The 110,535-nt window shown below is 36.1% G+C and overlaps 12 protein-coding genes across 12 annotated transcripts; 3 read left to right on the top strand and 9 right to left on the bottom strand.

Moving 5' to 3' along the window:
* Window positions 1-24,131: 24,131 nt before the first annotated feature.
* LOC143918064 (uncharacterized) lies at window positions 24,132-28,512 on the bottom strand. Its single transcript, XM_077439735.1, has 4 exons — window positions 28,362-28,512; window positions 28,062-28,206; window positions 27,838-27,978; window positions 24,132-27,766 (listed from the first exon to the last, which is right to left on the bottom strand). Exons 2-4 carry the CDS (start codon window positions 28,182-28,184, stop codon window positions 26,621-26,623), a joined length of 1,410 nt encoding a protein of 469 aa, XP_077295861.1. The 5' UTR covers window positions 28,185-28,206; window positions 28,362-28,512; the 3' UTR covers window positions 24,132-26,620.
* A 2,463-nt stretch (window positions 28,513-30,975) lies between these two features.
* Window positions 30,976-34,181, bottom strand: LOC143917863 (uncharacterized). Its single transcript, XM_077439473.1, has 3 exons — window positions 33,642-34,181; window positions 33,424-33,567; window positions 30,976-33,268 (listed from the first exon to the last, which is right to left on the bottom strand). The coding sequence occupies exons 1-3, from the start codon at window positions 33,762-33,764 to the stop codon at window positions 32,090-32,092; spliced, it is 1,446 nt and encodes a 481-aa protein (XP_077295599.1). The 5' UTR covers window positions 33,765-34,181; the 3' UTR covers window positions 30,976-32,089.
* A 6,241-nt stretch (window positions 34,182-40,422) lies between these two features.
* LOC143917861 (SRR1-like protein) lies at window positions 40,423-46,059 on the top strand. The gene is made up of 2 exons (XM_077439471.1): window positions 40,423-40,750; window positions 44,836-46,059. The coding sequence occupies exons 1-2, from the start codon at window positions 40,557-40,559 to the stop codon at window positions 45,536-45,538; spliced, it is 897 nt and encodes a 298-aa protein (XP_077295597.1). The 5' UTR covers window positions 40,423-40,556; the 3' UTR covers window positions 45,539-46,059.
* Window positions 45,540-45,863, top strand: LOC143917862 (protein FMC1 homolog). The gene has a single exon (XM_077439472.1). The coding sequence runs from the start codon at window positions 45,540-45,542 to the stop codon at window positions 45,861-45,863; it is 324 nt and encodes a 107-aa protein (XP_077295598.1).
* LOC143917860 (short/branched chain specific acyl-CoA dehydrogenase, mitochondrial) lies at window positions 45,964-54,758 on the bottom strand. Its single transcript, XM_077439470.1, has 8 exons — window positions 54,580-54,758; window positions 52,368-52,506; window positions 50,745-50,845; window positions 50,268-50,474; window positions 50,018-50,188; window positions 49,626-49,934; window positions 46,320-46,455; window positions 45,964-46,236 (listed from the first exon to the last, which is right to left on the bottom strand). Exons 1-8 carry the CDS (start codon window positions 54,610-54,612, stop codon window positions 46,058-46,060), a joined length of 1,275 nt encoding a protein of 424 aa, XP_077295596.1. The 5' UTR covers window positions 54,613-54,758; the 3' UTR covers window positions 45,964-46,057.
* A 7,454-nt stretch (window positions 54,759-62,212) lies between these two features.
* On the top strand, window positions 62,213-67,431 carry LOC143917859 (activator of 90 kDa heat shock protein ATPase homolog 1). The gene is made up of 3 exons (XM_077439469.1): window positions 62,213-63,038; window positions 64,599-65,147; window positions 66,788-67,431. Exons 1-3 carry the CDS (start codon window positions 62,679-62,681, stop codon window positions 66,917-66,919), a joined length of 1,041 nt encoding a protein of 346 aa, XP_077295595.1. The 5' UTR covers window positions 62,213-62,678; the 3' UTR covers window positions 66,920-67,431.
* Window positions 67,432-71,882: 4,451 nt separating this feature from the next.
* On the bottom strand, window positions 71,883-73,218 carry LOC143918210 (general odorant-binding protein 68-like). The gene is made up of 5 exons (XM_077439980.1): window positions 73,165-73,218; window positions 73,033-73,089; window positions 72,457-72,627; window positions 72,164-72,385; window positions 71,883-72,089 (listed from the first exon to the last, which is right to left on the bottom strand). The coding sequence occupies exons 1-5, from the start codon at window positions 73,201-73,203 to the stop codon at window positions 71,994-71,996; spliced, it is 585 nt and encodes a 194-aa protein (XP_077296106.1). The 5' UTR covers window positions 73,204-73,218; the 3' UTR covers window positions 71,883-71,993.
* A 3,135-nt stretch (window positions 73,219-76,353) lies between these two features.
* LOC143917665 (general odorant-binding protein 68-like) lies at window positions 76,354-77,920 on the bottom strand. Its single transcript, XM_077439246.1, has 5 exons — window positions 77,870-77,920; window positions 77,682-77,732; window positions 77,502-77,609; window positions 76,536-76,754; window positions 76,354-76,440 (listed from the first exon to the last, which is right to left on the bottom strand). Exons 1-5 carry the CDS (start codon window positions 77,906-77,908, stop codon window positions 76,354-76,356), a joined length of 504 nt encoding a protein of 167 aa, XP_077295372.1. The 5' UTR covers window positions 77,909-77,920.
* A 1,749-nt stretch (window positions 77,921-79,669) lies between these two features.
* On the bottom strand, window positions 79,670-80,492 carry LOC143918251 (general odorant-binding protein 66-like). Its single transcript, XM_077440035.1, has 5 exons — window positions 80,442-80,492; window positions 80,315-80,365; window positions 80,150-80,251; window positions 79,851-80,072; window positions 79,670-79,774 (listed from the first exon to the last, which is right to left on the bottom strand). The coding sequence occupies exons 1-5, from the start codon at window positions 80,478-80,480 to the stop codon at window positions 79,688-79,690; spliced, it is 501 nt and encodes a 166-aa protein (XP_077296161.1). The 5' UTR covers window positions 80,481-80,492; the 3' UTR covers window positions 79,670-79,687.
* A 1,943-nt stretch (window positions 80,493-82,435) lies between these two features.
* LOC143917663 (general odorant-binding protein 66-like) lies at window positions 82,436-88,120 on the bottom strand. The gene is made up of 5 exons (XM_077439245.1): window positions 88,073-88,120; window positions 87,948-87,998; window positions 87,751-87,852; window positions 87,453-87,674; window positions 82,436-82,522 (listed from the first exon to the last, which is right to left on the bottom strand). Exons 1-5 carry the CDS (start codon window positions 88,109-88,111, stop codon window positions 82,436-82,438), a joined length of 501 nt encoding a protein of 166 aa, XP_077295371.1. The 5' UTR covers window positions 88,112-88,120.
* Window positions 88,121-97,222: 9,102 nt separating this feature from the next.
* LOC143918218 (uncharacterized) lies at window positions 97,223-98,130 on the bottom strand. The gene is made up of 5 exons (XM_077439987.1): window positions 98,025-98,130; window positions 97,896-97,952; window positions 97,726-97,827; window positions 97,414-97,635; window positions 97,223-97,326 (listed from the first exon to the last, which is right to left on the bottom strand). The coding sequence occupies exons 1-5, from the start codon at window positions 98,058-98,060 to the stop codon at window positions 97,252-97,254; spliced, it is 492 nt and encodes a 163-aa protein (XP_077296113.1). The 5' UTR covers window positions 98,061-98,130; the 3' UTR covers window positions 97,223-97,251.
* Window positions 98,131-107,844: 9,714 nt separating this feature from the next.
* LOC143917662 (uncharacterized) lies at window positions 107,845-109,893 on the bottom strand. The gene is made up of 5 exons (XM_077439244.1): window positions 109,834-109,893; window positions 109,715-109,762; window positions 108,333-108,434; window positions 108,015-108,236; window positions 107,845-107,934 (listed from the first exon to the last, which is right to left on the bottom strand). The coding sequence occupies exons 1-5, from the start codon at window positions 109,891-109,893 to the stop codon at window positions 107,845-107,847; spliced, it is 522 nt and encodes a 173-aa protein (XP_077295370.1).
* Window positions 109,894-110,535: the final 642 nt, after the last annotated feature.

The following is a 110,535-nucleotide window of genomic DNA, read 5'->3' as shown; positions in this document are numbered from 1 at the left end:
GTTCAGTAACATAAGAAGCAATATTACGGATAAGAACGTGAGCAGGTAGATCATTGTCAAAGTGATCAACAGGGATAAGTGCATTCACAAGATTATTAACCGCTTCACTACTAGATAAAGCAAGGTGACCATCAAGAGGACTACGAACTCCACACATAATAAAAGCGGGGTCCCTAGTGATAGCCTTGTACGCTGGTCCCCAAGGTCCCGACCCTGCTTGCGAGCTAACAAAATTCTCCCACGACTTTTTTTTGGACACCAAAATTTGACGCTTAAAAAGTGCAGAAGCTCTTCTAACCTCGATACCAAGGGGCATTAACAAATCTGGACCAACACCACGACGCTTAGCCGAGCGTAATTTACGTATAGCCCTTTTGACTAAGGATTTAAGGGATGCCAGGTATTCATTCCACCAAGGAGTAGAGCGCCTACCTACAGCACCAACTCTACCAAAGACATCTTGTGCTATATTAATAGTGGCAAGGTTAATTGCAGAAGCACACAAATCGGGAGCACAAAAATCAGGGCAACTGTTTGCAGCAGAATATCTGTCAAAGAAATTACAGAGACGAGTTTTGAAATTTATCCAAGATAGATTGGTGCCGTTACGAAAAGGTAAGGGCAAACCAGACACAAAATTAATAGGACTATCAAAGTTTACATCGAAAGTAATTAAGTTATGGTCACTCAGAGTTTCTCCCGAATGAACCCTCCAATCTTTCATATCACCTGCATCTAAACCCAAAGACAAAGTGACATCAATATAAGAAGAGCCAGCAGGACTTTCAAACGTCGGGATATCATCTCTGTTGTTGTGGATATATAGATCGTTTTGACAGATAAAGTCTTCAAGAGCGCTACCCCAAACGCATCTCCTCCTATCATTTGTGGGGCAAGGATCCCAAAGTGGGGAGTAAGAATTAAGATCACCACCAATGATGATCTTTTTAGAAGTAGGGCGCAGATGACACAAAATATTATCTAATGTCTGAATATGGATATCAACAGGGATGGATGGTTGGAAATAAGAAGAAATAGAATAAAAAGAAGAACCATTGAGAGACAGCTCTACACAAACACAATGTGATCCAGACAGGTGGTCTAAGGAGAAAACAGAGATATTAGGAGAAAACAAAGCAACAGCTGCCCAAGGGTACTCCGTAGATTTGTGTCCAGTGACAACACGAACGTGTCGCCCCAGACCACGAATATTACCCTCAGTAGAATAAGGCTCCTGGATGAGCAAAATATCAATATGATAATCCAAACACACCTGCGAGATAAGAGCTGTAGCCGCACGAGATCTTCGCAAGTTTATTTGCCCGAAACGAAAATTGTAATTATGCGCCATAATCAGTACGAGCATTCTCCATATCCATAAAGCGTCGGAACAGAGGACAATCCGATCCACCAGTCCTATGTTTGGATTCACGTTTGAGTCGCGTACAAGAGACACAAGTTGGTTTATCAGCTAGTTTAGGACAATCTTTTCTCTCATGTCCAGTATTGGCGCAATGAGAACAGGTACAGGTTTTCTCAGTGCATCTCGCAGAAAAATGGCCATAAGCGTGACACTTGTAGCATCTAAAGTCTCTTATATGGTCCCTAACACGGCAAGAAGACCAACCCAAAAATATGCGTTTGGCGGCGATCAGCAAATGTCGCAACGCAGGAACAACTTCCAGTATCGCTCTACCAGTGCCTCTGGTACCAGGCTTTACCCTTCTAACGACTCTGACATCAGAGCCACTGAAGTCAACAGCGTTAACCCTCAACAACTCCGAGACCAAGTCGCCGTCAGACATATCACCTGGAACCTCCAATATCTCGATACGCGGCTTCCTGGCGGAAGGTACCGAGGCCTTTAACCCCAAATTGCTATTTGAGGTGATCGAAGAAGCCATTTTAGAGGCTTCTAGAGCCGTACGTGGATAAACCGCGATGCCAGCGCCTTTGATCGGACGCACTGACCAAACGCCTATGCCCTCATTGGTCAAATTGACCGCAGAGGTTAACAAACTCTTGGTAGCTTCGGAACTCGAAGACGAAGTTGTCTCCTTAGGGTATACCAATACAGCAGGTCTAGGTTATCTCGCAGGCAAACTCCGATCACTAACTCCTGGCCTAGATATTGTAGGAGGACCAGCAGCGACCTTGGCGAACGAGCGCGCACCCTCAACACTCGCATTATTTACGCGAGAGCGCAATTCGGCACACTCGCTTTCCAAAGCATCGCATCTGGACGCACGCAACGCAAGGCGAGAAATCGCATCCCTGACGATAATCGAGGAAGCAATCACCTTCTCCCTGAATTCATTGTTCAGCTTAGCGGTCCATAATCCAACAGAAATTTCATTCAATGCCGTGTGAGTGGCAACCAGGAGTCCATCAAGATCAACGGAGACCGATTTCTCCATTGACCAAAAATTTATTTAAACAAAAACAAACAAACAACAGCCCGTCAAAAGATCAACATCAATAGCAATAAGTAATGTAAAAAAAAAATGAATAAACAATATATACATATATGTATATAAACGAAAAGAAACAATACCGCAGTTAAACGACGGTCTCGCACCGACGATAATAAATTACAACAATACTCACAGATAAGCGACCATCACTAGTAGATCGAAAAATAGATAAAAAAATAAAAGAAATATCAACACAGCTTGCGAAATTGACACCAGCACCAGCAAAGGCACAGGATCAATCAAAACCAGCCGCCAGCCACCAGCACCAACCACAACCAGCACCAACACTATAGACACCCACGCACGGCAAACACCGAAACGCGAATGAAAAGATTATTATTATTATTATTATTAAAAGATTATTATAGAACTGTTCTCAAGTGTCAAATTCAAGTTATTTATTTATTGAAGCGTGAACGCGGTAAATTTAAAAATGCACTCCAAAATCCATGCCGGATCTGAGGAAAACGTATCGATTGCCAGATTTTCGATCATCGACTGTACATATTGACGTCGACGATGACTAATTAAGATAATGTTTATCGATTACTAGTTGTTTTACCCGGCTTCGCTCAGTGTTTGTAATATAAATATCTCTATAGATGGTTCGCCTCATACATTACACGTCGATCACAGGCTGTCTTATTAAATGGATTTATATCGAGATGGATGAATATTCCTTCTGGTGTTCCGCAAGGCTCCCTCTTGGTACCTCTATTATTCAATATCTTCATCTTCGATATTGAAAAATGTTTTCAGAATTCAAGTGTACTATTATTAGCTGATGATATGAAGATTTTCAAGAGAATAGACAACCGAAATGATGCTTTGGCCTTACAAGATGATTTGTTCAGGCTAGAGGCTTATTGCAGCATAAATAAGTTGGAAATTGATGTAGCAAAATGCTCCTGCATATCCTTCACAAGAAAACTATGTCCAATTGACTTTCCTCATTCAATCAACGGACATAGACTCACAAGAGTATTGGAAATTAGGGATTTGGGATTCTTATTAAACTCTGATCTATCCTTTAGTAAACATATTGACAATGTTGTAGCTCGAGCGTCGAAGGCTCTCGGGTTCGTCATCCGGTCCTCCAAATGCTTTATTTCTATTAAATCACACAAAATACTATATTGTGCATACGTAAGAAGTATTGTTGAGTTTGCATCCCAAGTTTGGAACCCAGAGTACTCTGGTGCAAGAGACAGATTGGAGCGCATCCAGAAGAGATTCTTGAGGTACATCGGCAGCCGTTTTGGATTATCCTATACATCCTATGAAGATGCTTGTAGGTGTCAGTATCTGCTTCCACTTGTCAAAAGAAGGGAGATAGCTGACATCTCAACAATTTTGAACATCCTTAACGGCTCGATCGACTGTCCTCAATTATTGAGCAGACTATCGTTGCGTGTGCCAAATAGAATGACCAGATGTAATGAGCTCCTTTACATACCTAATATTTTTTCTAATTATGGAAGAAGCTCATCTCAGCTTCATCTGGCGTGCAAGCTCCACCGTCAACACACTAATTTCTACAATTTCTATGTTTGACTTATTTAATATTAATGCTATACAAGCTAGAGTGATTATTGCAAATTTATTTTTCGATGATTAATTTTATTGAAAATTTACGATTGTGATTATGAATTTTTATTTTGATGTATTTATTTTGTCTTTTTGTTTATTGTTATATATTATATTATTTTTATTATTTCATAATTTTTATCATATTATTATCGTTTTGTTATTCTTATTATTTTGATATTTTTATTATACTGTTATTTTGTATTTTTTCTTTTTGTTTTCTCTAATTATCTTACTCTATTATCATTTTTGTTTCTTATTTTAAATGTTTAAGCTTTTCTTTTTTTACCTATATGCGAAAATTATTAATGGTTTACTTAAAATAATTATATTTTTTTTTACTATCAATCTATGTAACATAATAAACTGTAAATTTTCCAAATAAATAATAAATAAATAAACAGCTTAAACATGGCGAATCTAATAGTAAATATTCATTTGTTTTCACGAAAATCACTCGAGTGGGCCGCGAGTGGGCACGGTCTATAAATATGGGGCGTCGAGCGGACACGGCATCAGTTCGTCTCCGAGCACCGAAGCGGCAGCACGACGCCACGGCCACCAGTCACGGCAGTCACAGCAGTCACAGCGGTCACAACCACCACAGCACAGCACAGCACAGCACAACACAACACAACACAACACAACACAACACAGACCTCATACCTCATCTGCCACAGCGATTTCACGCCAGCCTAGCAGCCGTCACGACCGCGATCAAAATGAACAGCGACGACTGCCGCACCACCACCTCACCCGCCGAAACTAAGCGGAGTGGCCGAGCTATTGCGGCGTCACACTCCGCTCTCAGGAGAGTCACGCGAAGTGTTACCACCTCGCGAGCAAACACTCCGAGGACGACGACGCCTTTGACTTTGACCGTCGACCGCAGGAGCGAAAGCCGTCGGTCGTCGGAAGCCCAAATTGACTCGTCGAATAGAGAAGCCGAAGCCGAAGCCGACGAGGTGATGGAAGCGGCCATCGCTCGCCAGGCGCGCTTCGTCGTCGACTATTGTAAAGACAGGGCGGATTCGAGGCCGTTCGACGAATGCGAAAGCGGAAGCGGAAGCGAAAGCAAATTTCGAATCAAAGCCATGGTGACGGTGGCGTTGAGGAAAAAAGCCAGAGATCCGAGCCCCGACGACACCATGGCGAGCGCGGTGGCGAAGAGGGTCAAGTTCGGTGTGGAGATTGCCGACGACGAATTGACGCGCATCGTGGATGCAAACTACGCTCCGCAGATGGCGAGAAAGGTAGTGCGAGTCAGCGGCAGAGATTCGTCCGAGTGCAAAGCAAACAACAACGCGTCTCGCCGCAGCCGGACGAAAGCGAAAATCATACATGAGGTTTTGCGACGAGAAGTCCAAGACATCGAATACGAGAACGGGCGCATGAAACAGTTGTTGCGGGTCCTCGGACTACGTGTACCCAGTTACGCTCGGGCGCAAAATCTGCAAGACACCAATTGCCACCCCGCTGAGGAAGAATAATTATTTTAAAAAACGGCCCTTTTCAGGGCCACCACATTTTTTTTTGTTTCTCGGTTTACATGCATATGTATTTTTTTTTGTTTCAGATAAATCAACAACGTCTATTATCGTCGTTCTACATACATACATACATACATATGTATAGGTAAGTATGTACATATTAGGTAAACTCCAATTTTTATTAGGCGCTATTTGCATGATGAAGGGCGACGGGTAAAAATAAAATAGGATTTTAAAAATAAATTAGGATGTTCTAAAATGGGGCCGCTATTATGTACATAATTTGTACATTTTGTGTACACATAGTACATATATACATATATTATCGATATGGTAAGCAACGTCAAGGCTTGAAAAAGCGATTCGCAACGTTCATTGTGCCTACATATTGTAAAGTTATTAAGAGAGACGCCCGTAGACCGATGACGTCATGGTGACGTCAACCAATGTAGGAGTCGGGCGTTGCGGCCAATGGCAGCGCCGGACTCCTCGACCAATGAATACTAGTGTATGCGCCGAGCGCTGACTGTCTATAACAGCGTTTCCCAACCTTTTTTGACTCGCGTACCACTTGGTAGTACCTACATAACGCTAAATTGTACCACCATATAAACATGATTGTATTTCATGAAATTTGTTTTTGCAAGTGTAATTATTATATATAGTATTTGCATGGTAAGGAATGAGAAGACAGGATACACGCAATAAGTAGATCTGTTTTGGTAAGAAATTTTGTGGTAAAAAGTTATTTGCGGAGTCACAATTATATCTTGTCTAATTCTAATTTTCTAATCATATGTACTTTCAATTTTATCTGCAACGTTAAAGATTATTATAGAACTGTTCTCAAGTTTCAAATTCAAGTTATTTATTTATTGAAGCGTGAACGCGGTAAATTTAAAAATGCACTCCAAAATCCATGCCGGATCTGAGGAAAACGTATCGATTGCCAGATTTTCGATCATCGACTGTACATATTGACGTCGACGATGACTTATTAAGATAATGTTTATCGATTACTAGTTGTTTTACCCGGCTTCGCTCAGTGTTTGTAATATAAATATCTCTATAGATGGTTCGCCTCATACATTACACGTCGATCACAGGCTGTCTTATTAAATAGATTTATATCGAGATGGATGAATATTCCTTCTGGTGTTCCGCAAGGCTCCCTCTTGGTACCTCTATTATTCAATATCTTCATCTTCGATATTGAAAAATGTTTTCAGAATTCAAGTGTACTATTATTAGCTGATGATATGAAGATTTTCAAGAGAATAGACAACCGAAATGATGCTTTGGCCTTACAAGATGATTTGTTCAGGCTAGAGGCTTATTGCAGCATAAATAAGTTGGAAATTGATGTAGCAAAATGCTCCTGCATATCCTTCACCAGAAAACTATGTCCAATTGACTTTCCTCATTCAATCAACGGACATAGACTCACAAGAGTATTGGAAATTAGGGATTTGGGATTCTTATTAAACTGTGATCTATCCTTTAGTAAACATATTGACAATTTATTTATTTATTTATTTAATAGTTTTGGACCATTGTGGCATTACAGGAAGAACCTAATGCGCCACAATGGCCTACATTTGAAAAATATATAAAAACATGATATAAAAAACAAGTAAACTGTAAATAAAGGAAAAAAGCAAAAGCAGAAAACATGGTAAAATAAAATAATAAAAAAAAAAGTAACAAAAGGAAAATAATACATCATTCAGAGAGAAAAAAAAATAACAAAAGTGTAAAAATTAAAAATAAAATCCATAAATCCCATTCTTTGTTTACACTGAACAAAATTAAAATAGTATATTAAAATATACAAAGGAGAAAGAAAAAGTAAAATAAAATAAAACAAAATATGAATAAAAAATAAAATCACAGCGAGGCCCAAATGGAAGAGAGTAGATTAAGATTCCACTCATTCATCACATTCAAATTAAGAAAGTAATGATGAGCGCAGGTTACCTGATAAATATGTTAAGATAATATCCGACAATCTACGCTCCCCAAGGTGGAAAATATCACATTCAGGGACAGCAGCAACGATTTCATTGAGAAGTCGAATAGCTCTTGGAATAGGAGCCATTTGAAAAAGAACTGTGCGAGCAGCAGGTAAAACCATCAAATGATGATGTCTACCACGCACATAATTATTAGGGACATAAAGTCCCAACTGTTCCAGCAACAACGGGCATGACGTATTACCACGCAATAGCTGGAGAACGAAACGAATTAACGAGAAGTTTCTCCGAAGTTCAAGGGAGTTATACCCAAGCATGCCCAAAAGGAAAGGAGTAGGATAGAGATATGGGTAGTACCCATACTCTTTCTTATAAAGAAAACGAAGAAATGCTTTTTGCACTTTTTCTATAATAAGAGAGTAGTTTGCTTCATGCGGATTCCACACAATTGCATTATACTCTAGCTTACTTCTAACAAGCGAGTTGAAAAGCAAGCGAGAAGACAAGGGGTTGGAGAATAATCTAGCATATCTCAAGACAAATCCAAGTCGACGAAAGGAAACGTCAGCGATTGTCTTGATGTGGTTGTGAAAGGTGAATTGAGGATCAAAAGTGATACCCAAGTCGACCATTGATTCCACGCGCTTCAACAATACGGATCCAATGGAATATCCGTGACAATAGAGTGAATTCGCACGTCCATTACTCATAATGGCACATTTACTAGTATTAAGTTCAAGCCCTAAACTGGAACTGAACTCTAAAACAGCGTTAATATCAGCTTGAAGGAGAGAGGCTTGCCTCTCATTCTTAACAGCAAAGAATAGTTTAACGTCGTCTGCAAACAAGAGACATGAAGCATTGCGTAGTACTTTAGGGAGGTTATTAATGACTATTGTAAATAGTAAAGGGCCAAAGGTGGACCCCTGAGTTACACCAGATCGCGTAAAAAATGAAGGAGATTCATAAATACCATATCTAACAAATTGCTTCCTATCACTAAGATAAGAAGCAAAGAGTTTAAGAAGACGTGGACAAAAGCCCACTTCAGCTAATCTGATCATAAGAGCGTCATTGTTAACAAGATCAAATGCTTTTCGAAAGTCAAAGTAGGCTACATCAACTTGTTGTCCACAGTCAACTTTAGACATGGTATAATATGAAAAGCAGGCAAGATTAGTGGTAGTGGAACGACATGGTGAAAAACCATGCTGCTCATCACACAACAATCTTTTGAACTGCAAAAGAATCAAACGGTAAAGGATATTATCGAAAATTTTGGGAATAGCCGAGATGATAGCAATAGGTCTGTAATTTTCAACCTCATTTTTAAATCCACTTTTATGAATGGGAATGACCGAGATGATGATTCCATTTTTCAGGATAACTACCAGAACCCAGAATAAGGTTAAAAATAAACTGAAGAGGCTCTAAGAGCGAATTACAGCATGCCTTTAATACGTCAGGGGGCACACCGTCAGGCCCAACAGACCCCTTCAGCTTCAAAATTGCTATCCTAACATCTCCAAGCGAGACCCGCGGAATGTCTATACCAACACCTTCAGTACCAATTTGAGAAGCCAAATTAGCATCAAGGGATGGTGATCTCTGATCAAATACAGAGCTAAAAAAACTAGCAAAAGCATTAGCGATCTCAGGACCGACACAACTTTTATTATTAAATGAGAACGAATGCTCAAGGCCATGTGAAATATGCTTACTCTTAATAAATCTGAAAAAGTGGTGAGGATTACTTGCGATAGCACTCTCCATCTCTTTGAGATAGAGGGTATAACGCTCACTCACACCACGTTTCACGATCTTCCTAAGAATCCGGAATTTCTCATAGTCACGAAATGATTGGCTACGTTTCCATCTTCTATGAGACAACCATTTTGCACGAACATCAGTTATAAGTTTGGACCCAAACCACGGTGGAAAAACCCGACGATGTAGTTCTAAATTAAGATAACTGATGAACCGAGGAACATAACTGTCAAAAATATTATATAGTGTGTTAAAATTCAACAGCATCACCAGTATTCATGAGGTACATTTGGCGCCAGTCCATAGAACGAACCTCATTATAAACCAATTCAGAATCAACGCGAGCAAAATTCCATCGTGATGAAGGAACCCCAACAGATGAACAAGCTGAAACAGGTCTCACAGAAGACAAAAACAGAAACTCAATTTGAAATGCATCATGATATAGGTCCTCAGGGATGATCGCAGTTCCTTTTGGGCATAGGATCATCGTTGCTGACACATTGGATTCATTCACCAACATAATATCAAGCTTACTTATGGGTGAACCAACCTGTACTAGGTCGCAATAAGAAATTACAAAATTAAATTTATTGCGGACATGAATATTGGCTCTAGGCATATTGAAATCACCCATTATTAATAATATGTCACGTTCATTTATGAAATCACGTACATTCATCATATTCGCAAACAATAACTCATATACATGGTTTTTCGCAGCGGGCGGAATGTAAACAACACAAATAAAAACTCTCGCAAATACAAAATCAACTCTCACCCATAAGTCCTCGCCAGAAGGAGTTTCGAAGTTCTTCAACCTGACAGACCGCAACCAGACACGAGAAGCAAATAAAACACCCCGACCACGTCGTTGCTCTCTGTCCCGACGATGCACTGTCCACGAAGAATCAAAGAACTCCGAATTAAAAAATGATGGCGTTAACCATGTTTCAGTTAACGCCACCATATCATAGACAATATAATAAATCGCCATATTAAACGCGGCCACCTTGGTCCTGAGACCGCGTACGTTTTGGTAGTACAAAATTGTAGACAATGTTGTAGCTCGAGCGTCGAAGGCTCTCGGGTTCGTCATCCGGTCCTCCAAATGCTTTATTTCTATTAAATCACACAAAATACTATATTGTGCATACGTAAGAAGTATTGTTGAGTTTGCATCCCAAGTTTGGAACCCAGAGTACTCTGGTGCAAGAGACAGATTGGAGCGCATCCAGAAGAGATTCTTGAGGTACATCGGCAGCCGTTTTGGATTATCCTATAAATCCTATGAAGATGCTTGTAGGTGTCAGCATCTGCTTCCACTTGTCAAAAGAAGGGAGATAGCTGACATCTCAACAATTTTGAACATCCTTAACGGCTCGATCGACTGTCCTCAATTATTGAGCAGACTATCGTTGCGTGTGCCAAATAGAATGACCAGATGTAATGAGCTCCTTTACATACCTAATATTTTTTCTAATTATGGAAGAAGCTCATCTCAGCTTCATCTGGCGTGCAAGCTCCACCGTCAACACACTAATTTCTACAATTTCTATGTTTGACTTACATATTTAATATTAATGCTATACAAGCTAGAGTGATTATTGCAAATTTATTTTTCGATGATTAATTTTATTGAAAATTTACGATTGTGATTATGAATTTTTATTTTGATGTATTTATTTTGTCTTTTTGTTTATTGTTATACATATATTATATTATTTCATAATTTTTATCATATTATTATCGTTTTGTTATTCTTATTATTTTGATATTTTTATTATACTGTTATTTCTATTTTTTCTTTTTGTTTTCTCTAATTATCTTACTCTATTATCATTTTTGTTTCTTTTCTTTTTTTACCTATATGCGAAAATTATTAATGGTTTACTTAAAATAATTATATTTTTTTTTACTATCAATCTATGTAACATAATAAACTGTAAATTTTCCAAATAAATAATAAATAAATAAATAAACAGCTTAAACATGGCGAATCTAATAGTAAATATTCATTTGTTTTCACGAAAATCACTCGATTGGGCCGCGAGTGGGCACGGTCTATAAATATGGGGCGTCGAGCGGACACGGCATCAGTTCGTCTCCGAGCACCGCAGCGGCAGCACGACGCCACGGCCACCAGTCACGGCAGTCACAGCAGTCACAGCGGTCACAGCAGTCACAGCGGTCACAACCACCACAGCACAGCACAGCACAGCACAACACAACACAACACAACACAACACAACACAACACAACACAGACCTCATACCTCATCTGCCACAGCGATTTCACGCCAGCCTAGCAGCCGTCACGACCGCGATCAAAATGAACAGCGACGACTGCCGCACCACCACCTCACCCGCCGAAACTAAGCGGAGTGGCCGAGCTATTGCGGCGTCACACTCCGCTCTCAGGAGAGTCACGCGAAGTGTTACCACCTCGCGAGCAAACACTCCGAGGACGACGACGCCGACGCCTTTGCCGACGGCGACTTTGACTTTGACCGTCGCCCGCAGGAGCGAAAGCCGTCGGTCGTCGGAAGCCCAAATTGACTCGTCGAATAGAGAAGCCGAAGCCGACGAGGTGATGGAAGCGGCCATCGCTCGCCAGGCGCGCTTCGTCGTCGACTATTGTAAAGACAGGGCGGATTCGAGGCCGTTCGACGAATGCGAAAGCGGAAGCGAAAGCAAATTTCGAATCAAAGCCATGGTGACGGTGGCGTTGAGGAAAAAAGCCAGAGATCCGAGCCCCGACGACACCATGGCGAGCGCGGTGGCGAAGAGGGTCAAGTTCGGTGTGGAGATTGCCGACGACGAATTGACGCGCATCGTGGATGCAAACTACGCTCCGCAGATGGCGAGAAAGGTAGTGCGAGTCAGCGGCAGAGATTCGTCCGAGTGCAAAGCAAACAACAACGCGTCTCGCCGCAGCCGGACGAAAGCGAAAATCATACATGAGGTTTTGCGACGAGAAGTCCAAGACATCGAATACGAGAACGGGCGCATGAAACAGTTGTTGCGGGTCCTCGGACTACGTGTACCCAGTTACGCTCGGGCGCAAAACCTGCAAGACACCAATTGCCACCCCGCTGATGAAGAATAATTATTTTAAAAAACGGCCCTTTTCAGGGCCACCACATTTTTTTTTTGTTTCTCGGTTTACATGCATATGTATTTTTTTTTGTTTCAGATAAATCAACAACGTCTATCATCGTCGTTCTACATACATACATACATACATACATACATATGTATAGGTAAGTATGTACATATTAGGTAAACTCCAATTTTTATTAGGCGCTATTTGCATGATGAAGGGCGACGGGTAAAAATAAAATAGGATTTTAAAAATAAATTAGGATGTTCTAAAATGGGGCCGCTATTATGTACATAATTTGTACATTTTGTGTACACATAGTACATATATACATATATTATCGATATGGTAAGCAACGTCAAGGCTTGAAAAAGCGATTCGCAACGTTCATTGTGCCTACATATTGTAAAGTTATTAAGAGAGACGCCCGTAGACCGATGACGTCATGGTGACGTCAACCAATGTAGGAGTCGGGCGTTGCGGCCAATGGCAGCGCCGGACTCCTCGACCAATGAATACTAGTGTATGCGCCGAGCGCTGACTGTCTATAACAGCGTTTCCCAACCTTTTTTGACTCGCGTACCACTTGGTAGTACCTACATAACGCTAAATTGTACCACCATATAAACATGATTGTATTTCATGAAATTTGTTTTTGCAAGTGTAATTATTATATATAGTATTTGCATGGTAAGGAATGAGAAGACAGGATACACGCAATAAGTAGATCTGTTTTGGTAAGAAATTTTGTGGTAAAAAGTTATTTGCGGAGTCACAATTATATCTTGTCTAATTCTAATTTTCTAATCATATGTACTTTCAATTTTATCTGCAACGTTAAAGATTATTATTTCTAAGCCCGCTTTAAAGGTCACGGAATTTGACCCTTAAAGCCCTCAACATGAGGCCACCACCCCCCCGACGAATACAGTCCAAGAGACCCTTTCGTCGGAGAACGAGACGGTTGTTCATGAATATCGCACAAGAACAACCGCACATCACTGTTCTAATAAAAAAACCACACTGTACATAACCAAGTACAAAATTAACAACAACGCATGAACACATAAAGCGCGCATGCGGTAGGAAACAAAACCTGAGATGTGCCGTGCGAATGCACGCACACCTCAAGTAAACATACATGTGCGCATGATTATGCGTGCATAAGCACGCACGCACAAACACACACACATACACACACACATATATACACACACACACACACACATATATACACACACACACACACACATATATACACACACACACACATCAACCACAAATACATACACTCACCTAAACAGCAAACGCACACTCACACACACATACATTCACAGAATATAATATAAAAAATAAAAATAAATAAATCAACACATAAATGCTTTTGCAATTAAGTGGAGTAGTAGCATCCAGGGGAACACAGCTTCCCAAAGCATTCCGCGAACTTTTCGAAAGCTCTAAACGATGCTTTACTCATTATTAGATCCCCATGATGTAGGGGGCCAATGAGAGAACCCCTGACGCTGTCCAGCAGAACCCTCCTCTCAGCCTCCATCCCAGGACAGGACCACAGAATATGATCTGCATCCTGCTCCGGAAAAGAACACGGACAAAAGGACTCAGATACCAAGCCCATAGATGCGAGCTTGCCGTTAAAGTGGCCATGGCCAGCTAAAAATTGACTGCTCCAAAAACTAGGCGACAGCCAATCACGCTCAAGGCGTGAAGTGACCCTCGGAAAAAACAAATAGGTTTGTCTACCTTTAGAGGAACAATCCCATCTATGTTGCCAAGCCGAAATAGCACAATTTAAAATAACAGACTTCAAACTTCGCCAGAATCGAGGATCATCGCACTGTGACTGATTAGGAGCACGGAAAAGGACGCCTGAGACTGAAGCATCTAACCCACCACGAAGTTTTTCTCGAGCAGCTCTTATTTGGACGACCAAATCAATTGGCAATGTACCCGCAAGAATCTGTAGTGAGTCTGTAGACGCAGTGCGATAAGCCTGGGTAAGAGCGATCAGAGGAAAACGCTGACCACTATTTAATGTACGACGGACCGTCTTTAATTCGACACGATGACCCCAAATGCTAGATGCATACGTCAAATAGTTCACAAACACAGCATCGTATACCAAGCGTTTTTCATGGAAACCCAAACCCCAAGAGCGACCACAAAGGCGACCAATACGACCAAAGAAAACCTTAGCTTTATCTAATGCTCTCCCAATATGACCATTGAATGTAAGCCTGACATCGAGAACAACACCCAAATACATGTACTCGTTGACAAATTTGATCTTACAGTCTCCAAGTTTGATATTAGGGGCTCTAACAAGAGAACCCTTTAATAGTAAGCACTTGGACTTAGAGGGTGAGAAAGAAAGTTTGTTAATTATGGCCCAATCGTCTAGAAGGTGAAGTGCCGCAGTAGCTCTACATTCCATCTCAACACGGGACTTTGCGTGCGTTAACAACACGATGTCATCAGCATACGCAACCAACCTGCAACCGGCAAATTGATTGTAAAGAGGTCATTGACGAGAATGTTCCAAAGGATAGGTCCCAAAACGGAGCCCTGTGGACATCCAATACAGAGATCCCTGAAACCAACCTGTCCTCCGAGTTCGAAAACCAATTTCCTATCCGACAAGTAAATTCGGATGCAGTCCCAGCAGACGCAACTTGATCAATAGCATGGGCCACCAGGCATTATCAAACGCTCCAGCAACGTCCAACAAAACAGCAACTACATACTTAGATGGAGAGTCCGAAGACTCCCTCAAGACACAGCGAATTGCATCAACAGTAGACTTGCCCGATCTAAATCCAAATTGACCACCGGATAAAACAGAGTTATCGTCAAGGAAACTATTGAGCCGACTTGAAATTAACCTCTCCAGGACCTTCCCAAGAATAGGCAACAAACTGATTGGGCGATAAGCCTTAGGGTCACTAGCCAGTCTATCAGTGTTATGCTTTTTAATGACAAACAATTTTCCAACCTTCCAGCAACTAGGGAAGGTTCCAAATTTAAAACAATTCCTATAAACATTGAGAAGTTCAAAATTACCAATTGACCAAACAACTCTGGCAAAATCTCCGCCTATCATATCAACTCCAGGAGCCTTACCCCTAACCAGGTTATTAAAAATCGCACTAACTTCCTCCGAAGTCGGAAGGTCTTCATAGCAACTAAGTTCAGTAACATAAGAAGCAATATTACGGATAAGAACGTGAGCAGGTAGATCATTGTCAAAGTGATCAACAGGGATAAGTGCATTCACAAGATTATTAACCGCTTCACTACTAGATAAAGCAAGGTGACCATCAAGAGGACTACGAACTCCACACATAATAAAAGCGGGGTCCCTAGTGATAGCCTTGTACGCTGGTCCCCAAGGTCCCGACCCTGCTTGCGAGCTAACAAAATTCTCCCACGACTTTTTTTTGGACACCAAAATTTGACGCTTAAAAAGTGCAGAAGCTCTTCTAACCTCGATACCAAGGGGCATTAACAAATCTGGACCAACACCACGACGCTTAGCCGAGCGTAATTTACGTATAGCCCTTTTGACTAAGGATTTAAGGGATGCCAGGTATTCATTCCACCAAGGAGTAGAGCGCCTACCTACAGCACCAACTCTACCAAAGACATCTTGTGCTATATTAATAGTGGCAAGGTTAATTGCAGAAGCACACAAATCGGGAGCACAAAAATCAGGGCAACTGTTTGCAGCAGAATATCTGTCAAAGAAATTACAGAGACGAGTTTTGAAATTTATCCAAGATAGATTGGTGCCGTTACGAAAAGGTAAGGGCAAACCAGACACAAAATTAATAGGACTATCAAAGTTTACATCGAAAGTAATTAAGTTATGGTCACTCAGAGTTTCTCCCGAATGAACCCTCCAATCTTTCATATCACCTGCATCTAAACCCAAAGACAAAGTGACATCAATATAAGAAGAGCCAGCAGGACTTTCAAACGTCGGGATATCATCTCTGTTGTTGTGGATATATAGATCGTTTTGACAGATAAAGTCTTCAAGAGCGCTACCCCAAACGCATCTCCTCCTATCATTTGTGGGGCAAGGATCCCAAAGTGGGGAGTAAGAATTAAGATCACCACCAATGATGATCTTTTTAGAAGTAGGGCGCAGATGACACAAAATATTATCTAATGTCTGAATATGGATATCAACAGGGATGGATGGTTGGAAATAAGAAGAAATAGAATAAAAAGAAGAACCATTGAGAGACAGCTCTACACAAACACAATGTGATCCAGACAGGTGGTCTAAGGAGAAAACAGAGATATTAGGAGAAAACAAAGCAACAGCTGCCCAAGGGTACTCCGTAGATTTGTGTCCAGTGACAACACGAACGTGTCGCCCCAGACCACGAATATTACCCTCAGTAGAATAAGGCTCCTGGATGAGCAAAATATCAATATGATAATCCAAACACACCTGCGAGATAAGAGCTGTAGCCGCACGAGATCTTCGCAAGTTTATTTGCCCGAAACGAAAATTGTAATTATGCGCCATAATCAGTACGAGCATTCTCCATATCCATAAAGCGTCGGAACAGAGGACAATCCGATCCACCAGTCCTATGTTTGGATTCACGTTTGAGTCGCGTACAAGAGACACAAGTTGGTTTATCAGCTAGTTTAGGACAATCTTTTCTCTCATGTCCAGTATTGGCGCAATGAGAACAGGTACAGGTTTTCTCAGTGCATCTCGCAGAAAAATGGCCATAAGCGTGACACTTGTAGCATCTAAAGTCTCTTATATGGTCCCTAACACGGCAAGAAGACCAACCCAAAAATATGCGTTTGGCGGCGATCAGCAAATGTCGCAACGCAGGAACAACTTCCAGTATCGCTCTACCAGTGCCTCTGGTACCAGGCTTTACCCTTCTAACGACTCTGACATCAGAGCCACTGAAGTCAACAGCGTTAACCCTCAACAACTCCGAGACCAAGTCGCCGTCAGACATATCACCTGGAACCTCCAATATCTCGATACGCGGCTTCCTGGCGGAAGGTACCGAGGCCTTTAACCCCAAATTGCTATTTGAGGTGATCGAAGAAGCCATTTTAGAGGCTTCTAGAGCCGTACGTGGATAAACCGCGATGCCAGCGCCTTTGATCGGACGCACTGACCAAACGCCTATGCCCTCATTGGTCAAATTGACCGCAGAGGTTAACAAACTCTTGGTAGCTTCGGAACTCGAAGACGAAGTTGTCTCCTTAGGGTATACCAATACAGCAGGTCTAGGTTATCTCGCAGGCAAACTCCGATCACTAACTCCTGGCCTAGATATTGTAGGAGGACCAGCAGCGACCTTGGCGAACGAGCGCGCACCCTCAACACTCGCATTATTTACGCGAGAGCGCAATTCGGCACACTCGCTTTCCAAAGCATCGCATCTGGACGCACGCAACGCAAGGCGAGAAATCGCATCCCTGACGATAATCGAGGAAGCAATCACCTTCTCCCTGAATTCATTGTTCAGCTTAGCGGTCCATAATCCAACAGAAATTTCATTCAATGCCGTGTGAGTGGCAACCAGGAGTCCATCAAGATCAACGGAGACCGATTTCTCCATTGACCAAAAATTTATTTAAACAAAAACAAACAAACAACAGCCCGTCAAAAGATCAACATCAATAGCAATAAGTAATGTAAAAAAAAAATGAATAAACAATATATACATATATGTATATAAACGAAAAGAAACAATACCGCAGTTAAACGACGGTCTCGCACCGACGATAATAAATTACAACAATACTCACAGATAAGCGACCATCACTAGTAGATCGAAAAATAGATAAAAAAATAAAAGAAATATCAACACAGCTTGCGAAATTGACACCAGCACCAGCAAAGGCACAGGATCAATCAAAACCAGCCGCCAGCCACCAGCACCAACCACAACCAGCACCAACACTATAGACACCCACGCACGGCAAACACCGAAACGCGAATGAAAAGATTATTATTATTATTATTATTAAAAGATTATTATAGAACTGTTCTCAAGTGTCAAATTCAAGTTATTTATTTATTGAAGCGTGAACGCGGTAAATTTAAAAATGCACTCCAAAATCCATGCCGGATCTGAGGAAAACGTATCGATTGCCAGATTTTCGATCATCGACTGTACATATTGACGTCGACGATGACTAATTAAGATAATGTTTATCGATTACTAGTTGTTTTACCCGGCTTCGCTCAGTGTTTGTAATATAAATATCTCTATAGATGGTTCGCCTCATACATTACACGTCGATCACAGGCTGTCTTATTAAATGGATTTATATCGAGATGGATGAATATTCCTTCTGGTGTTCCGCAAGGCTCCCTCTTGGTACCTCTATTATTCAATATCTTCATCTTCGATATTGAAAAATGTTTTCAGAATTCAAGTGTACTATTATTAGCTGATGATATGAAGATTTTCAAGAGAATAGACAACCGAAATGATGCTTTGGCCTTACAAGATGATTTGTTCAGGCTAGAGGCTTATTGCAGCATAAATAAGTTGGAAATTGATGTAGCAAAATGCTCCTGCATATCCTTCACAAGAAAACTATGTCCAATTGACTTTCCTCATTCAATCAACGGACATAGACTCACAAGAGTATTGGAAATTAGGGATTTGGGATTCTTATTAAACTCTGATCTATCCTTTAGTAAACATATTGACAATGTTGTAGCTCGAGCGTCGAAGGCTCTCGGGTTCGTCATCCGGTCCTCCAAATGCTTTATTTCTATTAAATCACACAAAATACTATATTGTGCATACGTAAGAAGTATTGTTGAGTTTGCATCCCAAGTTTGGAACCCAGAGTACTCTGGTGCAAGAGACAGATTGGAGCGCATCCAGAAGAGATTCTTGAGGTACATCGGCAGCCGTTTTGGATTATCCTATACATCCTATGAAGATGCTTGTAGGTGTCAGTATCTGCTTCCACTTGTCAAAAGAAGGGAGATAGCTGACATCTCAACAATTTTGAACATCCTTAACGGCTCGATCGACTGTCCTCAATTATTGAGCAGACTATCGTTGCGTGTGCCAAATAGAATGACCAGATGTAATGAGCTCCTTTACATACCTAATATTTTTTCTAATTATGGAAGAAGCTCATCTCAGCTTCATCTGGCGTGCAAGCTCCACCGTCAACACACTAATTTCTACAATTTCTATGTTTGACTTATTTAATATTAATGCTATACAAGCTAGAGTGATTATTGCAAATTTATTTTTCGATGATTAATTTTATTGAAAATTTACGATTGTGATTATGAATTTTTATTTTGATGTATTTATTTTGTCTTTTTGTTTATTGTTATATATTATATTATTTTTATTATTTCATAATTTTTATCATATTATTATCGTTTTGTTATTCTTATTATTTTGATATTTTTATTATACTGTTATTTTGTATTTTTTCTTTTTGTTTTCTCTAATTATCTTACTCTATTATCATTTTTGTTTCTTATTTTAAATGTTTAAGCTTTTCTTTTTTTACCTATATGCGAAAATTATTAATGGTTTACTTAAAATAATTATATTTTTTTTTACTATCAATCTATGTAACATAATAAACTGTAAATTTTCCAAATAAATAATAAATAAATAAACAGCTTAAACATGGCGAATCTAATAGTAAATATTCATTTGTTTTCACGAAAATCACTCGAGTGGGCCGCGAGTGGGCACGGTCTATAAATATGGGGCGTCGAGCGGACACGGCATCAGTTCGTCTCCGAGCACCGAAGCGGCAGCACGACGCCACGGCCACCAGTCACGGCAGTCACAGCAGTCACAGCGGTCACAACCACCACAGCACAGCACAGCACAGCACAACACAACACAACACAACACAACACAACACAGACCTCATACCTCATCTGCCACAGCGATTTCACGCCAGCCTAGCAGCCGTCACGACCGCGATCAAAATGAACAGCGACGACTGCCGCACCACCACCTCACCCGCCGAAACTAAGCGGAGTGGCCGAGCTATTGCGGCGTCACACTCCGCTCTCAGGAGAGTCACGCGAAGTGTTACCACCTCGCGAGCAAACACTCCGAGGACGACGACGCCTTTGACTTTGACCGTCGACCGCAGGAGCGAAAGCCGTCGGTCGTCGGAAGCCCAAATTGACTCGTCGAATAGAGAAGCCGAAGCCGAAGCCGACGAGGTGATGGAAGCGGCCATCGCTCGCCAGGCGCGCTTCGTCGTCGACTATTGTAAAGACAGGGCGGATTCGAGGCCGTTCGACGAATGCGAAAGCGGAAGCGGAAGCGAAAGCAAATTTCGAATCAAAGCCATGGTGACGGTGGCGTTGAGGAAAAAAGCCAGAGATCCGAGCCCCGACGACACCATGGCGAGCGCGGTGGCGAAGAGGGTCAAGTTCGGTGTGGAGATTGCCGACGACGAATTGACGCGCATCGTGGATGCAAACTACGCTCCGCAGATGGCGAGAAAGGTAGTGCGAGTCAGCGGCAGAGATTCGTCCGAGTGCAAAGCAAACAACAACGCGTCTCGCCGCAGCCGGACGAAAGCGAAAATCATACATGAGGTTTTGCGACGAGAAGTCCAAGACATCGAATACGAGAACGGGCGCATGAAACAGTTGTTGCGGGTCCTCGGACTACGTGTACCCAGTTACGCTCGGGCGCAAAATCTGCAAGACACCAATTGCCACCCCGCTGAGGAAGAATAATTATTTTAAAAAACGGCCCTTTTCAGGGCCACCACATTTTTTTTTGTTTCTCGGTTTACATGCATATGTATTTTTTTTTGTTTCAGATAAATCAACAACGTCTATTATCGTCGTTCTACATACATACATACATACATATGTATAGGTAAGTATGTACATATTAGGTAAACTCCAATTTTTATTAGGCGCTATTTGCATGATGAAGGGCGACGGGTAAAAATAAAATAGGATTTTAAAAATAAATTAGGATGTTCTAAAATGGGGCCGCTATTATGTACATAATTTGTACATTTTGTGTACACATAGTACATATATACATATATTATCGATATGGTAAGCAACGTCAAGGCTTGAAAAAGCGATTCGCAACGTTCATTGTGCCTACATATTGTAAAGTTATTAAGAGAGACGCCCGTAGACCGATGACGTCATGGTGACGTCAACCAATGTAGGAGTCGGGCGTTGCGGCCAATGGCAGCGCCGGACTCCTCGACCAATGAATACTAGTGTATGCGCCGAGCGCTGACTGTCTATAACAGCGTTTCCCAACCTTTTTTGACTCGCGTACCACTTGGTAGTACCTACATAACGCTAAATTGTACCACCATATAAACATGATTGTATTTCATGAAATTTGTTTTTGCAAGTGTAATTATTATATATAGTATTTGCATGGTAAGGAATGAGAAGACAGGATACACGCAATAAGTAGATCTGTTTTGGTAAGAAATTTTGTGGTAAAAAGTTATTTGCGGAGTCACAATTATATCTTGTCTAATTCTAATTTTCTAATCATATGTACTTTCAATTTTATCTGCAACGTTAAAGATTATTATAGAACTGTTCTCAAGTTTCAAATTCAAGTTATTTATTTATTGAAGCGTGAACGCGGTAAATTTAAAAATGCACTCCAAAATCCATGCCGGATCTGAGGAAAACGTATCGATTGCCAGATTTTCGATCATCGACTGTACATATTGACGTCGACGATGACTTATTAAGATAATGTTTATCGATTACTAGTTGTTTTACCCGGCTTCGCTCAGTGTTTGTAATATAAATATCTCTATAGATGGTTCGCCTCATACATTACACGTCGATCACAGGCTGTCTTATTAAATAGATTTATATCGAGATGGATGAATATTCCTTCTGGTGTTCCGCAAGGCTCCCTCTTGGTACCTCTATTATTCAATATCTTCATCTTCGATATTGAAAAATGTTTTCAGAATTCAAGTGTACTATTATTAGCTGATGATATGAAGATTTTCAAGAGAATAGACAACCGAAATGATGCTTTGGCCTTACAAGATGATTTGTTCAGGCTAGAGGCTTATTGCAGCATAAATAAGTTGGAAATTGATGTAGCAAAATGCTCCTGCATATCCTTCACCAGAAAACTATGTCCAATTGACTTTCCTCATTCAATCAACGGACATAGACTCACAAGAGTATTGGAAATTAGGGATTTGGGATTCTTATTAAACTGTGATCTATCCTTTAGTAAACATATTGACAATTTATTTATTTATTTATTTAATAGTTTTGGACCATTGTGGCATTACAGGAAGAACCTAATGCGCCACAATGGCCTACATTTGAAAAATATATAAAAACATGATATAAAAAACAAGTAAACTGTAAATAAAGGAAAAAAGCAAAAGCAGAAAACATGGTAAAATAAAATAATAAAAAAAAAAGTAACAAAAGGAAAATAATACATCATTCAGAGAGAAAAAAAAATAACAAAAGTGTAAAAATTAAAAATAAAATCCATAAATCCCATTCTTTGTTTACACTGAACAAAATTAAAATAGTATATTAAAATATACAAAGGAGAAAGAAAAAGTAAAATAAAATAAAACAAAATATGAATAAAAAATAAAATCACAGCGAGGCCCAAATGGAAGAGAGTAGATTAAGATTCCACTCATTCATCACATTCAAATTAAGAAAGTAATGATGAGCGCAGGTTACCTGATAAATATGTTAAGATAATATCCGACAATCTACGCTCCCCAAGGTGGAAAATATCACATTCAGGGACAGCAGCAACGATTTCATTGAGAAGTCGAATAGCTCTTGGAATAGGAGCCATTTGAAAAAGAACTGTGCGAGCAGCAGGTAAAACCATCAAATGATGATGTCTACCACGCACATAATTATTAGGGACATAAAGTCCCAACTGTTCCAGCAACAACGGGCATGACGTATTACCACGCAATAGCTGGAGAACGAAACGAATTAACGAGAAGTTTCTCCGAAGTTCAAGGGAGTTATACCCAAGCATGCCCAAAAGGAAAGGAGTAGGATAGAGATATGGGTAGTACCCATACTCTTTCTTATAAAGAAAACGAAGAAATGCTTTTTGCACTTTTTCTATAATAAGAGAGTAGTTTGCTTCATGCGGATTCCACACAATTGCATTATACACTAGCTTACTTCTAACAAGCGAGTTGAAAAGCAAGCGAGAAGACAAGGTGTTGGAGAATAATCTAGCATATCTCAAGAGAAATCCAAGTCGACGAAAGGAAACGTCAGCGATTGTCTTGATGTGGTTGTGAAAGGTGAATTGAGGATCAAAAGTGATACCCAAGTCGACCATTGATTCCACGCGCTTCAACAATACGGATCCAATGGAATATCCGTGACAATAGAGCGAATTCGCACGTCCATTACTCATAATGGCACATTTACTAGTATTAAGTTCAAGCCCTAAACTGGAACTGAACTCTAAAACAGCGTTAATATCAGAGGTTTTGCGACGAGAAGTCCAAGACATCGAATACGAGAACGGGCGCATGAAACAGTTGTTGCGGGTCCTCGGACTACGTGTACCCAGTTACGCTCGGGCGCAAAATCTGCAAGACACCAATTGCCACCCCGCTGAGGAAGAATAATTATTTTAAAAAACGGCCCTTTTCAGGGCCACCACATTTTTTTTTGTTTCTCGGTTTACATGCATATGTATTTTTTTTTGTTTCAGAAAATTCAACAACGTCTATCATCGTCGTTCTACATACATACATATGTATAGGTAAGTATGTACATATTAGGTAAACTCCAATTTTTATTAGGCGCTATTTGCATGATGAAGAGCGACGGGTAAAAATAAAATAGGATTTTAAAAATAAATTAGGATGTTCTAAAATGGGGCCGCTATTATGTACATAATTTGTACATTTTGTGTACACATAGTACATATATACATATATTATCGATATGGTAAGCAACGTCAAGGCTTGAAAAAGCGATTCACAACGTTCATTGTGCCTACATATTGTAAAGTTATTAAGAGAGACGCCCGTAGACCGATGACGTCATGGTGACGTCAACCAATGGAGGAGTCGGGCGTTGCGGCCAATGGCAGCCCCGGATTCCTCGACCAATGAATACTAGTGTATGCGCTGAGCGCTGACTGTCTATAACAGCGTTTCCCAACCTTTTTTGACTGAAAAAATGCGCGAATCGAAAAATAATAAATATTTATCATTAAATAAACATATGTCCTTTCATTTAGAATAATACTTAGCCCGCTTTAAAGGTTAAGGAATTCACCCTCAATATGAGGTCACCCCCCCCCCCCCCTCCCCAACGACCACGGTTGGGATGTGGCGGTTGAGGTGAAGATCAAACACGTGCGTTTTCAGTCATGTTCTTTATTAAGACGATACGTGCGGAGGTTTAGCGACCAACTAGAATTATTTAGAATTCCAATAGAAAGCATGTATAAAAATTGTAGTTAATCCAAACAAACCCTACACCACTACCCTAAACAACTACCGTCGAGGATTTCCATTTTTGTAAATGTGTATTTAGACTCTAATATATGTTGCAACAATATAAAATAAACAAGTCTATTAACACGTTCAACTCGTCGTGTACCACCAGTGGCCACGCAGATAGTGCTATAGCAGACTATAATTTTACGGTTCCACTTCATTGAGCACCCCAACACTAACATTCCTATAAAATTCTAAAGATTTAGGGACAACTCATTATATAAAGTGATTTAATGTCGTCACGCGTAATTGGGTGCCGTATCGGCGTGACTAGAGGTAGGACCGGAAGCGTGCCGTTTATTGTTCAATTGTTGTAAATGCTTTGTAAAAAAGGTTCGGCAAACCTTTAACAATGCATTTACAACATTTGAACAATAAACGGCCCCCTCAAGGTCCGGGCTTTACGCGTGACAGTGCCGCCACATGGGCAAATGTATGAAATCATGCGCCGGGCTGAATGTATTAATGAATGTATTTTTCCAAAACTAATTCCATCTTCTTCATTGTTGTTAAAATTAAAATACTCTGCGGTAAGGGATCTCCATCGGGTTGTGGGAATCTCGTCACATTCATCAAAACATTTACTGCGACGCAGAATACATTCCCAAAACCAGTCGAAGCACACCTGCAGCCATTATACTAAACTCAAGCGGAACGGTGCCAAAACCTTCGAGAAAGTTCCACCCCTCCCACTCGAGCGGAACAAAACCAGTCGAAGCACACCTGCAGCCATTAAACTAAACTCAAGCGGAACGCCCCTACCAGTCGAGCGGAAACAAACCAGTCGAAGCACACCTGCAGCCATTAAACTACACCGAGCGGAACGGTGCCAATCGTTCCAGAAAATTCTACCCCATCGACAAAAGCACATTCCTCGCTTACGCATCAACAACCACCACCACGGGTCAGGCGATACCAGAAACACTATAAAAGGAGGTACAAACCAAACAACGCCAGTCGATCCACAGCAGCAAGCGTCGACACACAGCAGCAGACCAGTCGACATCCAGCTCCTGACTTGCCACCACTACACTACGCGGACTTGGAAGATCAACCAGCCGAACGAGCCAGCAACACACTGCCGTATCCAGAGACCTTCTGAACATAGCCGAACGCCGAGCCAGCGATACTCTACCATATCCAGAGACCGCTGAACGACATACTTTTGCCCAAATATAATACCTTTGTACAATAATTAGGCAAACAATAAAACTTTATTAAAACAAGCACAACAGTGTTTCGTTAGGCTGGGATACGGTCAACACATACCTACCCCGCCTACAGGGTAATTATCTTATGGTTATAAATTCAGAAATTCCAGTATAAACGAGTAATTATAAACGTTGATAAATGAATGACACGGATTACACGACCCATGTTCAATGCATTTTTTTCAATTTTTAAAATCTTAGCAGGTAGTATTCTTGTTAACTAACATGCTGAATATAAACGTCTATCGGCGTTTTACAGACCCACGAGTTTGTCAGCAAAACGCCGATCAGCGTTGGTCAGCATTCAAAGGGGTAAACACGAATTTTGTAATATCAAGTTGAAAATAAAATAAATCGTGATCAAAATCATTTCAAATAACAACGTAATCAAAATCTATCATTTATTTTGAAAAAGGCATCTATCTATTCACTTGACAACACCACATCAATCTTAGGTTAGGTACATACACATACGTACATTATTTTACTTCTTCAAAATTACCATGATTCCTTTTATGATGCCTGCGTAAAGATGACGATTGAGCACACTTAAAGTCACAAATATCGCATTGATAGGGCTTCTCACCGGTGTGGGTCATCCTGTGACTCTTGAGCTGGAACCTGGTGTGGCAACAATAAGCGCACATGTCGCACGAGAACGTCTTCGTGGGCAGATGCGTCCTTTGGTGAATTTTTAAGTAGTTGGCATTGACACATCTATAAGGACACTTATCGCAGGCGAAAGGACGCTCTCCGCTGTGAGCTCTCATCTTGTGGTTCTCCAACGACGACAGCTGAATAGCCCGATACGAGCAAACGTCGCAAGAGAAGTCCTTAACTCCAGTGTGTATTTTCTCATGGACTAACAGATTGCTCTTAGTTTTCGATTTAAAATTGCATTCGCTGCAGGAGAATCGTCTCTCCGTTGAGTGTTTGTTTATCTTGTGTGTTCTCAGAGCCGAATTCGAACGGCACGTGTAATGGCATTGATCGCACAAGAAGGGTTTCTCGCCCGTGTGCATTCGCTGATGCTCTTTCATGTATGATGATTGGGCGCATCTGAACGGACACAGTTCGCAAGAATAGGGTTTGTCGTTGGTGTGCGTTCTCACGTGCCGTCTTAGATTTGAGGAGTTGGTGCATTTGTAGTCACAGTATGTGCAATCGTACGGTTTTTCACTAGTGTGAGTTAGCTTGTGGCTGCGTAGAGACGATGATTGTATGCACCTGAAACTGCACAAATCACATGCTAGAGGTTTCTCACCGGTGTGAATGTTCATGTGAATCTTCAACTGTGAGGGGATTTTCGTTCTAAACTTGCAATGCAAACACCGTATGTGCAAGTTTTTCTTTAATTTTCCTTTGACGGTTTTAATCTTTGGCTTTCTTTTTGATGAAAGCGTTTTTCTCCTTTTTAATTGTCCCGTCGAATTTCCGTCTTCGTTCTTAATTGAGATTAATTTTATTTTATCGTTGTCGTCGAATTCTAATGGTGTTTCTTCATATTCGAAATCTTCTGTTATTCTATCACTTTCCTCGTCGTCACAAGAAGCGAAATCTGTAAGCTTTTCCGATTTGATGATAGAACTAGAATATGGCGATAAATTCCCACTTTCTTGTAACTTCTAAAAACATAGATATACGTTAACATTACACCAATTAAATTAATAAATTTAAAATATATGCGACGTCTAACATCCTTATCACTGGTTAATGGTGAGTGCTGTCTTAAAGTAGTTTCGGATTTTTCACATTTTATCTTAAACGAGTATGCTTTTTTAATTTCATCAAGACATAAGGCGCATACATTATTCGGAAGGCTATCATTAGGTTTTATCTGCAAAGTAATATTTCTTGTTAAAAACGGTACTATACATATGTAAATATACAGTGAGAGAAAAAAATATATATGATTTCAACCTGAACTTGACAGAAAGACATGATAATTTCATATATATGTAAAGCTTCTTCTTGGCAATAATCCATCAGAGAAGAAGCATACGGTTTCAAACTCAAGCAAGTGCGACATAAAGACTCCGGCATATTTACTCATCAAATATGTAACCTGAATCAATTAAATATGAAGATGTTTAGATTTTGATTTTTAGTATCAAAATATTGATGCAAGTAAATGTCAAAAAAAATCTATTACGCAGATTTTGAATTAAAACAAATATTATTCTATAGAAAGACTGGTTTCATTAGTACATAAATACTCACTAATATGTGAAGAGGTTTCTGTGTTTCAAAATAATATCACTGTGCCACAAAAATGCAAACATTTCAGAACAATTTCAAGCTAAAGCTGACGGGACGCAAAACAACAACTGTCAATTACCACGTTACCAACTGCTACACCAACACCAACTATAAAAAAAAATCTACAATGTCAAATTAATCCCCTTCTTCATTTTATTATCAGCTATTTAGTAGACTTTATTTTCTATACAAAGCTCATTAATGGTTTGAATTCATTTTTGGTATATCATCAAAAGCAATATACATTTATCAAAAACTTTGTTCTTCGAGCAAAGCAACATACCCACATGTATAAGTATAGAAAGAAGACTGAATCTAAAAAATTAAATGTATGTACATTCTATCAATTACGCTTAAATCATTATATGTACGTAGATACCATCTTTGAACGTTAACTAGCACCTCATCTGAACTAAACCGCTTCGTCAACTAGTGTTAACTCGAAGAAGAACGTTTTGATAAATGTATATTGCTTTTGATGATATATTTTTTTACACTTTTGGTAAATGCTATAACTATTGACCCGTGTACATTTATTATTTACTAGCTGAACCCCGGCATGCGTTGCAATGCCATTATGGAGGATGAACGAATGAGACGACTGGCATGTTAATGCACGTGTTTATTATATGACAGCTGAAAACAGAGTGAGTAGCGGCTCTCCGAACCCAGCCGGGTTGGTCCCCACTCGCAGGAAGGCAACCAAACTCGACCATGTCGTATAAGCGAGCCGCCACACCATAATAACGCATGCCATTCCCGCTCTCGTTCCCGTTCCCGTTCCCGGTCTCGTCCTCATTCTCGTTCCCGTTCCCATTTGTCGGAAAAACGCAGGCAGCGAACACATTTGAAATTATTGCGTTGCAATGACACTCATTCCCGTTTTTCCCTTTTTTTTCACAATAATCTTCCCGGACATGTATACAAAAAATCCTGAAAATTCCAACGTAATCGGTCTAGTGGTTTAGCAGCCTATTCGATACACACAGACAGACATTCATTTTTATATATACATATACTAGCTGAACTCTGTATGCGTTGCAATGCCACAATATCGCATGCAATTTCCGTTCCCGTTCTCGTCCCCTTTCCTTTTCCCGTTCCCATTTTTCGGAACAACGCAGGTAGCGAACACCTTGGTCGCGACGCGAAAACATTTAAAAATAATAGCGAATGACACTCATTCCCGTTTCTCCCGATTCCGATCCCGTTTTTTCCCGGTTTTTTTTCACAGTAATCTTCCCGGACATGCATACAACAAATCCTGAAAGTTCCATCGTAATCGCTTCAGTGGCTTAGGAGCCTATTCGAGACACACACACACAAACATTCATTCCTCTCTAAGCACAACATTCATTCTCTAAGCACAACAACATTCAACTCTCTAAGCACAACATTCATTCCTCTCTTCACTATTCACTATGTTCACTATTCTCTCTTCTCATTTACTCAATTCTGAACATCGTGGTTTCATGGAACCAGGCTGGTGACTCCTCCAGGTCCTGGGCAAAGCTGATTATAGCATACAAAGAGGATTCCGCTGACTGTCTTATTCATAGCCGTTAAAATAAATTTGGGGCCCTAGTGTAGTATAGTATCTATGGAGCCACTTCATTTTTTTTCACTACACATCAGTAAGATAATTTTATTTATGTTTATAATAAGTGCAGATTGAGTGCGGATTTATTAATTATTTATTAATCTTTTTGGCATAAAAATTCGCTATAGTTTTAATTTTATAAAATATGTCCAGGGCCCTTTTGAGGATAGGAGTTTGGTTATTGGCATAGGCTGGTACTCCCCTCTTATCCGGCCTGCTCTAATCAAATCCATCCATTTGTTATATGCATAGAAGTAGAATGCATAGAATGGTCATTGTTAACAAAAGTATTGTCTAAAAGCGAGTCATCGAATAGATAGATGGAAAGTCAGAAGAGAGACGAGAGAGAGAGAGATGAAGTTTAGCAAACAATGAACAACTCTGCCGCGCAGAGTTTTTGTAGCAACATTTTTGGAGGCTGAGAGCAATTCTATGCCTTCTACTTCTATGGTTATATGTAGTTACTATCAGCTTCTGGTGATATATGTAGTTACTATCAGCTTCTCTAGACTCTCATCACCAAAGGTAGGCGTTGGCTTGATGATTTTCAAATAACAATAGACCTCTACATGGTTTTTCTAAGAAATTGACAATAGTGGACCATTTTTTGTGAGGAAAGCATTGAGCCAATGCTTACCTGCGCTCATCATTCGTCCAGACCACATATCTGAAACACGAAAATAGTGGAAAGTCTTTCTGATATTGTAAATTCCTCTAGGATGGAGATGCAAGTCCGCTTCACAATCCATGGAACATGGAGCATTCGCCTCCAGCACTACATTTCGAAGGCATGTTTGTATGCCAGAGTGTTTCTCTCATTCCTTTTTAACGTCTAATTCTCTGCTCTCTAGGATTTTACCATACAAGTCTTGGTTTTTTTTCAGCGCGTACTGGTTCTTCCATATATTTGTCAGACCAGCCTTTGTCAACGCCATTGGATCAGAGGGTTGGTGTATTTGTACAAAACAATGTTTACATACATTAAATATTTATTAAATGTCGTACCACATACATACAAGCAGGTAATATAATATGTATATTGAATATAAGATTTATTTATACAATTATAAGTAAGTATATTAACATGAATCAAAATTGATTGTGACTAAACATGAAAACTATGTACATAAATAAATAAATTTATAAAATTTTCAAATATAATAGTTACATATCTACACATGTATATAAATAAAAAATTTAAATAATACAATGGTGTGCAGTTTCTTTCTTCGACGTTGCTTACATACATGTTCCTGATGTATTGTACTTTTATCAGAAGGATTTTATCAACAGATTATATTGATGTAATCAAAATTACAGTGAATATATCATATTTTGGTACATATTTAATTGATTATGAAATTTATTTTGTATTGTAAATGGCATGGGAACTCACTGTATTTTGAACACATCAACGCCTGATGAATTAATCTGTCACAAACATCCACTAAAATCATTTTTACTTAACACTTCTTACTTTTTAGCTGATCACATGTTACATCACTTCAGTTGAGTGTTTTAGTGGTGGAACTTACATTCCCAACACAATCACAGGCCAACGTATATGTTAATGTTTGAAGTCCAATTTACCAGATGTTCTTCAGCTAGAGAAGCAACACTCATCATAATGGCTTCAGCACACCTCATATTCAATACAAAAAACGATTATCTATGTACATAATATATATATGTACATATATTGAGTATATTTATCTGAAATTCGATCTATCCTAGCTCATTTTAAACTCAACGGGTTCGTCATGATACCGGAAAATTGTTAGATTGTGGACTACATGATGTTTATTATTTGTCCTTAACAACTAGCAGATATAACCAGCATAAATAATACGCTAGAAAGGTTTTAGACCTAAATATTACACATTATTATGTTTAAACAACATTGGAAATATCTGCTAGTGGTATAATGAGACGGCGTGTGCAAATATAATATTCTAAAATAAATAAACATCCCAAATATATAAACAATGATACTTCACGGCTAGCGGGAATGACTCTATTGTCTATTGGGTCACAAATAATGTTTCATCAATGAATCAAATATAGCTAGGCCCTCTTTGACAGATACGTTTTAAATCGTCGGTGGAGTTTCACCGTAAGCGTTTGGAATATGAGTTTTTTTGTGTCGACTGAACGAGGACGACTTTGAACACTTGTACTCGCAGAATTCGCAATGGTACGGTTTCTCACCGGTGTGGGTCATCACGTGATTCTTCAACCGATACCGAGTGTGGCAAGAGTAAGGACACAAGTCACACGAGAACATCTTAATCGCCAGGTGCGTTCTTTTGTGCAGCTTCAAGTAGGCGGCGCTGATGCACCTGTACGGACACTTGTCACAAGCGAATGGCCGCTCTTGACTGTGCACCATCAGTTTGTGGTTCTTCAGAGAAGCGTACTGAATCGACTGGTAGGAGCAAAGGTCGCAAGAGAAGCTCTTAACACCAGTGTGTATCTTCTGATGCGCTATCAGATTGCTTTTGGTTTTGGCTTTGAAGGCGCATTCGTTGCACGCGAACCGCTTTTCATTGGAGTGTCTGTTGTTTTTGTGTATCCTCAAAGCCGACACGGAACTGCATGTGTAGTGGCATTTGTCGCAGAGGAACGGCTTCTCTCCGGTGTGTAGCCGTTGGTGCTCTTGCAAATAAGCCTGTCGTGCACACTGGTACGAGCACATGCTGCATGAGTAGGGTCTGTCGTTGGTGTGCCTTCTCATGTGCCTCTTCAGATTTGACGAATTTGTGCATTTGTAGTCGCAGTTGGTGCACCGGTATGGTTTATCACTGGAGTGCGTCAGAATGTGGTTTCGCAGCGACGATCTTTGAATACATCTGAAGCTGCAAATCGTGCACGCCAACGGTTTGTTTCCCGTGTGCACGTTCATGTGTATTTTCAACTTAGACGGTACATTGGTTTTGAAATCGCAGTGCGCGCATTCTATAGGGTCCTTTTTGAATTTACCTATGACTCTCCTTATCTTAACTTTTCTTTTGGTAATGATCAGATTGGACTCATTGACATCGACGTCTTCGAATGGATTTTTTTCTTCATTTTTTATCGCTGAGAGTTTTGTATCACTGTTTATATCGTCGTCGCTTTGAGACGACAAATATTCTGAAGGTGTTTCTTTGAATTCTAATTCGACATGATCTAACTTTTGCTCTCGCTTGATTATGGGCGATGCTGAACAGTTTGATAAAGCGCCACAATTTGAGTACAAAGACTGGTTTTCAATGAGGTGTTGGAGTTTCTATAAAGAAAATAACATTGTAATTATTAAAATTTAATTTAAAATATATATTATATTATATGATACAGTATATGCAATTCTGTTATCCAGCAGGTTTGTGGAAATCCTTTGTTAAAAATTAAATGACATTTACTGTATAAAAAGTATCAACTTACACTCTTATCGTCATTAAAAGACGATGGGATTTGCTTTAAAATATTTTCAGCTTTTTCACATTTAGCCTTGAACGAATAAGCCTTTTTAATATCGTTGAGACATGCCAAGCATACATTACTCGGCAATCCATCATTAGGTTTTATCTTAAAATATTAATACAAGATCAAATTTTTAGTAAGAAATCATCACTGATACAAGTAAAATAAATCTCCATTACCTCAACTTGACAAAATGACATTATAATCTCGTAAAGGTGAAGAGATTCCTCTTGAACATAATCGAATAGGCAAGAACCATGTGGGTTCAAGCACAGACAAGTGCGACACAGTACATCAGACATTTCAGATTATTTGAAATATATTAATAGATTTAAATATCAGTTGAGATAACCAATAAGTACTTAAAATTCCATTCATACAACAAATACATTTTTACTTGAACTACAATTACTAAATGTGGTTAGGTTTTGTGTCAAATTAAGTTCATTTTTCGGATCCGAGTACAACCAAATAAACAACGCCATCGTCGATGTATTTTGCCTCTTGATTGTTGTAGCTGTCAGTTGAAAGTCATGATAAATAACAAGAAAATTAATTTATTGATTCATTTATATTATATATTTTAGAGAGTTATATATTTTAGTCAATAGACAAATTTAATATTTATATGTGTTATAATAAAACCGGAGAAACAAAATTGATAAGCAATCTGCATAGACGGATGACAGCCACTGCTACCAACTTGAAATTGCGATAACAAAACACTCATTTCAGTACTACTTGTCTGATATAGACATGATTGATGATTACTCAAAACAAGAAGTTACAAGCAGCCCATTCGTTAACAATTCATTCATTATATTAAATATCTATTTTAATTTTAATCTCAACCATCAGTACAGGGCGGCCTTCGAACGATGCTTTATGCACAAAAAATGGTGCACTATTGTCAACCATTTTTTTGTTCTTTTGCTTTATACAGTAATGGAAAGGCCTCTTGTTATTTAACGAGCATCCGACTAACGCATATCTCTGATAAAAAGTGCGATGGCCAGTGGTGTCACTTATATCATCAGCATACCGAAGATTTGACAATTTTTTTATTAATGGACCCCCTTTCACCCAGGGACGTCATGGGTGCAGTTTCCCCCCCCCCCCCCCCCCCTAAATTTTAGAATAGTGTGAATTCAGAAAATAGTATGAATTTAATGATCGTTGAAATATGTACTATGGATCTATGAATGCTACGTTTATTTCTTATGTTACTTTTGGGTAGCTAAGGGCGGTTTCAGACTAGCGTTTTTTTTCTGCGCGTATACGGTCGTTTCGGCATACGCGCTTACACGCGCGCTACTTTTCGCGCTTCAAAAAACTGGACGCGCGTACACGGGCTTATTCCGGCGTTTTCGCTCGAACCGGTAGTGGTGATTCAGTATCAACATGGATAATACGAGCTTATAAGCGCGTCTACGCTAGTACGAGTTGCGCGTATGGAAAACGACGTTCCTATACGCCACTACATGCACTTCAAAAAACGAGATTATACGCGCGTATAAAACGCTAGTGGCGAATAAAATAATCGCTACAATTAGCTACTTTGAAAACATTTTTGCCTACCCCCCACAAGAAAACGTTGAAATAACATCCAGTGCCGGTTTTAGGGGGGGGGCTGGCTCGGGCGGCACCCGAGGGCGCCGAACGATGCGCCAAAGGCGCTCTAAAATTTAAAATTAGAGCGCCAAAAGCCATACAAAATTTTACATTAGAGTGCTAAAGGCGAAATTTTTTTCTAAGGGTGTTTAGAAAAAAATGCTCGAGGGCCCCATTGTGTGTAAGGCCGGCACTGATAATTGATATGTCGTTGCCACATAACTTTGCCAAACGTCTACCGTAATCATTTTAACGGTGAAACCTATATCGCGTGTACCTCAGGTATATGATTACTAATGATATACACTACCAAAGATTACATTTCGCACGGCTGGCTACCTGCTGCTGTCGGTTCGTGCCGACTAGGTTTGAACAGACCTTTATACGTATTAGTGAAATAATCGTGAATCGATTAGTTTTCTGAAAATATATGTAAGAATTTTATAAAAAATATAAAGTAATTACCTAATTCGGCTCTTGCAAGTATGATTCTGCTCTAATATTTTTCACATCGGTGCGCCCCGTGCTACCAGCTCGCAATATCTGGAGAATCGTTTTATCAACTTTTCGTCTGTTTAAAAAGGTGTTTGTATATTGTATACAATGTTTTTGTATACATGTATGCAGGACTTATTTGAAAAAAAAAAGGTGCCGGACTTACTTGTCAAATTTTTATTGGAAAATATTGTATTCAAATTATATTATATGTATATGTACATATATAGAATATTCGTTTGAAAAATGCTGAGACAAAAAGGTGCCGGAACGCCGTTCTACCGCGTTACATGGAAAAAAAGCCCAGCATGTATGTAATATCTATAATATACGAGACATATTGTGATCACTCATAAATTTTTAAGTTTTTAACACACCTTTGAAATATTTAAAAAAAAAACGTTTAAAAATCAATTCTTACAATATTTTTTTAATAGTTAATCTTTATCTTGTAAAATAAGTAAATTAATATGTAAAAAAATTTCATATATGTGTTTTGTATATATATACAAACTTGACGACGAAATACAACGAAAAAGTTGGGAAAACGAGACTTGAGATATTGCAAGTTGGTGGAACGAAGTAGCCCTCTCTCAAATGTCTAGTGTGTGTGTATGTGTTCACCAAAATACTCAGGCTGGCCGCGAGAAAGTAATGTCTATAAATATTGGAAGTCTTTCGGATAAGGCATCAGTCCGGCTCCGATTACCGCAGCGGAAGCACGACACCACTAGCACCAGCAGTCATAGCCACCAAAGCGATCCATCCACCACACCGACCAAAACTGACACATCGATCTCTTCCACCACACCGATTACGACGCTTCAGTGATCTCATCCACCACACCGATCAAAACTGCCACATTGATCTCATTCACCACACCGATTACGACGACTTCAGTGATCTCATCCACCACACCGATCAAAACTGCCACATTGATCTCATTCACCACACCGATTACGACGACTTCAGTGATCTCATCCACCACACTGATCAAAACTGCCACATTGATCTCATTCACCACACCGATTACGACAACTTCAGTGATCTCATCCACCACACCGATCAAAACTGCCACATTGACCTTATCCACCACACTTATCAAAACTGCCACATCGATCTCATCCATCACAGCGATTAAAACCACCACATCGATCTCATTCACGAGAGCGACATCATCCATCAAAAATATCGAAGCAATCTCTTGCAGCATCACAACGACCTCACCTATCATACTGATCACAGTCACTTCTGGGATCTCATCCACCACACCGATCACAACCGTCACATTGAACTCATCCAATTTAGTGACTTCATCCATCATAAATATCGAAAACATCACAAATATCTCATCTACGGCTCCAACAGTTACCACAACCACCATGAATAGCAACGATAGCCGCACATTTTCGTTGAAAAAACAAATTCTACGACGATTTAGAAATGGCATCGGCTCCACAGTAATGGGCACGATTGGAAACGATAACCGTCCAATTTCGTTAAGAAAACGAATTCTACAACGATTCAATAATGGTATAGGCTCTATAGCTATGAACACGATCGGAAACGATAACCGTCCATTTTCGTTGAAGAAACGAATCCTTCTACGCGCACGAGCAGACTTCGATTTAAATTCAACATATGGGGGGTCGGGAACAACATCGTCAGTCAATCGAACTTTAGTCGAACCTAGCTCAAACCATTCGACGAGTAGTTCCATTATGGCAAGTCGTCCTTCCACCAGAGTTTCATTGAATATTCATACCGCCATTCAATTAGATTCATCCAATAGAGAAGGCCACGAAGCCATGGAAGTGAGCGTCGCTCACAGTGTCAACGCTCACGTCGTCAACACCACTCTGAGGTTGACCCTGAAAAGATCCAGATATCCAAGCCTCGACGACACTTTAATGGATAATAGCTATTCTCCGACTCGGCGATTAAGATACAGCTAGATGCAAAGCCAACAATGCTCATCGATGTATCCGCCGCAGTCGGACGAATGCAAAAATCTCACGAGAGATTTTTACACCGAGACGAGTGTGAAAAATATCGCACAAATCCTCGCCACTTTTAAATTAGTCCAGTTATGTCTAAGCCACTCGCTGGAACTTTACTTTAAACGGCTCTTTTCAGGGCCACCATATTTTTATTTCTCGGTTTACTGATTTATACATGTTTATGTATGTTAGTTTGAACCAGAGAAATGTAACAAACATTTCTCTGGCTTGAACAACGATATTACCCTAGCCGCACTTTTGACATTTCAGACGATTTGCAATAAAACCAATAAATAGAATTTGTTAAGCACGGGAAAACATAAAAAGATATATAAATATATGTATGTAAGTACCAATGAAAATATTTCAGTTAAGTACATATATATGTATGTATATGTTCTTATATTTATACATATGTATGTAGTTTTTAATTTTCAAACATAGAAGAATGCGTGAATAAATGATTAAGTTGGCATGCTTGGGTTGAATGTATGTTTAGGTTGGTTATCTGCGTAGCGTCACGCCAAACAACAGTTCTCGTTGGGGCCGTCGACACCGGCAATATTACTTACAATATTTTCGTAATATTGTTGGTGTCGACGGCTCTATTGACATGTTTATTCTGCGAATTGAATCCTACATATTATGTATATGCAAATTCAACTGGAAAATTAGCTGACGATAAAAGACGTAATATGTTTTTAAGAATGCATACACGTATACTATTTCATATTAAATTGTTGTTTAAGGTTGGATAATTTCCCCAGATTTATTTAATTTTCAGAGAGTTAGCGAAGAAACCTTCGTCGAATTTTCAATTGGCCTTTTTTTATACGAATAATAAAAATACGTAATAATAATTTTATTTAGCGAGGTTTAGAACCATTTTTTTGGTTTCATTTTAAACAATTAAATATATATTTTTTTACCTTGATTCCATAATTCTCGGCGATGATGCGCTATCGTTTTCCCCAGAAGTTTCAGAATTTTTAATCCCTACTCCTAAATCATTGAATAAATGCTATGAAGCGACTTTGGCCTTTCATTTGAATCCTGAACCCACCCGTGCGCAACACTATTACAACAGTATAGAAAATAAAGTAAAAGATAACATATCAAAGATATTATTACAACCAATGCCATATTGGCCGTCATGTAATCAAGTTTACATATACACACACCTTCTCAATTCGGTTTTATTTTTGTTTCAATAGAATACCATTTAGTCCTTGTCCCAGTTATAACCTATAAATAAATAAAATTAAAAATTAAACCAAAACAAATCTTATTTGAGAGCAAATAAGCGTAGTATCAAGATATTATTCATTACTGATTTCCGTTGCATCAGCAATTAAACATAGGGTTATTACAAAAGACGCAGTATTTTTTTTAAATTCAAATATAATTTTTCACATTTCATTTTAATTTTATATAATGTCGCACACCTGGAAATTTTTACTAAAATATGTAACACAATGCTTAATATTTCAATACCTTATTTTGTTATTGCTTACAAAATGCTTATAAAATTTTATACATAACTTGATATTAAGCTCAAACTTCTCGATATGAAATTTCAATTCAATAAACCAAAAGGTTTCTGAGAAAAATATAAAAAGCCTCTTTTCTCTAGAGTAAAAGTACTACAAATATTCAAAAAATATTGGGGTATAAAATGTATAATTACATGTAAAAAAAAATTCATTTCAAAATTTGTCTGATTCGGTTGGTGGTTTGGGAGATAATTGGATTCAAAAACTTAAAAAAGGAGGACACCTATAAGGGGAGGTACCATTTCCAGTCAACTTAAAAATTTACGTCCTGTCGATAAGAATTTCAGCTTCAGTTTCAGTTCGATAGGACTAACGGTGTTCAAAAATCACACACACACGTTTTCTAGATCATGGCAACGTGATCAGTGATCGATTTTGAGTTCGAATCAGTCAAAATCTTGAGTTCGAATTTTCACATGATCATAAAACTTAATTTATTGTTACTATGTATGAACATAGATAAAGTAGTTATCAAAAATTAATATGTAACCTAATTTATTAAATTATTGGCAATTAAATTGGTATAAATTAAAAGTAATAACATTAATTGTACACATATGGACACTAAAACTGGTCACACCCTAAAACTGATCCCGAGAAAACTGGTAACATCCTAAAATCGGTTAACCAGTTTTTCTCGTTACCGATTTTAGGATGTGACCAGTTTTAGGGTGTGACCAGTTTTCTCGTGACCAGTTTTCTCGTGACCAGTTTTAGTGTGACAGGTGATCACGTGCGACCGGTTGTCCTGTGACCGGTTCTAATTTGACTAGTAATCACCGAACCACAATATTATACAATACAATATTAATAATATACGACAATTCAAAGATTTTATTTTTACTGTAATTTAAATTAATAATTTTTTTAAAGAAATTATTAAATTAATATATTAGTCGATTTACTTCAATAAAATTGGAGACTCTAATAGCTAATTGACACATACCATAACACTATTATTTAAAGAAAGTAATAAAAAAAAGTCGGAGTCGATTGATTTTTTACGACACCGACTTCGACTCTACATCCTTGGGAATTTCCCTACCCCTACAGTATACTAAACAGCAATACTGCTAGGATAATAAATTTTATCCCACGGTGGCGTACTACACGCAGGTTTTAAAATCTATACCGAAAAACACATTCATACATATTTAATAAAAATAGGCCGTCTTTTTGTAACGCCCTTGTGTTTAAATAAAGATTCCGTATATGATATTATGAATAAGAGTGATGCGTGATTTCGGATTGTAAACATTGCGTCGTCTATTTATTGTTGTAATCGAATGCAAATTTGATTTGTGAAGCAGAGATAAAGGACGGTAGGGTATAAATAGTGGATCGGCTTAATACGAGAGTTAACGTAGGCAAGCAGACGCTAGATAGAGGTAGAGGTAGAGGAAGACCAGAAGAGAGACAAAAAGAAAGGGTGGAAATGTGCTGCGCGTGCAGTTGGTTGTTCAGGATGATGAGTGCCGTGGCAGGCGACGGGTTCTGCCTGGTGAAGAGACGTCGAGGTCGAGGAAGAAGCCGGAGAGGAGAGCCCCCGTGTGCGCCTCTGCCCCCCGCCCCCGCGCTCACCGCCGCCCACTTCCCCGATCAGCCCCTCGACCAACTCACTGCCCTCAGGTTCGCTACTTTTAGGTTATGTCACAACTCACTATCACCATCACTATCACCTATCACTATCTCACTACTCCTGTTCCTCGACACTCAACTCTCATATACACATATGCATATACTAAAGTGACCTTTTTTTTCAGATTCAAAACCAGGACATTTTTTTCAAAAATATATTTCTACATGTTTCTATTACCCTTTGTCCGCGGCAATAAATATAGCAAACAGATTTTAATATTTACTCAAGTAACCTGATATGTTAATTAACACATAAAGTATTATTTTAAACAATAAAATACATAATATACTTCGTAGTTTTGGCATAATTGTCAAATAATCATTCTTCATAATTGTATGAAGACGTGACGTCACATAAACGAGGTTTCAGTATGGTTCCACAAAAAACTAATTTTGACTGGTATATATTCATTTTAAGCAAATTGAATAGATGGCATTCAACTCTCGGTAATATATTCAACCAATTTTGAACCTTAAAACAGTTGAAATAGGCGTATATAAGCCTCAAAATTAAAGCTTAATGTATACACATGTATGACAAGTACACTATGTTGCAATTCCCTTCCTTTTGTTCAATACATTATACGTCTATATATATTTTGACGTAGACTATTCAAGTGTGTATCTCAATTACCGCAGACTTACCGTCTACTAATGGAGTAATTGACAAAAAACAATAACACAGTAATCATTTTTAATTACTCGCAACACAACATATTAATAAAAAGCTTAAAAGATTTATGACTAGCCTTAACTTTCTTAAAAAAATCACACTGTTAAGTTTGCAGCGATATAAAGCTTTCATTCTACTGTTTTCTTCAGGCCGTATGTTATTAATTATTGAAAATATCCTTTCAACAGGTCCAGATGGCAGGCAGAAAATGTCTTCTTTAATTTGGACAAGCTTGTTCAAGTGCAATAGAACGTCATTTTCTTTGAAATGACTGAATAATCGTATCTACTTTCCTAGGCAAATATTATTTTGCCGACCAAAATACTTTTGCATACAATTTTTTCATCCGAAGCTACGATTTCTGATTAATTAGAGTTAATTCATTATTGTTAAACCAAATAAAAGATTCTTCTCCACCGAAACTGTTTTCCAAAATGTACGCAAGACATTGGTCATAATCATAATATATTTATAATCACGCCTTTCCTAGAGATGTTTTATTTTTTTATTTCCTAAATTCACTGACAATATCAGTTCTACTCGATTTTGTATTATACTTTCCATAATCAAGATAGATTTATTAAACAATCTGAGTCCCACAAACCATAAAAACATTTCACCACAATCATTATTAAAAACTGTTATATCATCACTGGACAATGTTCTTGTGTAATAAAATATGATTTCAATTATTTTGTCAACACTCTTTAATTTTTACCAAATAACCTTATAACCGAGACGGTTCCGGTTAAACTGAGACATATACCATTGGTATATGACAAAAATCTATTGATTTAAAAAGTCATTGCCTTGAGCAAATTTGATTTAAACATTTTAATAATAAAGATGTTTTATAGTTCGAAAACAATATATCAATAATTGTTTTATTATGTACCTATTATAAAATTTGAATGAAATAAAATCGTTTCGACCTGAATATGAAAAATCGCTATTATGACAATAATACCGATTGTATTCTTTACTTTTTTCAACTGAATGTGATTTTAATTATAAGATCGACTACTTGTTTGTATATAAATGAAGTAAATCGTTTCGTACTTTCATTTAGAACTATTTCAAATATCAAAACTTAAGCTACTAGATATACAATCTCTAAACTACATGAATATACAGTTAACCCTTTGCCCGCGGCAATAAATATAGCGAACAAGCCCTGTACGCGGCACCTTTTTCGCGAATTTGGCAATCCAGTTTTCGGCCTTAAATACAGATTTTAATATTTACTCGAGTAACCAGATATGTTAATTAACACATAAAGTATTATTTTAAACAATAAAATACATAATATACCTCATAGTTTTGGCTTAATTGTCAAATAATCATTCTTCATACAATTGAGACGTATCGTCGCCATTGTTCAACAGACGTGACGTCACATAAACGAGGTTTCAGTATGGTTCCACAAAAAACTAATTTTGACTTGTATATATTCATTTTAAGCAAATTGAATAGATGGCATTCAACTCTCAGTAATACATTCAACCAATTTTGAACCTTAAAACAGTTGTAATAGGCGCATATAAGGCTCGAAATCCCGTGCAAAGTTCAGAAACTCTATGGAAGACAGCCGCGCTTCAGACTTGTCGCGCAAAGCTTCCATAGAAGACAGCCGCAGGCAAACGGTTAAAGTAATCATTATATAATCGATAAGTCAGCAGTATAGCTCAGTAGTAAGGGCGAAAACACACTGAGTGGTACGGGACGTCATGTCCTTTGCCTCACCGGTGTGACCGTTTCACAGTAATGGTTCCCTAAACCGAATTCGGGTGCAACTGCACGTGCAGAATGCATATCCATATGCAACCGACAAGTTTCTCTTACATTTCTTCAAATATGGGATTCACCGTTATCGATCGCTGTCAAGCAAGGATAAAATATCACCGAAAACAATCCAGGGGGTGATTTTTGGGACTGTGTACAATGTATATAGGCTAGGGCTGCTGCGTTTTCTTCGTAGCTAAAATAACACGTACCACTTGTGTTTCGCTCTAAGCAACTGAGAGGCTCCAGGTTCAAACCCTGGTTAGATCTCGATTCTAAATAATCATAATGTGGATGTTTGTGACTCCCAAGTTGATCGTTTTCTATCAAATCATGCCAATTTATGTGATGTATTTATTGAAAAGATTCCTCACGAATAGGCTCTTTTGTCACCGATGTCTGCTTTAATATAATTTCAAATTTATATATGTACGTATGTGTCGATTTGGGGCAACCTTAATGACACTATATTAAAAATTAAGTAAGTAAAATGTGTACTTGAATCATTCATATGTATGTAGGAAAGATTTTCGAACGTACAGAGCGAGCAGTTAGCAAACGTGCCTAGTGTGTTTGGGTGGAGAGTGTTTGTAATATCTAATTGTGTATGAGGCACTTGCCCTTTGGCAAGCCTGACGTAATGACGTATAATAAATGCTGCTTAGTCAAATCTGCATGCATCATTTGAAATCCTTCGCATCCTGATCCTACATATTTCAAAAATATAAAAACATTAGATTCTTAGAATTCAATATTTTAAGTTAAGACTGTGGAGTCGGAGTATTGTTTTTTTTTTTTTAACGACTCGACACGAACGATAGAATGTAATAATATTGGTCATATTTCAGTTTATTTCTCATTTTAAAATTAAAGTAATTTGTAATATCTGAAATCTAGTCAATCCTTTTGAGTGCTGACGTCTTTTCCGTTGAAAGCCCGCCACGCTGAAAATTTCGCCAAAATTTCCAACTAGAATTATTTAGAAATCCAATAGAAAGCCGGTATAAAAATTGTAGCTAACCCAAACAAACCCTAGATAACTATAGCTGAGGATTTTGAGTTTTGTAAAGGTGTGTTTAGACTCAATAATATATCTTGCAACAATATAAAATAAACTTAAGAAGTATATTAATGAATGTATTTTTCCAAACTAGTTCCGTCTTCATTGTTGTCAAAGGGTAATGCTTACAATCTAAAAGCCAAGCCACAATCTAAAATACTCAGCAGTTAGGGATTTCCATTGGGAAATTCTGCTATGGTTATAAATTCAGAAATTCCAGTGTAAACGAGTCTTTATAAACGTTGACAAATGAATGACACAGATCACGCTACCTATGTTCAATGCATTTTTTTTTCAATGCTACCTTAAAAGGCTTAGCTGGTAGTATTTTTGTTTACTTTGTACATGCTCAATATACAACGCCTATGGGCGTTTTGCAGGCCCTTGGACTAGTCAGCAAAACGCTGATCGGCGTTGGTCAGCATTCAAACCTTTGTCAAAATGTATATTTCAAAACGTTTGTTTTTCTTTCAAAAGTTTTATACAAGTTATAACTTACCCTTTTTACTTTTAGCTTCCTTCTTTCGTATATGTATTTATTGTTATTTTTATCATTTTCAGACGAATCAGGGCCGCAAAAGAAGATCTGCTCGAATCCGACTATTACAAGCACTTTTTCAACACGTTAAAAGAGAGCTTGAGTGTCATCGACAAAAGAGAAGTAGTCGAAATCATATCTCTTGGACTTGGACACATCGGTGACTGTACAATATCTCGCTATCAACTCGCTTTAACATTGTGTCTCCGAGATAATTTCCGCGTCGACTGCCACGTACACGACCCCATATTCTACACGGACGAGTGTCATATACTAGAAACATTGGACTTCAAACTGATTAAAGAGAACGAAGAAGGCAAGCGAACGTTACGAAACGACGGAATCACGATAGTGTACTTGCCCCATTGTCCGAAACAACTGACGAACAATTTCCTTTGGAATAACTGGACCACAAATCTCAAGAACTGTGTATTGATCGGCAACAGTTTCCTACGGTTGATCGAGTCCCAACCACACGACAACTTGAACATCAGCGCTCCGTACATTCTGAACATCCAACCATACACCGAGGAGTTCAGCTTGGTGAATAGTTTCAAATTCAACGACGTCTTCAACGACACTTCGATCCACGTATTCCCCGCTAGGACCTTGGGTCTGATAACGGATAACTTCTGGCATCGCGACGATTCCGAACCAGACTACAGCAACAACGTTGAATTCATCTCGTCTAATATCATCAGCCGGCTGAGGAGTCGGAATTCGTAACATGGCCACCGTCAATAAGCCAACTCTGCTCGCCATACGACAACTCTTGTCGGAGGTCAGACGTACGGGAACTCAGAAGAAGGTGAAAGATTCTATTGTCATGCAATATATTCTCAACGAGGCCCGCAAACATATGACCACCGATGAACAGCTTTGCAAAGCACGCGAAGAGTTGAAGTACACGGCGCAAACGTACCTTTGCTATTTGCAAAGCAAAAGAAAATACAACGAGATCAACATCGAATATGCAGGACGAGGCGAAAGATCAGTGGCCGATACCGCAAACATGGTAGGATTTAAACTACCGCACGAACCCAAGCCTTAATTTTGACCAGTTATTTTGTAAATAATGTATTAAGTTTAATGACTGTATAAGTCTATATATATATAAAGAATGTAGCACAATGTTATATTGAAAAAAAATAGCCACTTGTTAAATATATTTATTGCGATATAAATATAGTTCAATTGTTTTATTTTATGCATTCAATATAAAAATATATGATTTAGTGAATATATTTATTTTGTGTATTGTTTTTCGATGAATTTAGCGATTGTGTGGAGCTGCATGTTGCTTGTTCCCTCGTAGATGGTTCCGATTTTGCAGTCCCGGTAATATTTCTCCTGAGGGAAGTCCTTGGTGAAGCCGACGCCGCCCATCCAGTCGACACACTTTGATGTCAATCTTTGCGCTATTTCTGAAATAAAAATAAACGTGTTTACATTGTTATGTGAAACATGTGTGTGTGTGATTTGAAATGAAATAATTGTTGAAAAATACCCGATGCGTAATATTTAGCCATGGCGGCTTCCTTCACGAACGGCAAACCCGCCTCCTTCATCCTGGATGCATTGTATGTCAGAAGTCTAGCGCATTCCAGTTCCGTTGATATTTGAGCGATTTCAAATTGCATACCCTGTTGAGATGAAATGTATTTAGCAAAACTTATTTGGTGCATGAAAACTTAAACACATGATGACTAATATGTAAGTTAAAACATATTATAATGAAGCGAATAGCTGACTTCAATCAAATATTGTCTACCGTGTATAAAATAAATAGATAAACATTTGTACTGTGTATGCACAATATGCCCATAAGTTTTAAGTAGTCTATTTTTGAAAAAAAACCAGGACATTTTATCAAAATAAAACAAATTTTTCTAAATACTTCCAATATTAAAAACTTACAAAGAATTCATTTTATTTAATGCTCTTATAAAATCCTACACAACTGGTTAAAATTATTCTTATCGATTGGCAAACATGTTAAAGTTTTAACATTCAATATTTCGTTTTATAACTGGACCACATATTGTTCATTGAAGAAAAAAGTCCTTCGGCAGATGCATATGTTCCTGGTAAACAAAGACAATATTTGACTAATTTGCCATTATTTCTGGAGGAGACATCATTTTCGTTAAAGACTATATTTAAATTCATTTAATAGATATAAAAGTGTACTGGTTTTATCTCACAACTTACCAGGACAGATACTCAGTGGTGTCACCCTAATAGTTTCCATGGTTTTCCGGAAACCCGTTGTTAAAAATCAAAAGTAAAGAGAAAATACTTTTTTTTTCCGTTATGCACAAGCAAAATTAACCGTTGTAACGCGACGTTCTTCAGTTGGTAGCGGTAGAAATATTTAGGGTGACTTTACCGCGCCAACCACCATGCTCCTCTCGAGCGCATCGAGAGCGAGTCTCTCACCCGCCATACACCGAGGAAGAAAGATCTCTTCTGTGCACGTCTCCACGGGGAGACGGGGCCCAGAGATCCGCCATCTTGCTGAAGAACCGCTGTATTCCTCACGCCGTTTCCGGAGAAACATCAGCCGTGAGAGGACCCGACCACGAGGAAGCTGTTATCAACGGGACGATTTGTAGTCAGGAACCTCCCCGACTATATATAAACTGTATCCCAAGGTTAGTTCACGTTTCCATATAACCCGACCCTTGGAAGAAGAACGACGTATCCGCCCTCTGCATCACCCATAGCGAGATCAGATAAGCGCGCGTAAAACCGTTCGTTACACCGTTCAAAGTGTTCAATCTGCACTCGGAATCATCTTTCCTCACTATTACGTAAAAATTGAAATTTATATTTATTTTAATTTAAAGTTTTCACGTAATGGTGCCTTGGACGAAATAAATAAATATACATGTAGGTATATAAATTGAAAAAAAATTGGAAACTCGTTATACCAAAATTGGAACGAAACCACTGCAGATAATCAAAAAAACAGTACTGTTCTGGTAAAAACAGTACGAATGGTCACCTTATACGTAATCTATTAAGGTCTATTCATACTATCCAGCACAGTAGCGCACGAAAAAAACTACTTATATTCATACTATACAGCAGAGTACATTCAGGCAAGTTTTGACCGAGTGCAAAGCAAAATCGTATCAATATTGTCACATGACGTTTCCTAAAATGTTCATATGCGAATGAGCACTGTCTTTAGTATACGTCCACTCGCTACTAAGACGTCACGTTGGGCGTGAATATTTCCACAGTAGCCAAAGAAACCCGATTTTGCTTGATACGTTACGGTGACATGTACTGTTGTATAGTATGAATAGATTTCATCCGCTACTGCTGCTACGTCTACGCCACGTACAAATTACATATGAATGTGTCCATATTGAATGTACTAAATAAGGGTGAAATCACACAGCGCGGTATGTGGGACGTTTTTTTTAGATAGTTTTAAACATAAAAAAATGTGGCATACCTGGCACGTATACCACGACCGGTACGTCCCGCCCCTTTAGACCTTTTTTTGGTCAAATTGTATGGTTTTATTTATCTTTCCTTGACAGTGATCGATAACGGTTTTAAGAAATATAGGAGAACTTATCGACGTACCACATACCGCATACCACGCTGTGTGATTAGCTTTTCATACTGCTATTAACACGTGTTGCCGGTCTGTGCTGTGCCAGTATGAATAGATTTATGTCACTTATTCTCTAATGCAGCGGCTTCCAAACTGGGAGGCGCGCCTCCCTGGGGAGGCGCAGACTATTGCCAGGGGAGGCGCCAAAACATTTTAATAAAAAAATAATTTTCATACCATAATATCTACAAATAAATAAAACTTCATAACGAACGATAATTTTATTGTTAAACTTGCCTATTTGTTTGAAATTTTTGGAAAATTGAGCGGTTTAAATCAATCAATGCAGGGATCACAAATACATCCACTTGTTCAAAAAGACAAAGTAAAAGCTTTCATTAAAAAGTTGAAGTTATGGAAATCAAATTTACAAAAGAATGAGTTGGATATGCTTTCACTTTCCAAAGATTTCTAGGCCACAGCCAATATTAAAACAAGTAAAAACCTTTTTATTGACCACTTGGATGGTTTAGTGCTGCATTTTTCCAATTATTTCAAAGACCTTGATTTCTCAAAGTTTTTGTGGATACAGAATCCATTTTACTACAATGAAGAAGACGAATTCAAGCTGACAACCATCGAAAAAGAAAAATTGATAGAATTATCATGCGATAGCTCACTAAAACAAAAGTTTCAAAATTAAACCATAATTAAATTTTGGATGAATCTTAGTGGAGAGTATGAATCTTTGTATTGCAAAACAATGCATATACTTCTACCTTTTGTAACGTCTTATTTATGCGAAACGGGCTTTTCGGCACTAGCTGCAATGAAAACCAAATATCGAGCGAGGTTAATAGTCGAAAAGGAGTTCCGAGTGGCACTCTCCATATTGCCCCCAAGATTTGATAAAATTTGTGCCAATAAACAACATCCTTCGCATTAAATTTTGATGTGTTAGATGTAGTTTAATTAGTAATGTAATATAAAAATAAATATACGCGTTCGTATAAATTTATGTGATAGCAAAACCTTTTTATTATTCTTTCTATTGTAGTGTTTAGTATTTTTTTAAATAAAGGTTTATAATTTAAAACGTGTCTATATTATTATATCTATTAAAAAATAAAAGGTAGGGAGGCGCGGAAAAAAAAATTTTTTTTAGGGAGGCGTAGTAGCATAAAGTTTGGAAACCGCTGCTCTAATGTGCAAAAATTCATTCCATCGCATTGAAAGCATTACCTGGAATGAATAGATCTTCTTCCCGAACTGTTTCCTCTCCAGAGTGTATGGAATAGTAGCGTCCATGCATCCTTGACACAACCCTATCATCTGAGCAGCAATTCCGATCCTTCCTTCGTTTAAGAATCCCGCTGCATATTTATAACCCATACCAAACTCTCCGAGCAAGTTTTTCTCGGGGATTCTGACATTGTCGAAGTGCACCATGCAAGTACCTGATGCTTTGATACCTAACTTGCGCTCCGGCTTAGCCACCGACAGACCAGGTGTATCCCTCTCCACGATGAAGCAAGTGATGCCTTTGTAACCCTGAAGAAATCAATTACACATTTCAATCAAATAAGTACATATGTAATTAAATTAAGCGAATCATTACATAATATTAGACTCACCTTGGATGGGTCAGCGTTCGCCATAACGAGGAACATGCCAGCAACGTCCGAATTCGAAATCCACATTTTGGATCCGTTGATGACGTATTCATTTCCTTCTTTCTTGGCAGTCGTCTTCAACGAGAAAGCATCTGAACCAGACAACGGTTCCGATAGACAGAAACTTCCTGCCTATAAGAAACAGAATGTTTGTATATCCATATGTAATTCTAAATACATATATTTTATTATGTAAATAGATATATCTTACATATTTACTAGCGAGGAGTGGTAAGTATTTGTTTTTTTGTTCTTCATTGCCTACTTTCATTAATAAGGAATTTACTAATGTGTTGTGAATGTCTACATAAGCTGCTACAGATGCATCTACTTTGGCTAACTCTTCAACGATGACCATCATCGTTGTGAAATTGCATCCTGATCCACCGAGTTCTACTGGAGTTTCGACTCCCATCAGCTGTAGATTTAAATAAAAACAGGTTAACTTATCTAAATATGCATAATTTGTATGATTGGATAGTTAGATTTGAAATATTATGTACATAGGAGCCATTATTTTGATAATGCTCGCTTTAAATGGAATTTTAATGTTGGAAATTAACATTCAAAACGTGAGTAATTTATGACAGCAGTTGAGCACTTGTTCAAATAAACATCATAAACATTTTCAACATGCACGCATAAAACTATATTTGTATTAAATACTGAAAGGTTGTTGAAAACATACTCCATTTTCGAATAGCATTTGTCTGACGGAATCGTCGATTTTCTCTTCCTCGTCCATTTTCTTGACAAGCGGTGCAATTTTTTCATTTGCCAATTTGGATACTGCAAATCAACGAAACGGTTTATTGTCATAAAATTCAAAACCTTATTTTATGTTACACAAATTAAATCAAAATATGAACATTATGGGCCCTACGACATGGTCGGGTTTGGGTCACTATCCTGTGAGTTTGGACCAATTTGACCATGCTAGTGGCGACTACTTTACTTTCTTCCCGCCCTTCATATTAAAATTTTGTGTTTACAACAATACCGTCGTTTCATTTCAACCACCCTCCATAGAACTAGAAACAATTTTCATTCATATTACGAGTATAATTACATAATATCTCATGTTTTAAAACTATTTGATTGAAAATGTAATTTAATACCGTTTATTGTTGTTTGAAAATCGTTTTTTGCTGGTTGTACAATATTTATGACCTCACCTCATAGCAACATATTTAATGATTATGCTATTTCCAGAGTGGTCTCATAATTTGTACAAAAATATGATAAGAAAAGAGGCCTGCCGCAAATTGCTATCGCTTATTCAACACAGCACTCAAACCTTACATAATATTTGAATATATATATATATACGTGAAAAAATTATGGCCTCACTTTTTTGAAAAATAAAGTTTTTTTTTTATACTATGATCTGTATGTGTGTAGTAGTAGTAGTAGACGTAACTTGAATATACTATTTTTATTCTTTTTGGAATGTAAACATTATGGATCAATCCTAAATGAGTGCAATTATGTAAAATTTCTATAAAGTTTGCACTTACTGTTTTCAAATTCATCACTAGAGGTAGGACAGGAAGCGTGCCGTTTATTATTCAATTGTTGTAAATGCTTTGTAAAAAAGGTTCGGCAAACCTTTAACAATGCATTTACAACATTTGAACAATAAACGGCCCCCTCAGGGTCTGGGCTTTAGTTATCACAACACCAATGTACACACTTACCGTAATTATAAAATCAATCAATTAATCGAGTAAGAATTATCATTGAGTTTTTAATATTTTTCCGATAAAAATATGATAATGATCATAATCAATTTTAGTGTCAAAATATTAATATTTTGTAAATTGAAATGTTTTCAACCTAACATTACATTGATAACTTTATCAAATTCATTATCTTGTTTGTGATGTCAACAAGCAACTGGAGCAATTTATTTGTCAAAAAAGGTCATATCATAATAAACCAAGCCCTTCGAATTTGTGATAGCTATATCTACCATATTTTACAGACAAGCATATGCTAAAAATGTTGCTCTATTTGATAAGAATTGCTGATTTGTATGTCAATCATGCTGCGTTTGTTTATTCAATAGGACGTATACATCCTACTTAAATATATAAGGTTAACAACATACAGCAAGGCAATCTTTGTTGAATAGACCACTTTCTATTGTGTAGTAATAAAATAACAATCTAGAGATCTCTAGATGAATTAAATTAAATTTAAATTCTACTTTAAGATTTTATTGTTTGCGTATATTGACAGCAAAGTATTTTATTTTTAGTATTAGCTCCAATACTGATTTATACATAGTTCTAGTTATATGTGGCTAAACCTGTTTCTTTCATGGCCAGCTCATCCTCGGTGAGTACTGTGAGTGGGGGAGGTAGTACCAGTCCTGATTCTGTAGATTGGTGTCTTTGCTTGGTTAAACTAGCAGTCACATTCTTTGAACTCCTCCATTGCTCCGCCACCTGAAATTAATTCATTATTTGCTGAAAAATGTTGTGTATAAAGATGAAAGACAAATATACATTATATTACTACGTACAAAATTATTTTGTACTCTTATCCAAAAGTTTGAGATAAATTGCCGTTACAAAAGCAATGGATGTTCAATTTCACTGTCATCGGTCAATATTTCGTAGCAACCCTTCTCGCATTCGATAAAAAAAGGTTGCGGCTATTTGCAGGTACTATATCAACGAATTATTGGCTATTTGCAGGTACTTTATCTGCGAATAATTGGCTATTTGCAGGTGCTATATCTGCGATAGGCGCAAAGCCTTCTGCGCATGCGCGTGAACTTATAATCCGATTATAATTTCTTACATTTAATGTATGCTAGACTTGTTTAATCAATCGTTCATACTACGTCACTTTACGAGTTCGAACTAAATTTTAAGAGGTTTTAAACAAAATTTTATCAGTAAACACGCTGACAGTGACAGTTCACGCGCATGCGCAGAAGGCTTTGCGCCTGTCGCAGATATAGTACTTGCAAATAGCCAATAATTCGCAGATATAGTACATGCAAATAGCCAATAATTTGCAGATATAGTACCTGCAAATAGCCACAAAATAGTTGCAGTTTTATAAAGAACACGGTCAAAATCAATAATAATTTCGTTTATTGCGGATTTTTTTCATATAAATTGGCCTTAAACTTTGATCCAATACTGTGGAATGACTGTAAGTCATCAGGCCAATTAATTACCATTGTTTTTCTAGCTCTATTCAATGATGTAAGTATTGTTACTATGTGAGAGTTAATCTCGTATTTATAGGGATTTTAAATACAACACTATTTAGTATGTATGCAACCATCTTTAACGCTTTGAACATAGTGGTTACGGGTTCAAATCCCACTGGTTTCTTCTGGCTAGACCTTGGATTTATGACTCCAGGTCGATTGTGATCAGATTTTTCCAATTTATCTGATTTTCATTGAAACGGTTCCAACAAATTGGCAACCTTACCCATTTTTTCGCAAAATCTCGAGTTTTCAACAATCTCAAATTTCGCTGAATTGTATAAAATGCTGCAAATTTACAAATTTGACCATAGATGTCTCTGTGGATATTAATTGATATGTATTTATGGTTCGGTGATTACTGGTCACAAATTACTCGTCACAAAGTCACTAAAATCTCTATAACGGAACATCTGGCAGCCGAAAAGTCCATAATACTAACGATAACTATCATAGTAACGAGAACTTGAGTGCCAAATATTGTGTATTCACGATTTTCATGGCAAAAATTGTCTTTGTGACCACCCCAATGTGACGAATAGTCCAATTACCGTATTTATGTACTTTGTATAATACTAATAATATTTGTATCAAATGTACAATATTTCTGGCCAGAAAGGCGCATTGGGCTTACCTGTTACCTGTTGGAGCTACCTGTTATAAATTAAAGATAAAAAAAAATGTAGGTACCCTCAGGTATAAATATGTATAGTTCTATATCTAATTTTTGATTATTACATTCCAGGATAGCATTTGGTAGGTTGAAATTAGGTACCATAGATTAAATTGTGGAGAAACATGCATACATACAGATAATAGTTATAATTATGTGATATCAAGTCGCTTCGAAAAAAGTATTTGTGATAAGGTGATTGTTGAACATAATATATGTATATTAGAAGGCTATCAAATGTTAAAAATACCTGTCCATAATACGTATTATATATTATATATAATTACAAATGTATCAATAACTTGTTGTTTATTATTTTCAAACGTTTCGAAATATGTCATTATCGTTGCTGACAAATTATTAATATAATATGCAATGTTAGTAGACGTTTCTGCTGTACGTTTGTTATTCTTACTATGAGAATTTGAAATATAAAATAACGTATGTAAATATATGTATGTATAATCAAATGCGATTGATCGGTTTTGCGAATGAAAGAACGTGGCATTATTTTGCATATGGATATTTGCACTTTATGTATATGTGCATACATATGTAAATTCTCAGAGATGGGAAAAGTTTTTCACTATGAAATTGAATAATGGAATTGTGTTGAGTTACCTTGTTGGCAATCAATCTTCGAAATGGAATCATGATAGGCGAAGGAGATCGACTATGAGTTGACCAACTCGTTTCGCGGTTCACCAAAAAGTGAACTTGGTGAATGTTGAACGTCGACGCGCCCACAATGCGTACACGTTGTAGAATATGTTGACATACGATTTATTACAGTGCTACTTAAACTTTTGTAGACAACATATGATAATCATAATGTCATTTCAATTAAAATATTCTTACGATACTGTTACATGTTGTGATTAAAATATGAAATTAGTTTAGAAAATTTTTCGGCTATGAAAAGACACAAATTTTCTATTTTTAATTATATTTTATTTTATTTTACATATATACATACCTTCCTCACATATACATATATTTTTATTTTTTTTCATTTTCAATTAATCATGCACATTCGCCTTACATATTGCTCCGAAGCGGCGAATGTGCTAAACAGATTAAGAATCGATACTTCATATAATACATATGTATATTATTAAATACATAATTAAACATACAAACAAATCGAAATAACATCCGACATCTAAGGTCAGACATTAATATAAACATCGTAAACAATACGAATAATAACATTATTTATTATGTAACAATACGAAATATTTATATTTCAATAATCATCCATAGAGACATACAGCGACAAAAAAAGCCGCATTTGCGTTTTTCTATGAAATTTGATTTTACTCTTATGTATAGCGATATTCTCAGTACAAAAATTTATTAAACGATGATAAGGATCATAAGGATATTAAAACATAACAAACTATGAATTTTTACTACGTGTTTATTGAAATATTGAAATGATGTGTTTCACTTGTTTTGAAGCGATTTCCAACCTTTATATGTTGTAAATAAGCTATTCTATTAATAAACATAAAGAAATATATATTTGTTAATAATTTGTTATTCCACATTTATTTTTTATAACTGCCCGAATTCTTCTAGGCATGGAATCATATAATTTTTTTAATAACACAGGCGTGATTTCGTTCTCCCAAAAATTGATTATTATATCTTCAAGTTCTTTCAAAGTTTTCGGGCTGTGGGCTCTCACCCTTTTCTTGAAAATTGCCCATAAGTTCTTTATGATGTTCAGGTAAAGACTGTTTCCTGGCCAAATGAGAAACTTAATGCTATAGTTAATACTCTAAACTTAATTTATACTCTAAATTTGATACACAACACATTGCATGTCGAATTTTCACGATTTTGTACACCTTCTCACGATATTTAATAGTTTTCGATTAAGGTACAGTAATAATAATTGTCTGCAATCTCAGCCGAAATGACGTCTATAAATCGTTTCCGATTGGCTGTCGTCAAAGTCGTTTCTGATTGGCTGGATTGATCAAAGACGTTTGTAATTGGTCGGCCGTTGAATAATATTAATTCTTTTCGATTCAAATAATAAATTTAACGAACAAATGACGATTTTTTCATTTAATTTCAATATACCGGGTAGGTCCACTAGTGATCTATAAAAATGATGTTAAAACATATTTGAATGTTATTTATTGCGACTTTGAAAGCGAGGAAAAACACATTTAAGTGATTTAATTACAAATTTAATTTTAATACAAAAAACATAATAAAGGGGACCTTTTGCAACCGTTTGCATACGGGCCTAACTTTTCTAGTAACGCCACTGCATAAATCGCTGTATGTATTTCGAAAGGCTTAAGAACACGAAATTAACAATTAATTAATCCGTAGAGAAATAAATAAATAAATTAGTAAATACATAAATATGTTGCAGTGGAAGTGTATTTTCAGTTGTAATATATTCCAACTGCCGTTTTAGGTCATTCATATTCGAAAACAAATCAATTAGTAAATTATATATTTACAAGTAATAAATGTGCGCCAGTTGTAATATAATACATAATTGAGTTTTGACAGCTCTGATATGTTTACGAATGCATTAGAATTAAATATTTGCTGGGTATTACGAATAAAGGCAACGAGTACCGTATTACGATAACTCTAAGAACTTACGTGGGTTAGACGGAATATATTCCAACTATTCAAAATATATTACAACTGGTACCATGTACTCAACAGTCAACTGTAACATATACATATGTACATATATGTACCTATAGTCTTTCAAAAATTCACTTAATTGAAAAATTGGTATCAAATGGCACAAAAATCTGTAAATTTTATACATAAACAAATGGTTGCATAAATTCAAAATGTACAATATTTTACATGGAACTGAAGTGTTAATATATGAAAACAAGTAAAGAAAAAGATAAGTATATCTAATCATTCAACAACATGTTTTAAGTAAATATTTACTTAAATTTTGGGTTTCTTTCAACAAGTTCTGCGCTATACCAAAATTCATGATACAGTTGCTTGAAATTCTGGGCCATTATTGCTACAAAATTAGGTCAATTTTATATTCTAAAAACTGGATTATTTACTTTTGAAGTATTGGTTTATTAATACCTGAATTATTTTTGTTATTCTTGGAAAATCTTATGTAACCGTATACGCGACTGATTTTTTAAAATTAAATTGTGGCAAAAAATCAAAAAGCAAGTTTTTATAAAAAAAATTTAGTATTTTGTTAATTTAAATACAATTTATATAAAATTAAATTATTAGATATTAACCGGTAAAATTTATTCTTATTAATTTTAAAATCTAAAAGATATAATATACATATACATCATTTATTTTCTATAAGTATCACATATGACATTGAACTCCTGAATTGGCATAGTATATTTATTTATTACTTTATCTATGTACGTAGTAACAATAGATGAAGTTTTGTGATCATGCGAAAATTCGAACTCGAGATTTTTTTTTACATATATACCAGGAAGGCCTTAGAGGTAAACCCCAATGCGCCTTCCTGGCCAATTACAAATTACAATTACAATGCAGCATTTTTTTATATAAGTCACTGAATTACGAGACACTGAAAAACTCGCAAATCAATGACACATCTATCAAATTGTACACAAACTTATGTATTGCAAATTATTAAATTACAAATTATAGATGACATTATTTTATGGGAAGGATTTTAGCCAATTTTTTCCGGGAACCGTTTCAACAATGAAATCAGAGAAAATTGGCAATCTCTGATAGGAAACGATTAACCTGAAGTCACAAATCCAGGTCTGACCAACAGCATACTCTGAAAAATTCATTTTCACTCGAGGCCCGGCCCTGGGATCGAACCCGGCGCCTCTCGACGCTAAGCAGAAGCTTAAAGACCGAGTATTATTACTATATGTAGTATTATATCATGTATTTATACATTTTTTTTTGTTTTTTTTTTTTTGTGCCATCTTATCGATTCCCGATAAATCATCACCAGCGATATCGTTGCTCTTCAGATCATGTACGGGCACTACGGAATCATCACTCCGTCCCCAAAATTGTGAATTGGGCTTCTGAATCTCTCAAATTCAGAACACCAATTCGTGAGGCTTTTTTCGCTTTAAACGCCTATGCTGGTGAGTTGTGTCCAATAGCTGCAACGCTTCTATGTTAGGGTGACGGTGCAGTCTCAACTCGTGCCTCCCGGCGCATTCTCGGATGACTTCTTTTACTTTTTTGATTTTAAGGTCCTTGTGGATCTCTTCATTTGTGACGAAGCGATATGCATCGGTGATAATCCTCAAAAACTGGTTTTGACATCTTTGCATTTTTTCGATATTGGATGGCTTACTGCATCCCCACAGTTGTATGCCATATGTCCATATTGGCTTCACGATTGCCTGGTATATCAGTTTTTTGCATTGTAGGTCTGATTTGGAGTGTCTTCCTATTAGCCAATGCATTTCTCTTTGTTTCATTCGAATCTGTTCTTATTTTTTTTATGTGATGCCTCCACGTAAGCCTTGAGTCAAGATGCAGTCCTAAATATTTGGCTGACAAATATATCATGTATATGACTGTCAATCAGCTGGTAGTTTGGATATTGGGTCCTATTCGAATGAATATTTGCTGGTTTTGATTAAATATGCATATGAATGTAATGATGCTCTAGTCGTAGTCATAACATAAGTCATAACACAGTCACAAACATCAAGGTAAATGTAACATCTAACGTATAACAATCAGTCAGCCAGTAGCTTAAGTCACTGTCACTGATAAGAATTAATTTATATTCTTATCAGTGATATTTTGATAAACAAGTTTGTAAAGTTCAATTAGCGGCGTCATTATTCTAAAACTCTAAATCGGGTCTAGGCAAACTTTTTGGATGAAATAAGAAATTCGAAATCCGCAAGTAAAAACTATTTTTAGATATATGTACATTCTTTATTATCATGAAAGGAATTAATTACAACATAATTGTTTTTTAATTTTATAAAAAATAAAAAAATAGTAACAAAAATTTAATGGGACGAATGAAAGTGTTTTAATCTTTCAACAGTTTTTTTTTTATTTCAGGAGTTAATTTTGTAGTTGAAATTCTTAAAATTGCTTGTACGTAAGTGTTCATCTGTGATGCTCGATCGTAAAGAATTTTTATTGATATTCATGATTGAAAATGTTTATTCACATATGTAGGTTGATCCAAAAATCTATCGAATTCTTCCGTATTGAGTACATTATATTTTTCAATTCTAAAAATATAACGATGTTTTCTTTTCACTCCGCTACAAATCACTGCAAACGACGCGACTGCATACTCATTTCGCTGCATGCTCATTTCATACTGTAACGTAGAGATTAGGTGAGCGGCGCTCGTGGACTGATGGTTTACTAGCACAGATCACCTGATCTCTCGTTCCCGCCAAAATTGCATCTTCGTATGATTGAGCCGTATGCAACGGCCAATGGGATCGCCTAACTCATCGACCAATAGTTATTACATGTGTATGTATGTGTGTTGCGCCCAACGGGTATATGTACGGGACGCTCTCGGCTTGGAAACCATTCCGACCTGGAGCGCCGACGAGAGCACACGAATAAATTACTTCTACAACGCTCCTGCGTCTTTCTCTCCGATTCTGGAAAACCCCTCTTCACGCCCACGCAACAATACTTTTGGCCCCGGTTTTTCCCTTTTTAAACTTGCCAGAAAGATCCAACTCAATTTTAATAATTGCCAATCATCAATGCGCATCGAAATGTCATCTGCGCAACCTAATGAATATCTCGTCTTTTGTACATGCTTAAATTAAAACAGTCGCGAATTTCGTCGAGATGTTAAATACCGAAATGCAACTGCGTCATTTGCAGCTATTTGTAGCAAACCCATAAGTTTAGTATATACATACATACATATATATAATTTTGGAGTTATGTAATTAAGTATGTATGAAATTATACTGGCTAAAATTGTATAAATAAATGAAAATTTCTAATTATTTCAATCAGATTTTACATTTATTACGGACTACTTAAAATATACAACTTGCAACATATATGCTTAATTCAAGCTAAATGCTTTTTTTTTGTATATTTAATATCTTTATATCTAAACGTGTTTATTTATTCTACAAATTACTGTCATAGACAGCATCTTTGGGAGTTTCCAAAACAATCAACATAAAAACACTTATATAAGTAAGTATAATATAACGTAAATTTTAAATAAAACACTGCATTGAGATTAATATCAGATTAACATCAGCAAATAATTTTTCAACCCTCATATGCTTGTTATGTTTCATAGGGAACATTTGTTTACATAAGATAATTCATACATTTACATATATAATACATATTATTTATTTGCTAAATATGATTTATTTAACGTTTATAAGGTCTGTTCATACTTAACAGCACTGCACGACTCCGTTTCAAATATGTCATTTTATTACATTTCTATTCATATCTACCTACACGTCGCGGTCACGTCACGTTCACAGCTCTTTGGCCGAGTGCAAGGCAAAATCGGCTTACTTATACATTGCAGGCCATGACGATACAGCGCAATATTGCTTACGTCGTATTGTCGAGTACTTACAATATGAATGCATACACGTGCATTCGTAGCTACGCGTCAGAATACAAGTCAGAAAAAATGTTTCGGCGTTTATCGAACGAAAAATTATGTATAATCGCGTTTTTGTTGGAAGAAGAAGCTCAAGAAGGTAATAAAAAAGCACGGAGGCGTTTTGATGTGCATCCCATGTTAAAAAATAGAAAAACCGAAGGAGAGTTTTGGACACTGCATTTTTAAATTTTTAAACATTTGTAAAAATTTAAATTTTTTTTAAATATTTGCGCCAAAACCATGTCGAAAGATTGAACAGCTGTCAACTGTCACTATCGATAATTGGTCCAAAACAGCAAAGCGGCAGACTCATGGCACGTAATTCGCGTGTATATTTCCACGATGGCCAAAAAAACGGATACGATACGTTGACGGATGTTGCTGTAAGGTATGAACAGGAAATGTCGGGTACTGCTGTAAGCCTGCCGTTGCGTAAACGTGACGGTTGGTATGAATATACCCATACAAAATGTACCAAAGAATACTTTTCGTACGGCCGGATACCTGCTGAAGTCGGTACGTGCTGACTAGGTATGAACAGACCTTATGACGGTCTTTTCAGATTATCGGGGATTTTTTTTAGCAATTTTGAAACCAAACTTTATTTATATCTAATTTTGATGTAAAATTGGAATATATAATAAGTAATGATATAGATGCAGAGAAGTCCGTAAACCTGTGTACATCTGCTTTATAGACTTTGAAAAGGCCTTTGACCGTGTCCAACACGCTCGCCTGATGGAAACATTAAAAAATATTGGCCTGGATGACAGATATGTCAGATTGCTACGAAATATTTATTGGAATCAGACTGCAGTAGTACGTGTCGATGATCAATTCACTGATGAGATTCCTATAGAACGGGGCGTCAGGCAAGGATGCATCCTATCACCTACTCTTTTTAACACCTACACCGAATCCATCTTCCACGATGCTCTCCAAGAGGCGGAGGGCATCAAAGTGGGCGGCGAGACGATTACCAATATAAGATATGCTGATGACACGGCACTAGTCGCTGAAAATTTAGCAGACCTACAAAAATCTCTAGACCGTGTACATCAAGAAAGCAATCGAAGAGGTCTGCGCATAAATCTAAAGAAGACAAAATTTATGATAGTAGATAGAATGCAAACAGACACCGGGAATCTAACCTTGGATGGAGAGGTGATAGAAAGAGTAAAAAGATTCAAATACCTGGGTACCTGGCTGAATGAAGAGATGGACCCAGATGAAGATCTAAGAATCCGCATCGAGATGGCTAGAACAGCATTTATAAAAATGAAGGCGGCGCTTACAAACAAGCATCTCAATCTTCATACGCGGTAGAGATTCGCGAAGAGCTACGTCTGGACAGTATTACTACACGGATGTGAGACGTGGACTCTGAAGACCAAGATGATCAGCCGCATCGAAGCTTTTGAGATGTGGGTTTACAGGCGTATGCTGAAGATTCCGTGGACCAAAAAGATATCAAACGAAGCTGTCCTCGGCATGATGGGGAGAGGCAGGGAAGATGGAGTACCTCGGACACATGATACGGGGTCCAAAATACGAATTTCTCCGTTTGATAACCATGGGGAAAATAGAAGGAAAAAAATGGATTGGCAGGAAAAAGTTATCTTGGCTTCGAAACATGCGCACGTGGACCGATATGAGCGCTGAAGAGCTGTTCCGAGCCGCTGAAGACCGATGCGGATATATTCAAATAATCGACGAGGTGGTCGCCAACGTCCGGATGCGGACAAGGCATTAACAAGAAGAAGAATGATATATTATTAGATATTATTGTGCATATATAATAAAAAATAGTGAATTAGAAAAAAAAAAATGCAATCTAGTTTTTTTTTGCTATGGCAACATCGTGATCTGGAAATGTCTAGAAGTTTAAGGAAATTTGTTTGAGAGGTGTCACATTGGATCATTCAACGTCAAAGTCAGCGGTCGGTTGAGGTCTGTTCGTTCGGTTAGTCTCAAGTACTTGAAGCAGTATAGATCAGCAGAATACACATCACGTGGTGGAGAATCGAACATCGAACATCAAACCAATCGTTCGACACGTTCTCGCTGAATATCGTTGTGCAATTTAGAGGTTAGGTGATCGAGCCTCGCCATGGCCAAGTGGGGCGAAGGAGACCCGCGCTGGATCGTGGAGGATCGGCCGGACGCGACGAACGTCAACAACTGGCACTGGACGGAGAAGAACGCCGGCCCCTGGTCCAAGGATCGGCTCAAGGAGCTGCTCGTGGGGCTGGATCTCTCCAAGGACAGCATCTCCTGCAAGCTCACCGACATGGAGAAGATCAAGGGCGAGGCTTCGGCCAACAACCGCAAGGGCAAACTCATCTTCTTCTACGAGTGGAAGATGAACATCAACTGGGAGGGCCACATCGCCGGGGGCAGCGGCGAGCTCGTCAAAGGTCAGGTGGAAATTCCCAATCTGTCCGAGGAGAACGACCTGGACGACATCGAGGTGAGGTCGCATTACAATACACCTAGTAGTAGTGACACACTTTCCGACTCGAGGTTTTTATATTTACAATACTATACCTAGTATATATGTTACGTATATTGAAGTTTCTTTTTGTTTCATTGTTTTTTAATGCACACGACTGCGTAGAGTTGGTCGAGATATTCCAGAACAACCTCTCTTAGAGATAGTACATTTCTTGACTTATGCAGTATTATGAAATTCTATACACATTGTATATGTTGGAAAAATATTGAATAGTAAGTGAATGTGCCTAGTGTTCAAATCAAACCAGCGGCGTGGACCAGTGGTCACGGGTTCGATTTCCACTGATTGCTGTTGGCCAGACTTTGGTTTGTGACTCAGGTCGATAGTTTCCTATCAGAGTTTGCCAATTTATCTGAAAGGTTCCAACAAATTGGAGACCTTTATCCATTTCTCACAATTTTCGAGTTATCAGATTCGTATAAAACGCTGCAAATTTATCCACAAATGTCTCGCAAATTTCGAGTTTCAGCATCTCGAAATTTGACGATTTATATAAATAAAAAAAATGTACCGAAATTGTAAGTTTATCAAATATTTGTTGAAATTCATCCGTAGATGTCTCTATGATGCTTTGTTAAAATTATTCTAAAAATTGTTTATATCGATGGATGCCACTTTAGTATGCGGTCTACCTTCACGTTTTTACTTAAATATGCAGTCTCACTGTCTCAGAATGAATAATACCGACCGTAACAATTTAATCTTAAATGAATAGGGCCAACCCTAACTTAACCTAACCTAACCCTTAAATAAATAGGTGTTGTCTGCTAAGACATGTTTTTTTTTTTGTGAAAATATTGTTGAAACAAAACTAACTTAACCTAACCTAACCTGACCCTTAAATAAATAGGTGTTGGCTGCTAAGATATGTTTTTTTTTTGTGAAAATATTGATGAAACAAAACTAACTTAACCTAACCTAACCTGACCCATAAGTAAATAGGTATTGGCTGCTAAGTATGTTTTTTTTGTGAATATATTGATGAAATAAAACTTAAAAAAAACATATCTTAGCAGCCAACACCTATTCATTTAAGGGTCAGGTTAGGTTAGGTTAAGTAAGGGCTGGCCCTATTCATTTAAGATTAGGTTGTTAGGGTTAGTATTTTCTTCGCTGCTGACGATATTTTGATAGAAATGCTTCGACAACATTATAGGGCGGCAGGAAAAAACAAAAATTATAATAAACAGGTCGTTGCTACTATACAAATAAAAAAAAATAGTCGACTGCGATTCTATGGTATAGCATGCTATGGTAAACCGCATACTAGTTTGTATTTGGCCAGGAAAGCGCATTGAGGTTTACCTGTTAGGCCGTCTAGGTATATTGTGTATATGTATGTATGTAAATTTGTAATAGAAGAGGTCATTCTGGAATATATTGATCAAGCATGTTTAGAATGGTCAAATATTAGCATAGCCTTATTAGTAAGGTTGTATGTATGTTAGCTTTAGTGTATATATTCAGATTAATATAATTATAATTTTAAACGTTTGTTATGTATTATTATTTCAGATAACCGTCACTGTTAAGGAAAATACGGACGAATCGCTGCGGGTGAAAGAGTTCATGCATAGAATAGCCCGAGACAAGATACGCTCTCAATTAGACCTTTATATAAGCTCTCTGAGAGAGGAGTTTTCCAAAGGAATGATCCTTCCTAAGAAGGACGGAAAGGTGTCAATAAAGCCCGACACCATTTCCAATATCACCAGTGGCTTTAATAAAAAAATAGACATGTCACCGGTGGTTTCGAATGCGCCGAGCAACAAGTCGACGGCGGGTGTTAAATTAGACCTCGAAAATATCGAATTGAAACACAAGTTTCAGTGTAGAGCTGAAGAGTTCTACGACGCGATGACTAAAATCGAAATGGTCATGGCGTTCACGAGAGGAGACGCTAAGATCGAGGCCGAGAAAGGCGGAAAGTTCGTCCTCTTCGGCGGTAACATATCGGGCAATTTCGTCGAGTTAGTACCCGGAAAGAAAATAGTTCAACAATGGAGATATAAACGGTGGCCTGAATCCCATCTCTCCAGCGTCACTATAGATATAACTCAAGAGGTTTGTATTTATGAACATTAGAGCAGCCCCTGCTTAAAAAAGTAAAGATTCTGGCAAAAAGATTCAGAAATAGCATCGAACCGTCGCCGGGTACTAGACGCTGTGTTGAATGCAACGTTTCAGACGGGCCGGATGAATCCTAACCAGTGGATTCATCCGGCCCGTCTGAAACATTGCATACCCAAACATACAACACAGCACCTAGTAACCGGCGTCGGCACAGTGCTGGTCTAATCCATCCTTGGCTAAGAGTATAAAACTCGCTGATGTATACATTGTCTAGTATGTGTATGCATCGTTAAAATCATTTAGTAAATGTGTACACGGGAGAATGAATGAGTACGTTAATTAGTAAATTCATACACTTACTATCCATACAAAGTAAACATTTACGAATGGAATAACAAGTTGACGTTCTTTCAGTTATAAAGTCGGCCTATGATTGGTGTTAAACTAAGAAGACAACTTGATGTGTCTTCTAAACATTAGATGTTACACCTCGTAATCTGACATAACCTCAAGATTTCATTTTAAGCTTGAGCTAAAAATCGAAGCTGGTGTATGCACTTACCAGACAATCTATACATCTGCAAGATTTAATGCTTTCAGTGTAACATGTGTATGTTATAGTCCAAGTGTGCATCTCGTTAATTCATGAAAATACTAGTTTGTTCATACACAACTCAATCTGGCTGATTATAGTGTACACAATTGAACAAATTGACAAATTAACTAGTTTGTTCATGCATAAATTATTAGGCATAAGTTTAAGCATTCTCAATCGTTTGTCCCGTCTTCAATGCATGTATGCTTACCCTGGGTAGCAGTATTTTAAAAACTAGCTGAAACGGGAATTATATAGCAACATTGTAATATGGTTTCCATAGGATTTCCCTTTTAAATACTTGGCGTTTTGACAACCAAAAAATCATACACTTGCTATCCGTACAATGTAAACGTTTACAAAGGAATAACAAGTTGATATTCTTATTAATTATATAATCGGCCTATGACGGATTAAACTAAGAAAACAACACGAAGTGTCATCTTACTTAACTTCAAGATGTCATTTTAAGCTTGAGCTAAAAATCAAAGCTGGTGTATGCACTTACTAGGCAATGTATAAATCGAAATAAAATAAAATCTTTGTATGTTTGCTTACCCTGGGTAGCAATATTTTAAAAATGAACTGAAACTGGAATTGTAGCAACGTTATAATGTGGTTTCCATAAGATTTCCATTTTAAATACTTGGCGTTTTGACAGCCAAAAGTTTCGTGCCACACCTGGTGAATCTATGCATTTGAAGATTGCCTTTGACTGTTAGCACTTACACTAAAACCAATAGTTCGTGTATGAACAAACTAGTACGTTCATGAACGAACTGAAGTGAATACTTGGATTGTGGCGTATATGTATGTATATCCAGGGAATTGACTAAATTATGGATTGACACATTGCATAATGCTATTTGTATTGGAATACTCTCCTTTTAACACGGTATATGGGTCTCGCGTTTTGAGAAATCGTGTTATAGGAGGGTGACTTGTACCAAAATCTGTATTTTTTTAGCTATATGGGATCAATATATGTATGTATTAATAAATTTCTTTTGGTTTGATGGTTTATGTATTGTTTCAGGCCGATCATACGTTGGTAACGTTGAAGCAAATCGGAGTCCCCAAGTGTGACGTCGAAATGACCAAACAAAACTGGGAACGATACTATTGGGAAAGCATCAAAAGAACGTTCGGATTTGGAGCTTTCTTTTAATTAGTATAATTCTTTTTAAATCAACTAACCAATTTTAGTTGAAGATAATTGGGATGTACTTTTCAAATTTTAATTTTATTCCATTTTATATTTGACATCTGCAGTCTGTATATTATGATTCGATTTTTTTTTTGTTGTTATTCATATGTATTTATGTGCATATGATTTTGCATGAGTTCGATGTTTTATTTATATATATGAAATATAATTTGGTAATATTGTTAAGCTTTGGCTTTCTGAAGTGTCGACTGGAGTTTGCTTTTAGCAATTGGATCAAATATTTTCTATGTTAGAAAAATTTACGACGTATTTAATATTAACATTCTACTTCAGATTCAACGTTGATAACATGCGAGTGTGTTTATAACGGCATTATTTGCAATCATGTAAACATTACATGTTTTAATATACCAGTGTATGTATGTTTTCATCGTTTTGAACTATACTTAATTAGCATAATATTGAAACGTTGCCTATTATAAGTACAAATTAAATTCGTTTTGACATATGATGTGTGGTTTTTTTTTATGTACATATGGATATCTCACCTTCATCTGAAATATTATAATAAAATATAATAAGGGGTAAACTATTAGACCGAGTATTTAAAATGAGTATTCATTGGAACAATAATTGCATAGTATGGAATTATTGCACAAAGTAATTTTTTGACGATAAGGTTACCATTTTTTTTTCAAATCCAAAACCAGGACACTAAAAAAATATTTTTTTCTAAGTACTTCCATTATTAAAAACTAACGTAAAGAATTAATTTCCTATAATGCTCTTATAAAATTCTACACGGAACTGGTTAAAATTATTCTTATCGATTAGCAAACATTTTAAAGTTTTAACATTCAATATTGCGTTTTATCACTGGATCACATTTTGTTCATCGAAGTAAAAAGTCCATCAGCTGATGCATATGTTGCTGGTAAACAAAGACAATATTTTACTAATATGCCAATATTTTCATAGGAGACATCATTTTCGCTGAAGGCTTTGTGTATTTAAATTCATCTATTAGATATATTTAAATATACATATCTCACCACGTACCTGGACAGATACTCAGTGGTGTCACCCTAATGGTTTCCGGAAACCCATTTTTAAAAATCAAAAGTTTCCGGAAACCCGTTGGAAATCCAAATATTCATATAATTTTTGTCAAAAATTATACAAATCTTGAAAATTGTTTTCAACAGTTACAAATACGAAAAGATAGCAGTCTATTACATAACAAGTAAAGGGAAAATACCTTTTTTCCGTTATGCACAAGCAAATTTAACTGTTAGCCGTTCAAAGTGTTCAAGTAAAAACGGTGACACGACAACTCGTTCACAGATTTTCCGTAAACCGAGGATGCGCTCCAGGCATTTCGTATACGGCCATCTCTTTCTCACCCCTTCTGTTCACCATGATCTCGTTTACTCTGCCATTACGTATGCAGCCATCTCTTTCACAGACCGTCTGTTCACCGATAACAGACGGTCTGGGAAAGAGATGGCTGCATACGTAATGGCAGAATAAACGAGATCATGGTGAACAGACGGGGTGAGAAAGAGATGGCCGTATACGAAATGCCTGGAGCGCATCCTCGGTTTACGGAAAATTTGTGAACGAGTTGTCAGGTAACCAGTAAAAACAGTACGAATGGTCACCTTATGTTATAATAACTTGATTAAGAAAAACCAAAAAAGCGTCCAGAGATTCTAGAAATGAGGACGGTGGATTATGTTCGACTACGTGTTAAGGTTTGCGTGATAAATCTCATCTAAGTGACGTTTTATACAAAAAAATGAGTCATAATTAGTTTTATTTAACTAATGAATATTATAACAATCAGGTTCAGAGAGGCCTCCAGTTGGTTGGGTCAAAATAGTTAATAGGCGTGGTGGAAAAACCTCACATGGTGTGTTAATATAGCGGTGGAAGCTTCCAGATGTAGATAGGCTAAATAGATATACATAGGTGGATTTGTACTATTTAGGGAATCTTGTCGAAGAATGGCCAACTGTTCCAAGCTGACGGGAGAATCCACGATCACGAAGTGCACCCTTAATAATGTGCTGTGGCGAGTGCTTTTATTCCGGCTATTGACTATATACATAGGTGATAGGTTTCGACTGTTTCCCTGGTCTATGGAAACTTGGTTGAGTTTTGAAGAGTATCTCTATTCTATAGTTAATACAAGTGTTTAACAAATACAATGTAATCACATCGAAAAAGGCCAGTTGCTTGTCTTGGATGGAAGGTCTGACTGAACTGCCAGTTGAATCCGTTGCGGGGGTATAGGACGGGTCAAAGGTTTCGACCGTTTCCCGGCCTATGGAAACTCTGTTGAGTTTGAAAGAGGATCGTTTATTTTTGTTCAATTGTTACAATGGTTATTGTATGTACGAAGAGTTTGAGCTTCGGAGAAGTGAGCTGGTTGAACTCCAGAGGTTCACTCTGGTGTTGGGAGCTGCTGCGTCGCTTTATATACGTTCTGGCATGTAGCGTGCCGTGCGCAGATGCTTTGTCTTCGTTTCCAGGACACGTGTGTTAGAGACACGTGTTGACCTATCTTCGAGGCGCGTGCTCGGTACACGTGTGGTTTATAGTTTATATTTATAGGTCAGCGTGCCAGGACGTCGTTCGTTTGAGAATGCGGGCATGTGCCACGCGACAATGACTTTTCAGACACGTGTTAGGGTATCCTGATGACATCACTGTTGGGTTTCGTTCGTTTTACGATCGAGCGATGAACTCTTTCTTCTGGAATGGTCGAAGGGGTCGTTGCCTTTGAGTTATGCATGTTTGTACAGGATCGATGATGAGATCGCTCGTTTTGATGTAATAGCACAAGTTGTGCTAGATTCCTACAGGGGCTTATATATTACAGTCGAAACACGACTGTGTGAAAATTTCATTGTCTGAAGGTTGTCATTGTCATGTGGCTGCATCTTGGGTTCGCTCATAGTTCCAGTAGAGTTCCCTGGAATTCAGGAGGGTGCACTACATCTGAGTGATGGGGTAAAGATCTAGAGGTAGTTCATTGCGGCTACAGTTCGATGGGAGAATATATGAATTCCTTGAACTGGGTACTCTCTCGGGCTCCAGATTTTTTATTTTTGTTTTCATTTTTCAATTAATCATGTACATTCACCTTACAGATCGCTCCAAAGCGGCGAATGTGCCAAACAGATTAAGAATCGATACATCATACAATACATATATTATTATACATACAAATCAACATTCAAACAAATCTAAATAACATCTGACATCTATGGTCAGACACTAATATAAACGTCGTAAACAATACGAATAATAACATTATTTACTATGTAACAATACGAAATATTTATATTTCAATAATCATCCATAATAATAATAATAGCTTTTATTCCAGACGATGAGGAGAATAGTGCAATCCCCACATTATTATCAGCAATATATAAATATTGCTGATAATAAATAATAATAATAATAATAAATAATAATAATAATAATTATAATAATAAATAAGTCTAATAATAATAAATAATAATAATTTAATGTCTATTCAAGGCGGTCGGTGTAGCAGTTCCATCCATCGAACATACAATGAAGAATGCAAATGAGAAGATGTAGTAGCAACAAGACAATTAGGCGATAAAAATATACGAAGACGTAGAGAGCCCGCTCTCATCCTGAGAATGGCTTCAAAGTGAGGCACATGCCCTTCTACAAACATTTGCGACGCGCTACAGCTCCTAGGTAACCCGAAAAGAGCACGGTAACAGTTGTTGTATTGTACTTTTATCTTCCTCATCGTCTCCCGCTTGTATCTGGTCCATAATTCACCAGTATAGAGGCTAGTACAAAAGGACATAAATAATTGTCTCTTAACCTCTACACTGGAGTGGAAAAATCGTCTAGCCAGCATATTTGCCCTTACACAAATGGCTCTTCTTTGTCTTTCGATGTCACGGTCATCAGATAGATCCTCCGTCAGCAAGTGTCCCAGATACTTGACTTCCCTAACAGTTTCAAGATTACGCCCATCTAAAATAATGTTGGAGACGAAATGAGGACCTCAACCGTATCGGAAAATCAATACCATGGATTTACTCGTATTATACCGCATATTATGTTCTGCAGCATAACTCGAGCAAACTTCCAGGAGGCGATTCAGAGCTGACGGAGAAGGCGCCAAGATCACCACGTCATCCGCATAGCTGATGTGGTTACTGCATAAAGACATCTATGGAGAAAATCTGGCGAAACCTAAGAGATAATAATAACTCGAGGTTTTTCGCAATAGAAAATTGGATAAGAAAGCCAATTTTACAGGAATCATTTCAAATCAGAAATATTGACAAATTCTGATATGAAACGACCGACCTCGACAAACCAAGGTCTGGCCAGCAACGAGACTCCAGTGGGAAGCGAAATCGGCATCTCTAGCATGAGAGAATACAACACTTACCACTAGACCACGCCGCTGGTGATTAATGAATGTTTGATGAATTTTTTGGGTCAGCTTTTTAGAGGTTGTCGTGTGGTTGCATTTTATGTGTGCTCACGGGTTCAGGATGGTTTCACGCATTGACCGTTTCTTTCCGGGAAAGGTTGTGTGCTTAGGTTCACACATCTGGGTGTGTAACTGGTACATTGCAGATACAATGGCTGTACTGCATTCCTACAACTAAAACAGCGTGGTGTAGGAAGACGGTGGGGGATTCAAGAGCTCTAATGTAGATATCGACTGTCTTCATTCAACTCTGGGTCTAGGTAGACTCCTGCCCAAAGCCGACTGGTGGGGTAGTAGTACTAGGCATACCAAAAAGCATGGCTACCAATCATATTACAATGGACATGATACTACAATGTGTATTTACTTTTCAATTAAAATATGTAGGTATTTGTTTTTTTGTCTGTGTATACTTTGGAAGTCTGTGTGTGTTTGTTTTTGTAATAAAACGTTAATTTTGTTTGCTAGTATTTTATTCTAAAGTTATTTTGTGTCCGAAAAGTGGTACATCGTACAATACAACAGTTTTAGCAGTGATTTTACCAAGTATAGCGTCTGTCAGTTTTCGCATGAAATTCAACCCATAATTCCACCAGGGAAGGGGCATTGCTGCATATGAGCCTTCAGGTTGTTGCATTCGGTAGAAGATGTCCATTGAGAGGCTGGGCAGTTCTGAAATTAAAACGGATCGATGATGTGATGGATATTTGCAATACGACAAGTGAAATATTGAACAATTATTGTACCAAGAACAATTTGTGTTTGATGCAGCCCATGAATTGTCTCGCTTCGCAAGTGTCCGTGTTGGAGTTTATCTCACTGGCGCAAGTCTGAATTGTCTTCTGGATTGCATCTTTCCATTCTGCACCATATCCTTGTTCCATGAATGTCTGAACAGCAGACTGGATTACTTTGTTGCTTCCGTCCAACAGACTGTTTTGTTTCAGGAGACATTCAACAGCTTCACACTGTTGTATACATAAATTATGTTATTAATTGTAATATAGTATGGTATTTACACTGAGTTATTAAGTATTACTGGGGGTCCTCCTCGGCCTCCTGGTCCTCCTGGTCCTCCTGGTCCTCCCGGACCTCCTGGACCGCCTGGTCCTCCTTGTGGCATTGGTGGAAGACCGCATTTTTCGGCCACATCCTTAGCAATATTTAGGAAGGGACATTTTTTCAAATTCTGACAGCATTCGCTGGGACGCTTTAGAAATAAAATAAATTAATTAATTATTATAAAAAAAAGTTTTTTAAAAACATACCTCTATAATTTGTATATAAAATTATTATTTTGAATAAAAATCCATTATTTTATTTTACTACCGCCATCTATGTTTAAAACTAATAAACAAACGGTGGATAGACGTCAACGACTATCTCTCCGGGCAGATTTAAAACGCGTCTTACACGATATTTTTGCACCACCTTAATGGCGGAGGATCCATTTACTTATATTGATGACCAAAATGAGCAGTATGGCAAAGTGTGAAAACGATTGGATAAGAGGCAAATTTTTTCCTGAATTGTAATCGTAAGTGAAACGTAAAGGAGGTATGTAAAAATATAAGAGTTTTAATCACAAATCACATAAAAATGTTAAGAATCATACCACTCCCATCGGTGGTGGTCCTGAACAGTCAACTGTTTGAGAATACACATTTGGGACCTATAAAATGTTATAAAATTACTGTTAGATTACATTTCAATAAAAATATATTACAAAATGTGTAGAAATATATACCACGAGGGCCAGAGCGAAGAATAAAACTGCTGAGTACATGTTGGCTAGATTTGCTCTATCGAACAGATTGTGACTATTTCAGGGAAAATTTCGCTCTATATATACCCGGCGAATTATTATACTCGACAATTGCGAATACACGTTGAATCCTTTTGATGTCAATAATTAATATACACCTCCGTCTATGGCAATTACGACATTGACATTTCATATGTTCAATGACAGAGCTACACGTGTGCAGCAATCATTTGAATAGAAATAAATATAGTAATTCGCATGATTACGCCGGATATAGATAATATACTTGCATACAAAAAGAAACAAAATATGATTTGTATGAATTTTAAGGTCGATGAAATTTAGTCGCACAGAATTTGAAAATTTTCAATGTATCAACATCATTTACTGCTCGATGAAGGCTTCTCTAACACACTTCAACTCGTTCCTGTTTTGAGCAACTCTCATCCATCTCACCCTACACATTTTTTCCTAATTTCGTCTACCCATTTTCTCACTGCTTATCTTTAACTATGTTACATTCTCTCAGCTACCATTCTAGCACTTCTTTTCTCCATTCTTCTAGCTACGTGTCCCGTCCATTGCCATTTCAATCTCTTCACTCTTTCCACTATATTCAGTGTCCTTATCATTATTAAATATAGGTTGTGGCTATTTGCAGGTACTATATCTGCGACATGCGCAAAGCCTTCTGCGCATGCGCGTGAACTTATAATCCGATTATAATGTCTTACATTTAATGTATGCTAGACTTGTTTAATCAATCGTTCATTATATTATACAAGAGGCAAATAAATTTCGCACGTTATTATAATAGATTTATATCAATTAGCTAGTTCGCGGCTTGTACTTGTATGTAGGTATTATACGTTGTGTATGATAATAATTTTCTAACAATTAATAATATTAACTAATTTGAATTATATTTTTTACTCTACGTCAATTTACGAGTTCGAACTAAATATTAAGAGGTTTAAAACGAAATTTTAACAGTAAACACGCTGACAGTGACAGTTCACGCGCATGCGCAGAAGGCTTTGCGCCTGTCGCAGATATAGTACCTGCAAATAGCCAATAATTCGCAGATATAGTACCTGCAAATAGCCACCAATTTGCAGATGTAGTACCTGCAAATAGCCACAACCTTAAATATATGTATGTATACACTATATAAATTTCTAGGCAGCATTTGAGCACTTTGTATTAATCACCTATGCGTTATTTTCAAAAGGATGTACATGTATAGTTTTATCTTTTAGATTTTACCACTTTGTACATAAATATGTATATACATTTTAGATTTGTAAGGTACTCATTAATTAATTTATCTCATTTTATTTATGTATTCGTTAAACGATCCAAAACTGTCTCGAGAAGCTTATAAGATACATACGTGCATACATGAGAACTATTTGGATAAATAAACGTACTGAAGTAAAAGAAAACTTTTAAATACGTATTTCAATCCTTTATTTAACAACAAAATGTCTTCACTTATTGATTTACCTTTGTAGTAATATTTTAAAACATTTAAGTAGAAAGTTTCTTTGAAATAAATGCTGAATTATATATTTTAGATTGAAAATTTGACATGAGAGATAAGTAATCACATACAAAAAAAATAGATGCATTGAATTTTTTCTATAGCCTCGATTATGGTAACCCAAATTCGGCTTGCAATTTGCAAAATTTACATTACATTATATTTTGACCAATGAAATTGTGTCCAACTCATTATTTATCATTATGAAATAAATAAAAATGAATCATAATATATTTATATGTATACAGATCATAATTTAGTATTTTTTTTTAAACAAAATTATCTTAATAATTCAGTATTTCCAAAAATTAAGTTTTTGACACGATCATTGTTTTTATTATAAATTATTCATACTTATTTCATCTATTAATATTACATATCTGAACTAATTTTTTCAAAAGAACACTTCAAGAATGGAAATTGAAAACTCACTATAAATATTACATTGAATTTGGGTACTACATTGAGATTTTTTTTTCAAATCATGCTCAGTAATTTCTACATGAATTTAGAAATAGCAGTATTTTATATAAATCATAATTAAATGTTATTTTGACTAGCATATTTTTGAACAATATGTAGTTATACGCCAGGAGTCAGGAAAAGATAACATAACTTACTAGGCTTCTAATAACTTTAGGCTTCTAATCAATTTTTGAATCAAAGTTTTATTTTTTTTCTAACATTTATTACACCAAAAAGAGAAAACCAAACTCATATTAGAAAATATAAAATTATTATATTCTTATTTTAACCCTTTGAGTGCTGACGTCTTTTCTGTTGAAAGCATTTCCAACTACAATTATTTAGAAATCTAATAGAAAGCAGGCATAAAATGTAGCTAATTCAAACAAACCCTCGATAGCAACCGCCGAGGATTTCGAGTTTTGTAAAGGTGTGTTTAAACTCTCTAATATATCTTGCAACAATATAAAACAAACAAAAGTCTATTAACGAATGTATTTTTCCAAAGCTAGTTCCATCTTCTTCATTGTTGTTAAAGTGTAATGCTCACAATATAAATGCCAAGCCACAATCTAAAATACTCAGCAGTTAGTGATTTCCATCGGGTAATTCTACTATAGTTATAAATTCAGATATTCCGGTGTGAACCAGTCTTTATAAATGTTGACAAATGAATGACATGGATTATACGACTCATGTTCAATGCATTTTTCTTTCAATGCTACCTAGAAAAGCTTAGCGGGTAGTATTTAGGCCCATGGACTTGTTGGCAAAACGCTGACCGGTGATGGTCAGCATTCAAATAGTTGACTAAACCTAAAAGTTGATCCTCCTTCTCCTCCTCCTTTACTTCTTCAATTCTAAACTAGCTACATTGCAATAAGTAGTGAGCATTGAAAGTAGAAGTCGTTCCATTTACGAAGTCCTACCCACACCCCTTGAAAAATGATGCGCAGAAGCGACGATCAGTAGACGGTCTAATTCTTGTTTACTTGTCGTTGGTCAGCATTCAAAGGGGTAAACAGGATATTCATTATTGGGAATTGAGTAAAAATGTAATACAACAGCTTTGTAGGAATATAAATTTCGATTTATTTTCAATTAAGTATTTTATTAATCATGACATACAAATAAGTATTTTATTATAATATAGAGAAATTCAGTTACATAGAAGGAGGTATACAATTTTGTAAAAATAGTCGAGCTTCGTCGCAACTGTTGCTGAATACCCATTGAGTTTGAGGACAGTTCTAAAATAAAAACAAATCATAAATACATTGAATTGCATTTAAAATTAAACATAACCTTATTTATAAATTTTGATTTTTTCATAATCTGATCTCACCAAAAGCATATAATGCAAGAAACAGAATGTGAATGTTCGTGATTCGCACTGACTTCCACCGTCCAATTGAGCGAAACAATTGTTCAGAGATGCTTCAATAACTGCATTCCACGCTGGAGGATACTGATTGTAAATGGTGCTGCGAATACTCAATCTGTTCAACTTATTGTTGGGGCCGAGATAACTGTATTTTGTCATCAGGCAATTGAACGGCTCACACTGAAAAACCACAAAAAGCAAAGAGTCAGAATTGTATGTACAGTATTAGATAAATTAAAAGATTACCCACATAGATATAGAACATACATAGATATGCCTTTACATACAAATTTCGTTGGAGATGTTGTCGCCATTAACTGAAGGGTGCGGGGGGCATAACTAGCGGGGAAGTGGTGAAAAAAAGGGTCGACGCAGCGATCGTCAGTGGTCAGCAACCAGTTTACGTACATATGTACATGCACTGAAGTTTTATTTTATTTATAACTTTATTTCATTGGACACTCCGCGTGACAGTAAACCAAACTAATACAGCCATATTAAGAAAAAAATATTTAGCTATACACACTATATTAAACTACAAATGTACATATGTTACTATAATAAAACCATCATTAACTATTACAATATTTAAATATTAGTATCTTACACAAGGATCAATTTTAAAGCTGACACTCTTTTATATTTAGTTCATTGTTTGTAGTTTTAAACTTAATGTATATGTATGTAAACGTAATGCATTTAGAGACATCTGTGGCAGAGGTTGTCGACCGCTGTTCAATCACTGAACAATTGTAACACAATTTCACTGAACACGTTGGCATTTTCGAAAAATGTCCTTCCTACTTAGAAGCTAACTAACTACTGAGAGTTGGACCATACACTACTTTGTTTGTGCATGGTCCAACAGGGTGATCGGCTTAGAGCGTAAGGGCGTATCTATGGTATTCTATATCAATGATTACACACCGGTGGTGATTCTGGATGATTTTCGCCATATAGATCGCCGATATTACATTCTCTTAATGTTTCAACTTTTACCATGGCAGGTAATACCATACAGCACGAATCCGGACGCTGAAAATAGCACATTGTTTATTAATATTTATTGATTTAAAATACATATAACATGTATTAAGTTCCACTTACTAGTCTGGACGGTCCGAAATTGCATTTATGACTATTTTGAGCGTAAATAACCTGGAAAAATAAATTATTTTATATCAATAACATCATATAAGCTTACCGTATTCATTATTTTCAGTCGAATCAAACATTCAGTCAAGTATGTACAATGAAATAATTGCAGCGAATTATATATAAGCTAAACTAATCACCAGTAAATTGATTAAAACATAGAGAATTTTGGTCCACATGTTGCCTACTCGGCACGCTGATCGCAACTAAAAAGCCTGCGTCTATATATCTTTTTACACATGTATAATTTTTGGGTTTAAATGGCGTTTCAAATATCCGCAATTTGACTACATAATGATTCAGGTAATTTGATATGTATTGGCAAAGAATAATTGCCTATTTATCATCCAGGTAACATGTTCAGGATTTGAGGTTTTACTGCGTTAACAAAAACATGATGTTATCGGAGGAAGTGAATAACTAATTTTTTTAATTTAAAACTGCCAAAATATATATGTGTGTGTTACATTATGAGAATATAACTAGTGTCATAGCTATGATATAAATATTTACTGTTTTTTTATAAATTAAAAAAAAAATCTATGTGTATGAAAATATTTTTTGTGTTGATTTCTGAACTATATATGTACATGCATGATGCTTAATATATAGGCTTTTCATTCCAAATTGACCCTTTTTCATTTAAAATTAACCACTTAATCGCCACGTGTTTGCAGTGCCGGTTTTAAGGGGGGCTGGGTCGGGCGACGCCCGAGGGCGCCAAATAAGTAAGGGCGCTAAACGATGCGCTAAAGACGCTTTAAAATTTAAAATTAGAGCGCCAAAGGTGAAAGTTCTTTCTAAGGGTGTTTAGAAAAAAATGCCCGAGGACCATCGCCATCGGGTATAAGGCCGGCACTGCGTGTTTGTTTTATAGAAACCGATTCGATTATTTTATTATATGTGTTTAGTGCCACCCTTGACACTGCCTCTTGAATATATCACAGACTAACGAAAAATATTGACTTTTTTCAATTTAATTAGTATCACAGGATATTTTTAGATGTCACTGTGAATAAACTAAAATTAATTTCGAGTCATAGCCTTAAATATGAAGGAGCGCGCACCGTTGTGCTTATGGCGATGAAGTGGTTCAACCTTTTTCATTTTAAATTGACTTTTCAATGTCAATTTGATTTAATTTGAAATGAAAAATAGTCAGATTGAAATGAAAAAGGGTCAATTTAAAATGAAAATGGGTCAATTTGGAATGAAAACCGTGTGTATAATATAAGGTACATAAATATATATGCAAGTACATTGTATATATGTACATGTTTACATCTGTGTTCTTGGATACAAATTAAGTTTGCTTAATGAAAAGGATTTTTTTTCAACGATGCGGTGCAAACGATCGACAAGCGCCAGATATACTGAACCATAGATTAACGACACGTGTACCTTATGCGTGCGCACTGCTCGCACGTACACTAAGCGAAATCTACTCGAAGTCCCGAAATACCTACCCTGTATACGTTCTGTGCTTCTGATACTTTAGTTCCGAATTTTGCCTTATTAAACTCGCCAGAAAGATCCAACTCAATTTTAACAATTGCATCTGTGCACATCGAAAGGTTACTCGTCATCTGATGTGCAATCTATCATTCGTGAAGTCGAGAATTGCGTTTAAAGCAGCCATCCAGTTAATCTGTGGTTCAGTCTGTCTGGCGCTTGTCGATCGTTTGCACCAAACCCGTTTTTCAATAGTAATAAATAAATAGAGTTGTGTTTTTAACGTTACTTTATCAAATTTCAAGCAGTGTCATCTTATTCACAGTGTACTAAATACATCCGGTAAATCAATAAATTTTTATAAATGTAGTAGATGGGCAAGAATGGGACGTCAAAATTATAGTTTTCATTAACCACACATTGTTTAATAATTATTAAAAACATATATTTTATGATACAATATTCAAATGTATTTGAATTCATATGCTGTGAGTTCATCGGCACCATTACATGAGTTCTTTAGCGCATTCAACCACGAATTTTTTTGAATCGTTGCATTCTTTTGTGTCTTTCCATCTCTTTTCTGGGCATTTCTATAAAAAAAAAATAATTATTATACGTTATTTACAACCTACATAGGTCTATTAAAATAAAATGATAAAATAATACATCTGCGCTATTTTTCACAAAGCATAATGCGAAAGTTCGAGCTTCACAAGGCGATTTCAAACTTTCCATTTCAATGAAACATTTTTCAGCAGCCTCTACTCCCGTCACAGCCCATTCTCCGCTGTATTTTTCATTCAAATAATTCCTCACTTTAGTCTTATCTAGTTTGTTATCGGCACCGATAACTCCAATATTTTTCAGTATACAAACAAAGGCTTCACACTAAAATGACAAAAAAAAGAACTTGAATTAGTCACCGTTTGACGATTTAAAGAGTATTTGGATTAAATGAAATATACCGGGGGTAAGTTTTTTTCTTTTGCTGGTCTGAATTTTTCGCACCCCGCAAATATTTCGGGTGTTATAACTTTTGGTAAACCTTCACAGCATTCAACGTCAGGCTAAAATAAGAGAATACATTCAACGAATTCTGTTTTCTTCGTGAATTAAAGCTTATGACTTACCGATTGAGGCGGTGGTCTCATACACTTTTCTGGTATATCACCGAGAGCAACCTGCAATCAAATTGTTTATTAGAGTAAAAGAGAATGATGTAATGAAAAATAGCACAATCCTGTTTGTGTAATTAACCGCAAAGATCACGAGAGCTAACAGCAGAACGGAACGCATGTTGATAGTTAAACAAACTGTTAAAGTTTGATAGGAAATGTAGGCAGTGTAGCGGTTTTTATTTGATTTTGTCGCACCTATTAAATGATGAAGCTATTTTTTTACTATATTCGTGGGGAAGTACCATCGTTTTTGTTCTGATAATTGGTTTTCATGTTTGACAATTACACCGCGACAAAGCAATAAAATAATTTTAAGCCTCAACGAGGTTGGTTGAATTAATATTCTAATACATATAAATAAACGGCAACCGCCGCGCAATTTTGTTATTGCACTCCATTTATCATGGCAATGATTCAAATGTAGATTCACGGTCATTTTGAATGATTTTTTTATGTAAAATTTGTTGTATTTAGTGCGGTATAATCAGTGCTGGCCTTACACCCGATGGCGCCCTTGGTCAATTTTTTCTAAACAGAAAGAACTTTCGCCTTTGGCGCTCTAATTTTAAATTTTAAAGCGCCTTTGGTGCATCGTTCGGCGCCCTAACTTATTTGGCGCCCTCGTGCGCCGCTTGACCCAGCCCCCCCCCTAAAACCGGCACTGGGTATAATATTTGTGGGTCTACCTCACGACACCGAAAGTTAAATGGTCGAAAAAGCAAATATCGGAAGGCAAAGATCGAAAATCAAAAGATCTTAAGTCGAAAGATAAAACAAAGATGCATGGTAAACGGCACTATGTATGTATATATAATAATATATCAGTGGCATGCGGTGAAATTATCTCTCTTTTAGTCATACAGCCTTGTTTAATGTGCGCGCGCAGGATACGGGAGGAAAAGCCTGTTCCTCTTGTTCCTGTTGTATCCTGCTCGCGCAAATTAAATGAGGATGTACGATGGGGGGAGAGAGAGTTTTACCGCACGCCACTGATATACATATATATATATATATATATATATATATATATATATATATATATATATATATATATATATATATATATATATATATATATATATATATATATATATATATATATATATATATATATATATATATATATATATATATATATATATATATATATATATAATACTAACCGTTTTTCATATGTATGCATGGTAAACGAACGTTTTCGACTTTTTCACTGTCGAATTTTTTACGGTCACCCAATATTTGTGTATACATTGTACATACATTATATATTTATGTGTATATACATAATTTTTATTATTCTCATTTGTTTCCATGTTTTATTATTGTATTATTTTTATTTTTCTTATTTGTATCATTGTACTTTTTTATTGATTTTTTTCATGTTTCCGACAATAGTGGCACTTTGGGGGATCGTGTTAAGTCACTATGGTCTCATTTAATTTTCAAAATAAAAGCTGTGAATCCGGCAAATTAATTAAAAGAAGAAATTTGTACCAGAAATGTAAAAAAATTGACCATGTTTGTCAAAAAATTCAAAGCTTTTCAAGGCACGTGCTTGATTTGATTGTAATATAATGCAGGAACTTAATTCAGGAAACGGGAATCAAATTTTGGGGAATAATACAGGTTTTTCATTCCAAATTGATCATTTTTCATTTCAAATTGTCCCAGTTTCAATATCAATTTGAAATTAAAAAGGTTTAATTTGAAATGAATAAAAAAAGTGTCAATTTTGAATGGAAAACCTGTAGTACATATGTATGTACATAAAATAAATTTGTGATCCTTTATCATAGTTTTTCATGGATTGAGAAAACTATATACATTTTTATAATTTTCTTTTTTACAAAACTGAATTAATTTTGGCATGAATGGGCAAAAAAAGTAAAAACAAATTTCTTCAATCAAAATTTATTTATATATACATATGTATATATTGAACTGAATTATTATTTATTGAAATCAATGCAATTATCACATATTTATATGCACTTAAAATAAATTAAATTTATAAAACAATATTCAAATTTGTTTTGATTCATATGTATGTATATAGCGAGTTTACCAGCATCATTACATTAGTTCTTCAGCACATTCGACTACGTAATTTCTAGAATCGTTGCATTCTTTTGTGTTCTTCCATCTCTTTTCCGGACAATTCTTTAAAAAAAAAATTATATATAACCTTAGTGGGTAATTGGACTATTAGTCACATTGCGGTGGTCACAAAGACAATATTTGGCACTCAGGTTCTCGTTAGTATGATGATAGTTATCGTTAGTATGATGGACTTTTCGGCTGCCAGATGTTCCGATATAGAGATTTTAGTGACTTTGTGACGAGTACTTTGTGACCAGTAATCACCGAACCATACTAGCGTTGTACCCGATGAAATATCATCGCATGGATTATGGAATATTAAGTTATTAAATAAAAATAAATTAAAGAAATGTGCCAAATGTTGAATTTTTTCAAATACCTTTTAAATATATTTAATTTAATATTTATATTTGATTGTTTATTATGAAAAAAAGGTAAAAACTACCTACCATACCAACATAAAAACAATAGAAAAAATAATTAATTAATTAAATAAATTTTCAATGGATGGCGGTACATACTCAGAGACTTGGCGCCCTCTATTAGCTTAGAGGAAAAATTAGTAGCAAAAAGTATACATATATATATATAGCCAGCAGCATAGCTCGGACGTTAAGCTTCTGCTTACCGTCAAGAAGGTGCCGGGTTCTATCCCTGAATGAAAATGAATTTTTCAGAGTATGCTGTTGGTCAGACCTGGATTTGTGACTCCAGGTTGATCGTTTCCAATCAGAGTTTGCCAATTTTCTCTGATTTCATTGTTGAAACGGTTCCCGGAAAAAAAAAATTGGCTAAAAATCCTTCCTACCAACTATGTCACCACTATTTGAAAAATTTGATTGATGTACAATAAAAATTTATGTACAATTCATAGATGTCTCGTTAATTTGCGAGTTTTTTCAGTGTCTCGCAATTCAACGACTTATAATAAAAATGCTGTATTTGTATTTGTAATTGGCCAGGAAGGCGCATTAGGATTTACCTATAAGGCCTTCCTGGTATATGTATATGTAAAATAAAATAAAAATAAAAAAATATATATATATATCATCATCATTTACAGCCATTCGCCATCCACTGCTGGATGAAGGCCTCTCCAACACGCTTCCACTCGTCTCTGTTTTGCGCAACACTCATCCATCTCATTCCGCACATTTTCCTAATTTCGTTCACCCATCTTCCTTGCGGTCTTCCTTTTACTCTTTTGCCTTCTCTCGGGTACCATTCAAGCACTTCTTTTGTCCACCTTTCGTCCATCCTCCTAGCTACGTGACCCGCCCATTGCCATTTCAATCTCTTCACTCTATCCACTATGTCCACTACCCTTGTCATATTTCTCACCCACGTGTTCCGCTTCCTGTCTTTCCTCGTTATGCCAAGCATACAGCGTTCCATACTTCTTTGAGTGCATTGGATTTTATTTTGCATCTTGGCGTTCAGTGTCCAAGTTTCACATCCATACGTCATCACTGGCAAAACGCATTGATCAAAGATCCTTTTCTTCAGGCAGAGTGGCATTTTTGATTTAAAAACAGCATTCATCCGTCCAAATGCACTCCACCCCAATTTCATACGTCTCTTTATCTCTTCATTTTTACTACCAGACATGTCAATTATTTGACCTAAATATAAATAATTATTTACTACTTCTACTGGTTTATCATCTAAGGGGATGCTATCAGGCATGCAATAACTATTGAACATTAGTTTAGTCTTATCTACGTTAATTTTTAATCCTACTTTTCTACTTTCCCTGTCCAGCTGTGTTAGTCTGATAAGTAGGTCAGCTGAATCACGAGCTACTAAAACTATATCGTCTGCGAACCGAAGGTGACTCAAAAAGCGACCATTGATGCTTACTCCGGCTGTATCCCAATCCAATTTCCTGAAAACTCCCTCAAGCACCGCGTTGAATAACTTGGGCGAGATTGTATCTCCTTGTCTTACTCCTTTTCCTATGCTAAATCTATCTGTACCTGAAAAAATTTTAACTGAAGCTGTGGCATTCTTATATATTGTAGCTAACAGTCCCACATAGGGTTCCGGCACTCCCTGTGTTTTTAGAGCGTTAAGTACTGCATTATGACTAACTGTATCGAAGGCTTTCTCATAATCGACGAAACCTAGGCACAGTGGCCGTTGATATTCGTTGGCGCGCTCGATTAGTTCGCCAACTACTTGGAGGTGGTCCATTGTGCTGAAATTTGCCCTAAACCCTGCCTGCTCTATAGGTTGGTTCTCGTCGAGGATATTCTTCAGCCTTTCTGTAATAACCTTCGTGAAGAGCTTGTAGACCGCTGAAAGTAGACTAATGGGTCGGTAGTTCTTGATATCGCTTTTGTCGCCTTTTTTGTGTATTAAAATGATAGTTGCGTTATTCCATCCTTCTGGTATAGCTTGGTTCTGGATGCATTTGCTGAAAAGCCTAGCTAAGATATTAATTAGGGGGGGGCCGCCACATTTTAGTAAGTCGATGGGAATATTATCTTCCCCTGGGGTTTTAGCATTCTTTGCAGTTTTTAGCGCGGCCTCTACTTCGCTAGGCAATACTGCAGGAACCCTTTGGCCGTGTGTCGATTCCAGAGTGGGGAATTGGCCGTTGTCGTTCTCGTATAGTTTTGCATAGAACGTGTAAACTCTGTCTATGATTTCTTCTCTATTCCTAATTATTACTCCGCTCTCTGATCTGATTGCGATCATTTGGTTTTTGCCTAAGAAAAGATCCTGTTTGCACTTTTTCAGGCTACGGTTATTCTTAATGGTATTTTCTATTAGCTTGCTGTTAAAATCCCTGACATCCCTGACTATTCTCTTCTTAATTTCCTTATTTACTAGATTGTATTCTTGCTTATTATTATCCCTATCTAAATTCCTTTTATGCTTAATTAGGTTTTTTGTTTCCGCTGAAATTTTGCTTAATTTAATCTGTTTCCTGAAACCACCTAATTTCTTACCTGTTGAGGTTAGAACCGAACTAATTACAGTGTTCAATTCCTCGATGTCTGCTTCTGGGTTTAATTTCCCGTATCGATTTCCAAGTTCGAGTTCGAATTCCTTTTTCCTAGACCTTAGTTGAGCGAAATCTGGAGAGTTACTGCATCCTTTTATTAATTTCCTACGTTCGCAATTTATATTAATGGCCATCTTGGCACGGACTAATCTGTGATCGCTGCCTATATCTACTTTACTTAAAACACTAACGTCTTTAACGGAGTGCAGGGCATTTGTTAGGATGAAATCGATCTCGTTTCTGTCTCCTTTAGGACTCTCCCAAGTCCACTTATTGTTGGTGTTTTTCCTGAAAAATGAATTAGTGATGAAGAGCCTGTTGTGTTCTGCGAATTCTATGAGGCGATCGCCTCTGTCGTTTCTTTGGCCGGTACCAAAATTGCCTACTGCTCTTTCTGTGTTTGCCTTTTGTCCTATTTTTGCGTTAAAGTCGCCCATGATTATTTTAAAGTGGTGGCGGCTATTATCGTATGCGCCCTGTAGTTTTTCGTAGAAGTCTTCTATTTCCTCGTCTGGGTGGCTAGATGTGGGGGCGTACACTTGGAAGATTTGACAAGTGTACCTGCTCGAGATTCTTAATACTACATAGCATATACGTTCCGATATGTCGTTTATTTCTATAATATTTCTTTCTATTCTCTTATTGATAAGAAACCCTACTCCTCCTATTCTACCATTTGGTAGCCCTCTCCAGTAGAGACAGTTACCACTTTTTAGGATTATTTGGTTTTCCTGTTTTCGTCTTACTTCGCTAAGTCCTACTAAATCCCATTTGATACTTTCTAGTTCATTCTCTAATGCAAGCACACTTCCTTCACTCGATAACGTTCTTACATTGTACGTGGCTAAATACAGGTTTCTATTAGCTAAGCTATCATCCATCGTCACTCTTACCTTGTTGGAGGTTTGGATATTATTTTTCTCGCATTTATCCAAGATGTGTTGAGAAAAAGGCGGTACTTGAGAGAGATTTCCATTCAAGGAGTGAGTTCTTACCGCCATAAACTCTTCTCTGTGGTCAGCTTTGACATATAGTCATCCTAGGTATCACTTGGATCACTTATGAGTTATTACATGCCATTTAACAGGGTTACTTTGTAAGTGAAAGTAGTTAGTTATGATAATAATAGATTAGCAATTGTTATACTACTTTTTTACAGATCTTTATCGTGAGACGCCTCTTTGGAGACAACGGATTTATATATGTGAGTGCGGTTTGCAATTTAATATTTTAATAATAACTTTAGTAAAGTATATAAAATTACACGAATTACTTTAATATAATTTAAATATGAAAAAGAACTGATAGACAGTTGGGAAACACCGTTTCTGTTTGCTATTATTCTATTAAGTAAAGTTCGTTAAAGATTTTTGGCTGGAAGCAATTATGTGGAAGATTTATTGCTTCTGTGGGACCGACTTGGCTGGCGAAGGACCCTTTTTTTGTATTCAGGTAGGGAGATGTATCTCGTTTGACACCGATTTGACACAAAAATTAGCACAAAATTTTTCGAAATAACTGATATAAAACCGCTTTTTACGACCGATTTGCTGTTTATTTTTACACATAAATTATACTAGGATGCAATTAGTAAAATAAGTGATTAGATGGTTAAGTTAAATTTCGTGCAATAGCCGGGTTTAAGCGAGTAATAGCGGGAGGAACGCAGAAGCACGTCCTCCTCACATGACACGAAAGACCGAACTCCATATATATATATATATATATATATATATATATATATATATATATATATAGAAGTTTTCTTCTTTTGTTATTATATTCGTACGTTTTGTTGGCATTGTTTTAGCTGTGATGTACATATGTATGTCGAAACGACTATTATAATATGGCGAGCGTTATCTCAGATACACAGACAGACATACACACACAGAATAGCGATATTATGTATATTATACATATATGATCATTCCCAATCTGGGCTTATAAAAATATAATACAAAGCCATTATAAGAATACCTTTATACTATTTTTCAAAAAACAAATAGCGAAAGTTTGAGCTTCGCAAGGAGACTTCAAGCGTTCCATTTCAGTGAAACATTTTTCAGCAGAATTTTTTCCAACTGCAGCCCAATCTCCACTGTATTTTTGGGTCAAAACATTCTTCACTTTGGTCCTATCCACTTTGTTATCGGCTCCTATAATTCCAACATTTTTCAGGATGCAAACGAACGCTTCACACTAAAATAGCAAACATATTGGGACTTAGCTACTAGTTAAAAATACATATATTAATATTATATATGTATGTATATACCGGAGGTAATTCGTCATCATTTTCTGGCTGGAATTCGTGGCATCCATTGAAGATGTTAGGCGTAATGAATGAATCAAAATCTTCACAGCATTCGACGCCAGGCTAAATATAAAATATATACATACATATATATAAAACAAGGGAACACATTCAAGAAACTCCAATTAAGCGTTTATAGGCCTAAGTTTATGACTTACAGATTTAGGTGCTGGTTTTTTACATTTCTCTGGTATATTGGCGAAAGCTACCTACAATGAAATGTTACGTTAGGACAAAATATGTATGTATAGCAAAATAATATCATTCCGTTCAAGTAATTAACCGTATATATGGCGGCTGTTGATAATAGAAGAGAACGCATGTTGTTAGTTTAGCGAACTGTATAAGTTTGATTGAAAATGTGGGCAGTGGAACAGTTTTTATTTGATTTTTTCCTACCTATTAAACGATTAAACTAATTTTTATTATGTTTGTGGGGAAGTACTGTCGGCTTTTTTATGATAATCGGTTTATATGTTTAACAATTACATACATTGCGACAAAGCTCGCAAACATTAAAATATTTTTTTCTATTTTTATCGTTTCAAATCTCTACGAGGTTGATTAAATTAATACACTTGTTTTTTTATTATTTTTTAATTTATACCAGGAAGGCCTAACAGGTAACCCCAATGAGCCTTCCTGGCCAGAAACATTGTACATTTGATACAAGTATTATTATACGATTTAAATATCAGTATATCAGTATCAGCATGCAACCGGCTGCAATGACTATAGATTGATAAGTTTAATGAGCCACACCTTTAAAATACTTCTCAAAATCATCCAAGAGAGAATAAGGCGTAAGTGCGAAAGTATGATAAGCGATTCGCAATTTGGATTCAGAGGAGGATTGGGAACAAGAGAAGCGTTGTTCTACATGAACGTACTCCTACAAAAGTGTAAGGATTTCAAAAAGAGGATATACGTCTGTTTCATCGACTTTGAAAATGCATTTGATAGAGTGGAACATGACAAATTAATCCATGCACTAAACCAAACTGGGATAGATGCAAAGGATATCGCCCTGTTGAAGAACCTATATTGGAACCAATCTGCTGTCGTGAAGATTGAAGACTTGGAAATCGAAAAAGTAGAAATTAGTCGAGGGGTACGGCAGGGATGTGTATTGTCGCCCATGCTCTTCAATCTGTATTCGGAAATGGTTTTCAACTTATAAATAATATCCGTTTCGCTGATGATACGGCAATATTGACTGAGAGTGCCGAAGACCTGCAATCGTTATTGATCGCAATTGATCATTCATGTCAAAAATGGGGTCTGTCTATTAATATGAACAAGACAAAATCAATGGTCATATGTAAAGAAAAAACGGATCCATTAAACCTGAGTGTGCGCGGACAAATGATTGAACAGGTCGAACAATACAAATACCTAGGAGCGATGATAAATACGGACGTCAGTTCCGAAATGGAGATAAGAAGAAGGATCGAAATAGCAAGAAATGCCTTCGGCAGCATGAAAAATATTTTGTGTTGTCGAAGGTTGTCTATGAAATTGCGCTTAAGAGTCCTGCACTCCTATGTTTGGTCGGTGTTGCTGTACGGAAGCGAAACATGGACGCTGTTAGTGGCATCCATGAACAGAATAGAGTCCTTTGTAATGTGATGCTACCGGAGGATGCTAAAGATCTCGTGGAAGGAGCATGTAAGAAACGAAACAGTCTTCCAGCTTCTTCATAAAAAAGGAGCTTCTTGACACGGTGAAGCGCCGTAAGATGGAATACTTTGGTCACATTATTCGCAACCCCAAATATCGCCTTCTACAAACAATCATAGAAGAGAAAATAGAAGGCAAACGGTGGCCTGGAAGAAAGAAGCTCTCTTGGCTCCAGAACATCAGGTCATGGATGGGAATCGGTCTCAAAAAGCTATTTCGGCTTGCCCATGATAGGGAAGAATTCATAAACGATGTCTGCCCATGGTAGTCGCCTACGTCCAAATACGGATTCGGCATTAGAAGAAGAAGAAGCATGGATTAGTTGTGTTTACGGGTTCGAGTTCCAGTAGTTGTTGGTGGCCAGATCTTGGTTTGTGACTCCAGGTCGATCATTTCCTATCAGAGTTTGCCAATTTTTCTGATTTTCAATGGTTCCCGTGTACATGATTAATTGAATATGTAAAATAAATAAAAATAAAATATCAATTAACACCCACAGAGACTTACATATATGGTCAAATTTGTAAATTTGCAGTATTTTTAAACAATTCAGCGAAATTCAATTAATCCACAGAGACATTGGTGGTCAAATTTGTAAATTTGCAGCATTTTATATATATAATTTAGCGAAATTTGAGATGGCTGAAAACTGATTTTGCAAGAAAATGGGCAAGGTTACCAATTTGTTGGAATCGTTTCAATGAAAATCAGATAAATTAGCAAACCCTGATATACGATTCAATCAATATATACAATTTTTAGAATAATTTATCAAAGCATCATAGATGGATGAATTTCAATAAATTTTTGATAAACTTACATTTTCGGAGCATTTTTTTATTTATATAATTTTAGCTATCTAGCTAATTTAAAAAATACATTCTTAATTACTTAACTCTAAAATTTTATGTATAAATTTATATGCACTGTTTTTCACATAGGTGTTTCCTCACATCCACGTCTTTGTCATCCACGGTCTTTGAAGACCTGACGCACTCAGGGAGGGCATTGTACATGAGCACACCCCTGTGAAAAACACCACCAGCTGTCTTCTTTTTTCTTACTCTACCTACAACTTAATTGTTTTTATTTCTAGTATAATAACTATGTATATCTCTATTTCTTATTATATAATCCTTAAAATACTTAGGTAATAACTTATGATCTAACTTATAAACAAAAAACAATGTACTAAGATTTAAGCTAATTCTAATACTCATCCATCCCTATTTATCTAACATCCTTTTAATACTTAATAGAATAATTTTAACAAACCATCATAAAGACATCTATGGATGAATTTCGACAAATTTTTGAAAAATTCTCGAATCAGTGAAATTCGAGATGCTGATAACACGAAAATTGTGAGAAATGGATAAAGGTTTCCAATTTGTTGGAACCGTTTCAATGAAAATCAGATTAATTAGAAAACCCTGATAGGAAACGATCGACCTAGAGCACAAATCCAAGGTCGGGCCAACAGAAACCAGTGGGTTTTGAAGCCGTGACCATTTTGTTCAAAGCATTATATTCTAACTACTAGTCCATTTTGCTTATATAAATAAACGTAGTGCAATTTTGTTAACTTATATTATATGGTATAGTAATTGTAACATGAATCAATTCAAATTAAAATTTATTGCTGGTTTTTACTATATTTATATATAGTAGTGTTGCGTAGGGGTGGGTGGAGGATCCAAGTAAAAGGCCAACAGTCGTATCACAGCATTTATTGATGATTCAGGAGATACACGCACTGTCACTGCTCCGTCCAGAATGACATGATATCGCCTACGTACCGCCTTATAAGGGGTAGATCTCTCAGGACGTCTAATCTGTTTACCTACTGTATAGTCACGTATTCGGATATGTATTCCCACGGTATGAGAAGTGCAATCATTGTTTAGCTTTCATGCACTTAGCTTGTCGCTAATCCTTAAAACCACTTACACCGGTCTCACGGTCTCTCAGGACGTCTAATCTGTTTACCTACTGTATAGTCACGTATTTGAATATGTATTCCCACGGTATGAGAAGTGCAATCATTGTTTCATGCACTTAGCTTGTCGCTAATCCTTAAAACCCACTTATACCAGTCGCACGGTATGCATTTAGTTAATCCGTTAACAGATATCCGTTACAGATAATCTTTGAACGGTCACAGTCTCTGGGATTCTATTCGCTTAGTCCGCGGCGTACGTTACAGTAGTTATGTGAAATATATGTTTACTATATGAAACTTTCAAACCCACATTTGTGGGCTTAAGCAGATATATTTTAAAATTGAAAGACATAATTTCCAATAAGCAATAAGATCTCAGAATGCGGTGAGAAAAATTTCTTCCTCTTCATATATTATACTTAAATATATGTATATAATTGGTTCTATGATGAGGGAACCATCCCGGAGGAATTAAAAAAGATATAATTTGTGTCATTATATCGAAACTATTGTGGGATCACCTTTCTGGATTTCAAATACAAGATTTTAGTTCACGTATTATATGACGAATTAACCACCTTTGTCATTCAATCGTTGATGCAACTCTTTGAGAATGTTGATGCAACTATTTGAGTATGATTAATTTGAAGATCTAAATAAGTCAAACTAGAGACTTTCAGATCCCTGCAAATAATTGAAACTTAAATATGATTTTTATGTAACAATTCTTCTCAAGTCTATTGATTTTTGATATTTAAATGCTTTTTATTATTACTAAATTATGTTCACAATACATCTTATTACATCTATTTTAATAGCTACTGATCATTTTCTATTTTACAATTTTAATTTTGTTAGTAATCATAGTATTAGTATAAAAATATTATAATCATACTGGTTCAGTGACCGTTATCTACTTTACACATTTTTTGTTGTTAGTATTTAAAATATTTGTCTTGAAAATATTTAATATATTAATATTTAAAATTTTAATAATTTATTTATTTTATGTAAATAAATTAAGAAAACTAACTTGTTCCTGTATTTACTGGTTCTTGAATTTTTATCAAAAATATAATTAATTAGTGTTGTACCCGATGAAATAGCAGCGAATGTGTTATGGCATATTAAGTTATTAAATAAAAAAAATTAAAAGAATTGTGTCGGTGCTGTGTTCGATCCGCACATGGTCAAATTGTTTAAAAATACATTTTAAATATGTTTAATTTAGTATTTACATTTAATATGAAAAAAGGGTAAAACCTACCTACATAGAAAACAATATAAAACGCCAATAGAAAAATTAATCGATTAAATAAATTTTCAATAGATGGCGCCAAATGCTCAGAGACAAGCCTAGAGGAAACATTGGTAAATATAAGATTTTTCTTTTGTTGGGAATGTTTTAGCTGTGACGTACGGCGAGCGTTATCGCAGATACACACACAGACACACAGAATAGCGATATTACATACCTATATATGTATATATGATTATTTGATAAAGGCATGAATAGGAAATAAAAAACATGTTGTTTTCAATCATAATATATTATATGTGTATTAAAAATATGTGAATATTCATACAGCAATACTCAAATACATAATTTCTTCAGCACAATCAGCCATGTAATCCCTGGTTTCATTGCATTCCTTTATGTTTTTCCATTTCTTTTCTGGGCAATTCTGTTGCAAAAACAAAAACAGTATTAAATATATTTATTTAGTGGCACAGTATTTTAAATTAATAAGGGTTACCCGGATATGATTTCTCAAAAAGCACATGGAGAAAGTTTGAGCTTCGCAAGAATATTTCAAACTTTCCATTTCAGTGAAACATTTATCAGCAGCATCTATTGCCACTGCAGCCCATTCTCCGCTGTACTCTTCATTTAAAACCTTTTTCACTTTGGTTTTATCCACTTTGTCATCGGTTCCGATAACTCCAAAATTTTTCAGCACGCAAATGAATAATTCACACTAAAATAACATTTTTAAACTAATTACTATGTACAAATTACTAACCAGAGCATTCAAACATGTAAATATGTACCCGAGGTGAGTCTTTTCTAGTTTCTGTCATGAATTTTTCGCACCCATTCATAATTTTACCCATGGGGACTGGTTGAAAACTTTCGCAGCATTCAACGCCATTCTAAAGTAAGGGAACACATTAGAAAATCTTCAATCAGAAGGTTGCTTCGTGGATACAAGTATAAGACTTACCGGTTTATGTGATGGTGGTTCTCTCTCACACTTTTTCGGATACATAGCGAGAGCTACCTGTAATCAAATGGTTTGATAGAAGAAATAAAAAGAAGGACGACATGAAAAATGATCGTATTATGCAAGTAATTAACCCCAAAAATGGTGATTGTTAATAGCAGACAGGATCGCATGTTGATAGTTTGGCGAACTGTTTAAGTTTGATAGGAAATGTTGGCAGTGGAGCGGCTTTTATTTCATTTTTTGAAACTATTAAGCAATTTTGAGGGGGAAGTACCATCGTGATTGTTCTGATAATAGGTTTATATGTGTATATTTAACAATTACATGGTAACAAAGCTCGTCACTACATGCTAGGATGATTTTTAAATCTCGACGTGATTGATTGAATCAATGTTGTTATAAAAGTAAACTGTATTACAGTGTAATTTTACCAACGTACATATGTATTTAATTTTTTATGGTCATTGTATCACAAATTGATTCCAATTAAAAAATCACAGTCATTGTGAATTATTCTATACTTTATTTTTTATATATTCTTATATGTGTTTAGCCTCGTATTGTAATATATTTTTTGGACTGTAGCCCCCTTTTGCGTTTAACCCTTTGAGTGCTGACGTCTTTTCTGTTGAAAGCCCGCCACGCTGAAAATTTCGCCAATATTTCCAACTAGAATTATTTAGAAATCCAATAGAAAGCGGGTATAAAAATTGTAGCTAATCCAAACAAACCCTAGTTTTTGAAGAATAGTCGTAATATGATTTTTCTACGAGGAATTTTATTTAATTCTCATATAAAGACAATTTAATATATTATCCCTATTAATTCAATTCAGATTCGTGTAAATACGAGTAAATAATAGTACGAGATGTTAACTCGCAATTTTACCGATTTAAAATTCAGCACACTTCCAATTAACCCTTTCAAACGAAAACAAAAATAAATGTAGCCTGAACTCTATCCCAATAAATATGTTTTAACAGAAAATACTCAATATAAAATAGTATTAACAGTGGGAAAAAATCCCAAGTGAAAATACGTACTTTTGACTTTTGATTTGAACTGGACGATTATTTAGAGAGATTTGAAAGCTGAAAAGTACTACAAATGAAAGATAAAATACCTGACTATAGATTACAATATTTATTTTGAACAGAAAATTGACAAATTTTGAGACATCGACCGAACAACACCAAGATATAGAAAAATCGTGCGATTTAAAAAACATATATTTCCGAATCTCGAACCAATCAACATTTTTTATTACCAGATTCGTGTTCACTGGGCATAGATCTATAAGAAAAGTCATATCTCGTCTCTGAACCGAAAATAAAGTCGTCATTTGTCGAACAGTGTTATTTTTTTATGCCTCTCCCCATATTTTCACGATAAAATAGTATATATTAAAAATATTATATATTATATAATATAAACTTTATTTTATAATTATAAATTTGAACATATGTAATATATTTTTTAAACATAATAAATTGAAAGATAATTTTATTTAGTGTGATCTTTGTGCCTGATGTAAACTAGCGAGTTTATCTGTTTCAGATGTTGTTAGTGACAAAACGGATATCACCTCTTTTTATTATTATTACATACCTCCTTTACGTTTCACATGGCTTTCGTGTCAGTGGTCATTTTTATCTCTTATCCGATCGTTTTCATACTTTGCCATATTGCTCATTTTGGTCATCAATACACGCTAATGTATCGTCTGCCATTACGTTGGAGATAAAATATCGTATACAACGCGTTTTAAACACGCGGAAAGTAAATCTCTCTGACGTTTAATAAGCGTTCGTCCCGTATCTTCCAACCTGTTCGCCTTGATATGGCGATATAAGATTTTAATTGTTTAAACGCTTATAATTCACTCTATATTTTATGAAATTTGCTATATTGGTTCTCGTTATCTCTAATATATAAATATTTATAGTTTTAATTCTCATATGTATATATAAATTTCAAATTTGGCGTGTAGCTTCTTGTAGGGTAATACACGATATATATTGATTTATGACCAAAGATGTCAAATCTGACATTTCACGGCTAAAAGTATATCTCTTCACGGAGTTTTATCTGCGAGATAAGTATTCAATAAGAAGTTATGTTGTATCTAATTGTTAATATGATTTACAATAAGCTTACATACATTTAGTTTTTTACAATAAGCTTACATACATACAATTATTACAACATCAAGACGGCTACGAGCTTTTTAGAGGAGATGCATAACTCGACTAGATCCAAATTCGACAAGACAAGATGCGGGAAATGCAGTGAAATATAAACTTGCCTTCTCCAAAAGCTGTGGAAATAACTCGCTATTTCAGTGCTGACTGAGTTTTTTCAGATATGCGATAAATCCTCGATATTTGCCAGCCATTGGTGCAGCCCCATAGGTTGCACAAGCTAGTATATGTATTTTCCGAAATATAACATTTAAGCTCTTCTTTCGATATTATTTAAATATATTTTTTTTGCCTCCGTGCCTCCCTAGAGCTCGTTATGCCTCCCCAAAAGTAGAATTTTGGTTTGTGCCTCCCTTGAGAGGGTCAGGGCCTCCCAAGGGAGCCATGTGGACCCAGGTTTAGGAACGCTGCAATAATATATTATTATACGCCAGAGGGAAAGATTTAAAATGTTGACTTTCTCACAATGAACCTACATCGAAGAATAGGTGAATCATATACATATGTACATGTAAAAAACGTTAAATAAAAAGTTTTATCGATTTTAAACAATTCCCTCTCGTATTATCTGAAAAAATGATTTTTTTTTAATTAATTAAATATATTTTTGACTTTGGTACTATTTAAATAAATAATACATTTCAAACTCGGTGTTTTATAAAACAAAAGTGAATTCATTTTTCAAATTAATAAATATATGAATAGTAATTAAGAAATTAGATTTCTTAAATGCTAATGTGTAACATTATATTTATATAATTATAATATACTAGCTGTATTACCCGGCTTCGCTCGGTATTTGTATAATAAACCGCTTAAAACATGACTAATCTAATAGTAAACATTTTATTAAATTTATTTGAATAGTTTTATTTTATATAAATTTATTTGAATACTCATTTGTTTTTTTTTTTATTAAATTGACTGTCACGAAAAAACAAACAAATATAGTAAGTCTCTTATAAAAAATTATATACGGCAAATGTCGGCAAATAACGGCAAATGTCTAGGGCTACGCCCCCTGCGCCCCCTGAACCTTCGCCGTCTAGGGCTACGCCCCCTGCACCCCATTCGTATTTTTCATCTAGGGCTACGGCACCTGCGCGCCCCTGAGCATTTGCAGTCTAGGGCTACGCCTCCTGTGCCCCCCTGAACCAAGGCGAATCAGCGCCTATGAATCGAAAAAATAATAAATCGAATCATTTGTTCGATGGCGTCACGGATCTACGAACGAATGAACGAAGGATATATACATACATACATAAATATATACAAAGTCTCTTTCCAAATTATATATTAGATTATAATATATGTATTTACAAATGTATTGAAAAAAAAGTAATACATCTTCAAAGATCTAAATTCAGATTGATACATGTTCTGTGAGTTTATCAGCACTTGTATGAATTTTTCAGCACAGTTTGTTCACATACATTCTTAATTTATTACATTGAATTGTGTTTCTCCATCTCTTTTCCGGGCAATTCTATTGAAAAATATAATAAAAGTATGTACTTAGCATACGGCATTAACAATTTGAGTTTATGAAAATATAAAGTCATATTGACAATACCTTAATACTCTTTTCCATAAAACAAATAGAGAAACTTCGAGCTTCGCAAGGAGACTTCACGATTTTCAGTTCAGCCAAACATGTTTGGACAGAGTCTCTTTCCATTTCAGCCCATTCATCTTTATAGATTTCGTTCAAAACATTCTCCACTTGGGTCTTATTTATTTTGTCATCAGTTCCAGTAATACCAACATTTTCTAGAATGCAATTGTACATTTCACACTAAAATATAAAAAAAAACTATAAATTAATCACCGTGCCCAAATGAGTGGTACAAAGAGTCGACCCATTTGAATAAAATAATTTAAATACCGAAACCAATTCATCGATTGTTATTGACTGAGATTTAATGCACCCATTGATGATTTCGTGGGTACTGTACAATTGAAAATCTTCACAGCATTCATCGACAGTCTGAAATAAGGAAACGCATTCAAGAAGCTTTTTCGACAATTTTCTTTATGGACAAGTTTATGACTCACCGGTATATCTACTGTTGTTTTATTTCCATGCGTATCTGGTAAATTGGCCGTAGTTAGCTGTAATTAAATATTGTTAAAATGATAGAATCATGATATGGAAAATAGTACTATTTTGCTGAGGGAACTAACCACACAGATGACGACAGTTAGCACAAGGGAACGCATGATGATAGCTTGGCGAACAGTTTGTGTATGATAAGAAATGTAAGCAATAGAGATGTTTTTATTTGATTTCTTTGCATATTCGCGGTATGTATGTATGAATATATACATATATATCTATACATATGTAGTCGCGTGCACGTTTGTGCATTGTTGGGTGCAGATATAAGCGAATACAATTACTGTGACAATAATAATAATAAAAATATGGATCGATTGACAAATTGGAATAGATATAAATTCCACTTAGAAAAATCATATTTCGACTATTCTTGTGGAATAGAATAGATTTCGACTATCGAGTTATCAATAGAATTTTATTTAATTCTCATATAAAGATAATTTAATATATTATCCCTATTAATTCAATTCAGATTCGTGTAAATACGAGTAAATACTAGTGCGAGCTTTTTGCTCGCAATTTTACCGATTTAAGTTCAGCATACTTCCAATGAACCCTTTAAAACGTAAAAAAAGGGTGGTCAGAACACTATCCCAATAAATATGTTTCAATAGAAAAAACTCAATATAAAATAGTATTAACAGTGGGAAAAAATACCAAGTGAAAATACGTACTTTTGACTTTTGATTTGAACTGGACGACTACTTAGAGATATTTAAATGCTGAAAAGTACTACAAATGAAAGATAAAATATCCGACTATAGATTCCAATATTCATTTTGAACAGGAAATTGACATATTTTGAGACATCGACCGAACAACGCCAAGATATAGAAAAATCGCGCGATTTAAAAGACACACATATACATATCTCCGAATCTCATAAAATCATAAAAAATCAAGCCATTGTTTATTATATTCATGTGGAAGTACGCCACCATTGTTCTGATGATTTGTTTACAAGTTTTAAAATTACACCGAAAGAATGCTTTTAGCATTAGAACAATATTTAAATCTTGACGAGGCTTGTTGAATTAGTATTCTAATGAAAGCAAGCGTCAACTGCAACGCAATTTTGTCAATATTATCATATCTCATCATCCAAATCAAAACATTAATTGTGCCAAATCAAATTCACAGTCATAATGAATGGTTTATAAATTTTGCTTTGAAAAAGTTATTGTTTTATTAATTCATCGATTAAGTAACTACATAGATATGTATATATTTTTTTAGATTCTGTAAACAAAATTAAAATGAAAATTCATATAATTTGGTGGATTTTCATTTATTTACAATTTGTATGTCAAACATACATATATGATATATGTACATATAAATTATTTATATTATAAAAATCTTTTTTGACTTAAATTCAATAACTTATCTGTTAATAGAAAAATATGAGCCACAAAGTACGTAGGTATCTAGCAAGAGAATGCAAGAGAACTTTTACTATACTTTTGGAATTGAATCAGATCCTATTATCGAAATACTAATATATTATTTCGAAAGACACTTTGTATATCTGTATTTAAGTTATAGTTCGTAAAATCTGTGATCGAATAATACAAATTTTCTATGATGACGATATGGATATCGATTTCAATGCCGTTTTCGATTTCGATTCCTTTTTCAGTTCCAGGTCCCAATTGCTTTTTCAATTCCGGATCCCGATTCCTTTTTCATTTCCGGATCCCGATTCCTTTTTCAGTTCCAGGTCCGGATTCTTCTTTCAGTTTCGGATTTGATTTCTATTTTCAGTTCCGGATCCAAATTCCTATTTCAGTTCCAATCCCTGTTTCAGATACGATTCCCGATTAATTTTTCAGTTCCGAATCCAGATCCCTGTTTTATTTCTGATTTCCGATTCCGAATTTCTGTTTCAGTTCCGATTCCAATTAATTATTTCTATACGTATTTTAATTTGTAATTTATTTTAAATCATGTATCAATTTGTTCCCGAAACCACTCGTTGAAATTTTAACGGGTACAACACTAGTATTTAATAATATACAATATTAAATTGTCGTTAAATATATGTAGGTATAATTATAGGTGGAAATACGATCGTTACTTTATCCTAGTAATATGTAGTTTTAATAAAAGGTTTCTATCGGTTTACTGTCACAGTTTGATAAATTACTTCCAAAGTGTCAATTACATATGTATGTTATTCTAGAGCTACTGGTTTGAAACTGTTAACTTTCCGCAGCTTCTTAGTGTATGATTTATGTCCTCGTATGATTTTTTTCTTTTTCGTGAACCTCCAAATATGTAGAAAGTTTATAATGAAAGAATGAGCGCAGTGCAAATAATGTTCAGGGTCAAAGTCATCAACTACTTTCTAACCACGTTATCCAAATTCCATGTCACATTTACCCAAATTGTATCTCGATCCAATTCATCATATTTAATTTACAAAAAAAGTTACAATTGGTGATTTTATATAGATGATTCATAATTTTGAGCAGGGCCGCGCCTACCATATGTGCAAATGTGTGCAACGCACACAGGCGGCGAAATATAAAGGAGGTCGAAAGAAATGAGATTCGAAAAAATGACACTCCTTAAAAAATACGAAACAAGACATCGTACTTTTTAAAATACATTTTGGTTGTATACTTGCGGAATTCTGTTGCAAGTTACAACTTGTAACACACCCTAACTATAATTCGTGGAAATAACGGGATAGCAGGTATAGCTTTGGTCCGTATAGAGCTAGGTCCTTTATTTTCTATTATATTTGCTACTGCCAGATGTATTTCTTCAAGGCTGTTGAGTATTGCTTGGTCATCGAAATGTCTTAGATGTGGGATTGGGGGTAAAAACACTATATTTTCATGAATGAAGTTGAAAACGTTCAATCTCTTTTGTCGTCTGGTCCTGTTCAGAACTAAACGTTCTGTTTTTCTGTCTGTTTTTCTGATTAATTTAATTGTGATTAAAATTTTCAACACTATATTTATCATACAATATTCATCACAAGGTAAGATTTTTGCACTACTCGCATGCACTTTATGATTTATACAAATGCTGATAAAATTAAAGAGCAGAAAGATTCTGAGCACACATGTGTACATATGCAGGATATTTATAAGCAAGATTCAAGGTAATAAATTATTATTTTGAATAAAAATATCAATTATTTTATTTTACTACCGCCATCTATGTATGAAACTAAAGACTACATAGACGTCACCCAGATTTCGAATTTGCAAACTTCAAACGCGTCTTAAACGATATTTTATCTCTATCGTAATGGCGGTGGATCCATTTATATATATAGCCAGCAGTTTGGCTTAGTGGTAGAGTATATATTTAGCACCACTGAGGTCAAAGGTTCGAGTCCTCGCCATTCTGCTGGTTAGATTTGGGGGTTTTGTGACTCCAAATCGATCGTTTCTCTATCAGAGTTTGCCAATTTTATCTGATCATTGCTGAAACGGTTCCTGAAAATTGGTATTAGATCTAATCCTGTTGTCACAAAATCTGCCTGTGTATAATTAGTAATAATTATACACAGTAATCTGAAATCTATAGATATCTCTATAATTTCGTATTTATTATATGTATAAAAATTGTATACAAAAAAAAAATCTAAAAATAATCCATAGATGTCTCTATGATTATTATTTCTGATTAATTGTTATATGCTATATATTCTGATTGTATAGGTATGTATTACTGTATTTATGTATTCTGTATTTCGTTAACGTACACCCGTCGCATTGGAGCAACTCTGTAATGGCGAGTGTATATTGATTTGTAACAATAAAAATAAAAATAAAATAAAATTTACTTATATCGATGACCAAAATGAGCAAAGCATGAAAACGATCGGATAAGAGGCAATTTTTTTCCTGAATTGTAATCATAAGTGAAACGTAAAGGAGGTTTGTAAAAATCAATAAGGTTTGTATATAATAAATAGTGGAATATCAGTATGATAGTATATATTAATATTTTTTAACAATAATAGTATGTCAGATTAATGTAGATTCCGTCTTATTATATTTCAGATTATTTTAATCGAAAATCCGATGTCCACATTCTTCGTCATATGCTTTCGCATTGTCACATTCATTAGTATCGTGCCAATGCTCTTTCGGACACGCCTGTAAATACATAAATATAAATATTAAATACCCAAACAATTCAACAGTGAAATTCATATTAAATGCTGAATCAATTCCTTACATGTGTCGTATAGTCATAGAAGCACAGCATGAAACTTTTGGCTTCGCAAGAACTCTTCTGATCGTCCAATTCTTTGAAGCACTTTTTAATAGCTTGCTGAACTACAGGAGTCCACGCTCTAGTATAAGCTTTCGAAAGCAACTCTTTAGACTTAGTTCTGTTAATTTTATTATCAGGTTCTATCAACAAGTTGTGCTGTTTGAGCAGACAATTGAAAATGTTGCACTGAAAAAAATCATAATTTTTCTGCATTTATAATACATGTAGAATATTTTCTATGTACACTAAAACCACTTTAAATACGAATGGGATTTACCGGTGGCAAATTATCATCCCTTATATTTTCTGTAAAATCGCAATCTTCATAATTTTTTTCGGTTATGAGAGCATCGACTCCATCGCAGCACATCTCTACGAGCTGAAACATAAATCTAACATATAATTTGGAAAGAGACTTTGTATATATGTATGTATGTATGTATCCTTGGTTCGATCGTTCGTTCGACCATAGATCGGTGACGTCATCGAACAAATGATTCGATTTTTTTTTCGATTCATAGGCGCCGATTCGATTTTTCGGGCGAAGCCCTAAACAGCAATAGCTCAGGGGGGCGCAGAGGGGCGAAGCCCTAAGCGGCAATAGCTCAGGGTGGCGCAGAGGGGCGAAGCCCTAAACGGTAATTGCTCAGAGGGGCGCAGAGGGGCGCAGAGGGGCGAAGCCCTAAACAGCAATAGTCTATTATATTTTCTATATCCATTTGTATGTAACTACATATGCAGCTGAACCCGGCATGCATTGCAATGCCACAATAACGCAAGCAATCCCCGTTCCCGTTTCTCGATGTGTTTCGATAGGTGAATGCTTCAGTTTCAAATGTATATTTAATAATCAAATTAAATTACAGTAATGATAATTTGTCGGAAAAACGCAGGTGGCAAACACATTTGAAATTATTCAATTGTTTGTTTATTTTACCCTAACAACCCAGGTGGCGACGCATACACATTTGAAATTATTGCATTGCAATGCAACTCATTCCCGTTTTTCCCGTTTCCGTTCCCGTTTTTGGGTGATTTACAGAAACCATCGCGGGCATACACACAATAACTCCGGTAAGTTTCATCGCAATCGGGTGAATGGTATAAGAACGCAAGCGTGACAGGCAAACATTGATTTTTATATACATACATATATATATATATATATATATATATATATATATATATATATATATATATATTGATTTGAAAAGGAAAGTGATCTTGTATTTTATATATAACTAGCATTTTATATACCCCGACGCCTCCAGCAGCCCGGGGGCTTCGCGCCGAGGACCACGCTTCACAGTGTCTCGATTACTCGGCTATGATTGGTTCCCTATACTGGTTGATCGTCCGAAACATACATATTTAGCGACAGACGGTTATTATATATATATATATATATATATATATATATATATATATATATATATATATATATATATATATATATATATATAACGGCATGCGCTGCAATGCCAGAATAAGGTATGCAAATCCCGTTCCCGTTCATGTTCCCACTCCCGTTTCAAGTGATGGTTGGAGCTCTACTAACGTCTCTTCAACGCCGTGTCGTAATAAACCAACTGGTAACGTGGTTACCAACGAACACATTTCCTTGACTACACAATGGCGCTTCAAACTTTCGCATCGGTAAAATCGTAATTACAAATATTATTAAGAGATTTTTCCCCGTATTTTTTCACAGAAGGCTTCCCGGAAATGCATACAACAAATCCTGAAAGTTCCATCGTAATCGGTTGAGTGGTTTAGGAGCCTATACGAGACAGACAGACAGACAGACAAACAGACAAACAGAGATTCAACTTTATATATGTACCTACATATATTGTATTTATGTTTAGCACGGGTGGTTGCGTTTATGTTTAGCACCGAGAGGTTATCGGGTTCGATCCCGTGCTAATCTTTAATACTGCTGGTCAGACTTGAATATTTGTGATCCAAGTCAATCGTTTCTTATCAGAGTTTCCCAATTTACTTGATTTCATTGCTGAAACGGTTCCTCTATAAAATTGGTAAAAATCATTCTACCCGATATGTCACAAATATCTGAATTTGATTTATGAACGATATGTAAAAATAAATAATATGTAAAAATATATGTACAAGTCCAAATCCATAGATGTCTCAATGTATTAATTAATTAATTGCGCGTTCTTCAGCCTCGAAATACAGTGATTTATGTAATAAAAATGCTACAATGTTTGTAATTAATTGTCTAGGAAGGCGCATTGGGGTCTACCTGTTAGGCCTTCCTGGTATATATATATGTAAAATAAAATAAAATAATATATTTGTATGTCGATATATAAATGATATAATATAATGGTGACTCACCTGATCCGGTGGGTTTTTACACTTTTCCGAAACGGCAGCATTGCTACCCTGTACATATATAATCATAAATAATTAATAATTAATAACTATTTTTGATTTAATAAAATGAAAAATAGAAACCGCAAAAATGGCTGCCAGCAAGAGTGCGCAAGAACGCATGTTGATACTGTAAATATCGCTAAAAATGTGACACAAATCAAACGATCGACAAGGCTTTTATTCAATTTTCGATAAATAGAATTAAATTATCGCAAAATATAGGTTTGTTGCGGAAATACGATTGCCGCTTTGTTGCGGTAATTTTGGCAAAAAATCTTGCATTTTATCGGTAAAGTGTCACAGCTAGACTACATAGTAAAACGTGTCCACACATTATATCTAATTAGGACAACAAAAGCACCTAACATGAAATTGTTCATGTCCTGTAGTTTATCTGCTAAATTTGGGTATTTTTCTACCATGTTACAAACTTTTATATTATTTAAATTATAGTGGAAGACTCTTAGGGGCGAAAACACACAGCGATGAACGTGGCACATGTTTTATTTAGATTTAAACATGCCAAAAAAATGTGGAATGCCTTGCACATATTCATGGAACGCCCAGCACAAACCGTCCCAAAATCCACCCCCTGGAGTGTTTTCGGTAAAGTTTTATCCTTGATTGACAGTGATCGATAACGGTGTATCCCACATGTGAAGAAATGTACGAGACCCCCCACAGCGGGGAGCCAAGCACACGACATGCCTTTCTTCCCTGTGTGATTTCACTCTTATGTCTGTAATTACAATCTAAATGTATAATTGTCTGAAACAGGTGTATCAGTTTTCTTTGTGTGTAGTACTAAATATATAAAATATAAAAGTGGGAAAAGGTTATAATATATAATCACCATAATTTATGTACATACATCTATTTACCATTCACTCTTAGATGAAGGCCTCTCCAACATGCTTCCAATCGTTTCTTTTTTGAGCAACTCTTACCCCACATATTTTTTTTAATTTTATCCACCCATCTTCCCCTCACTCTTTTATATTTTATTGGGTATCATTCCAACACTTTTTTTGTCCACCCATTGTCATTTTATTCTCTTTACTCTCTCTCTTATAATTTTATAACTAAAGACCGCTGACAGGTTACCCCAATGCGTCACAGCGGTATTACAAATATTGCAGCATTTTTTATTCATTATATAAGTCACTGAATTACGAGACACTGAAAAACTCGCAAATCAATGAGACATCTATCAAATTGTACACAAACTTATTTATTGCATATTAATCAATCACAAATTATTGGTGACATATTGTATATAGGAAGGATTTTAGCCAATTTTTACCGGGAGCCGTTTCAACAATGAAATCAGAGAAAATTGGCAAACTCTGATAGGAAACGATCAACCTGGAGTCACAAATCCAAGTCTGACCAACAGCATACTCTGAAAAATTCATTTTCACTCGAGGCCCGGCCCTGGAATCGAACCCGGCACCTCACGACGCTAAGCAGAAGCTTAATGACCGAGCTATGATGCTGGCTTATATTAACTACCCTTGTCATACTTTTCACCCACGTATTCCATTTCCTAGTGACGAGCATATAGTGTTCTATACTTCATTCAATGCATTGAACTTTTTTAATGTCCAAATTTTTGTCGTTAACTGGGAAAACACTTTGTTCGAATATCATTTTCTTCTGGCAAAGAGGGATTTTTTATTTAAAAATAGCGTTTATTCGTCCAAATGCACTCCATCCTAATTTCATGTCTTATGGGGGCGAAAGGAATGAAATGAAGGTGTAGTTTAATACACGACTATTTAATATAACGGCCGGGAAGGAAGTAAAGTAGTAGCCGCTAACATGTTCGAATTGGTCCCAACTCACAAGATGGCGAACCAAACTCGACCATGTCGTAGGACCTCTACCGTATCTTTATTCCTTTTCTTTTCTAAAGAACATGTCTATATGTACATACATAATTTACCCTAAAAAATATGTACAATTACTTACTATTTCGGTTTGTTGTATATATTATATTATATTTATATAAGGTTAAAAACATAATGCAGGTAATATAAGGCTAACAACATAATGCAGGCAAGGCCATAGAGAGAGAAACGATTCGATCTAACAGGCAATCAATTGGACGATCTGATGAAGATTCAACAAACTAGTAAGTAGCAAGTCCTCAAAACATTAAACCATTGACGCTTTGGGCTTATTATGAAAATTTTTAAACCTGCTGTTAGTTAGTTTACCTGTTAGTAATTCAACATTTTTTTTTGAAATGAAGATGGAAGCGATCTGTACGACAGACCCATCACATCGTTTTTACATAGATTATATATAATTAATAAAGAGCGGACCAACTTTGCGCAGTTCATTGTTCATTGTTCGTCTTGCTTTGTTCATTTTTATGATGAACCTTTTTTTATGCTCTCTAGCTTTGTAGTTTGCCCTGTTTCCTGGAAAAAGCACGCTTCCGGTCCTACCTCTAATAATTAAGGCCCAAATACACTGAGCAATAAAAAATATTTAAACTAATCTATCGTTACTAAACTTAATTCACTGAATTCGAATATGACATTGATGCATTGTGCTGTTTTCTTTTCGTTTATAAGATATGACCGTTGCGCAATTTTTACAGTTTTTTGCCTTTTGCATTCTTTAACTCAAAATCTAGTATTGGTGTGCCAAAAGTTAGTATAGACATCAATAGTCATATGTTTTTTTGTTGTTTCAATATTCATTTTTGGCACTATACACATCTTCATATCTCTTAAACAAGAAGAAAGCAACAAAAATCAATCTTATTTTCGAATTCAATGGGTCGAATTTAGTAATGATTGTTTAGACTCCACTCAGTTTATTTAAAAATTCTTATATTATATAAGTCCGATATTATATAAAAGTTCAATGAGATATAAAATCTCTTAAAATGCTTTATTTACATATATGTATATACATACATAGTATAATAGGACTGAACAATATGTGTAAAATGGGATTTCAGGCTTTTTAATTGAATTTTATAAATCCGATAAAATTTTCACAAAGGACCAATTTTCAGCAAAAGGATATAAATATTCAAAAAGGATGATAGGGTGAAATGTTATATGACAGGATAATCATCTATATACATACATATGTATACCTAAGAGTACTTTATGATATAATAAATAACGAAGGCAAACACATAGGCTTAAAAGGGTTTATTAATATTTTGAAACAGTATCTATCATAATTTCTAACTACCATTTGGATTCCGTTATGCTACAGATTATTTTATTCAAAAGTCCGATGTCCACATTCTTCAGCAAAATCCCTCGCATCGTTACATACTTTAGTATTGTTCCAATGCTCTTTCGGACACCCCTGTAAAATTAATTACACGTGAAATCAAATAATCCAACAGTCGAAAATACACCAAAAAAAAAATAACATTCAATACTTACGTGTATAATATTGTCATACCAGCACAGCAGTAAGCTTTTGGATTCGCAGGGACTCTTCTGATCTTCCAATTCTTTGAAGCACTTTTTAGTAGTTACCTCGGCTAAGGAAGACCATTCTTTGTTGTAGGCTTTTAAAAGCATTTCCTTAGATTTAGGCCTGTCTATTTTGTCAGGTCCTGTCAACATGTCGTGACCTTTGAATAGACAGTTGAAAACGTTGCACTGAAAGATAGTTTAATGTTTTTTTTTTTTTGTATTTTTATAATGGTATAAACTAGTTATATATTTATATAATACTTCATATACGAAATAGCTTACCGGAGGCAATTTACCGTCCTTCATATTTTCTACGAATTTGCAATCTTCAAAGTCTTTTTCGGTAATTAGAAGATCGACACCATCGCAGCATGTGTCAATGATCTGTAAAACATACGATAATTTTGAAAATGTATTCAACTAGAAAAATTTCTTTGACAAACGAATGAATTTCCAACGTTTTCCTATTTTTTATAAAAAAAGTTGTGTTTATTAAAAAAAAAATGGTTGTGGCACTCCAAGAGGTGTAACAAAAATTGTTTAATCAAAAAAATATAATTTGCGAACTTGATTTATGAATGCGTATTAAAGAAATATGCAAATTTCGATTCTCTTAAAAAATTTCACCTACAGCGAGTTAAGGGCTGAGGACAATCCTCTACCATTATATTAAGATATCACCAATTTGTCACTAGTATGAAATCATCATGTGTGACTCCTTCATTGTCACATGATGTGTAATCAATGTTAACAATTAAAACGAGTAACCAGTAGGGATAAGTAACACCGTTGATTTATAGCACACCTTAAGCACTGACTAACCAAAATTATACGACACGTGTCTTCAACACTTCATTGTTTTAAAGAAGAGTATATAAACTCGATACTGTTAGAATTTAAGTTAGTCCGTAATCAGCCCTTGTACGGAATATATAATCATATATTATATAATCATTATTTTTTATTCAAACCGTTCGTCTGCAATTATTTATTCATTATATGTTTTATTTTATTTTAATAAACATATAATAATGAAGGGGCACTTGAAACGCAATATTTTGTTTATAAATTGAATTAATACAGAGAGAGAAGGGGGGGGGGAGGTACTGGAAAATATTCTTCTTTTGGAAAAATTATGTAGCCTATAGAAAATCTTACATTTCAATATTCGCCTTTGATTTCACCAAGCAATAAAAATCACGTTTTGGAGTTACTAGAGCTCAACTAATCAATTTTTACTAAGTTTGCTCACTAAATTCAAATATGGTAATGATTTTAGTATAATATTTAGTATAATGGTATATGAGATTTGAGCGTCCAAAAAAAATCATATTCTCAAAGTGAGTATTGAAACCAATGTGTTATTTCTATTGATTGTAATTTTTATTGCTTTAAAATACCTATAATTAACTATCGAGCGAGCTTTAAAAGACCAAATAATTTATACTCTTTTTCTTTATTGGCCAGTTTTTTTATGTCACTGCGTTTACAAGAATTGATTTTATTTAAACGTACTTTAAACCTAATTTTATTTAATTCAAGCGGTAAATGATTTTTCAAAAAGGTTCAACATTGTTCAACATTGCTGATATAAGGCTTGAAATGGAAGGAATTCTACATACATATACATATATGTAGATATGTATTATATAATGACAACTTACGTTTTCCGGTGGGTTTTTGCACTTTTCCGAAACGGCAGCATAAGTGCCCTGTATAATATAAATTTTAATAATGTATTTGTTTTTTTTTTATATATATACATATGTATTTAATGTAATACAGCTAAAACACGAACCACAAAGACGAACCACGAAGCCAGCAAGAGAGCGTACGAACGCATGTTGATACTTTAAGCAACGCTTAAAATGTGACTTGAATGCAGCGATCAACACAGTTTTTATCCAGTTTTCGATAAATCGAATAAAATATAGTTTTCCGGGGAAGTACGATCGTCGCTTTGTTCCGATAATTGGCGTTATACAAATAAACAGTGCGTTCCGTCGGTTCAGTGTCACTGCTTGACAAGTAAATCATTGAAAATTGTTAACACGTTAAATTTGGTTATTTTAATTATATGGACCCCCTACCCTGGGACTGTTTGACGTCATGCATAGTTCGTATAATGTTTTATTTTGTACTTTTATAAACATGAAGTTTGTCTAAACACACTAGCAAAATACACTAGCTGTTAGCATATAATGTTTTGAACAAAGTGGTCACGGATTCAAATCCCATTGATCCCAAAATGAGTTGCAGTTTTATAAAGAACATCGTCAAATTCAATAATAGCACTGTTACGAGATATGACTTTTCTTATAGATCTATGCCCAGTAAACACGAATCTGGTAATAAAAAATGTTGATTGGCTCGAGATTCGGAAATATAGTATGTGTTTTTTAAATCGCGCGATTTTTCTATATCTTGGTGTTGTTCGGTCGATGTCTCAAAATCTGTCAATTTTCTGTTCAAAATGAATATTGGA

This window comes from Arctopsyche grandis, chromosome 10, assembly GCF_051622035.1.
Source record: "Arctopsyche grandis isolate Sample6627 chromosome 10, ASM5162203v2, whole genome shotgun sequence".
Lineage (NCBI taxonomy): Eukaryota > Metazoa > Arthropoda > Insecta > Trichoptera > Hydropsychidae > Arctopsyche > Arctopsyche grandis.
Note: the sequence above shows the minus strand (reverse complement) of the source record. Positions and strands in the feature narration are given on the sequence as shown.

Excerpts from the sequence above, each read along its gene's own strand:
- LOC143918064 (XM_077439735.1), bottom strand. The coding sequence starts at position 28,184 with ATGCCGGAGTCTTTATGTCGCACTTGCTTGAGTTTGAAACCGTATGCT. Across the intron at positions 27,979-28,061 it reads TGTCTTTCTGTCAAGTTCAG|ATAAAACCTAATGATAGCCT; the intron begins GTTGAAATCATA and ends ATTACTTTGCAG. Across the intron at positions 27,767-27,837 it reads CATTAACCAGTGATAAGGAT|AAGTTACAAGAAAGTGGGAA; the intron begins GTTAGACGTCGC and ends CTATGTTTTTAG.
- LOC143917863 (XM_077439473.1), bottom strand. The coding sequence starts at position 33,764 with ATGTCTGATGTACTGTGTCGCACTTGTCTGTGCTTGAACCCACATGGT. Across the intron at positions 33,568-33,641 it reads TGTCATTTTGTCAAGTTGAG|ATAAAACCTAATGATGGATT; the intron begins GTAATGGAGATT and ends TAATATTTTAAG. Across the intron at positions 33,269-33,423 it reads CTTTTAATGACGATAAGAGT|AAACTCCAACACCTCATTGA; the intron begins GTAAGTTGATAC and ends TTTTCTTTATAG.
- LOC143917861 (XM_077439471.1), top strand. The coding sequence starts at position 40,557 with ATGTGCTGCGCGTGCAGTTGGTTGTTCAGGATGATGAGTGCCGTGGCA. Across the intron at positions 40,751-44,835 it reads GACCAACTCACTGCCCTCAG|ACGAATCAGGGCCGCAAAAG; the intron begins GTTCGCTACTTT and ends TATCATTTTCAG.
- LOC143917862 (XM_077439472.1), top strand. The coding sequence starts at position 45,540 with ATGGCCACCGTCAATAAGCCAACTCTGCTCGCCATACGACAACTCTTG.
- LOC143917860 (XM_077439470.1), bottom strand. The coding sequence starts at position 54,612 with ATGATTCCATTTCGAAGATTGATTGCCAACAAG. Across the intron at positions 50,846-52,367 it reads GCTGGCCATGAAAGAAACAG|TATCCAAATTGGCAAATGAA; the intron begins GTTTAGCCACAT and ends GTTGATTTGCAG. Across the intron at positions 50,475-50,744 it reads AAATGCTATTCGAAAATGGA|CTGATGGGAGTCGAAACTCC; the intron begins GTATGTTTTCAA and ends TTAAATCTACAG.
- LOC143917859 (XM_077439469.1), top strand. The coding sequence starts at position 62,679 with ATGGCCAAGTGGGGCGAAGGAGACCCGCGCTGGATCGTGGAGGATCGG. Across the intron at positions 63,039-64,598 it reads ACGACCTGGACGACATCGAG|ATAACCGTCACTGTTAAGGA; the intron begins GTGAGGTCGCAT and ends TTATTATTTCAG. Across the intron at positions 65,148-66,787 it reads CTATAGATATAACTCAAGAG|GCCGATCATACGTTGGTAAC; the intron begins GTTTGTATTTAT and ends GTATTGTTTCAG.
- LOC143918210 (XM_077439980.1), bottom strand. The coding sequence starts at position 73,203 with ATGTACTCAGCAGTTTTATTCTTCGCTCTGGCCCTCGTG. Across the intron at positions 73,090-73,164 it reads TCTTCGCTCTGGCCCTCGTG|GTCCCAAATGTGTATTCTCA; the intron begins GTATATATTTCT and ends AACATTTTATAG. Across the intron at positions 72,628-73,032 it reads GACCACCACCGATGGGAGTG|CGTCCCAGCGAATGCTGTCA; the intron begins GTATGATTCTTA and ends TTATTTCTAAAG.
- LOC143917665 (XM_077439246.1), bottom strand. The coding sequence starts at position 77,908 with ATGTGGACCAAAATTCTCTATGTTTTAATCAATTTACTG. Across the intron at positions 77,733-77,869 it reads ATGTTTTAATCAATTTACTG|GTTATTTACGCTCAAAATAG; the intron begins GTGATTAGTTTA and ends TTATTTTTCCAG. Across the intron at positions 76,441-76,535 it reads TCTTGCATTATATGCTTTTG|AACTGTCCTCAAACTCAATG; the intron begins GTGAGATCAGAT and ends TTTTTATTTTAG.
- LOC143918251 (XM_077440035.1), bottom strand. The coding sequence starts at position 80,480 with ATGCGTTCCGTTCTGCTGTTAGCTCTCGTGATCTTTGCG. Across the intron at positions 80,252-80,314 it reads TGAGACCACCGCCTCAATCG|CCTGACGTTGAATGCTGTGA; the intron begins GTAAGTCATAAG and ends CTCTTATTTTAG. Across the intron at positions 80,073-80,149 it reads AAGAAAAAAACTTACCCCCG|TGTGAAGCCTTTGTTTGTAT; the intron begins GTATATTTCATT and ends TTGTCATTTTAG.
- LOC143917663 (XM_077439245.1), bottom strand. The coding sequence starts at position 88,111 with ATGCGTTCTCTTCTATTATCAACAGCCGCCATATATACG. Across the intron at positions 87,853-87,947 it reads AAAAACCAGCACCTAAATCT|CCTGGCGTCGAATGCTGTGA; the intron begins GTAAGTCATAAA and ends TTTTATATTTAG. Across the intron at positions 82,523-87,452 it reads TTTTGAAAAATAGTATAAAG|AATTGTCCGGAAAAGAGATG; the intron begins GTATTCTTATAA and ends TTTTTTTTAAAG.
- LOC143918218 (XM_077439987.1), bottom strand. The coding sequence starts at position 98,060 with ATGCGTTCCCTTGTGCTAACTGTCGTCATCTGTGTG. Across the intron at positions 97,636-97,725 it reads CAATCGATGAATTGGTTTCG|TGTGAAATGTACAATTGCAT; the intron begins GTATTTAAATTA and ends TTTATATTTTAG. Across the intron at positions 97,327-97,413 it reads TTATGGAAAAGAGTATTAAG|AATTGCCCGGAAAAGAGATG; the intron begins GTATTGTCAATA and ends ATTTTTCAATAG.
- LOC143917662 (XM_077439244.1), bottom strand. The coding sequence starts at position 109,893 with ATGCGTTCGTACGCTCTCTTGCTGGCTTCGTGGTTCGTCTTTGTGGTT. Across the intron at positions 109,763-109,833 it reads TTGTGGTTCGTGTTTTAGCT|GGCACTTATGCTGCCGTTTC; the intron begins GTATTACATTAA and ends TATATTATACAG. Across the intron at positions 108,237-108,332 it reads AGGACGGTAAATTGCCTCCG|TGCAACGTTTTCAACTGTCT; the intron begins GTAAGCTATTTC and ends ACTATCTTTCAG.